At 39.1% G+C, this 144,179-nt stretch overlaps 1 protein-coding gene and 1 long non-coding RNA gene across 5 annotated transcripts; one reads left to right on the plus strand and one right to left on the minus strand.

Annotated features, from left to right (window-relative positions):
- Positions 1 to 2,006: 2,006 nt before the first annotated feature.
- On the minus strand, positions 2,007 to 3,065 carry LOC116908791. Its single transcript, XR_004389027.1, has 2 exons — positions 2,793 to 3,065; positions 2,007 to 2,216 (listed from the first exon to the last, which is right to left on the minus strand). It is a non-coding gene; the product is annotated as an uncharacterized LOC116908791 (long non-coding RNA).
- A 573-nt stretch (positions 3,066 to 3,638) lies between these two features.
- Ppp1r12a (protein phosphatase 1 regulatory subunit 12A) lies at positions 3,639 to 114,185 on the plus strand. Of its 4 annotated transcripts, none has more exons than XM_032912149.1 (25): positions 3,639 to 4,126; positions 40,036 to 40,166; positions 54,877 to 54,995; positions 65,960 to 66,119; positions 69,199 to 69,343; positions 74,861 to 74,935; positions 75,533 to 75,621; positions 75,758 to 75,915; positions 77,553 to 77,671; positions 83,573 to 83,788; positions 85,401 to 85,495; positions 86,434 to 86,538; positions 87,341 to 87,508; positions 87,876 to 88,055; positions 93,903 to 93,993; positions 95,027 to 95,227; positions 95,415 to 95,586; positions 96,610 to 96,731; positions 98,682 to 98,747; positions 101,765 to 101,781; positions 102,919 to 103,054; positions 103,571 to 103,675; positions 106,411 to 106,458; positions 108,796 to 108,846; positions 111,762 to 114,183. In XM_032912149.1, exons 1-25 carry the CDS (start codon positions 3,890 to 3,892, stop codon positions 111,846 to 111,848), a joined length of 3,093 nt encoding a protein of 1,030 aa, XP_032768040.1. In that variant the 5' UTR covers positions 3,639 to 3,889; the 3' UTR covers positions 111,849 to 114,183. The 4 variants fall into 4 exon arrangements, with proteins under 4 accessions (XP_032768040.1, XP_032768047.1, XP_032768057.1 ...); XM_032912156.1 differs by having other exon boundaries at positions 87,452 to 87,508; XM_032912166.1 differs by lacking the exon at positions 87,341 to 87,508.
- Positions 114,186 to 144,179: the final 29,994 nt, after the last annotated feature.

Consider the following 144,179-nt stretch of genomic DNA (forward strand, 5'->3'; position numbering starts at 1 on the left):
ACAGGGGTTCACAATTTTAATCCTATCACTTGGAAGGCACAGGCAGGTAGGTCTCTGTGAATTAGAGACCAGACTGGTCTACACAGTAAGTCCCAATACAGAGCTGCATAGTGAAACCCTGTCTCAAAATCAACAAAAGTAAAACAGAAAAAAAAAAAATTAATGGGTCCCTCAAGTAAATACTGGCATCTCCAGACAGAGCTCGTGCACTTCAAATTCTCTTTGTAGATGCTAGTTCTGAAAACTGTTAGCTTTTCTCCCAGAGTATGCACGTACTTTCAGATAACTGATTCTTCCGGTGGCTGCCTCAGTGCTCTGAGACAGGCAGGCATGCATGTTATGAAGTCCTTCCTGTAACCTTCTCTAAACATCACTGCTGCAAATGGTAGTTGAAACCAGAGGTATTGGGCAGGCAGATGTGTGGCATAGTGATTTTAGCTAGATGCACCATTAAGTAACTGAATTCACAAGAATAAAGTTACTCTTTTCAAGATCCTTTAATCTAACTATTCTAATTAGCTTTAAATTAGAATTAACTTTTTAACTATTAATATTAGCTTTATGCCAGCATATCCAACCCTTAATAATTTATTTATAAATTAAGTATTGACTGTCGGAGCTCAAATTCTTGATAGGCAACCTCATTAGAATAATACAGTTTTGCTTTCATGGTCTTCTTTCATTTACGACTGCAGGAAATGTTTTCTACTTACCAGAGAAGCAAATTTCCTTTAAAATAATACTATATAAGTTCCAAAAAGGTTAAATAAACAATAGCACTTGTGGCTCTTGAATCTGGTTAAAAAAAAAAAGTGATAAAGTATTGTGAAACAATTAATTGATATTAAGGCTTTCTTTCCAATCCTGGACATGAAAACAGGTTGGAGGTTGTTTGTTACTGTCTTGTTGGGACTGTACAAACATTCTGTATAACTGCTAGATCTTCCTTTGGCTTTCAGGTTTGGGGGAATCGATGTAGTTGGTTCATGGAGATGGTAGTGATTGCGTGTGGTGTGCTAAGGTTAGAGATTAGGCCTTTGGGATAGAGCCTGATGCTGCAGAGACCCTGACCTGAAGATCAGAAGAAAGCCAATCATCACAGAGGAGGAAGCCCTGGGCTGAGGAGGGAGGCTGACCTTGTTGGGAGGCCAAAGACTTGAGATGCCGCGACCCAGAGCTACAGATGAGTTTAGGTGCAGTCCAAAGCAAGGCCGATGGTTCATTGTTGACTCTGGCCAACTCTTTGGTTGGGTCTAAATATTTTTCACTAGTCCACTACAAACGCTTATTCAGGTTCTGAAACACATGAGCTTTCCACTTTAACAGGCCATTTGCCTCAAAGGAATTGAAATCCCTACATTCGAACTTGCATACAAGTTGTTAGGAGATGAAAGCATTTGCATTTCTTTAACTGCTGCTCAGACCAATCACTTGGTAATTAATATGAAAGGGTTGACTTCTATGTTCTAATAAAAAGTTGTGCTTATTTTTTAATTAACTACAGGTCTTTAGTATAGACTATATATGATATAGACTATATATGATATATATATATATACACTATATATGATATATAATATATCATATACACACATATATGTATCCTAAAAAGACAGAGCCTGTTGCAGGTGGGGAGCCCTTTAACCTTAAAAGTTATGAAGAATGGAACGCTATATTCAAATGAAGTTTAGACAAGCTGACAGCCCAAGGTTTGAGGTTTCCAGTGTTTTTTTTTTTTTTAATTGATAGTTTTTGGGAATGGGGCTTAATTATGTTTTATTAATTAACTATTGTCTTGTTTTGTATTATTTTTATGTCCTGAAATAAGTGCTTGGGTCAGAAATGGCATGCCTCCCATTGAAGTCCTCTTGCCCAAATGAAAACCTGAAGATATCAATGAACTTCAAGAGCACTTTTAAGAGCAAATAAATAGACCAGAATATTCTCGGGAAACCAGGGAAAGTCGTTTTTTTTCCGAGGTAGGTAGATAAGAGAGCTGACAAGAGTATCCTCAATTCTTTTCTTTTATTCTGTATTCTGTGCACAGGGATTTCATAGTTTAGTGTTAAGAAGATTCATTACCCTGCCAGGTGGTGGTGGTGGCACATGGATCTAATCCCAGTGCTCAGAAGGCAGAGGCAGGCAAATCTTTTGAGTTCGAAGTCTACAGGGTGGGTTCCAGGACAGACAGACAGGAATACACAGAGAAACTGTATCTGGAAAAAGAAAAAAAAGGAAAAGAAAGAAAATAAAATTTAGTACCGACGCCACTGTTCTTGCTGTGCAGAGGTCTAACGGTATAATCCTTGGCTCATTTTATGAAGACATGCTATATTTCATGTATGGCACACTCGCTTTTGTATTCCAAAGGAAGTTTTTATCCTAGTTTGGATCTTACTACTATTCCTAAAATTGAAAATCAGAATATTCAGTTCTATAAGGAAGGTGGTTTCGTAAGCATATTTTACTCAATTATTCTAATATAATCTACGAGAAAGGCAATATGTTAAGAGTAAGAAAATAACTTTCCACTGGTGTATCCCCAGCACTGGGAGGCGGTTAGGGCAAGGCTAAAGGAGAATTGCAACTGTTTTCTTTTGGGAGTCTCACAGTCTAGAGGATCCCCAAACTTCCATTCAGTGGTAGGGTTTTATGACATTATAGATCTAGAGTGTACGGAAGGGGAGAGTGTTTAGAAAACACAAATTTAAAGTCTCTTTATGATGATGTCTTTTACAGCACGAGACCTTAAGAAATTTAAGAATTTAAGAAATCAAATCAATCATATTTACTGTATTTTCGGAGCCTAGGAAGTCACGACTTATTAGACATGTACTGGATAAGTATCAGTCGATGTAACTGCCTTCATCCACATTCCTTTTGAATTCTAGACGCAGCCGGGTCTTTACTCCATAGAAAGCAATGGAGCTGGAACCATAAATACCTTAAAAGGTCAGAACCAGTTAACAAGGCTGAACTAACCCCATGGGCAGTGCCACACAGGCTGGAAGCGATGAAGGAAGAAGAAATCAAAACAGGCTTAAGAGACAGAGAAAACAAAACAACAATACGGAGCAAGCCTAAGAGGAAAGACATTTCTGCAGTGGGTGTTAGCAGGAAGCCAACGCAATTACCGCAGGTCATCCCCTGCCAGTAGGCGATCACCTCGGTCAGTGCCACCAGGGCCGTGGAGACGACTCCGACCCCACTTTTAAAACGGCCTCGTCAGGATCGCCCGGGTTCACCCGAGTTCCTCGGGAAGAGCACCCCCAAGCACCTAATGCGCGACCTGTGCCCACTCCATTCAAATCACGCAGCCAATAGGAAAACCCTCCGCCCTGGGCAGACGCCTCGCGCGGCCGGACCAGCCCCGGAGGCAGGTCAGCCTGGTACCGCCTCGCCGCCCGACGGGCAGCCTCCAGAGCCCTCGGTCCCGCTGGACAACCTTCCTTCCCGGCCTCCTCCCTTCCAGGAGCGGCCCAGCCCCCGCAGCCAGAGCCACACCCGCTTCCCTCCGGTAGCGCCCCCGCCGCACTCGGCCGCCGAGCTCTTCCTGGGCCGGGCCGAGGCGGGAGCGCGCATGCGCACTGGCCGCAGGGCGCCTCCCCGGCCGCGATCTCGCGAAGTTACGCTCAGCCGGGCCGCGGCTGACGGGCGGCCGTGCCGGGGGCGGGAGGGCGTCTGTGGTAGGAAGAGAGGCCCGCTCTGCCGGGCTCGCCCCAGTGCTCTGTGGGATACTGGAAGTCTCGAGCGTCTCCTCCCCGGCTCGCGGCTCCGCTCCGGCCCGCTCTCGCAGACACGGTCGCACACCCCCCGGCGTCCCCTCGCCTCCCTCGCCGCCGCCCCCTTCCCCCGCTCGCGATAAGAAGAGCCGGCGGCAGGAGAGGGGATGAAGATGGCGGACGCGAAGCAGAAGCGGAACGAGCAGCTGAAGCGCTGGATCGGCTCCGAGACGGACCTCGAGCCTCCCGTGGTGAAGCGCCAGAAGACCAAGGTGAAGTTCGACGATGGCGCCGTCTTCCTCGCCGCCTGCTCCAGCGGCGACACGGACGAGGTCCTCAAGCTGCTGCACCGCGGCGCCGACATCAATTACGCCAATGTGGACGGACTCACCGCCCTGCACCAGGTCTGTGTGCCCGCCGACCTCACCCGGAGCCCGGGCCCGCTGTCGTGCTCGCGCCGGGGCCTCTCAGGGCTCCGGTGCTGAGGCCGGGGGGTGGCGGGAGACTCCCTGCTGCGGGTGAGGGGGCGGCTCCGTCGGCGGAGGCTGGGCGCGGGGCTCCAGGCCCCCTTCATAGCCGCTCGCTCGCTGCCGATTTGGGAGCCGGCTGATTTTCCTGGGCGCGGGGCAAAATGGACTGTGGTCCTCTTGGGGCCCCAGGGCCATTTGTGGACATGTGTCTGGTACTCTGGGTCAAGCCGAGCTGGAGTGTAATGTAATGGGTTGTGCCGAGGCCCGGTGTCAGTGATAGACTCGGGGGGTGGGGGAGTTTGAAAATCCACTAACCGGGAGCGGTAGGGATTCTTGTGGCAGATGGACCCCCTTTGACCTGTAGGTGGGCATTGGTCTTGGTGTACTTTTCAGGACTTGATTACAAATGACGATGATAATAATAGTGATCAAGAGCCCTAAAGCCGGGTGCCCTGAGCGAACGATTTCCTGTTTTCTCCTTTATTACTCTCGGTCACTGGGGAGGGGAAAACGGGGTGTAATTAGCTATTCTGTGGTGGCTGAAAGAGAGGTGTTTGCTAGTGTATCAGATAAGGAAGTCTTCCCAAGTGGGCTTGCCCACCTCTTAACTAGAGTCTATGGATTCCTGTACTCGAAGTTTGTCGCAGAGACGCAGATCCATTAGCTCTGGCTCCTGGAGTGTACACCGGGGCTAGGAAAGACAAGAATAAACAATGTGCACTCCTCAAAGACGGTTGCCAAACTTTGATTTTTTTTTTTTTTTTTGGTTGGGTGGAGGGGAGAAAAGGAAGCTAATCACAATCTTTTCTCAAAATGGATGCTTTGTGCATGTTAAAGTTTTATAGTAGTCCGATTGGGATCTCTCAATGTTAGCCAAATAAGGAGAAACTATTGGCAATCCAGAGATAATGTTGCTTTGCCTTTAACAAGCCAAAAGCAACAAAACCCTTAGAGTTCTGCTTGAAAAGCAAGTTTTAAGTGCTGGTAATAGGTGCCATAACATAGATTCTTTCTATTTTCATGTTAAGCAACTTGGAATTACTAGGAAATTAGAGTGAAAAAGGCTTTTCCCGCTCTCTCCCCTTGGTTCTGGGGAGAGCATAGCTCTATTTTGAATAATAGTATGGTTAAAAACAGAGGTTGAAACCTAAGGCTTCGCACTTTGTACCTAAACTTTATTATTTTGCCCCTGTTAACTTTATACCTTTTAAAAAGACATAGTATGGAGGTATTTTCCTTTTATTGCTTCCTGCTTTAATAAGTGATGACCATTTAAAGTTTTATTTAATCAAATTCACATATCAAGTTTGGCGTAGCCTGTGTTTACAAAGCTGACTGGAAGGACTGAAATGCCTGACAATCTGGAGGACAGATCTGGAATTTAGAATGGCACTGAGTGAAAATATAGGGTGGTTCTTTAATATAATACAAAGTTCATTTGCTTAAAGCTTAAGGCACATTATAACTCTTAGATCTGAAAACATGATTTTGAGAAGGAAATCAACTTCAGCATTAAAAAATAGCATTATAGTGCTCGCTTCGGCAGCACATATACTAAAAAATAGCATTATATAAAATTAAAAAAAATAATCCCCAAGTATTCTTTCTTGTGTCCTTGGCAAGTTTTAGTGAAAAATTGGTTCCAAGGCACACTACATGTCAGAATAATTGGGTAGTGGTTTATATCAGTATGTTTTCTAAAACTGCTAAATAGAAATGTAGTTTCTTCCCTGTGGAGAATTGTATTGGCTTGGAGGAAGAGGACAATGTCTAACATTTTTTTATGTTGCAATACTAGTTTAGATAGTAGAAAAGACATGAAATTGGCTTTTAAAGGCTTGTGTTTATGTGTTTTTACTTATTTAAAGAAGCCCGACTTAATGAGACCTTCTTGACTGACTGAATGGGTGGTTTGGTGACTATAGGTACAGGCTGTATGACTGCATATTCTGTTTGCGTTGACAAGCATGTAAGTAGATGTGTCTAAGTTTATGCCTTTTTATTTGCTGTTGGCATAGAGCACCTTCCTTAAATCAATGAAGCCAAAGTCCTTAAAAGATGAAGCATTGAGGGGCTGGAGAGATGGTTCAGTTGTTAAGAGCAGTGACTGCCCTTCCAGAGGTCCTGAGTTCAATTCCCAGCACCCACATGGCAGCTCACAACTGTCTGGAACTCCAGTTGCAGAGGACAGACATATACCATGTAAAGGACTTTTAAAAAGCAGCATTGAGATGTTTATTGTGTTTTCTTTACTGCTCTTATTTATCTTGTTTCCCATTATGACTGTGAAGACAAGGGCTTCTTCACTTTGGGCAAATTCGGGACACCAGTTAGTGAGAGGTGAGAAATGGAACCCCTCTCCTCCTCTTGGGATCTTAAGCTTTTCAGAAGTCTCCCGAATGACAAACGATGTTTGTCTTCATTGTCTAACAGTAAAATAAATGACTGATTTGGTGACTGGTCCTTAAATATTTTAATACTCTCAAAAGATCATAAAATAGCTAAAATATTTTACCAGTTTAATTTTTCTTTAGTCTATTCGCATGTTAACTCACCTTTTGGCTGGGTAAAAGAACCTCAGTTTTGTTCACAGGACAAAAACTTTGGTACTTCACATCCCACAGATACACTTAGCACCCTGCTATTTTCTTTACATTTGTAATACAAGCGGTCTGTACTTAAAGGGTTATTTGTTGGTTGAAAGAGCACTCACTGAAAACTGTGAAAACCCAGCTACTGCTCTTTATCCTTTGGCATAGAAATGCCATCCAGATGGAGAGAAAGCCTTGGTCTCTGACTACTCTTCTTCCAAGTGTAGGATACCACTCCGATTTTTCTAAACTTTAGATCTGAAGTACAATTTCAGTTTTGCTGGTTGGCAGTTGTTCACCTACAGAGCTTTACTTATAGCATGTGATTATGCCTGTATTTTAGCATGCTTTGTAAACATTGTCAAGGTTTATAGGGTTATGGATAGAATGCCTTGGGCTGGTCCTTACTGGCATGCCTAAAATGCAAGTGTCAATTTGGAGTTTAGCTTTTTATTTTTCACTGAAAAATCTTAACTTTTTCCTCTGTGTCAATTTTTTCAAGTCAATTTTCAGTTCCCATTCTTTTACATCAACCAACTTATTGATATAAAATGTAATATGATATAATGTAATCTTTAGCTAAAAGTATATTATCTTTAAGTAGTCGTATATATTTAGATCTAGTTCTTTTTGCCATAGGCTAGCAACTACTTTGTTTTCACAAAACATTTCTTTAAGGAATCATTACTTTTCAGAAAATTTTTTCTAATTGTAACTGAGTTTTATCATTAATTGTTAACTTTTCTGTGTCTTGAGATTGAGTACAATCTTTTTATATAATCTGAATATTCAGCTCTAGTTTTAATTTATCATGAATTTCACCCTCAAGTTCAGACTAAAACATTGTTGTCATCAATGTCAAGATGAAGTTAAACATTTCAGTTCCTTCATTCATTATCCCTGTGGATATATGTCCACTCAGTCACCTGGCTGTTCCTCGGGGTTGCCTCTGTATTACTTCTCTTCTTTGCTACTTTGATTATCAACCTAGTCCAAGCAGTTATACTTTTATCCTGGTATTATACTGACAATTTGTTTTTCCAACTTTATATGTGTATGTATATATGTATGCATGCATGCATGTTTCACGCCAGGATGCATATGCATTTTAGAAAAATCTTAGCAGCCCCATGCTGTGCCTCTCCTCAGTGTAGGTTTAAAACTCACTATCATTAGCTTATGCTTCATAACTGTGGAATTGGTGACCTTACTTTCATTAGAACTAGATTTTTAATTTTCTATTTATATGCTTTTAGTCGTTTCTTTTCCTCTTCTAAAATGCCCTTCCTTTCTTTACCAGCTCAGTTTCCTGTAAGGTTCCATCCAACTGTCAACCGCTTTGAACCTGTATAGCTGAGGTAGCTGAGGTAGCAAAGACACATGTACTTCTCTGGGTGATCAGTACTCAGTGTACTCACGCTCTGGCCGTCTTTATTTAATAACACTTCTTATTACTAGTATCTACGTCTCAAACTTAGAAGAATCAGGACCCATTCTTCCATATATTTATGTTTCCAGGGCCTGACTCACTAAACATTTTTATTGAATTGTTTTGATTCCTTTTATAAATCATTTTCATCGTTATTGGTATACATACTTGAAGCCTGCATGTCCAGATATTTAGAATATTGGCCCAATATTATAGAATCAGTGTTTTTATGAAATAAATGAAAAATTTGGAAGTAGATGTTTAGTATATTTCTTTTCATTGGTATGTAAAGTATTTGTAAGTAGCATCCCTTTGTATTAAAAAGTCATAAACCAGCTTCAGGTTTTGGCTGAGTGGCAGAAAATGTATTCAGTTAACACCTTCATAAGAACCTGAGGTAGATTCTATAGTGAAATCCAAGGTTAAATGGTCAGTGTTCTTTTGTAGTTTTACAATAATACCCCCCTCTGTTTCCAACTAGACAGACTTGTAGTTAAGCTTAATATGAAATCATTATGCTCTTAAATACAAGTTCTGTAAACGTGTAAGGGATCCATTGAACGCTTCTTTGTAAACATAGGAATCGTGGAGTGTAGTTTTTCCTTAAGCAAAGCATGCGAGCCATCAGAAGCAGCTGATGTTGAGTTCCTTGTTGCAGAATAATTCAGCTGCTCTATATGAGCAATCTGTTTTAAACTGAATACATTTTCAGTTTTTAACTTTGACCTCTTTTATTTTTTCATGTTACAGTTTTAGAAACACTTATTGGATTAGTTATAAAAGTATTAAAATTCATGTTAAAATGTACATGAAATTGTTTTTCTGTGTACTTTCTTTAGAAAAGCTGTAATGCCTTATGCTAATGGCTCATAAAACTTTTATTCAAATATCTAGAATCCATTTTTAAATTTATTAAACAGATCTCCAAGCCCAAACTGGTCCCTTACTTCACACAGTAAATGGGCAACGTAGCCATATATGGGGTGTGCTGGTACCGCACAGCGCCTACACTGCTGCTGTTCGAATGCCTTCTCTGCAGTTGCTGGCTTTGTGCTTCCTGGCAACAGTTTTGTGGTCTGACTTTGAAGTGTCATAACCAAGGCTGTCTTTCATGAGCTTAGCTTCAGTGTGATTGCAAACTGTGACTGAGCATTTTCTCGCAGAGCCAGGTGGAAGCAGCACTGGGTAGCATAGGAAATTTGCACCGTCCCTCTTACCATGTTTCCCATGCTCTATTCAGTAAGAGCAAAAATGCTTCAAAATCTACAGGAATTCGAAGGACCAGCTTTTAGAAACCTTTATTAGGTGTAGAAAAAACATTGTATTCCTACTACAGAATGCTATTTCCTCACACTCTAAAGATGCTGCTTTCATTCCTCGGGAGTGTTTAAGAATAATAGCCATCTTTTCTTAGACCTTTCTTTTGAAAGTGTGTCTCTTTGCATAATCACAGTGAAGGGATGGGATGTTAGCATGCTGATACATTCTTCACAGGATGGAAGACCTCTAACATTTCCTTTCCATTTATTTTAGGTTAGGGCTGACTGTGCAGTAGCCATGACTTACCAGTGTTTTATTGAGAAGCAGTGCTTTAGAAACAGTATCACTTTTAATTCTCACAGTTCCTTCCTGTGCTCAAGGTTGCCAACACAGTGAATTACAGTGAACTGGAATTCTAACGCAGACCTTCGTCTAGGCCTCCCATCAACCCCACCAGATGGCTTTTTTGGGGGAGGGTAGCAGTCTTTTTATGTAGTCCAGCCAACCTGAAGCTCACCATGTAGATAAAGATGGCCTCAAACTCACAGAGATTCTCCTGCTTCTGTCTGGTACCCTAACTTAATTAAGTCTGAAGAAAAAAAAATTTTTAAATATTTCAGTGATTGTGTTAATTACTATTTGAGAGTTTTCCCTGTAAAAATTAGATAAATGAAAAAAACATGAACAGGTTTTTTTTTTCTTAATCTAGTTTTGTTTTAACTAACACTTGGTTTTCCTTTTTATTTTTCTACTAGTGACAGTTTATATCACTACTTTTGCTATGCATATACAGTGATTTTTATACCTAAGTGCATTCAGTTCTTGGATATGAACTATAGGAAGCTCATATCTGAGATGTTAAAGAAGACCATCCCAGCTGGACCTGCATGCAGGCCTAGCTTTAATCTAGCACTTTGGGAGGCAGAGGCAGGTAGATCTCTGAGTTTCAGGACCACATAATGAGGTCCTGTGTCAAAAGAAAAAATAATCTCAACTTGTCAGTACTCTGCAGCACAATTACTTCAATTACTTTGTGTATAATGATCATTGCTATTTAATCAGGGCATGCGATATTATACAAATGCTAACAATGTTATCTAAAATGGTTTCTGAGCTGGTAAAATGAGCTCGTACGTTGTTAGTCATTCTTGACTCTAGTTGGGAGCCTCTTATTCGTAAGAACATCAAGCTATATATTCATCTACGAATTACAGAATGTAGCTGGGTTACGATCCTGGTCTTACTTAATTTGAAAATGATGAAAGGATTGAAAATGTGATTTACTTATTGCTCATAATTGGTTCTCTTATTTATATGAACTTATTTATTTCGGTCACTAAAAGAACAAATCTTTAATTTCGTTTTGCTCCATCAGTAAATTTAAACCAAGTAATTTGATCATCTGGTATGATTTCATAAAGTAATGGGATATTTTAACAACAGAAGGATGTAGCATCAAAATAAAGGGCAGTTGAGATGCCCATGTCAGTCTATAAAATTATCAAGAGGGACAACAGATGCTCTTTGTGCTTTGGTGAGAGTACAGTTGTAGCGAAGGATGAACGGATCCCGTAACACTGCCCTGTGCCCTGCTTTTACCAGGGCCTGTAGAGTACAGAGGGTGGCATTCTATATCAGAGTTTAAGCCCTGTGTTTCTTAGATACATAGTTGGAAACCAGACGTTTATCTGCAGGGATTTAGGGAGTAGCTGAAAGCCTTTGAGAACCATTGGCTCCATATTCATACACTTCCATAGGTCTTGTGCTTGTTGTTATCCTCTGGAAAGTGTTTCCCAGTTCGTTTTTATTAAGGCACTGCTCAAAACACAAAGTGCGAGCATTTTTGACCACGGAAGAACACGGATTCTGTGCATGTTCTAAACCATATGTTTGGCATTTAAAGACTACCCACTATTAGAAGTATATCTTATCTTCAAATAAAATAGAAAATTTCTTAACATAGTTTCCTGAATTGATTCTTTCCTCTTAATTTTTCGTTGTCTGGATTTTATTTCAGTAGGTGCACAGTGTCTTAATTTTAAAAAAACCTGAATATTGTAATTTTCAACAGTAGAATTAATAGAAAATGAACTGATAAGTTGTGTTGGCAGCTATATTGGGAATTACAGCATTAAAAATTAAAGCAGGAAAAAAAAATTAAAGCAGGGTGTAGTGACATATACCTTTAATCCCAGCATTTGGGAGACAGAGGCAGCCCAGCTCTGTGAGTTTGAAGCTAGCTTGGTCTACATAGTGAATTCCAGGACAATTAGAGCTACAATATGAGCCCGTCTCAAAAAAGAAGTATCAGAAAAGCATATGCCAACAACTTATGTTTTAATATTCATTATTACAGCACAATATCTGTATTTTAGATTTACTTTAAAAGTGGAGTCCATTAGTGATTACCAATACAAGTGTAATTTTGCCAAGATTATGTAATTTAGTTTAAAAATGAATATCTTAACAAATCCTTTGCATTCAATTAGGACATGATTTCTGATAACATAGCAATAAAAGTAATTCATGTATTATAATGATTTAATTACAGTCTTTTCTGAATGTTTCACTGTGGGTCCTCATATCCAGAATTTTCTGACCTCACTAGTATTTTGGGTGCTTATCTCTTCATTGTTGAGCTGGCTAGCCATAAAAAGCCAGGCTTCCCTTTGGTATTCCTGCCCTCAGTGGCTGCCTGACTCAAACGTTCTTTCATGGGTGGAGACATTCCACGTTGTCATGTGTCATGTAGGCATTTCTGAAATGACATCCACTAGAAACCAGGGAAAGTAGGGAAAGCATTTCTCAGCTTGAGACCTTTTTAGTAATCTATTTAAGTGTGTTGTGTTTGTGTGGTGTGTGTTTGTGTGTGTGTGTGTGTGTGTTTGTGTGTGTGTGTGTGTGTGTGTGTGTGTGTGTGTGTGTGTGTGTGTCAGTGTCAGCCCGTGGAGAGATCCTTACCTAATAGAAAGCTTTAGTTTGAATATTACTTCATATTCATCTGATTGCTTTTGGTTTAACATGGTCTCCTAAAAGAATTTCAGATTGTACAAACCGTTAACTTGCAGTAGTATTTGATAATAAAAGGAGATTGGATTTGATGAGGTGTGGATTGATGCCTTCTTCAAGTTTCGTAGCCATGTAGGAAAGTACTTCTTCACAAACTAATATACAAATATACATGCACATCAATGTATCACTTTTGTGTTGAGATAACATACATATGCACACACATACATCCTTCAGAATTGTTTTAGAATCAAATACCTGTGCTTTGGAACATTTGTTGAACTCATGGAGCATCAGGTCTAGAACATATTTATGAATATCCTCTGTATTGAAGCGTATTCAGGAAAGTTACATTTTGAAAATATTGATCATTGGAGTTGTATCTGGTGAATTAGATAGATTGTGATAATAATGGTATCAATAACTACATGTTTTCTACAAAGCTTATTTAAAAATTGTTATTGCTTACGAATGCTATACATGCACATAAGGTGTTTTGATCATATGCATCCCCTTTCTCTGCTTTTTTCCAGCTTCTCTCATCCTACTGTCACTGTCCCCTCCTAATTCCATGTTTTGTTTTTTTAACCCACCAAGCCCACTTAGTGCTGCCAGTATGCGTGTAGGTATGAAGTCTCGTCTCTAAAGAACAAACAAACAACCTGATTCACAGCTATCGACAACTGATAGCTCCTAGCCAGAAATGGGACCTCGTGATCCCTCTCCAGCTTCCGTGAGTTCATGTGTGCAACTGTTCTCTCACATCATGAAAATACCGTTTTCTCTCTTTTTCTTAGCCTGGGGAGGAGGACATCTGATACAGATGTCCTACCACACACTTTTATCCCTGCTCATTGACTAGTTGTGAGTTTCTACATTGATTGCCATCATTGTAAAACCACGAGTTGAAAGATGTACTAATCCATTGGTATAGATGAGAACCGAGGAGCCGTTTAAATCTGTGTCTGTTTAGCGGGATGATAATCCCAGGTCTTCCCTCAGCCTGTGCCCTGTTACCGGGCTCCGTGTGAGTGGGGCCAGCATGAGTCCCATCGTATGGAGCAGACTCTGGAGCTTCTTTTTAATTAGAACGGGGTCAGAAGAGGCCTGTGAGAGTGAGTCTGTAGTTAAGTCTTTGCACACTTTTCCCACGGTATGTAAATTGTTTTAGAATTTATTATGAATCTAGTATACTCTTTTGTCCGTGTTCTAGGTTTTCCATATAACAAGTCAGTATTACATCTGACAGTTTGAATATTTGTATATATATGTTTTTGTTCCTAAATAAAGTTTTGATGCTGGTGTACCCAGATTTGGATGCTGTATTTTGTTAAGTAATCTGTATAGTTTTTCTTAATATTTTTGAACAGATCACATGTTTCTGTATTCTTCCAAAGTACATTGGGAAGCCAAAACAAAAATGTAGTTTCTATTTTTTTCTTTAAAAATGCCTATTGCAACTTAATCTTTTCAACCACCATTTTTCACATTAAAGTGTCTAAGCTAACTGTATTTATCGTAGACATGAAAAGCTATGAGACATCATTAAGATTTCGGTGCCTTATGTTCTTGGTTTTTTGTTTTTGTTTTGTTTGTTTGTTTTTTAATTTGCTTTTGAGACAAGGTTTCGTGTAGTCCAGGCTGTCCTTGAAATAAATCCTAATCCTCCTGCCTCAGCGTCTATCGCCTTTTCATTAACGACATGACGTACATTTGTGCTTGTCGTTATATATGCATAATATTACAAATAGAAACGTTTAGGTAATTAAAGCAGCATAGAAAAGAATAGAAGATGTTTAGTGCTAGCCAAACATTCACCTCTTTGAAGTCTAGTAAACACACGCTAATACAAGTGTGTGATCATCTATAAATGGGGTCATACTTAGTTTTCTGATATATAACCTATTTTAAAAATTACACATCTTTGTTAATCAGCATTGATATCTTTAATGGCTATATAGAATTTTGCTTTGTGCATCTGAATTTATTTTTCTACTGATGAGTGTTTAGTATCATTTCTTCTTTTTCATGGAATAGCATGCAAATATTATACTTTATTCATCTTAACTTTTTTTTTTTTTTTTTTTGGTTCTTTTTTTCGGAGCTGAGGACTGAACCCAGGGCCTTGTGCTTCCTAGGCAAGCGCTCTACCACTGAGCTAAATCCCCAACCCCTCATCTTAACTTTTATATTTATTGGATTACTTCCAGAAAAATGTTAACAAAGTTTTATGTTTTGCGCAAAATGCTATATTGCTTTTGTGCTTGTGTTTAGAAGACATTTTTTTCAGTAAAGCTCCTAGCATATGGAATATGGAGAGCTGGCCTTGACCAGATTGCTGATGACACACACATCTGTTAAACTCAGGATGATGTCATCCTCCATGTCCTAGGAAGACTATTGTTTTATTACTCTGTGTGAAGGTGTAAAATACATTGTATTCACGTAGAGAAGTAGTTGGAAGAGACAGGATAAAAGAATGCTTTCTTGCACACTTTCTTTTTGGATGTGTGTGTGTGTATGTGTGTGTGTGTGTGTGTGTGTGTGTGTTCATGCACACACACGTGCCCAAATGTAGGTGTAGAAGTTATAGGACCGCTCTGAATGTCAGTGCTTGCCTTCACTTTGTCTGAGGTGGCAACTCTTACTTCTCCACTAACATGCCAAGTTCTCTAAGCTGGCCTGTGAGTTTCCAGGATTCTCTTGTCTCTCTGCCTGCCAGATCCTCTGAGGAGCGTTGGTATTTCAGAGGTTCATGTTACATATCTGCCTTTTATATGAGTTGTGGGGACTCTGACTGAAAACCTCACATTTGCATGGCAAGTGCTTTTACCCACATCCACATGCCCGGGTCACTTTACATAGATGTAATTCTAGGGGACTGAGGAGATGGCTGCTCTCCTAGAGCATCAGGATTCAATTCTCAGAACCTGCATGGCAAAGCACAGTTGTCTCTAACTCCAGTCCCAGAGTTCAGTGCCCTCTTCTGGCTTCTGCAGGCCCCAGGCCCACAAAGAGGAACATCACTTTAAAAAAGATTTAATTGTAATGTTTTAGAAGTTTGAAATACATGTTATTAAAAATGTTAACCTAATCTGCATCAGTATAATGCCATTATTCATTTAAATTAGAAGTTATCTCCATGCAACAAATATTTAGATCATTTGTGTTGTGTTTGATACTTATCTCTTATCCAATGTCCAGTGCTTTTGATTGGCATTTGTTAACAATAAGAGTTCAGTAACTGAAAACAAACAGGGTTAGATTTTAAAAAAAGGGGGGACAGTCCAGAATATCAAAAAAATTACTTGAGTGATAAATAATTTGTTAATTTATATCTTAACCACTTTTGAACCTGTTTCCTCTGGTTTGTTCTCAGAGTTCTTGTTCATTTTCTTTCTGACCACTTTTCTAAGGATGAATGTTTCTAAGACTAGTTTGCCTATTTTTCTTGTTTCATTCATTGCTGTAGTCCCAACTATTTTCAGAAAATCTGTTCTCCTTTTTACATTATCCATCTTTTTTTATTTTGTATCATCAGTGACAGCCAAGGCAGGAACCAGGAAGTAGTAACTAAAGCAGAAGCCACGGAGAAATAAACGCTGCTTTTGACTTGCTGGGTCGACTTTCTTACAACACCCAGGGCCACCTGCCCAGAGGTGGCACTACCCACAATGGCTTGGGCCCTCTCACATTTATCATTGATTAAGAAAATATACTACTGACTTGCCTATTAGCCAATCTTATAGAGGCATTTTCTCAGTTAAGAGTTCTTCCCAAATGACACTAGCTTGTGTTAAATTGACATAAAACTAGCTAGCACAGTTCCAGACACTATTAAGTTCCCCAACAGATAATTTCTTTTTCAGTAAAACAGATTCCAGCAGTATTCTGCCTTCCATCAAATGGAAGTTGCTTAGGCTTCAGGACAATGCAAGTGAAGACCACAGTGAGAGAGAAACCCATTTCACAGCTCTTAGGATGGCTGAAAGAAAGAAGGAGCATGTTGTCTAGACATGTCAGTTGGAACACAGTATATACACTGTTAGCAGTACTGTAAGCCATGTAGACATCTAGACATGTCAGTTGGAACACAGTATATACACTCTTAGCAATACTGTAAGCCATGTAGACATCTAGACATGTCAGTTGGAACACGGTATATACACTGTTAGCAATACTGTAAGCCATGTAGACATCTAGACATGTCAGTTGGAACACAGTATATACACTGTTAGCAGTACTGTAAGCCATGTAGACATCTAGACATGTCAGTTGGAACACGGTATATACACTGTTAGCAATACTGTAAGCCATGTAGACATCTAGACATGTCAGTTGGAACACGGTATATACACTGTTAGCAATACTGTAAGCCATGTAGACATCTAGACATGTCAGTTGGAACACAGTATATACACTCTTAGCAATACTGTAAGCCATGTAGCCACCTTTAATTAATACATTTTTATTTGTGTGTGTGTGTGTGTGTGTGAGAGAGAGAGAGAGAGAGAGAGAGAGAGAGAGAGAATGTGTGCAAAGACTGGAGCCGGTGTGAAGGACAGTTGTGGGGCATCAGTCAGCTCTTGCCTACTGTGGGTTGAGGCAATCGGACTCAAGCCGTAGGCTTGCATGATTTCCCATTGAGCCATCTCAGCAGCCCACGGTTGAAGCAATCTCACTTCTGTATATGGCCTATCACTTCTATACTACATAGATATCTCTTGATTGAAAGCATGGCCACATAAAAACCTACCTGTTAATATTTAGAGCAGTGTTACTCATAATAGCCAAAACAGAATACAAATGTTCCTCAGCTAGTAAGTGGATAAAGGGGTTTATTTTGTTACTAGAATCAGAAGCCTATTCTTCAGCAATAAAATGAATGGATACTGATAAATTATAAATAAATTTCTAAAACTGTTGAGTGAAAGAAACCAGTCATGCTGTACGATTTCATTTTGTGAAGTGTCTCCAGTAGACCCATCTATGGGGACAGACAGGTCAGCAACTGCTGGAAGCTAGACATGGTGAGGAAAGTATGGTGTTACTGCTAGTGGATAGGGTGAGAAAGATGCTTTAAGAGTGTGTTGATGACTACTCTGAGTACATCAGCCAGGCGGTGGTGGCTCACACCTTTAATCCCAGCACTTGGGAGGCAGAAACAGACATACACATATCTCTGTGAGTTCAAGGCCAGCCTGGTCTATAGAGTAGTTCCAAGACAGCCAAGGCTACACAGAGAAGCACTGTTTACTTTACAAACAAAGCAAAAGTGAATCCATCAAATCCCATTTCATTGTATACCTTAATTGGATATATATATGTCCAATATGTATATATATATATATGTATATGTATATATATGCGCGCACACACATATAATTGTATGTTATATGAATTATATCCGACTAAACTTAGATTTTTAGAACAGGAATTGTTTATTAACTACTAGAAATTGGAGCATTGGCAATCCCAAACCTTACAGAAACCTTGGCATTTGGTGTAGCTTTCATAGCAAACAAGATGGTCAATGTTGCCTTAGTATAGCTTGTTGTCCACTAGAGTGTATAGGCAGCCATACAGGCAGTTATAAGTCTCTGTCCATTATGTCTGATGGCTTGTAGTGGTAGTTCTACAGTCTTACACACTGGTAAGTCCACACTAGAGCCAGGGACCTGAAGTTACCCCAAGATGGGTAGATGGGAGAAGTGTTTGAGAGACGACTTCAGAGAGAGAATAGCATATTCAGAGACTTGGTACTGAGCAAAAGTGTTGAAAGACTTTTATCTGTATAAATTAGATAATCAAATTTTTTCATTTAAAAAAAAATGCCTTTGCTGCAGTGTGGACAGTGCACTGAGAAAAGAGTAAGGCCAGAGGCAGGGGGATACAATTCAAAGCTGAGTACAAGCTTTCTACAAGAACTGACTTGCAGGCCAGCTTAGTAGCAGTTGGGTTAGAAAACAGATTAGCTACAGGTATAGTTAAGACAAGGATTGGTGAACATATAAAAAAAAGATTAAATAATAATAGTTTTATAAGACATTATTATACCATGTGGAGGCAAAGCATTTGTGTAGGACAAAATGGAAATTTTTTAAACTGTTAACACTGACTGAAATAGACATTTTTAAAATTATGTCATCTTTGAAACTTTTATAAGCAAAGTATTAAAAAAATCTGTTCAGACAAGAGGGAAAATGCCTACTTCTGGTGATATTTTAAGGGTTAAATGTAGATACTTGGACATAATTGATAAGCATCAGTTTGCTAGTTTGTTAAGGGTTGGTATTGATGGGTACGTGTTTATTTCTGCATTATGTTTTCTTTTCACCCTTCTGTTTCCTGAGGAAAGTATTGGCAGTTGGATGGGCATGACAGGAGACCTTTGAAGGGAATTGTTTAAGAAGAGAGCATTATGTTTATTTTGTAGCGATTGGCAGGTGGACTCAGTTCAAAACCAAGTTGATTACTAAAAAGGCAGATAGTTTTTTAAAGGATGCTGGATTTTAAAAGATATCATATGATGTTAGAATTGTGGACAATCCCAGGGGAAGAGATGTAGACAAAAGAAAAAAGTCCATAAGGCAGTTTTTATACAGTGAATGCTTTACTTTGTAAACTATATAAAAAAGCATTTTAAGAATTGATTAGGAAAATGGCCGCAGGTCTCTTAAATAATGTGAATTGTTGGAAAATATTTTTGAACCTGCTGGAAGAAAATGCTTGTTGAGTTCAGGCCCCGAGTTCGGATCCTTAGAGGCTACAGAGAGGGCTGTAAAGGGCTGGGTGTGGCAGCATGTGTCTGTGGCCCTAGCAAGGGAGGTAGGGACAAGAAGATCCCTGGAGACTAGTCAGCCAGTCTCCCAGAAAAGACTGGGTCTCAAAATAAGGCGGAGAGCTGTTAACTAGAGGACATTCTGTATCAGCACCACACACCCAAACCAAAAGAATAATATTGAGACTTACAAATTGGAAGAGGTTTGCGAGACCCCACCCCTTGCTGACTGAGCAGTTAGTGGTTGATGGGAGAAGGGTTGCCTTCTCTTTCATGGTGTAGTTCCTGACAGATTGCCTATACTTTAGTAGATAAATTCCATCTATGCTCATGGGTCACACTCAGAGAACATAGAAATGGGCTGAAGATCTTGGGGGAAGAAGGGTTTTAGCAAGAGGAGAGAGTCACAGAGGGTAAAAATGGTGACTGTCATTACATGTGTATTCAGGTGTATAAAATTGCCAAGTAATTTTAAAAGTTATGTTAGAGCAAGAACAGGAAGAAGGCAGTAGTATGACATTTGCAAGTACATTTCTGTATGTGTATTTGTCTTAGATGACTGGTAAAATTCTAGTATCCATTGTGTCCCAGATCATTTTGGAGGAAATTGTATTGATTACTAGGTACCTGTTTGAGGCTTTTTAAAACAAGTTTTGTTGACCTTTTCATAAAGACTTTTATATTACGTGTGTGTGTGTGTGTGTGTGTGTGTGTGTGTGTGTGTGTGTGTGTGTGTGTGTTTGGAGTTTAGAGGACAGCCTATGGGAGTTGGCTCTCTTCTTCCATTTTATGAGTTCCCAGAGTGTGAATACTGGCTTAGGTGTAAATGACTTTAGCCACTCAGCCAAGTCACTGGTCTGCCCTCTTCCTTTTTTGACAAGGTTTATAAATTCAAATAAGAGAAATATTGCCAACTAAGTATGATTTCATATCTAGTATAGAACTTGGGTAAGTTCATATTGCCTTTGTTGTTAACAGGACACAGGTCTGTCACAGATGCAGCCAGGACCAGACGGACTAGCATCTGGATGGCTCACTGCCAGTGTGTTAGGGTTTTGATAGATGATTCTGTGTCAATCCAGACTCCCTGGTTTTTACTCTTGACCCTGTCTTAGCTAGCATTTTAGTCAACATAGCTCAAGAACGTTTAAAAGCCTACAGAAGTGAGTTTTAAATGATAACATGAAAGAAGGTGATATGTTGTAAAACTACATTGGTTGCCTTTATTTAATTGATTTCCATCTTCTTTTTTGAGATAGTCTTTCCTTAAACCCAGAACTCACTGCTTAACTAAACTCAGTCACTAATCAGCTCTGAGTAGTCTTCTTAGACAACTCATATAGGCCTTTTCCTATCCTGTAAGGTTTTCTTCTTAACATCACTCATGATAAACACATTTAATAGTTTAGAAAGGTACTCTTCCCCTCTTGTATTAATGAATATGACATTGAAGATGGTCTTCGATTAGGTTGTCAAGTTTTCAGTTGTAGCAGGTTCTTACCTTCTTAGGTGTGAAAATGAGTATCTGCATCTTCAGGTGTTTAAATGTATAACAGCTTGTTTTAGGCTTGTAAGGATTATTTTATTATTGTGATGAACAAAAGTGGGGTACACTTGTGACTACTATGTTGCAGAGCTCAGAGATGAACTCGGACATAGTGATTAAATGCTTTTGGGCTTTAAACATGTTTTTGTAGTGAATTTCAACTATTTGAACCAGATTCTATCACTGTAGCAGCCTCAGGAATCTCTGGGGCTTAATTATAAGACAGTTGATAGGCCAGAGAGGATCCGGTTGACCCGTTATCTCCTGAAACTGATCAAAGAGCCAACTGGTTCAAGAAACTGCTGAAGGGAGGAGCCAGAACTCAGAAGGCACAGCTTTGCCTCAGCTGGCCTAGCACGTCTTAATTATGACTTTAAGTGGTACTGGATAAGAAATAGGCATCTTCTTGGTCTATGGTTAATTTTTATAACATTAGCTCTTGCTTCTCAATACCTTTAACCTGAAGAGTGTCAACATACAATGATTAAAGTACAACATAAAACTAACAAATCACAGGTTGTAGTGCTAGCACTCTATGGTGCTGTGATGTTCTATCAGAAAATATGTGAGCTTTAGTGAAAGCTCCTGTTTCACTTTGTTTAAAATGTATGGGCTTAGTTGGGGATTTAGCTCAGAGGTAGAGCGCTTGCCCAAGGCCCTGGGTTCGGTCCCCAGCTCCAGAAAAAAAAAAAAAGTTAGTCCTAAAATGTATGGGCTTATATACCTGCTTTTCTGTTTGCTCTTCTGTTCTGTCAGTTTTTCCATTACTAAAAGCATGTTTGTTTTTTTGGATAATCTGATTCCAAGTTTAGAACTTCTATGTTTTACATGACTGGGGATGACAGAGAGATAAAAACAAAATCTAACAAGAAAAAAAAATCATAAGGTTATTAACTGTTCTTTTCCTATTTTGGAATAAAGTGGAAGTAAAGGCTGGTTTAGGTAAGGTAGTTATCATAGATGCTTATAGTAGCACACACAACGTGCTCTGTAAAGATAGGAAGTACTTAAACATGTAGCGGTAGCTACCACTTGCTGGGAGAAGAAATGAATTTTCAGGGAAGACAATTTTTTAATTACTCTGAAGATAGATTGTTTAGAAAAAGCCTTTTATTGGTAAAACCAGTCATGGGTTAGTGTTGTAAAATTACCATTGTAAAAGCTCGTAATTTCACACTGAGATCTATTCAGATTATTTTATTTTTATCTTACATTTATGAGTGTTTTGCTTCTATGTATGTTTGTGCAGCACGTGAGGGCCTGGTGCCAGTAGATACCAGAACTGGAATTACAATGGTTGTGAGCTGCCTGCCATGTGGGTCCTGGGACTCAAACCCAGTCCTCTGGAAGAGTGACCAATGCTCTTAACCACTGAGCATTTCTCTAGCCCTTTGGGCATATTTTTATGAAGAAATATTCTGTTCTTTGAGAAATTTACTGTAGCCAATAGTCTGGTTTCTTTTTAGGTTAATAATGGAGTTCATTCCATTAAAAATGCTATGAAAGTTGTATCGTCATACAACTCTAAGTTATATTAGTCTTTTAGTATTCTCAAGAATAAATATTTTCATATACAGTAATAATTAGGTGAAATGTACCACTAGTCAGAGTATATAGTAGGAGGAGGAAGCTTATCTTCTGCACATGTGCTTTATTTACCAATGTCTTATTTTATCTTCTCAAAAGAATAACAGTATGTGATTTAATTTTTGTTTTAATTCTGTGCCAGCCGCAGGGCATCCAACATCCTCTGTGGCATCCATAGGCACTCCTGATATGCTGTGTGTGTGGCTGGAGTCCCAGCCAGGTATGAGCCCACCTGACATGAGTACTGGGGACTGAACTCAGTCTCTATGAAAGAGCAACAAGCATTCTTTTCCACTGAGGCATCTCTCCAGCCCCTAACTTGATGTTAGGGTTGGCTAAATGTCTTTGGACATCTAAATTTCTCCCTCTACTTTGAGGGTACTTCAAAAATTTCAGTATTATTTTTGTTATGTTACTGTTGAAAAAATTCTACTAAAATTAAGGAAAGGATATGGCCTGATGTTATGATCAAGGTCATTTTTTAAACTTTTAAAATTAAATCTTAAATCTTTTACATATATGTAAAATATTTTATATAACATATATAACATATACAGATACATATATACATACATGTGAGTGTTTTGCCTATATGTATGTATATGTACCATGTGCATACCTGGTACTTGTGAAAGCCAGAAGCCTCAGATCCTCTGCAACTGGAGTCCCAGATAGTTGTGAGACTCCATGTTGATGCTGGGAACTGAACACATTTCCTCTAGAAGGACAAGTGCTCCTAACTTCTGAGTCATCTCTTCAGCCCCCCATATGGTATGGTGTACTTTTACCAAAAGACATTTTAATTTTCTTTTGTATATATTTTTGTCAGGGACTTTATTGTAGGTACTAGTTATATTCCTCTATCCCTTCTTAGTCTGACTACTCATCTGTACAGATGTACTGATAGTCAGATGAGTAGAGATACTACGAAGTTTTAATAGGCAGACAGCCCGGACTGGGCCTTATGATATGTCTGATAATTGAGCCTATGCCACAGCCTTACTCTTTATTTAGAAATACTTGCCTTCTGTTAAAATTCAGCGTGTGCCCATCCAGAAGCCATGTAAGGAAGGTGAATCATTGCTAACTATGCAGATTCCTCCTGAAAACACTTCTGAATCATGGGCAAAATCCGATTCTCTATCTAGTATAGATAGAGAGAACATTATGCTTGGGCCTTTTAAAAACTGCTTGTAAGACTATTATTCAGGATTTGGGTACACCTCCATCTGTTAACAATGCTGTTTGAAATTGTGTGTGTTTACTCTAATTATGGTAAGCACTTAAAGTCATCAATAACCAAAGCAGACAAAAATCCTGGACATTCTTGTGTACAACACTTCAATATATATTCTGTTTCCTTGTGTTTTAGATAGATAGATAGATAGATAGATAGATAGATAGATAGATAGGAAGGAAGGATACAATTTTGAAAACTCAATGTTTTTTAGGGAAAGGGATCAGAAAAGAATAAGAAAATTGCTAGGTAGTTGCTAAACCTTTATCATCTGGAGCCTTAGTTCATAGATATTTCTTATGGGAAACCCTACCCCCCAGCTTACTCAGAAAGAGTAAAAACATTTTACTAAATATTTCAGTTCATCTGACAATTTGCTTAATTTATAAAACTTTTTGCTGTAGGAGGAAATGGCTAATGTGATCTATACATAAGTAACAGGACATAGAATGACAGGTGTAGCATACATAGTGCCAGTTAGATCCCAAGGAAAGAATGTAACCTAGTCAAAAAGTCTAATTGTGACAAACCAAAAGCCTAATGTGACATTGATGAGTATGGAGAGCTGGAAGAACGCTGGGTGAAGTTGTAAATTGGTACAGTGACTTTAGGATAATGTCAGGAAGTTTCTTATGAGAGTCAATGTACACTGTGCAGAATTCAATTTTTTATATTTACCTAGGACAAGACAGTAGGCTTATTTTAAGGATTTATTATTCTTATTTTCTGTATGAGTGTTTGTTTTGTCTACATTTATCTGAATACCATTTGTATGCCTGGTTCAGTGGAACACAGAAGGGAACATCATCTACTACCTACTCATAAACATTGAACATTAAGAGTCATTCTTTAGACTTCTTTTTCTCTTAATTAATTTACAATTCAACAAACATGTTTTACTAATTGAGGTTTTACTAATTGAGGTTTTGGGGAGGACAGTATATGAACATAGTTGGTCAGGTGGGCAAATAAATGACCACTTCTTAGTTTAAGATCTATGCATTTGCTTGTTGGGAATATTTAAAAATAGATTTACTGTGATAGACAAAGAAGGCCGAGGGTGGTTGTGTTTGTAGTGAGGAGGGTTTATAGGTAAAGTGATAACAAGGTTTATTTTCACTTGTGTTTTGCTTAAAGCAGATATACAAAGACCTTGTTTATGTTGACATTTATTTAAATAATATAAAAAGATAATTTCAGCCAATTTTAAGAGATTTTTTCATCTTTTTTCCCCAGAGATCCCTGTATTTTATTCATATTTGAAAATCTGTTGTGTAAACTAAATTTGGGGTTCTTTAGCATGGTTTATAAAGTCAATTACAACTTCCCTCTTGCCTTCTCTTATATATATCTACATAATTCTTTCTAGTAATCTGCTATTTTTTGCAGTTCATGGTCACTTGACAATACTGTGTTCAGTATCTGAAATACTACTATTTTCTTCCCCCTTCAGTGATTCTTTTAACTTTTTCTGTTTTATTTTTAAAGCTTTAAATTGCATTTCCTAGATGCCCCCTTAGAAAACTGTTGCCAGTGTTCTGAGCTCTTCTGTAAGAAATGTGGCAGTTGCCACATTGAAGAAGGATTGTTTAGCTACAGCTGATATTTTCATTTGTATTGGACCTAACTTTGTTGAGCTGTATACATAACTAAGTTTTGTAAAATGGCCTTTTATATCCCTTCCTCTCTTTTTATCCTAGTGTACATGAAAAATATGTTACATGTAAATTTGTAAATAAGTTATAAATAATGCAGTTACCAGGAAGGGTGTATATGCCTGTAATCCTAGTGCTCATGTGACCAAGGCAGAAGGAAGTTTAGTCTAGGCAAAGAGTAAGACAGGGAGAGGGAGTAGTGGGAAGGCACTCGCTGAGGGTCCTTGTATGATTACTTCTCCCATAGAACTGAAATCAACTGGAAAAATAGCTTCATATGGGTTTCTAAGTCACTTTCTTGCGAATTTATTTAATTTTTTTTTCAGGAGAAATCAGTTTTTATATACCTTGTTTATCCCCTTTAGATTTTATAGGCTGTAATTCCTCTAATAACTTTCTTCCAGGGCTGGAAACTTTATGATCTAAAAAATAAAGAGGGGGAGAAGATTACTATAGAACTGAAAAAGAATTTTCACATTGCTTAAGCACAAGGACTATTATATTATGGAGATGACCTCACCTATTTCTATGTACTGTTACTTTAGGCTCCATTTTTTTTTTTAATGTTTGGTAGAGTAAGAGCTATAAACTAGAATGGAAGGTAAGATGCCGCTGGTCACTGAAAAGGTAAGAGCTGAGAGGTGGCGAGAACACAAACTTGTTAAAAGTAAGTGTGCTTTCCAACAACATGGTCAACATCGTTTAAACGATATACTCAGCTTTATACATTCATTATGAATTTGTTTTGCTTGCTTGGTTGCTTGTTTTTAGTAACATTGCTGGGATTGTGAGAAAATCCAGAATAAAAAAATCCAGGCTCATGGTAATTTGGTACCTATGTTCGTATATTTTAAGGCTTTCAAGTTTGACTTTAACCCCCTGCTTTTTCTTCCTTGGGAATCCCAGAGCCTTATATGGTCAAGACTCAGCTTTCAGACTTTCAGTAAAATGCAAGGCACCACTCCAAAAAGAAAAAAAAAAATGCAGGCTGGCTTTTACTTTGTCTTCAGTGTTCTCTTCTTGGCTGCCTTTATTACCACAGTAGCCGAATTACTAAGAACCTTATGTGCTGCATTAGTAGTCTAGGGGAAGGAATTCCTTTTGTGGAAGTATTTTTATGCTAGAACACTAACATTAACAAGTGGTACATGGCATTGTTATAATTTGATTTAAAAAAATAAAATTTCAAAGCACTTTAGGTTCTTTTGTCTTGTTGTAAACAAGGAGGATATATTATTGTATCTGTGTGTCTCCGCTCTAGGAAATACAGAATTTTTATGGTACAGTATTGACTATACTGAAAAATGAAGTTGATGCCTGGGAGTCTTTCTGTAGTGATGTTGCTGCTTTCTGAATAGAGGACACATGAAAAGAAGCACAGCCAGCATGCTATTGAATAAGTTCTCTGAGTGGTTCTTAGTATCAACTCAGTTATACCTTTAAAGCAAGTTAATTCTTTGAAAATTCTTGGTATCATTCACAGTTCCATTTAGGAAAAGGGAAGCTGCTCTCTCGGTTAAACTAAAGGCTTTATAATGAGCCCATCTCTCACAGCAAGTCTATGACACACAAAGACAAGGACTGTGGTCACGGTGAGTTACAGGGAGCAAAGATGGCCAGCTCACACAGCTACTGGTGAAGTTGCATCATTCTGCAGGCTCCTCCTAGTCAGTATTTGGTTAAGACCTAATCTGTCCTAGTGACAACTAGTTGTCATTATCAGTGTAGTGACAACTAAGGTAAGGGCCCTGGAGTTTGAGTGTTCATAGTACAGCAGAGACTGAGAAGGGGGACAAAGAATAGAGAAAGCAGATACAAGTAAGTAAAGCATGTTGTCAGTGTTTAGGACAGATGTGTTCATAATGTTACAGAAAACAGTCATTCAATCCAGAGACGTTTGTTCAAGCTGTAGAAGGTGTTAAAGATAAATGCTGAGGTGTAATTAAGACAGTCTCTTAACCATTACCTAGTGACATCCAAGAGTGTGCATACTTTGTCTTCTTCCAGAGAGGTTGCCAAGTTCTACCTACCTTGTTGATTCTGAGCACCAAAAGATCCAATTCTTGGTAGCAGTTCTTTTTTCCCTTCCTTCTTTGCAGTTGAACTAAAGTAGTTTCTCTCTTGAACCTCTAATTAGGGGAATTGGTAGGAGAGAGAATTACCTTAATCATCTCTGAGGATCTCCTCCAGCCATCACACCTTGATAAAGGTGCTACGCACCGAGAACCAGTCTCTGATATGAACTCGAGGAAGTACTCCAGCCATAGCCAACCCTTGACAGAACCTAAGAATGTGCTTCCGTTGTGTTTTCAGTGCTGTGCTTTGTTTTACCAAAGAACTTTATTTTAGCAAAGTTAACAGAGAAACTTATACTTGTGTTAACATTTTTAGTGGGAGAATTCTCCCCAAATAGGCAAACTGTATTTGAATTTATGTAATCATTGAATATGTAGTTAGATAAAATAACTTCTGTATAGTCCGTGGTATATAAAATTTGTATGCAAAGTTTTTCTCCTCCTTGCATTGAAAATTTTTATGACATGAAATTTTAATTCATAATTGATTATGATCTTTATCAGAGACCCAGAGTTCACAGTGCTCATTTACTATATAGTAATACAGATAAGTTTCCAGAGATAGTTTGGAATTCATTCGTAAGTATTCTTATGTGTCATAACCATTTTTCAGCATTGATCTAGATTCTATAATTGATACTAAAATGAAACTGTAGTTTCCATTAAATATGATTATCTATACTTGCTATCAGTCAGAAAACATTTCAGAATCCTACTGCAGAAACATTTTTTGTATGTTTTAATTAAAAGATGTATACCACACATTCTGTTTTAAACGAAAAAGCATTTATTTTGCAAAAGAAAATAAAGAATAAAGGAATAATTACATTGCAGGTGCTATTTCCTTATAATTTTTTTTTCTCATTGTAACAGGCCCAGGCTCATTTCAGACTTGTTATGTAGCTGAGGATGACTTTGAGCTCCTCATTTTCTGCCTCCATCTTCCAAGTGATAGGATTACAGGCATATGTTCCCAGCCAACTTACTTATCACCAAACTAATTTTTATAATAGTAAGCAGGTCTACTAAGGAGACATTGTAATAGGATAACTTTTTACCATAAAGAATTATAAAGGGGTTATTTGTCCTCCCAAAATATGAGAATATAGCTAGAAAAATGTCATGTATTAGGAAGACACCAGGTCTTCTCCAGTTACTGAATCTGGCCAGGCCTTGGTCTTGGACTTTAGACTCAAGAACTCTCAGAAATAAAGTAAGGCTTAGGATAGAATTGTACTAAATGGCAAACAAATAATTTAAGGAAAGTAAACCAGCAAAAACACAGGATATATAGTTTTCCAGTTCATCTTTTGAATTTTTGAGACAGTCTCATACAGCCCAGGTTGACCTCAGACTCATTGTATAGACAGAGCTGTCTATTACGTTCCTAATTTTCTCCCCTGCATCTCCCAAGCAGTGGGATCTAGAATATGCACTGCCACATAGGCTTCTTCTTATAGATTTCTGCATGATGGATCATTGTAGCTCACTTGAGTGAGGAACCTTTAAGTTGTTGAGGAAAATAGAAAGAGGGTGGTAGTCATTAGCCCTCTTCTATATATTACCATAAAGCCTCTCCTTCCTTTGACAGTTCCCACCACCTTTTTTTTTTTTTTTTTTTTTTTTTTTGGTTCTTTTTTTTTTGAGCTGGGGACCAACCCAGGGCCTTTAGCCTCCTAGGCAAGCGCTCTACCACTGAGCTAAATCCCAACCCCACCACCACCTTTTAACACTGGTTAGAAACTTTACTCATGTTTATACTTAATGCTTTTCACTTGGTAAAATATCTATGAATTTATTTCAAATTACTCCATAAATTAGTTCTTCATTGATGACAATTAGTGTATGTTCTAGTTTGATTCTCTGTTAGTTATGCTAAACACCATGACTAAACTCAATTTAAGGGAGGAACGGGTTTATTTGCCTTACAGAGCTCAGTCCATGGTTGAAGAGGAAACCAAGGCAGGAACCTAGAGCTGTGAACTGAAGTCCTTGGAGGAATGCTGCTTACTGTCTTGCTCGACTACATTTTTTTTTTGTACGTCCAACTCTTAGGAATGGTCCTTAATGAACTAGGCCTTCCCATATCAATTAGCAACCAAGACAGAACCTATGGCAGTAATTTATGGCAGTAATTGCTCAACTGAGATTCTCTTCCCAGGTGTGTTTAGGTTTGTATCAAATTGAAAAGGCTATGACATTCTGTAAATTAACCATTTAAGAGTATTGACTTACCTGGTTTTCAAGGACAATTTTGTGCATGCCTTTTTTGCACATTTGTGAGCATGTACAGAACGTTTCTAGAGTGAAGAGCCTTGTCAAGGTAGGACATAGGCATTAGAGGTTTCCCCAGTAGCTAGCACCACACTGTTCAGGGGTATTATTGTGCCTGTGCTGCAGCTCCTGCTTAGTCAGTTGTATATCCTATTGGTTGCAGACACAGGTAGGAGAACCAGACTTGTGAGTCACAATCTCAGTCTTGCTAGTTACCAGCTATTAAATGATCATAATGATAATAGTTCTTAAATATTGGGTTGCTATGGAAATAAATTACTTAATGCCTGTGAAGTGCTCAGAACAGTTTCTAGCATATTCAGAACTGCTGTAGAAAGGATAGTGTTTATTTGGAAGGAAGGTTCAATGAAGAGTGGCTTCAACTTTGCCAATAGGAAGCACTTAGCCTCCTTAAAGGTTTGGTTTAGTTTCGTTTCCATTAGAACACTACACTTGGTCTATTTATTTCCTTTTCTTTAAGATAATGCTTCTGATTCCTTTTGTTGTGGATTTTATATATATGATTACTGTCAGATACACATATGTTTGTACATCATGTATGTGTCCAGTGCCCATGGGGGCCCTGGAACTGGAATGGCATCCAGTTGTGAGCTGCCATGTGGGTTCCAGTGATCGAACTTGGGTCCTCTGGAATAGCAGTCAGCACTTTTCGCCACTGAGCCATCCCTCTAGTCCTGTAATTATTTGTTGTCTCCGTTTTGAAGATATTCGATCTTTTCTGGACTGTGATACAAGCTTTTCTGAGTACTTTTTAAATATGCTGTTTATTCCTTATCATCTGTTCCTCTGGATCAGTTACCACGGGTGTCGGAGTTTATAAATTCAGTGAGATTTTATTTTATAGATTTAATAACTCCTTAAGATGGAAATGTTGGGACCATTGTGAAAGATTTTGTTTTTCCCCTACCCTGTGCCCCCAAACCTAGGTTAATATTTTAGTCCATATAATTTACAATAGCTTTTTATTTTGTATTTAGTTCTTTCGTCCTGAGTTCAGAAATCTAGTCTGTGTTCTTCACTATTGTATTCTTAGCAGGCAACACTGTGTGGCCATAGTGGACACTCAACAACTGTTGAATTGATGGAGAAACCATGTTTTCTATGGCTACTTGGTTTGTTAAACATTGAAGAATTACATTTAGAAGCTATTAGATGAATAAAATCTATGATCTATTTGTTTTGAAAGCTATAAGAACTTTTATGTTGTCACTAGATAGAAACATTTTGGAAAAACAACTCAAGTGATTTAAAGATGTCTGCTAATTAATAATTTGGTATGTGTTCAGACTTAATTTCATTCGCCAAATCAGTGCCAAGAATTGAATCTTGATGCATATTTTTGGCTGTGTTAAGAATTGAAACCAGGGCTTAATGAATACTAGGCAAACATTCTACACTGAGCTATATTCTCAGTTCTCTTTCTGAGACAGGCTTTCATAGCTTACCCAACCTGGTCTAGAACACACTCTATAGCCCCACATTGGCCTTGAACTCTGAGTCCTCTTGCCTCAGCCTCTCAAGTAGATGGGACTTTTGTCAGTGGACTGCATATTCTTCTGTTGCCTGTTTTAATTTTCTTTTGATTGCTTGAATAAAATAGACACTTTTATTTCCTTCCCCGAAACTAATGTTGTCTTCTCATTGCTAAGTTGACTTAGTAAACTCTTGTAGCTGAATTTGTAATCATGGATGCTAAAATCAGTTTTATCAAAGAAAGAGCTGCTTGTAGTTGCTTTCTACCTTTCTGCAGAGCTTCAGGAGTACTGAGACCTGCTGTAAGATTTGTTTTACACTGTCAGCTTGCTTAACTCAGCTCTAATCACATAATGACCTGTCTGTTAAACAGTTTTCATAAATTACATAGTAGGTTTTGTTTTGTTCTTTCACCTTTTTAACTTTGTTTTTTTTTCCTTAATTAAAAATGTTTATCTTGAGGCCAGAACAAAAGTGGTTTTTTTGTCCCTTGGCAAGCAAATCATTAAAATATTTGGTATTATTTAATGTATAGGCATTTTTTGTTTTGTTTTGTTTTTAGGAACCATAGTGTAAAGACTGAGTATATGAACCTGTAGTAAGAGAATATGTCTCAGGTAGTACTGAACATAATTTTATGTACATACTTACACAGTAGGTCTTTATTAAGGAGGTTAGTGTTTTAGTGTGATTTCTTGTGTTTATTATGTACTTGTGGCCTACTCACTAGGCATAAAGGAAAACAAGGAGAATGTGCCCTCTAGTGCTGGTCTTTGGCTCTACAAGATGCATGCATTGAATTGTATAGAGTGCACAATTAGAAAATTTATTAGTAAGAGAATAATTCTGAAATTTGATTCATTTCATAGTTCTAAGAATTTTTAGTTTCTGAAGAAATGGTGTTTCCTTACTAATTCTCCAAACAAAAGTATGCCCTCTGAAAATGTATCAGTAAAGGGAAGAAAACTAAGTGGGTTTGAGTATGTTTTAATCTTTGGATATTTGTTGCTTCCAGTGTTGAGGTATTCTTATTCAAATAGTGCAGAGTGATTGAGCAGTGCTTAAATTTCTTATTCATAGAAACTTAGTTTTTGCTTTGTAAAATGTCCTTGTCAGGTTTTTTTCTTTTCTTTTTTTCTTTTTATCTTTTTTTAATAGTCTGAATTTGCTTTCTCTAGTTCCTCCCACTAACACATATATAGTGTCTTTTCTTTGACAGGCACTGTTGTCTCCTATGGTTTCTAGGGGATGTAAGCTGGATTTTTCCTTTTCTGAACAAGGGGTTTCTTTTTGGCTTAATCATTCTGGTGACTGTTTTGGACTTACTGTCCCGATCATTGTACATTTGGCTGTCTGCCTTTTAAAGGGCAGGCTTTTTTTTTTTTTTTTTTTTTTGGTATCTTTTTTTTTTTTTGTATCTTTTTTTTTTTTTTTTTATTAACTTGAATATTTCTTATGTACATTTCGCATTCCACATCCCCTTCCCTCCCCCCCCTTCCTTATGGGTGTTCCTCCCCACCCTCCCCTATTGCCGCCCTCCCCAACTGTCTAGTTCACTGGGGTTCAGTCTTAGCAGGACCCAGGGCTTCCTCTTCCACTGGTGCTCTTACTAGGATATTCATTGCTACCTATGAGGTCAGAGTCCAGGGTCAGTCCATGTATAGTCTTTAGGTAGTGGCTTAGTCCCTGGAAGCTCTGGTTGCTTGGCATTGTTGTACATATGGGGTCTCGAGCCCCTTCAAGCTCTTCCAGTTCTTTCTCTGATTCCTTCAACGGGGGTCCTATTCTCAGTTCAGTGGTTTGCTGCTGACATTCGCCTCTGTATTTGCTGTATTCTGGCTGTGTCTCTCAGGAGCGATCTACACTTCTGCACTTCTTTGCTTCATCCATCTTATCTAATTGGGTGGCTGTATATATATGGGCCACATGTGGGGCAGGCTCTGAATGGGTGTCCCTTCAGTCTCTGTTTTAATCTTTGAAGGGCAGGCTTTTTATTCTATACACCTGCCTAAAGGGTTAGACAGAAGGAAGCTGAGGAACCTGAAGCTTTCGGCAGTGCAGAGCTTCCCTTGCTTCCATAGTTAGGTATAGCAGATGGCCTCTCTAGATTCCCACACTGGCTCATTTGTCAGTCCTTAGTGGACGACCAGGATGCTTGGTCCTTAGCGTAAGAACATTGCTTGGAGACCTTGTTGGCTAACTCACAGTTCCTCTTGAATTGTCTCACTGCACTTTAAAATAGAATGAAACCATGACTCGGACACTAACATTTCAGTTCCTCTTAAACAGACTGCGTGTCAGTCGCACGGGTATATGGACTGTTTCCTAGCGTACCCTCAGATCGCTGTTTCTGTCAGTAGAGCTTTGTTCTTTAAAGAGTCATACAGAGTTTATGTTTCACATTGTCATTTTACAAGTCAGTAACTGGTACTGATGATTAGGCATAAACATTTTAATTATTACAGGTAATTAAATTGTAATGCTAAGTTGCTATAATTACATTCATATACAATTACTGTTTTCCAGTTGCTTTGCTTTTTCCTCATAATTTGCATGACTTAAGCTCATAGGAGTCTGTTAGGAGGAAGTTTGTAATCTCTAAGGTGCTCTTAGTACACCATTTAAAACTGCCTCATCCACTTAGAAGCCATTCTTTTGTTGGTACTAAAAGAAATCTGACAGTTTTCTAACCCTTAACATTGTTTTATAATTTAAAAAGGGATGCTTTATAATTTTAAAAGGGAAAATGTTTTTATTGGATTAAAAAATATAAAAAATGAAAACTTTAACAGAATTTGATATCTTAGTATATAGTGAAAAGGAATATAATAGTATTAGAGTTTATTTCAAATACTATTGTTTTTGTAATTGTGATTTTTACTTCATTAAACTATGTAGTTGCTAAATTAGTTTTGACCTTTAATGATGCAATTTAGTGATTATCAAAGTTACAGGTTCCATACAAAATTTGTCTTTAAAGCTTTGAGCTTTTTCTGTAGCCCCTTAGTGCAACATTTTGCTTTCAAACTTGACAACTTTTTCCATGCACATGTGTAAGACAATGAGAACAGATATCATAGGGTCTTGAGTTTGTTGAGTAAATTTGCAGTTCAAGTTAACACAATGCCTGGAGCTGGAATTAAAGAGTGACTATGTCCCCATAGCCATTTACTGTTGGTAATTGCACTGGATGTGCAGTCAGTTAATAATACTTAAGCCATGTCTGTTAAGATTTTGGAAATGTATTTGATTCATTCTGTTTCTTACCTTGTATGGCTCAATAACTGACCAAATTTAGTCAAAAATTTAAGTCTGCAAGTCATGTGTCTCTTAATGTGCTGCATGTGTTAGGTCTTGATTCTTTTAGCAACAATATTTTTACGAGAATGCCCTGGCAGTTTCTTGCGTGTGGTTTTTAAGTGCTCAGGAGAGCACTTAGAACAGTGTACAGCCTGCGTTTGAGGTGCAGGGGTAACACAAGTTTGTGACAATGCTTTCAGCATGAATTGGTGTTAAAGCATTTCAGCTTATGAATAGAATAAAAGATAAACAGATTTAGCCCTAATTACTTTATATATTTCTGTCGCTACTTTCAGTGTGTGATGGGTGTTCATTTGCAAGTTTTTATGTTTATTTTTAAAATATTTTGATTTACTAACTGAATAAAACTCTACTGAAGCCTTTATTCTAAGTGGAATATGCTGATCGTAATTTAGTCTCTCCTCCATCTATGGTTTTTTGATCACTTATTCTTCAATAATTTCAAGTCCTATTTTAATTTATTTTAATTAAGATATGATTACATCATTTATTTCATTATTTTAAATTTTAAATTATTTCATTATTTTAAATAATTACCTCAGTTTAGGTAATTTCCTATCTGTTATTTCTAGCTCATATTTATTGCCAAACCTGAAAGTTTGCAAGCTAGATAGGTATTTAGATACCTAAGCTCATAGATTCAGAGCTAATAAAATCATATTCCCCTTAAGTGTGCACGTTCTAATTCTAGTTTTCATCACCATAAGTGGCTTTTCTTGCCCTGTAGTCTTACTTTTCTTTAACCTTTATAGTTTTTTGCTTGTTTGTTTGTTCAAGATTTCAACATAAGCCTTTAATTCCAGCACTTAAGGAGGCAGAGATATCTCAAATTAATAAAGAATAAAAAAAAAAAAAGAAAAAAAAAAAAAAGGAGGGCAGAGATAGGTGGGCCCTGAGTTTAGTCAGGCCTGCTTGGTCCACATAGGGAGTTTCAGGCCAGCCAGGCTACAAAGTGAGACGTGTTGTTTGTTCTTTCCTTTTTCTTTTCGTTTTTTTTTAAGTAACTTAAGTTTTCTTAATTTAGTTCCACACTCGTTGCTTGCTGCTGCTGCTGCCTGTACCTAGAGTTAAAGGATGAAGATAGGCTTCCATCTCCATATTGCTTCTGTGATCTCTTGGTTGTTGATGGGATTGTGGCGTTCCTGCTTTAAAACTCTGTATTTTCCTTCTGCTTCTCAGCACTGTTCACTTGAGCCACTGTCACTGAAGGAGCATAGTGTACTCTTTTATAAAGAGCCATTTCTTACTTGATAGATTTATTTGTAAAACCATAATTGTGTTTGTATTATAAACATTTGTTAAATGGTTCCAAATTTAGTATTGGTGATGATCAGAATGGAAATTAACAAAGGTTGAAAAAGTGGAGTCAATTTTTTATGTTTAGAAATGTCTCTAATAGGGTTGGGGATTTAGCTCAGTGGTAGAGCGCTTGCCTAGCAACCGCAAGGCCCTGGGTTCGGTCCCCAGCTCCAAAAAAAAAAAAGAAATGTCTCTAATAATTCAACATTGGTTCTTCTCAAATGGCATTACTTTCTACCTTTAACCAGTACCCACAAAAAAAAAAAGTTTAAATGAATAACAAGTACTACATATTAATTTATGGTTTCTTATGTTCAGAATATATTATGAGTACTTTGGCCCCCTACATGAAGTGTTATACATTGTTAGAGAGGGGGGAGTTGTGGATATATATGATTTTAACATGATAGGGAATTTTAGTGCTATATAAATGTCAGCATCGTGGATGGATGGGTGTGGGTGTGTGTTGGTCAGAGGTTGTTGTCCAGCGTCTTCTCTGTTGCTCTCCTCTCCTTCCTTATAAGACAAGATCTCAGTGACTTGCTCATTGGTTTAAACCCCTGAGACCTTCCCGCCTCCACTCTTCCAGTACTGTGATCCAGGTGATACCTTTGTGGTGGCCTCTCTCTGGTTCTGAGGATCCAAACTCAGGCTCAGATGCATGTGCAGCCAGCACCTCACCGGCTGAGCACCTTCCGTGCCCCACAGAATTTCCTTATTCAGAGAAATGCTACTAACAGCATTTCTCTTGCTTCTGTATCAAGGAAAGCAAAAGTGTTTGTTCTTGTAAAGCAAATACATAGTAGGTGACTTAAGAATGTGTTAGCCACTATAGGACCACAGATAGGTGAGAAGTACATTGAACTGGGCACATCTTTGAGAATGTAGTGTGTTATGTGTGGAATCAGAGGCATCTGTATTAGTGTCCAGTTTCATCTTCTACTCAGGCCACCTCAAGCTGCTTTTAAGGTCTGTACTCAGCATGTCCTTTCACATGCCAAATACTGTATGAAGTACTGGGCTACAAAAACATTTTTTTAACCAAGCCTTTGTGTTAGTAGTAGGAGAAATAGGTAGTAGGCAATTAAGCAAACATTTCTTATATGTTTTGGAATAAATGGTGTGGAGTAAAATGGTAGGGCAATAATTTGTTATTTTTATATGGAGACCAGAAAAGTTCTTATCAAAAAGCTGACACTTGCAGGTACTTGGAGCTCAGTGCTACTGCTTGCTAGATTGTGTGAAGCCTTGCAAGAGATTCCTGATACCACCATCCATCCCCCACTAGGAAACCCTTAAAACTGATTTGTCGTAATTGCTAGGAGCTGGGGAGATTGCTGAAGAGTTAGGGATGCCTGCTGCTCTTACATGAAGCTAGAGTTTTTCATCATCCTTATTAGACAACTCACAACAGCTTATAACCCGGGCTCCAGGGCATCTGACACTTTTCTGGCCTCTGCAGGTGTATACACACAGACACACAGACACACACACATGCATACGCATGCATGCATGTATAATTACTTAATCAAAAATGGACATTTAAGCAAAGACTCACTTGTGAAGTGCCACACATTTGTACAGTTCTCCCGTATAGGACTAGCTCATTATATCTGACATCAGTCACCCCAAAACTGGTTGCAAACTTGGACTTGGTAAGTATGCTAGTTACATAGACCCATTCATGGTCGTCACGTGTCAAACTTGGTTTGATGAAGAACTGAAAAGTTCTCCAAATTTCTGCTAAGTGCATCATATTTAACTGCTCTGACATTTTAAGTAGCACAACAACAAAATGACACTTAATTTAGAGGTTGCACCATTACAGTTACTACCTATTAGAAGTGGTGAGTACCTAACCCAAGAGCCTAGTAATACCCCCATGGGTTTGATTTTTGTGTAATGATGATCTCTTCTTTCTGTATCAGCAGATAAAATCTCAAGGGATAAAATGTTAGATACCAGCATTAGGGACACTGAAACCCTATTGTTCTGCTCAGAACACTGTGGGGGGAAATCATGGTGAAATATAGGATATATATGCTTTTGCTGGTCATTTTGAGCACAAAGCAATTATGAAATTATGTTAAATGGCATTTCAACAATAATAAAGTTTACTATAATCAGCGACAAAAAGAAGTACTTTGTTTTGTCAATTTCAGATTATTTTTTTGCCATTTCAATCATTGTGTTATTATGTTTTCATTCCCAGAAAATATTTTCTTTTCCTAAGTATAAGCAGATACTTTGATGGTTAAGAACTTGCTAGGATCTCCCTTTGCAGCACTGGTTGGCTTTATTTGTAATCCTCTTATCTCTCGGTTCTCCAGTGTCAAGATTATAGGTACAGGCCACCACACGCTGCTAAAAATCCTTACTGTTTAAGGGATATATTTTTACATCTTTATTTGTATAAGTGTCTGCCTATACTCATATATGTGTACTGTGTGTGTATCTGGTGCCTCCAGAGACTGGAAGTGAGCTTTGGATTCCCTGGTACTGGAGTTTCTGATGATTGTGAGTCAGAGTATGTGGGTACTGATAACTGAACCCGGCTTCTCAGTGAGAACAGCAGCAGAACTATTAACCTCTGAGCCATCTCCAGCCCCTCTTCAGACTTCCTTATTTACTCTTAAGAAGTTTTACAGAGTCCTATGTTAGAATGAGGATTTAAAGTGTCAAACAAAACCATAATAATTGTATCCATTCTTCTGTTGAGGGACATCTATCTGGGTTGTTTTCGGCTTCTGGCTATTATGGATAAAGCTGCTATGAACATAGTTAAGCAGGTGTCTCTGTGGCATGGTGGAACATCTTATGCCCAGAAGTGATATAGCTGGGTCCTCAGGTAGAACTATTGGTAGTTCTCTAAGAACCAGCCAAATTGATTTCCAAAGTGGTTGTACAAGTTTGCATTCCAGCCAGCTTAAGTGCTTTCAGCTATTAGAGATTCTTCTGTTGAGAATTCTCTGTTTAGCTCTGTACGCTATTTTTTAACTTCTTGAGTTCTTTATATTTTTTGGATATTAGCCCTCTGTCAGGTGTAGGGTTGGTGAGAAATTTGTCCCAATCTGTAGGCTGTCATTTTGTCTTAGGAACAGAGGTATAGAGGGAGTAGCCAACCAATGACTGGCCCAGGTTGAGCCCCATCCTATGAGCAGGAACCAATCCCTGACCCTATTAATGATACTCTGTTATCCTTATAGGTTGGAGTGGAGGGTGTGCCTGGGTGGAGTGGTACTTGCATGTCTAATTTATGTTAATTGGTATTTGTGGAATGAAAGACTGATTTTGTTCATTTTCAAGAAAATGGATTACCACAAATCAAACTCGCCATGTACTCATGCAGCTCACCATTTAGGTAAAAGTTAATACTCATTGGAAAAGTTGCTAATTGTCATTTGTATAAATGCTCTTCCCAATACCTATCATGTCCGGAAAAGTGCTTTAATCTATACTTCCTATTTTATTCCATAGAATATTAGATAAACATATTTAGGAGTTGAGAGTCTATACAATTTACACTTTTTTACTGCCTTATCAAGGACAGTTATAATCAAGAGCAGCTTCAAAAATATACTGTGAGTCCTTACTGGTCAGTGCAGTGCCTGTTACTAGAGATAATATGTTTTATTTACCACTTCACTGATTTGTGCCTAAGGCACATCTATTTTATCACTACTGCTTTTGCATTTCCAAGTGTACTTGTCAATAAAGTACAAGGAAGAGTAATATATTGATATCATTTTGAAAATATTTTTGTTAATTTCCTAAAAGGAGCCACACCCTTGCCCTAATTTTCTAACAGACCACCTTTTTGGAAATGACTGCTACAGTAATGATATTAGTACTTGGTTATATTATATTGGTTGTTAAGTATATTTGCCCTTTTGTGCTGTTGTTGGGTCAGGTCTTGCTGTGAAACCTGGCTGTCATGGAATTCACTGTGTAGATAAGGCTGGCCACAACCTTGTTAGTACCCACTTTCCTTTATCTTTCCAGTGCTAGGTCTACAGGTGTGTCCCAGCATGCATGGCTTGATTGTGTCGTGTCGTTCCATTTTACTTAGTTCTATTAATTTTCCTAGTTCTCATAAAGATGAGTCACGTGCAGTACTCTTAGAATACAATATCATTGTCTTGTTCAATAGCTGTACAATCATGATGGCTACAGATTAATTTATATAGGATATATTTAAAGTTACATAAAACAAGAATTTTATTCTATTGACGATCAGACTATTTATTCAAATTTTTTCTAGTCATGCTTTCTAATTTCTTTTCAGGCTTGCATTGATGACAATGTTGATATGGTGAAGTTTCTGGTAGAAAATGGAGCAAATATCAATCAACCTGACAATGAAGGCTGGATTCCACTCCATGCAGCTGCTTCCTGTGGATATCTGGATATTGCAGAGTAAGCCAGTTCTCCGTTTTAGTTTTATGCTAATATTAAAAGTAGATTCTATAAAACTTATGTTTGATTGCCAGGGGATGGTGGCTCATGCCTTTAATCCCAGCACTCAGGAGGCAGAGGCAGGCAGATCTCTGAGTTCAAAGCAAGTCTGGTCTATAGAGCGAGTTCCAGAACAGCTAAGACTACACAGAGAAACCCTGTCACAAAACAAAATCCTTGTTAATGATTAATCATATTACCTTAATACTAGAAAATTCTTCCCCAGAAATCAAGCAAGTAATTCTTACACAGATACCGAATTTCTCGCTGCTATGGCCTTTTGAATTTTGTGCTAAAATCAATAATAATGTATACATTCTCCATATTTCCTTTTGAATATGGTTATAGTCTTGTTGAATGATGTGGGATTAGTATTTAACAGTCTTGTGCACACCTATATAACCATGAAATATCAGAGGAAAGAAACAGTTCTTAACTGAGTTTCATTGATCTAAGGACTATAGAGAAAGTTATACATAATTCTCCACTAGCTTTTCTTAAAAATCATTCTCTGGAAGTATATATTGTAGAATATTTATTGCAAGTGACTGTATTCCCAATTGTCTTTCATGTATGAGTACTTTGTTCAAGCATTTAATATGGGAATGTAGACACATTGAATGTATTTTCATTAAATTAGTTTTTATACTATGTATACTATTACATAATCTTATATCAAAGCTTATCAAATACTAGTTAGTATAACAAAAGTACAATAAAATGAATAAGATTATGACAGTAGAACATTTTATAATATGCTTTCATAAAAGTTATATGGAAGAGTAAAAAAGGAAAAAACCAACTACTGTTTATAGAGCACAGTTGACAGCAGCTTGAAACTCTAGAACAGGAAGTTTCAGTTAAGAGGGGCTATTGTAAATAACTTAGTAAGCTTTCATTGTTTTCTCCCTGGACTTTGTTTTCTCCATGGATGTGACCCAGTGTGATAAAAAGTAGCCAGGCTGGAAGATCTAGATTACTTTAGCTTTCTGCTGTGTTTGCCCCTAACTGCACTGCATCTATCAGAAGCTTTTTCTCTTTCTGCCACTTGAGTTTATTTTGTTTTTTAATCTATGACCTGAGGAAGCTATGCTTGGGTGTGGGGGGGGGGTGTTTGCGCACATACACACAATGTTTGCATATGTGTGTGGAGGACAGATGCTTTCTACCATGTTTTCGAGGCAAAGGTATTTCACTGGTCTGGCACTTGGTGAGTAGACAAGTGGTAAGCCATCGAGGTAATGAGGTTCACCATCTCTATATCCCCAGGGCTGGGGCTAGAGTCAGGTCACCAGACCTTCTGTTTTTTACTTGTGTTTTGGGACCAGAATTAGGAGTCAGCCACTGTACTGAACTATCTCCTCAGTAACACCTGAGAAGTTGTCTGCTATCGCAAAGTACTGGCTACCCAAAATTACAGTAATGGTTCTTAAGGTTTTTTGTGTCCTTAATTACTTTTTGTGCTTAGTATCTCTACTAAGTACCTCTACTACTTAGATCAACTCAGAAAAATTAGGTAACTTTTTGTTTTGTTTTGTTTTGTTTTGTTTTGTTTTGTTTGTTCTTTTGAGACAGGTTTTCTCTATAGTAACAACATTCTGGCTGTCCTGGACTCGCTTTTATAGACCAGGCTGGCCTTGAACTCATAGAGATCCACCTGCCTCTGCTGCCTAAGTTCTAGAATTAAAGGCACACACCACCGTACCTGGCATGCCATTAACTTTTTTCAGAAGTAATCTAAAGATTAGGTACTTAGGCTTTGAGTCAGCTAATATGGATTACAAATGCTTCCTCACCAATTACTGAGGCTTGTGATTTTGGCAGGTTCATTCTTCTAGTTTCAGTTTTCTCCTCTAGAAGATGGAATTAATAGGACTGTTGTGAGGCTTAACTAGGGTAGCCTGTTAAACACAGTATATATTTTGTTTCCTCTGGTAAAATGAAACTCAACCTCTTTCTTCAAATGCTAAGTCTTGTACTTTGTTTCAGCTTTCGAGACTGAAAAGGCAACAATAACAGTTCTATATAATTTCCTTGCATAGATTTGATTGAGTCATAAACCTGCTGAGTTGTTTGGGATGCTATTAGTTACATGTAACAGAATTCCAAATTAAAATGACTTAAACAGCAAGGACATTGACCAGAGTATGTAGTTTGGAGGAATGGCTTCATTCACTCATTTAATCATTCAGTCATTCATTCATCCAGACCTACTAAACTATTTAATATTATCAGCAGAGACTTGTGGCCTCTCAATTTTTCTGAATTTCTCAATTATAGATTTTATTCTTAGCAATGTTTCCTCTTTTTCCCAAGGTTACCATAGTTCCAGATTGTGACTGCACATCTACATCTTAAGAGCTTAATTTAAAAAGTGTTAAGTTTAAAAATTGCCTTCTTCATATTTCACAGGAGCCACTTCTTTATGGCTGAAAAAGTCCATTGTATGTATTAATTACATTCTTTGTCTGTTCCTCTGTTGATTGACACCTAGGTGGGGTCCATAACTTGGACTATTTAAATTGACTGTTGGCTATTGTAAAAAGTACAGTAAACATGGAGGCGCCAGTATCCATGCATTGATGTGTTAGTTAGGGTTTCTGTTGTGATAAAACACTTAAGTTGACCAAAAGCAACTTGGTGAGGAAAGGGCTTACTTAGCCTCCAAGTCTCAGGTCACACTTCATCATTGAGGAAACTCGATAGGAACTGAAACAAAGGCCATAGAGGAGTGCTGTTTAGTGGTTTGCTTCCTCATAGCTTATTCTTGCTGCTTTTTTATACAACCCAGGACCACCTGCCTAGGGGTGGTACTACCCACAGTAGGCTGGGTCATCCCCACCATTCACAAATTAAGACAGTGCTCCACAGGGCTGCCTCTACAGGCCACTCGAATGGGAGCATTTCTCAATTGAAGTCTCCTCTTTATACACGACCCTAACTTGTGTCAAGTTGACATAAAACCAGCCAGCACAGTGGACTTGGAGGCCTTTAGGCAAATGCTCAGTTTTTGGTATAGCAGGGGTATGTAGTGGATCCACTTTGAGAAAGCTCTCTTCTGACTTAGTGGCTATGCTGGTTCACATTCTGAGCAGCAGCATACAGGATTCTCTTCTGTTACATCCTCACCATGATTTGCTGTTACTTCCTGGTCTGTTAATGACTGCCATTATCACTGGGATGGGATAGAATCGCAGTGTGATTTTGATTTGCATGTCTCTGGTGGCCAGTGAAAATGGACATGGTTCATGTCTCCTGGCCGTTTGTACTTCAAATTCTGTTTTCATTAGCCCATGTATTGATAGTTTAATTTTTTTTATAGTTTCTTTATCCTTGTGTGTTCTAGAGAATAATTATGTCAAAAATACAAGCTAACAACTTGTTCCTCCTGTTACATAGGCTGTCACTTGATTATTTCCTTTGCTAAACACAAGCTTTCTTAAGTGTTTTCTCTACTTTCTTTTACTTAATCAGATCTTTGATCTGTGAGCTTTTGATCTTTACACAGGGTAAGAACTAGGGATCCAGTTTCATTCTATTATGTGTGGATATACAATTTCACCGTGATCACTGTTGAAGACGTTTTCAGTGTTTATGTTTTTGGCGTATTTTTCAAAGTGAGGTGGTTACGTGTGCTTACACTTGGCTTAACTCCTCTCTCCTGCTGACCTCTGTGTTTGTGCTAGTACAGCTCTGTGGTGTAACTGCAGCAGGGTGTGCTGATGCCTCCAGCATGCTGCTTTGCTCAGCATTGCTTTGACTACCAAGCATTTTGGGCTTCTATCTGTATATTAAGGGTATTATTATTATAATTATTTTTAATTTATTTTATGCAAGCACACTGTTGCTATCTTCAGACACACCAGAAGAGGGCATACAGATGGTTATGAGCCACCATGTGGTTGCTGAGAATTGAACTTAGGACCTCTGGAAGAACAGTTGGTGCTCTTAACTGCTGAGCCATCTCTCCAGCCCATAATTATTAATAATAACCCTGGAATTTTGATGAGTTGTATATAATCTGTAGATCATATTGGTAGTATGTCCTTTTCTACAATATACTTGTCTTAGTTACGGTTTCTATGACTACAACAAAACACCATGACCAAAAATCAAGTTGTGGAGGAAAGGGTTTACTCAATTTGGACTTCTACATTGCTGTCACCAATGGAAGTCAGGACAAGAAGTCAAGCAGGGTAGGAACCTGTTGGTAGGAGCAGGTGCAGAGGCCATGAAGAGATGCCACTTACTGGCTTGCTCGGCCTGATTTCTTACAGAACCTCGGACCATCAGTCTAAGGATAGCATCACCCACAATAAACTGAGCCCACCTTCATAAGTCACTAATTAAGAAAATGCCTTATCACTGTACATGGACTGACCCATGGCTCCAACTGCATATGTAGCAGAGGATGGCCTTGTTGGGCACTAATGGAAGGAGAAGCCCTTGGTCCTGCCGAGTTTGGACCCCCTAGTATAGGGAAATGACGCGGCGGGGGTGGGGGCTGGGGGGTGGATAGGGAGAGGAACACCCTTATAGAAGAAGGGGAGGGAGAGGGGATAACATTTGAAATGTAAGTAAAATAATCCAATAAAAAGAGAGAAAAGAAAATGCCTTATTGATAAAAAAAAGATACTCAGGTAACAACAGATGCTGGTGAGAGGATGTGGAGAAAGAGGAGGAATACTCCTCCACTGTTAGTACAACCACTTTGGAAATCAGTCTGGAGGTTCCTCAGAAAACTGGACATTCCACTACCTGAAATATACCCAAAAGATGCTCCAACATCTAACAAGGACACATGCTCCATTATGTTCATAGCAGCCTTATTTATAATAACCAGAAGCTGGAAAGAACCCAGATGCCCTTCAACAGAAGAATGGATACAGAAAATGTGGTACATCTACACAGTGGAATACTACTCAGCTATCAAAAACAATGACTTCATGAAATTCATAGGCAAATGGATTGAACTAGAAAATATCCTGAGTGAGGTAACCCAATCACAGAGAAACATTCATGGTATATACTCACTGATAAGTGAATATTAGCCCAAAATCTTGAATTACCCAAGATATAATCCACAGATCATGTGAAGCTCAAGAAGAGGGATGACCAAAGTGCAGGTGCTTCAGTCCTTCTTAGAAGGGGGAACAAAAATATTCATAGGAGGAGAGATGGAGACAAAGTTTGGAGCAGAAACTGAATGAATGGCCATTCAGAGCCTGCCCCACGTGGGGATCCAGCCCATATACATACAGCCACCGAACCCAGTCACCTTTGGGAATGCCAAGAGGTGCATGCTGACAAGAGTCTGATAATAGCTATCTCCTGAGAGGCTCTGCCAAAGCATGACAAACAGAGGTGGATGGATGCCAGCAGCCAACCATTGAACCAAGACCGGCGTCCCTATTGGAGGAGTTAGAGAAAGGATTGAAGGAGCTTAAGGGGTTTGCAACCCCATAAGAACAACAGTACCAACCAACCAGTTCCCAGGGACTAACCCATCATCCAAAGAGTACACACGGACTGACCTTTGGCTCCAGGTGTATATGTAGCAGAGGATAGCCTTTTTGGGCACCGATGGGAAAAGCCCTTGGTCCTGCCAAGGGTGGAAACCCCCACCCCTATGTAGGGGAATGTCAGGGTGGGGAGACAGGAGGGAGTGGGTGGATGGGTTGAGGAACACCGTCAGAAGAAGGGGGAGGGGGAAGGGATAGGGGTTTATGGACAGGAAACCAGTAATAACATTTGAAACGTAAATAAATAAATAAAATATCCAAGGGGAAAAAAAGAAAATGTCTTATGTCCTGATCTTAGGGAGGCATTTTCTCAATTGAGTCTTCCTCATTTCAGATAACTCTGGTTCCTGTGTCAAGTTAGCACATGACTAGGCAGCACAGCACATTTCTAGTCCATGAGTGTGGCAGATCTTTCTATCTTCTGATGTCTTTCTCAGAGTTCTTCCTGGTTTACAGTTTTTATTGTAGAATCCTTTCACTGCCTTTAGTAGGTTTAGTGCATTTTAGTTATAGTTTTTGTTTGTTGGTTTGTGGGGGATTTTTTTGGAGGTGGTTATAAAAATATTTTTGCTTTCTTAAATAGCAAATATATTGAGATATAGTAATGCTGTTGGTGTTTTATGCAGATTTTTATATTCTGTTATCTTGTTGATAGTTTTTATCAAATCTAAGAACCTTCTGGTGGAGTCTTGGGTGTCTCTAATTTTAGAACTATGTCATCTACAGATTTGAAAGCTTTGATGTTTTCTATAAATAGAAAAATATGCCTCATTTATTTCCCCTCTAGCCTACTGTGCTGCCATATCAATTGTTAGCATAAGAAGTGGTCCCATGAGAACCTTCAGCAAGAACTAATTATTTTTTAAGTTAAGCAACTTTTGAAACTCATACATTTGAACGTGTTTGATGTACTGATGGCAGCCTCGTCAGATACCCTTCAGGGTTAGCAAATTATACAGCAATTCTTGAAGAAGCCCTATTCTTTGTAATGTGTTTTGAGAGTGTGCATTCCTCCTGGCTTGGTGCTTTCTCAGTTCATAATTAGTAGAAGTGTTACTCTTTAGCCCTTTCTTCATTGCCAGGCATTATTTGATCAAAATAACACGTCATTACTGATTAACTTTGTCATGTATCACACATACATTAGACTGAGTGCCTACCACTGGTAACAGTGTTTTGTTTTGGTTATTGTCTATTGTCTTTCTGTCCTTTGTGGTTTGTATTGAATTCATTGAGTGGCTTTTTGTTTTGTTTCTGAGATGGATCCTTAGCCCGGTTCCCAAACTCTCCACGGCCTGTGTGTACACACCCCTTTTCCAGCTGAAGTAATCCTTTACTGGTGCTGATGCTGTCAAGTAGAAAGGGCATTAGTTCACTGTTCACGTTTGGTTGTAGATTATTTTTCATTTTAATTCTATTATTTAGATAAAGTCCAAGTTCTCATGTCAGTGAGTGCCCTACTACTTACTTTTCCTCCTTTGCACTATGAATATCCATTTATAAGATTTTTCTCTTCATATCGTGTGATTTTTTTAAACCTAAGTATCAGTGAAAATAAGTAATCCTGCCTTATGCATAAGTGACAAAATGTCACAAATAGTCCTCTACTCTCTAAAAAGTGACAGTTAAAAGTTGTAGAGATTGCTCCTATTTGGATACAGAGTAGATGCTCGTTCGGCTCACATGTATGGCCGTATGTGTCACAGCTTTATCTGTCCCACCTAACTAACTGTGGACACCGTTTTAGTTAAATAATTGTACCTTTAGCCTGACACTGTGTGTGTGTGTGTGTGTGTGTGTGTGTGTGTGTGTGTGTGTGTGTGTGTGTGTGTGTGTGTGTGATTTAATGTTTTAGTTGTCTAGTTTCATTACTCTATTCCTTTTTAGAGCTTCTACTATAAATGCTTAAGAAATGCTTTTATCTTGAGTAGCCATAAAATTTTCTAATATGAAAACTTATCCTATATTGTGGAAGAAGCTTCTTTCTCACTTGATCGTTAAAGACTTGGCTATTTATGAATATAACTTTTAAGATGTTTGTGATAGTTCAGTTATAGCTTGGTCTTCCCTGTTTAGAACTTTTACCCATGACATCTATGAAAATCTTCAAGATTTTTGTAGCTTCACCACCAAAGTATGACCACTGTCCCTAACTTTTACCACCTCCTCCGTTTCTCTAATCATGAGCACTGTTGCTTCTCCTGGGTTGTTATAGTTCCTACACCAAACTGTCAGCTTCAGTGTTTGCTCCACAGGCAGCATAGTAGCTGGCCAGATGCCGCACAATAGCCCAGGCTAGGGAACATCACAGCCTTTTTTATTTTTTAACTTACTTCACATCTCGCTCACTGCCCCTTCCCACAGACCTTAAGCCGTCACCCTCCCCCACTCCTCTGAGCAGATGAGGCCCCTGGGTATCCCCCCTATCCTGGCACTTCAAGTCTCTGAGAGGCTGGGTGCTGCCTCTCCTACTGAGGCCAGACAAGGCAGCCCAGCTAGAAGGACATATCCCACATTCAGGAAACAGTTTTTGGGATAGCCCCACTCCAGGACCCACATGAAGACCAAGCTACACACCAGCTACATGTACGGGGATATCACAGTCTTATGCAGAGCCTCCAGTGCATTCATTCTGTGTTCAGTCAGGGTAGAAAGATAGTGACCTACAAGAGTCTGACCTGTCTGCCCTTCATTACTCTTGATGGCCTGGCTCCATCTGTGACCCATCTGTAGGCTCTTTCTTCTGTATCTATTGTGGCCTCTCTGTTGAACCTTTAGACCAGGTAGGCATCTTCCTTTTTATGGTCTGAATATTTCTTCTGTCTAAAAAATACTGCTATATTTAAATTTTTTAGTTTTAGTTTTAAAAAGTATGCAATATATTTTAATCATGCTTTCCTCTCCAACTCCTAGGGCCTCCCCAGCTTCCTACCCACCAAACTTCCTGGTTTCTTCTTCATGTTTCTCCTCTCTCTCTTCCTCCCACCTTCCCTCCAAACACAAAATCCCCACAAAAAAACAAAAACAAAGAAGCAGCACACTAATAAGAAATGACAAAGAAAAAAGTCAAGAAAAATAACATTGAGGTTTTTGTATGTCATCCAACTACTTCTGGGCATGGGAGACGGTCAAGTCCTACACAGGTTTAATCCAGATGGAGTCGGAGCCCTGAGGGGAAGTGAGCATGGGGTCTCAGCCCTAACCAAGAAGCTATTTGCAGCTGATTCCAGCTGGCAAAGGGAAAAAATAAGTCTTCTCCCATAAAATGTCACTTATATATCAACCACATTCCAGGGCAAACCCCATGCTCATTTGGTTACCAACTTAACCAAAGTCAGTTATCTCTTCTTAGGCAGTTACAGCTTATTTGTGTTATGTAATGTAGTTGAGACAATCCCAGATAGGTGAGACATGCAAGAACTGAAATTATGTATAGAAACTAACTTGAATACCTCAGAAAGACTCAAAGGCAAGTCCTACTGCAACTCAAGTAGATATTGGTGAAACAACTAGGAGATGTGAGTTTAAAAAAAAAACAAAAACACTAGATTATATATAGTGACAGTTTTGCTGGGTAATTTGAAATATCTGCTTTGAATGCATCGCTAAAGCATTACAGGTGTGGGTTTGGGGGGTTTGTTTGCTTTTTTGTTGTTGTTGTAATTGTTGTTTGTTTGTTTTTTGATAAGAAAAGCACTATGAATTTATAAGAAACACCCAAAGAAAAGACTTGGTCTTCACTATAGGATGACTATAATTTATCTATTTGGTGTTGAAGGAAATGTGTTGTTATAAATATACTTTATGGTCTGTTGTGGGTTGGGGGAGATTACCATGCAAATGCTGGTCTTGGTTGTATTGATATTTGGATTTATGCTTTCTTAAAGACACTAGATTATAGAAACTCAGATTCAGTATGCAGAGATTTCTATGCTGTACTGACTTTGTCCTTTGGTGGGGATACATGTTTAGTCCATTTTGTTAGATACATTGTCTTTGACCGACTAGGGAGGAGGATCAAAGTAACTCGGGCAGGAACAGTGAGATTGGAAGTAACAAGAAAGGAATGACTCACCGGTAGTAAAGTAGACTGGAAGTCTCAGAGGTCGTCGTATTGGTCACAGTAATGGCTTGCCCAGTGTTTACATGTGCTATTTCACTATTCTCAACCCTTTGACAGAATTTCAGATGCATTTCATGCATCGCATGAAAATGTAATTTTACTATCCTAAAGTTGCCTCTCACCCCTGAAACTCCAAGGAAAATAAAAATCACAAGTTTGGTGTAGTCCTTTGGTGTAGTCGTGGATAGAATAAAACATGGCCACAAACGGTACAGCCTTTCCTCATTCCACATAATTGTACATTTGCTTTTTATAGAAATTCTACAGACTTTGTTGTAGAATGTTGCCTAAAGTTGGTGAATATGTAACTCTATATTATTTTTCTAAGCTATGAAATTTAAATTCTGATGAAGAATGATATCCTTATATTAGTAGAGTTGACTTAATAAATGAGGAAAACAACTCAGAAAAGTCACATGTAGGCAATGACAAAGCTACTATTTGAGTCAAGATAATCTAGCTTTTCAAGTTTGCACTTAAAGCCAAAACAGATTGTGCCTCCCTCTTTCCTTTATAATTGGGGGAATTAAAGTTAGGTTTATTTAAGTTTAGAAAGTTGATTTTATTGCTCTCCTTTGAGGTCCCAGTGAGAGAGAGAGAGAGGTACAGTAGCAGCTGGAATAGAATTTTATAATATACATCCTGGATTTCATGAAGTCTCAGATGTCATCCTTGTAACTCATTGTATTCTTTGCTAATTGGAACATTACATTCTAAATGTAGGTTTATTTTTATCTAAAAGGACGTTTTTTTCACAGTGCTGTTCTCTGTGTGGAAGAGTGTATAGTTTGGCTTGATAATGCTCCATGATCTTGTACATTGGCTTACTTTTGTTTGCTAGGATTCAGCATTGATAATATATACAAAAGCCTTGGGATACAGAAGTTGAGATCACTATAGTTAACCCTGAAACTAACCAGAGACTTTAACAAGGAAGGAAGGGAAGGAAGGAGGGAGGAAGTTAAATTAATCAATGTCAAACAGATATTACAGTTGAGAGCCAAACTCAAATTTTGTAAAGCATAAAGAGTAGTGCTTTCCTCTGCTCGGCCAGCTTTTGGACCATTTATTGATCTATTGTAAGTATTTATAGTTGTAGATGATAGTGCTAGTCTAGAATCCTACGTGGTTTTATTGAACAGGCTGAACATGTGAGTATACACCTGCTGTCCTAGACTTAGCTTACAGACAACCTGGGCCCTGCTCTTTCCGTCAGTTCTGGAACTTGACTTTTATTATCTTCGTTAGTTTTTATCAAGCATGTTTGTGTGCTTTTATTGCATTGTTTTTATGGGAAATTATGCTTCATAAAGCTCACTTTTCAAACACTTCAGTTATACCTACTTTATTTTCAGTCTTTATGTCCTTTGAGTGACTTATAACATTCTTATTTTTTTAATCTTTATTAACTTGAGTATTTCTTATTTACATTTCGATTGTTATTCCCTTTCCCAACTTCCAGGCCAGCATCCCCCTAACCCCTCCCCCTCCCCTTCTATATGGGTGTTCCCCTCCCCATCTTCCCCCAACTACCGCCCTCCCCCCAACAATCCTGTTCACTGGGGGTCCAGCCTTGGAAGGACCAAGGGCTTCCTCTTCCACTGGTGCTCTTACTAGGCTATTCATTGCTACCTGTGAGGTTGGAGCCCAGGGTTAGTCCATGTATAGTCTTTGGGTAGTGGCTTAGTCCCTGGAAGCTCTGGTTGCTTGGCATTGTTGTTCATGTGGGGTCTCGAGCCCCTTCAAGCTCTTCCAGTCCTTTCTCTAATTCCTTCAACGGGGGTCCTGTTCTCAGAAGAATGCAGATTGATCCATGCTTATCACCCTGTACAAAGCTTAAGTCCAAGTGGATCAAGGACCTCCACATCAAACCATATACACTCAAACTAATAGAAGAAAAAGTGGGGAAGCATCTTGAACACATGGGCACTGGAGAAAATTTCCTGAACAAAACACCAATGGCTTATGCTCTAAGATCAAGAATCAACAAATGGGATCTCATAAAACTACAAGGCTTCTGTAAGGCAAAGGATACTGTGGTTAGGACAAAACGACTTCTAACATTCTTAACCTAAGAATATCCTCATTTGTTTGGTTGGAATTTGCCTAGCAGGTTGAGTTTCTTAGTATCTTGAAGCCAAGCACAGCTTCTTACTCAACTTTCGTATTCTCTGCTTTAGACTCATCATTTTGAAATATTTAAGAAAATACTTTAGTTTTCTGTTACATACTTTAAAGCTATGAAACTAAAAAAAAAAAAACCTCAATTCAAATATAATCTCTTTATAGAATTTCCATGTAAAAAGTTTGGAATATATTTACTTTAAAAATATCAGGGTACAGACTGTCTCTCTTACCTCCTGTGCATTGACCCTCTGGTGGTGGTTTGTTTGTTTTATTGTTGGTTCTTACAAAATCATTAGATAATCTTTCCTTGATTTCCAGTCAGATTTCTTACTACAGGTTGGACATTCTACATCTCAAATCCAAACTATTCTCTTTAAAGAGAAAGCAAACCTCTGGAACAGGTACAGAGTTCGCACTGACCTCACATTCAGGTCAAAGTCACTGAGTGTGGGCACGCTGAAGTATTGTGTGAGCATGGTATTTGTGAATCACAGATGAGTCCATTGTCATAATCTCTTCTTAGATATAAAGCAAATGTTCCCAAACACCCAAAGTATATAATCCAAAACCACTTCTGATCCCAATCATTTTGAATAAGGAACATTCAACTTATTCTTTAAATAACATCATTCTAAGACTTAGCACAGCTTCACGTTTCATTGATAACTGCTTATTTCTTTAAGACATGGTTTGGCTATGTAGCCCAGACTAGCCAGAATTTACCGTCTCCTTGCCTCAGCCTCTGAGATTACAGTTAGTTTTACATTTCTATATGTAGTTAGTTTAATTCTTGTTGCATTGGAATTTCTCTGAAATTATTGTTATATTGCTGACATATACCAGACTAGACAGCCCATGTGTAATTTTTATATTATTGACTCCTTAAAAAAATGCAAGGAAAATATTTAAATAGAGCATTTCTCACAGAAGGGTTGATACAAATGCCAAGAGAAACTTTCAGCCTCCTATGTAATTAGGAATACAAATTAAAGCAAAGGCAAGATGTTGTATTTCCATGTTGGCAATATTGGAAAGATTGGTAACATCAAGTAACCATTTAAGAGCATGTTCATTAAAAGGATAGCATTAAATGAAGACATGATCTTAATATACTGTGAATATATATGTTTGTATATTATTATTAGGAAGGATTACATTCCCTTCCACTTAGAATAGTTTCCTTAATTTTGTTTTACAGAAGTAGCTGTGTGTGAATGTTTATATACACGTAGATTCATAACAAAGGTACTGAAAGATTTTTGCATGTTGTCGATGGTGCTTATCTAGGGGAGGAAGGAGCATGATGGTAATGGAAGGTATAAAACAAATGTTTTTCCCCTCTCCCCATGTAGACTTGTATTTTTTAAGGATCCTGGTATTGCATCTAAATAAGTAGGACACTAACCCCTGTGCTCATGACCCCGGGTTTGATCCCCACATTATCAAAAATGTAATAGTGAGAATATTTAAGTGTAGTTAGAAACAATAATAATAATAATAATAATAATAAATTCCTGAAGACAGGAAAAAATGCCTATAGATGAAAGAAACAAAATATGCTACAAGAAGAATGAGATTGTGTAAGAAGACAAGAGTAAATTATTGAAGGACATTCATCCTTTCTAGCTGAGCTGTTTAGAATTTAATTTGGATGGTGACATGAGTAATGATAATTAAAGCATTCTAGAAGGTAGGCATTTGATACAGTGAAAAGAATTAATAATCTTTACATCTAAATTCCTTTTTCAGGTTTGAGGACTGCTGTTGAGTATTTTCTTAAAAATAAGTTTTAGTTGCATAAACATACCAGTGTAAATTTTAGAATCCATTTATCAAAATAATAGGTATCCAAGATTTACTCTCGTTATGCTTGTTTGTGTTAACATGTTAAGTGCCCTTAGTGGTTATCTTGGTGACTGCTATAAATTTCAAAATAGTAATGGGCATAAATTTTTTTTTTTTTAAGATTTAAAAAAGTCTTTATGTGGGTGTTTTCTTTGTTTGATACCTTTGTAGTACTACATGTGTGGAGGCCAGGAGAGGTCATCAGGTCTCCTAGAACTAGAGTTCATATGGTCGTGGGTACTGGGGAGTGAGCCTGGCTGCTCTTCCAGAGCAGCCTGTGTTCTTAGCCTTGAGCCACCTCTCCAGCCATCAATATTTACTTTCTTTTAATCATTTTGAGCTAAGAACCAGGCACCAGTCCTCTATGACAGCAGAACCAGCTCTTAACTGATTAGCCGACTCTGTTCTTTCTGATAATTTTAATACAGTGTCTCATTTTAGCCCAAGTTGGCTTCAAACTTGGAGTAATCCTCTTTTCTTAGCCTCCCTTAATCAGTCTGTATCAACTGACTTTTTATGAGCCTAGTGAGTTCTACTCCAGATTATTCCTTACTAATAGTAACTATTGTTGCTTATTATTAAATAATAATAAATATTAAACCTTTTCTTCATTACCGTGGAATATTCTTGGAGTTGTAGTAGCTGGGAAGGCGAGTCTGGATTCATGGTTCAAGGCCAGTCACATAGTAAGACTCTCTGAAGGGAAAATGCCCAATGAAACCAGACTCACCTCTCATAGGACTGACGCCAGAGGCATGAAGCTCAGTTAGAAAAGCAGGACAAATGAAAAATGGAAGTCTCAGTGAAGGCAGGCTGAAATGGTGCTGTGAAAGGCTTTCTAATATTAAAACTTTACATTTTTATTAGTAAAGCAACTTTGCACTAAATTTAAGAAATATAAATTTTGAATTTCTGTGATAATTTTATATATTTAAATAATGTGCATATTTAATTAATTTTTGTCCCCATTGCTGTTATGACACAAGAACTTTATTATTATGACATAATGTTTCACTTCAGAAATATTCCTGTAACTGTCCTTTTAATTTTACAGATTTTTGATTGGTCAAGGAGCACATGTAGGAGCTGTCAACAGTGAAGGTGACACACCTTTAGATATTGCAGAGGAGGAGGCAATGGAAGAGCTACTTCAAAATGAGGTTAATCGGCAAGGTAATCTAAAAATGCAATATAAAGGGAGTGTGTACAGAACTTTCAGAATATCATTCATGACTTTCCTGGATAAAGTATTTATTGCTATTGAAGGACAATCATATTTAAATAAACTTTTATAGTCATTTTAACAACTATATGTATAAGATTCTACTTGAAAAAATAGTAATTCCTCTATCTTTATGTTTTAAAAATTGAGTATATATCCTAAAACATGGGCCATAAGAATATATAGAATAGCTTTAGAGTGAAGTAGCAGGCAAAAGGTTAGAATACATACAAGATAGATGTGTCGTCTTGTGAATTTGAACAAGATGGCCATAAATGTCTACTAATATGGGAGAGTTGCCCTGAGATGTGAATGAGGGTAGAGAATGAGCCATGACTCTGGCAGAAGAGCATTCTAGAAGGAGGAAGCATGAGTATGGGGATGAGGAGGAGCTAGATGTATTCAAAGCTGCACCAGACCTGCATGACCACAGCAGGCAGAGCAGAGGAAGAGATTGCTAGAGGAAGTTGGGCAGTAACAGCAGCCTCAGGACCTAAGGAGCCTGGCTTCTAATCTTAAAAAGTTGTTGGAGGGCTCACGGCAAAGGACTCATGTGATGTGACTTTTACAGAGTTCCTGGCTGTTAGGCCAGGTATAGATTGACAGAAGAAAAGAATGCAATATTAGGAAATAATTGTGATAGTCCATATATGATGGACTTAGACCTGAGGGGGTAGGTTAAGTAATTAAAGAGGTAGGGTGTGGGTCCGTTAGTGGCCACATGTGTGTGTGTGTGTGTGTGTGTGTGTGTGTGTGTGTGTGTGTGTGTGTGTGTGTGTGTGTGTGTAAAGATGGGGAAGTGAAACAAACTTTTAGTTTTGCTGTATATCATAGACTGGCCTTAAACTTACAGCAATCCTGCTGCCTCAGCCTCTGGAGTCTGTGATTGCAAGTGTTTGTCATGTCATATGGCTTGGCCAGGAGTAGTACCTGAGTAACTAGATGTAGGGGATGTAAGAGAGAAAGAGTCTAGGATCTTTAAACGAGCCATCGAATGGATCCAGTTTCTCTTTGAGATAAGAGGAGTGTGAGAAATAATTATGTTTTGAAGGAAGATCTTTTTTTTTTTAATTTTTTTTAAATATTTATTTTCTTTACATATATGAGTACACTGTAGCTGTCTTCAGACACACCAGAAGAAGATTCCATTACAGATGGTTATGAGCCACCATGTGGTTGCTGGGAATTGAACTCATGACCTCTGGAAGAGCAGTCGGTGCTCTCAACCACTGAGCCATCTCTCCAGCCCCGAAGGAAGATCTTTTATGCCTGCTAATTTTGTTTTGCTGTTTGACATTCAGGTAGTTGAATGTGTAAGTTTGGAGAGAGCTACAGATGGAAATCGACAGTTAGGTATCCTGCGTAGGAATGGTGACTTGTGGGCACAGAGCTGCTTTCGGGTATGGTGAGGAGTGTAGAATCAACTCTAAAACAGCTGCACCACACAGCATTTTCTAAACGTGCTGCACTGCACAGAAAGTGACAGGTCTCTTGAAGGAAGTTTTTAAACACATGTGTAATATTGCAGTTCTGCTTCTGGAAATTAAAAAAAAACCACAAAGAAAGTCCCTGAAGATAAATGTGTGCACTCATGTCTGAGGCAGCATTGTTCACAGTTAACCAAAGGGTGGAAAGAAACCAAGTGTCTATTGATGGGGAATTTATAAACAAAAGGCAGTGCATTGGTACAGTGGGGAACTACGCCTTAAGAAGGAAGCACCCTCTGACATTTTAGCAAACCTGGTAGAGATGGCGTGGACTGGCATAAGCCAGAGACAAAAGGACAAGAACTGGACAATTTCACCTATATGGTCTACCTGGAATAGTCAGATTGGTGAGGCACGTAGAGGCAGGTGTGGGTACATTTCTGTAAACCTAGTCTCTGAGGCAGAGGCCTGTGGGACTACCTTAGGATAGCCTACTAAAGAAGAAAGGTAGAGGAGAAGAAAAGAGATGTTAAGCAAGGACTGACAGAAAGATAAAAGACTTGTTTGATACATATAGAATTCTAGTCTTGCAAGATGAAGGAGTTTAGAGTTCATTATATAACTGTTAATATACTTCACATGTGTAATACATGTTGACAGTGGTTAAGATAACCCAGGGTATGGTAGCTCACTGTTGCTGCCTAACATTATTAGACTAGGCAACTTACCCACAAATAGTACATTAGAGTTCCCATCAAATTCATAACTTTTCTTATATTCATAACATTGAAAAGGCATGCCAAACTGTCTTAAGATAGAGTCTGTATATTTAAGAAGGATTATGGGGTTGGGGATTTAGCTCAGCGGAAGAGCGCTTGCCTAGCGAGCGCAAGGCCCTGGGTTCGGTCCCCAGCTCCGGAAAAAAAAAAAAAAAAAAAAGAAGGATTATAAGATATCATGGAAGTTTGTAACAGTGTTTACATAATTTTCCTTACATTTGAACTTACACAGTTTAAAATGATGGAAGCATATAACTAGTATGTCTTCACTACCTATATATCTTGGTAGCAATATGCATTATATCATAAACTTGTATTTCTCTACTGCAGTGACTCCAGACTTTTTAAAGTCATGAGTAGGTTGGAATTTAACTATCTCTTTTTAGATTGCTGAATAGAATGTTTCAGTGTATTTGTTTTAGCAGGAAGGTCAGAAGTACCTGTAGCATGGTGACATCGGGTGTAGGGCCAGAGGGAAACAAGTGGAACCATGCTGTATGTGTCTACTTAATTCTCAGAGTGCAGGCTGAGGGACAGATGAGTGGATGCCTTGGATCAGGTGAGACCATCAGTGTCAGGAGAGAGAGTTACATGAAACATAAAAAAGCTTGAGTGAAAAACCTTTGTTCTTTAGCTTGACTGTGGTTATGATTCCATAAGTCTGTATATCTGTTAAAACTATCTCAGTCGTACACAGAATGTCTGCCTTGTGTCAGGTGTGCTTGAATTTAAAAATAATAATTTTAGTCCCAAAAGAGAATGGAAGTGCAGTCAGGGATAGAGTGTTCATTTAGTTTATCAAACACTCCAGGCTCGTTCTCACAGCTGCAAAACAAAAGACAGACAAGGTTCAAGAGGGAACTTTTGTTATGTGTGTCACGATAAAACAGTTACATATTTTAAATTTAGAATATGTATTTATAAAATTACTATGTATGGATTCCACATTTAGGTAATGTTCATACAGGTTTTATCAAACTGTTAAAAGTTAGATAATTGAGAAAAGGTGGTATGTTATTTTTTTTTCTCTATTAACTTGAGTATTTCTTATTTACATTTCAATTGTTATTCCCTTTTCCGGTTTCCTGGCCAACATCCCCCTAGCCCTTCCCTCTCCCCTTCTATATGGGTGTTCCCCTCCCCATCCTCCCCCCATTACCACCCTCCCCCCAACAATCACATTCACTGGGGGTTCGGTCCATGTATAGTCTTTGGGTAGTGGCTTAGTCCCTGGAAGCTCTGGTGGTTTGTTATTTTAAAGAGTTAGCTCATGTTGAAGTATGGTTCATCACGAAATAGAAGATAAAGGTTATAAAGGAACCATCAGACTGAGCACAGGAACCACAATGGAGGAGTTAGAGAAAGGACTGAAGGACCTGGAGGGGTTTGCAACCCCAGAGGAAGAATAGCAATATCAATCAAGCAGACACCCTGAGCTCCCAGGGACTAAACCACCAACCAAAGAGTACACATGGACAGACCCATGGCTCCTGCCACATATGTAGCAGAGGATGTCATTGTCTGGAATCAATAGGAGGAGAAGCCCTTGGCCCTGTGAAGACTCTTTCCCCAATGTTGGGGAATGTCAGGGTGTTGAGAGGGGAGTGGGTGGGTGGGTGGGAGGGGTAGCATCCTCATAGAAGCAGGGGAGGGGGGATGGGAGACAGGAATACAAAGGAATAGAAACTAGGTAAGTCTTTGGAAATGGAATCTTCTTGGTCCTCAGAATAAAAGAAATCATGTGACTACTGGTTTATTGAAAATAAGGAACAGTCATTAAAACTTAGGTATCTATTTGAAGTAAAATACAGAACAATGGTTTCTTTATCTAGGCATTCCCATACATGTTGTCTTGAGTCCCCACATACTTATAATCTCCTGCACTTTCACCTTTTCGTCATTTATTCAGTTACCTTCCCTTAAATACCTTTCTCCCTCTTAGGATGGCATGACCCATACCTGTACATATTACATTTGTACGTATACATTTGTACATAATGTAAAAACTGGGCTAGGATCCACATATAAGAGACACCATGTAGTATTTACCCTTTTGAATCTAAGATGCCTCAAAGCTTAATAGTTCCAGATCTGCCTATTTCCCTGTAATTTTCTTTAAGATTTATTTATTTATTATATATAAGTACATTGTAGCTGTCTTCAGACACACCAGAAGAGGGTATCAGATCCCATTCCAGATGGTTGTGAGCCACCATGTGGTTGCTGGGATTTGAACTCAGGACCTCTGGAAGAGCAGTCATTGCTCTTTAACCAGTGAGCCATCTCTCTGGCCCTCCTGTAATTTTCTTAATTTTACTCCTCAGTAGAGCTAAATAAAATTCCGTTGTATGTATATCCATTTTCACTCTCTATTCATCTGTTGAAGAGCATGTAGGCTTATTCCATGTCTAAGGAAATATTTAAAGACCTGGAGTTGAGTCAGAGGGTTATAAAAAGCACCTAGAGCCCAGGAGAAATAGTATATATTAGACAACTAGTTATAAAACTGGAGCACACAGGCTGTCGGAATCTTTGCTCTGGATGAGTATTTCCACCATGAGATTTTCTAGAGCTGAAAGAAGAAATGTGTAATAAATAACTTTTCTGGTTTGGTTTTGCTCTTTTGAGTGAAGGCCTCTTCTGTGTAGCCCAAGTTGCCTCAGCTCACAACCCTTCCTCTGACTCCTAAGTACTGGGATTACATGTGTGTGCTACCACATGCAACTAAACAAAAATAATTTAATTGTCCAGTTTGCCATGTCGAGAATTCAGATGGAAAACTATTGTTTTCTGCCAAACAGTGATAATTCTTTAAGTCTTTCCATGCTGCTGTTTGTTTAACATTAGTTAGCAATTATTATGGACAATTGGTACAGGCACAGGTGGGCTTGGTAGTGGAACCTGATTCTGGGACTCTCATCAGTTTACTTCAGCATCCACTAGATTCATAGTATGCTCCAAGACATGTAGATAACCGTGTTTGGTGTTCTGATGGTACTGAGAGATGTCAGGACGGCTCTAGAGCAAGAGTGGATGAATGGGCAATTCTGGGAATGAGTCAGACAACAAAAGAAAGGAAAAGAGAAGCTGATAGTGGTCCTACAAAGCTGTGAAGCACCTGTTGGTACAGAAATGGATTGCAGAACTTTATGCACATATTTTCATTTCATCCTTAGCTCTTCTGTGATGTCTGTAGTTCCTGCTAACCCTGTTTCACAGATGAGGAGCTCAGGCTTAGTCCCTAGCCAATGTTCAAGGAGAACTGGTAATACTATAGTCCTGTTCCAAACTCTGACATGATGCACTGAGATGATGCATTTGAGATGGCTCCGCAAGTTAAGGTCCTCATGTAGAGGACTGGAGTCTGTCTCCAGAACCCACATCGGGCGTCTCTGAAATACCTAGAACTACAGCTGCTTCCATGGGCGTGGGCTTATGCGAACACATACACTTTCACAGACATATGCACATAAAAATAAAATATTTTTGAAAGATACAGAGTTTACTTCTACCATTGTGACATACTGTATGTCCTTGAAAGTAATTTTTGTTGCTCATTTTATTCTTACAGTGTCAGTATTGTGTTTACATAAAATAACAATTCTAAAGAAACAGAATTCTAGTGGAATCTTAGGTTTCAATAATGTCTAATAAAACACCCTAGACATATCTCTACCAGAGATGACCTTTCTAGAATTATCTCTCCCTTCCTCCAGTCTCTTCCCCTATATCCCAGTCTGACTTCAGATTCAGCATTCTTCTCCCTCAGACTCTTGAGCAATGACGTTATAGGTGTATACCTTGCCCAAATTTGGTATCAGAATTCTTGTACACAAAACTTGATATTAAATGTGTGGGGGGTGCGTGTGTGTGTGTGTGTCCTCATGTGTAACAGTGTGGCGGGGAGGGGAGTACATGTGTGTCTTCATGTGTGACACCTTAGGCATTGTCAATCATTTTGTCTTTTAGTTTAATTTCTTTTATTCTTATTAGGTATTCACTCACTGCTCTGCCCTCCCCTCCCGGCATGGTCATTCATCTTTAAGGCAGGGTCTTTGGTTGACCTGAACTGGCTGAACAGGTTAGCTAGGCTGACTGGCTGTGGAGAATGAGGAACACATTTGTCTCTGCCTTCTCAGCACCAGGATTGCCACGTACCACTTCAACAGCTGAGTCCTCTCCCTAGCCCCACTTTAAGTTTTTAAATAGTTCTTTGACTTTTTATTGTTATAAGAGGGATCTTGTTTTATAGCTCATGCTGGACTGTATCTCACTTGTTATGTAGCCCAGTCTGGCCTTACATTCTATAGACTCCTGTCTCAGCCTCCTCAGGGTAGGCCTTATGCTTTCTTAATCTACTGTATTTGATAATTATACTTAAGTAAATTGCCTTCAAAACTGTAATGATTGAACAGAGGTTAAAAGAGTTCCTGCTTCATATTTCTTGTGATTTTTGTTCTTTTTTCAGTGAAAGTTACAGATCAGGTTGTTTGGTTGGTTTTGTTGGTTTTGTTGACCATTTGGTTGGTGGGTTGGTTTTAATGACTGTTTGGTGAGGGTGAGTGGGTGGGTGGATCTGGTTTGTTTCTAAAACAGAGTTTCTCTGTGTAGTCCTGGCTATCCTAGAACTCCCTCTGTAGACTAGGCTATCCTCGAACTTAGGGTGCCTCCAAAGTACTTGGATTAAATGTTCACCACAACTACCCAGCAAATATCAGTTTTTTAATGTTAGCTATTTTATTATGCTTGAGAGATTTGGCTACATTTTGTGTAATTTCACTACCTTTAGCTTGCTGTGACAGCTGTTAGTCTAATCACTTTAATATATCCTAGGTAGTCTTATCTTCTACTTGGACAGAATGACAGCAGATGAGGGAAGGACTAGTTACATAGTAAGATTTTGTTTCTTGTAACCGATAAGGCAGTAAAAGAAAAGCAGAATCAGAGTTTAGAGCTACTGCTAATTGCCAATGCCTTGGTGTTTATTCTAATCTACGCTTGGCGTGTAGTTTTCAGAAGAACCTTGGTGAGCTAGGTAGTGCTGTAATTTTTGCATGTTGTAATCCCAATTCACTCTGGGTTTATTCTAGTCCACCCTGTTGAACTGATATACAGAAATTATGGCTTTTTTTCAAAATGGCCGCTTCAGTCAGCTTGTCAAAGCTCTGAAAATGTGAAAATGGGTCTCTTAACATAAGTTACCTGACTTATTGATAGTTTTGTTTTGTTTTAAATGTTGATGAACTAATTATTTTTAAAGAATAAGGGAAGAGAAGTCTGGACAGATGCTCAGTGGTTAAGAACACTGGCTGTGGGTTATGGTGGCTTACAACCATCTGTTACTCCAGTTCTTAGGGCTCCAACACCGCCTTCTGACCTCCATGGCCACCCATCACACAGGTGGTACACGTACAGTCGAGCAGGCAAAACACCCACACATAAAAACATAGGAAGGATTTTTCTTTTCTGTCCTCTGTTAAACAGATTGTTGATAAGGTTACCTTCACAGCATACCTTAAACCTGGATTGTTTTGGCAAGATTTGGAGGCAGAAGGAATATTGAGTAAAAAGTGTACTCAGGGAGATGCAACACACGTGTGTACTTACTCCAGAAAGGAACCTCCTGACAGACCAAAGTCAGAGCTGCACCAGAGACCAGCTAGGTGAGCCAGTGCGCTGTTTATTGGCTCTGCCAGGAGTGTGGGTGAGGGGTTGCTAACAGGAGCAAGAATAACTCCAGGGTGTTGTGTCACTAAAAAGCCCATCCTAACCAGAGTGACAATTAAGAAAGCTGAATTCTTGGAGCAGTGCGCACCACCCACAGGCATGTCCATGGCCCCAGACTTCCCTCTCACAGCTGTTGAGTCTCTTCCTCCCTCAGCAGTTGTTGACCTCTGAAACAATGGACAAGGACCTTAAGAATCTTGGAAGTCCCTGCTTTCTCAGATATATGACATTTTGTTTACCTCCTGAGACTCCCGGATTCTCAATTTGGAAGAAACTGCTATAGGACAAGGAAGTGATTGCTTTGTAAGGAACAGCCATTCAGCTAGATGAGCACTGATAGAAGAGTCTGAATGCTTTAGTGTGGTGAAAGTGGAAGAGATTCTGAAAAGAGGTGTGTCCTGGGAAGTGGTAATTCCCTCAGCAAGCAAAATAAGGATATGATTTGTGTGGAGATGATTGTGTAGACAGAGCACGGGACCTAGGAACCTAGATGGAGGCGAGATGGTCACACTGGCCGAAGGTAGAGGAGGAAGACTAGAGATGAAGTTAGAGATGCAAGTCTAGACCTACGGCCTTTGTCTGCTACCTAAAGGACATTCATTCACCTTTGTCTCACAGGAGAGAGTCACCCACTACAGCGTGTAAGGGGAAAGGTTTGGGACTGGTGGGTGTTGAGCCAGAAAGAAGGAATGGTAAGATAAAAGGACAGTGTGAAGGAGCTAGTGGTAGTAGGGACTGTCAGGAGACAGTCTAGGAGACTAGGCATACTGTGAAGGGACAGCGACTGCCCAAGTGGCGATAAACAGTGGTACTCTGGAAATGTAAGACCAGCAGCAGGCAGCAGATTAGTTCCAGGCAGTTGTTGAGCTTTCCTGACTGGTGTTTGAGATGCACATGGTGCAGTGTTCCACTGCATTATTTCTTTTCATGCTTTTCTGGGTCTCTAATTCGGCTTGTATTAGGAAGGACATATGTGCATATAAAATTAACTTAAAATGATTAAGGAAAATTAGATCTATGAGTAGAACTGGTCTTTAAAAGTACATGTCCACCACGGCCAAGACACTAACCTATCACTAGGTTTAAAAGGAAAACCTACACTATTTTATTTGGCCCTAGTACCAAATCATCTAAATCATTCCTTTTTTAAAATATATTTACTATTTTGTGTATGTGTGACATCTTCTTCTGTATCTGAATTCAGATCTGTGTTCACACTAACAGCAGTTTCTGTTGCTGTGCCATGGAGCAACCAGAATGACCCGCTTCACTGCCTTTCCTTTCTCTCCTGGTAGCCCCCAGACGGATAGCCATTTTATATCTCCAGGGTTCAGCGTAAGGGACACTTCTAAATTAACATAGATTGGGTCATGCTGTTCACTGTCCTCATTAGAGAAAGTCTGGCTTCCTTCTGTAGAGAGCATCTATGTGGATTGCCAGAGCCTACGAGTACTTTCTTGCCTTCTTTCCAAACAGTGGTGTGGTATTACTTGGCTTATTTCTTTCTTTAATGTCATTTATTAGTGACAGTTTGTTACCAGCTAATAAAATAGCTCCTCATTAATCTCAGTCACCTTTGCCCTGTTTTAGTTTTCTTCACAGACATAACATTTTCTGCCTTATAAAAGCAATGTTCACTTCTCATAAAGCACCTGACTCATAATAGGCACTTACTACATATCTGATTGAAAATAAGAGTGGGTGGGTAGACAGATGGAAAGGTCAAAACCATACTGTTGGGTATATAAATACGGATTGTGAGAAAGATATTAGCTAAGGAGATTAAAGGATTGTTATGGTTTACTCATTTATCTAGTCACTCACTCAGAAACTATTTTTCTTTTTTTTTTTTTTTTTTTTTTTTTGTTCTTTTTTGGAGCTGGGGACCCGAACCCAGGGCCTTAAGCTTCCTAGGCAAGCGCTCTACCACTGAGCTAAACCCCAACCCCAGAAACTATTTTCTTACCAAGCTTGTTTAAGCTTATCTAAGCTTTCCAGACTTAGACTTCTTTCCTATATCCTGCCAGATGGTAGAGGTACCAAATAAGGGTACCTTATATATATATCTGCTTTTTATACGCTCAGTCTTCCGAAGTACAATAGCTTATAAATACATTGTAATGTGTGTCAGATATTAAATAGCCATTAATTAAAACTGTAAGAAAGCATAAGATCATTTAGGAATTTCACCATTATCTTTACTAATTTAATTTTCCCCTCAAGATATAGAGCTCTTTGAAAATTGGAAAGAGAAAATTTTATTCGTCTTTTGTATTTTTCCTGCTTTTATCACCTTAGCCAAGAACATCCAGTGCTTATAATACTTTGAAATGAAAGAATTTCTCTGTGACTTTGACAGTACTGATTGTATGAAGAAAATATCATGCTAAAAAAAGAAAAGTGTTTAGAGAGAAAGAGAAAGCAGTTTAAGGCCTGAAGCATTCATAGTCATTCGTGTGTGTGTGTGTGTATGTGTGTGTGTGTGTGATTAATAAAATAATACATGTTTGAAAATTATTCATATATGATTTTTCAAAAACCTTTTATTTTGACCAAAGGATGCTGTACCTTGATAAGTGCTTAGAGTAATCAGAAGACATAGCCAAACTGGATGTGGCATCTCATGCCTTTAATCCCAACATTTAAGATAACTCTGTGAGTTCAAGGCCAACGTGGTTTACAAAACTAGGTACAGCCTGGCAGAGGCCACACAGTGAGACCCTGTCTCAAAGAACAAGCCAGAACCAAAATAATAGTGTGGGTCAGAAGCTAAATAAGTGACTGATAAGGTTAACAAAATAACTATTGTATGTCACATTCCTTTGTTAAACAAATAATTAGCAACTATTTTTTTAAAAACCATGGTTTGTTTTTATTTAAACATTAAATTTTTGATAATCTTATTTCACTGTGTAGAAGTTGAAAGAATATTCTCCAGTAAGGAAAATGAAAATAATGTTTATGTGCCTTTTTCCCCAAAAGGTGTTGATATAGAAGCAGCTCGAAAAGAAGAGGAACGCATAATGCTTAGAGACGCGAGGCAGTGGTTGAACAGTGGTCACATCAGTGACGTCCGGCATGCAAAATCCGGAGGCACAGCACTCCATGTGGCAGCGGCCAAAGGGTATACAGAAGTTTTAAAGTATGTATTACTTTCGACAGAGTTTCTATATTTCATTTTTCTTAATTTTGTTGCTCCTTTTCTTAAAATATGTGCAGATACTGTTTGGAAGCAGACTATATAGATGTCTCTTCTCAGGAGAAAAGCAAAGATGATCTTGAATAGAATGGATTTGGTTTCTAAACTTTTTTCTCAAATTTTGAATATTTCTATTCTCTCTGTTTCAGTTACAGTTTTCTCATAAAATGGATTTGTGTCAACAAACCATTATGTCACCTTTCAAGCTGATAATTATTAGAGTCACCAGCCGTTCCCATATTCACTAGACATTGAGAATAAAAACAACATGTAAATAGCTTGCTTTTTATTATAAAAACACTAGAATTCAAATTGCTAATACTATGATATTAAATTTATTCCATAAACATCTGCGACTATATAAGACTGTATGGTGATCAGCTAATTTCTTTGCAACAGAGCTCCTTTATGTTAGTGTGTGCACACATGCGTGTGTCTATGTGGGCCTTCCTCTCATTAGAAATAATAAAGGAACTCTTCGCAGACTTTCTGACCGTTTTAATCTCACCTTTAGTAATGTAGGTATTTCTTAGTGGTAAAGTGCTGTAACCAGTGTTCTTACCCCTCCCTGTTTCTTTCTAGTCTAGAATGTTTTTATATTTTCCAACTCCATTAATAAGTGATATGATTATAGTAAGTTAAATAAGTTATTCTTTACCTCAGCGGATCTACCTCTAGTAACTTTTATAGATATTCTTACACACACATAAGAACAAAGGTATGTCTGGCAACGTAATTTGCAATAAGAGAAGAATGGCTTAATAAATTATGGTACATAGTTTCCCTGGAAGACTCTGAAGCATTTAAAACATAAGTGAGAAATTTTCTTTTATATTTTAGAAGGAGTGCTAGGGTTATTATGAAATGTCAACAATCAAGTGAAGAATAAGTAGCCATTTTTAAAAATTAGCTTTGTAATGAAATGTCTCCTCATGGGGTTATCAAAATCTACAGTATCATTACATTAGTAAAGTAAAACTAATTATTGATGTTCATCATGAGAAAATGCCCTCCTTTTATGTTCTATGCGTATCAGTTGTGTTTGTGTGTGTGTGGTACTTAGATAAATAAAATGAGAAAAGAAAGGCAGAAAGCTGTTCCAAATAAAGTCTTCTCCTTTCCTGCTGTCACCTTTACACCCTTCCTTTCAGCTTGATCTTGGTGCCTGTTCCTCCTGTACAGCCTTGTAACTCCACAGACCTGTCTGCAGACTGCTGCTTCTCATTTTCTCTCCATCAGAGACACTCCTTGAGTGGAGGCGCTCTTCTTGTCCTTTCTTTCTTCTTTCTTTCATTTGGGTTTGTTTTTCTTTTTTTCCCGAGTGTCCTCATAGGACCTAGCATATTTAAAGCAATGTAGTTGTTGAAGATGTACATTCCTGCTTAAGTCTCCCCTCTACATATACTCCCAAGTACATGTTGCTCTAGAGATTAATATTATTAAAGCTCATATTTCCTAATAAGGATATGTTTATTATCTAATACCCTAGTGTTATTTTTGCTCTATTAATAAAATCTCTGATCATGCATATAATAGTGGAGATTTGCTTTAACATAAATCTCTGAGTTCACATTTGTTAGCCTGTTCTTTAGGTCATTGCTTTTAAATACTAATCTGTAGACAAGTACCAGGCAATATTATAAGCAGTATATAGGATTATTATAATGATTATTATTTTGAATGTAAGATTAGGGGTGGCTGGATATGGAGAGCTGGTATAGTGGTACATGCCTACATTCCCTCTCCTACGGCCGGTTCCCTCCTAAGGCAGCTTCACCATGGGCTTGTCATATATGGAAAGACAGTCTCAAAACCAGTAGAATGTATTTAGGTAGACCGAGCCTGAGCATGCTGATTCAGTAGTGCTATAGCTGAGCTAGAGTGTTTTTTATTAAAGCAAGTCTTAGTACGGCTTCGTTACCGAGCTAAGTTTGTAAATGGATGGCGTACTTAGATATTAATAAATAGGCTGATGTCTATTTCTTATGTTTTGGCTTGTTTTACGCAGTCTGACTCTGTAACCCAGGCTGGCAGCAGTCATCCTGCCCCAGCCACCTAAGCAGTGATTGCAGACATGAACATTCACACACAACCATCACTCCTTAACAGTAAACAGATAGTGGGGATTGTATATTAGCTGTCACTGCCACCTCCTGTAGGTAAGAAGACCTTCTCAAGTTCACCATCTTGGACAGTCAGGTAAAAGTATTCCAGATTTCTGATGTAAAGCCTCGTTTGCCTGTGTGTGGGCTGCGCTATGTGCAATTTATAGGTTCATTATGAGAACATAATTTTTGAGTAAAACAAAGGTTGGTGTCAATATGCAGTTAGAAAGGCATGCTAATTTATGTAACTTTGCTTAGTATTAAAGTTTATTCCTATTTTATAGCTTGTCGGTGATTTGAATATCTGCTTTCTACTGCTGCAAAATATAAGACTCGATGCCCTTGAAATAAGTGTTTTGCTTTGTTTGTTTCTAACCACCAAGTATCAGTTTCTTTTGAAATTTTTTTGTAGCAATCATAAAGGTACACAAAACTTCCATAAACCATTTCCTCAAGTTCAAAGTAACCAAGTATTACAAAATAAGCTTCTTGGATTCTGGTATATTTTTAGGCCACATTTGGTCTGAGATGATGTATCATCTGGACTCTAAAAATAGCTCTGGCAGTAAACAAGCGTATATACACGTTGATCCATTGTGCTGAATCTTAATTTTGAAACTGGGCTTTTCCATGAAAATTTTTACTTGCAAGTTATACTAACAAAAATTAATTGGTGTCATATCAAACTATAAGTCAGGGTATTAGGAATTAATTAAAACCTCCTTATTGTGGCAATGACTCAAGAGTCTAATGTAGATTATCGCTACTTGCCCACTTAATTCATTAAGAGGAGGAGGAATTAGAAGTCTCAAAAGAATTAAACGCAAATTGTGGTTAAATTGCATGGTAGAAGGCTACTGATCATGTTTGTTAATTTCAGATTTTAATGATTATCTAATTCACTGTAATTTCTTTAGACTTTTAATACAGGCAGGCTATGATGTTAATATTAAAGATTATGATGGCTGGACACCTCTTCATGCTGCAGCTCACTGGGGTAAAGAAGAAGCATGTCGGATTTTAGTGGACAATCTGTGTGATATGGAGACGGTCAACAAAGTGGTAGGCCTTTAAACATATTAAAAACACCACATGTAAAAGAGGAATTATGTGATCTCTATCTACTGTCCATCATTAATTCACTTACTAACTTTTAACTTGTTTTAGCTTCCAAATGAGTTGTTTATGGCTCTGTTCTACAGAAATGAGAGTTAGGATTCTTTGAGTAATTATACTATCATACTTATACAAAACATTTGAGTACTTGCATAGCTACTGTATTTTTAGGTACACATAAACAAATGAATTACATGTCTCTGTAAATACTTGTTGCCATCAGTAGAAGCTGGAACAGTGTACCAGGGTGTTTCTGATTCTGTTTGGTAGAGTCTTTAGGGCTTGTGCTCGTTGGTTGGTTGGTTGGTTGGTTGGTTGGTTGGTTGGTTGGTTGGTTGGTTGGTTGGTTGGTTGGTTGGTTGGTTGGTTTTGAGACAGGGTCTCATACAAAGCTGGCCTTCACTTCAACTCCCAAGCACCCACCAAGCTGATGGTAATCTCACTATCCTGCACACAGTAGTTAAGTGACAGTGGATAGTGAAACAATATTATTGAGGTTCAGCATTTACAAAAAAATTCAATGAGTAAATGATTTCCTTAATGATTCTTAATTGCATAAAGGAAATGAGGGAAGAAATATTTGCTATGCTATACATCATTTTTATGGAATCAAGTTACCAAGTTTTTTAGATCACTTTTCCCTTTCAAATAGTATTCTTTTACCAGGATTGCTAGTTAGTCTCCTGTTCCATGACGGTAAACAGGCTTCATATACTCACAGTTGAAAGCTTAAAGGATGTGTTCTGACTGTTACCATCTCAACTCTGGTCTACATTTCAGCTTTCTTCCAGTATCCTTACAGGACACCTGTTCACTCACATTGCTAGTACTGAAAATTGGTTTATTTGACACTAGTGGCTTTCAGAGAACACTAGAAGGGAGGTTTGGGGGGCTTTGTTTTGTTTTGTTTTCTTTTGTTTTGTTGTTATCATTGTTGTTTTATGAATTGAAATAGTTTACCAAAAAGAATATATAACTTCTGACTATGAACACACTATTTTTCCCTGGCTGGATTAGTGTTCTCCTTAGAAATATGTAAGACTTAATCTGTATGAGAAAAATTATTTAATTTTGCCTTTGGCCTATATTTATCTTCTTAGGTATAACTCATAATTATGCACTAGGAGACAGGAAAATAAAATCTTCTTTCATAAATTTGAGTTTTCTTATTAGTATTAGAGCAGCTTCTTCTGTCATCTTGAATTTTTATCTTGTATTCCTGTTAATAGCTCTGTAAATGACTTTGAGATCCCTGTGTCTCATATTCTGCCCTGTCCCACCCTCTTACCAGTCCCCAGGGACTGTGTGTGCACATTTAAGGGTGTGCTCTGAGAAGCTGAATTTCCTTAAAGCCTTACTGTGAGGGGCTTTCTTTCAGTTTTCTGTTTCTCTACACTGTTTATTTTTATTTGTACAAATATTTCTTTTATAAAATATCCAAACCTTTATCTAAATATAATTTCTTTTAAAATTGTAGGACTTCATAAACATAATAGACATAAGATAGAATTTTAAATGCTTTTTACTGTGTTTAATCATAGTTTTCAAGTTTCTTTATTAAATCCAATAATTGCTCAACTTTCCTTTGTGAGTTAAGCTGTTTTCTCTGTTTCTTTGGTTTTGCTTAATTTTTTCTTTTTAGATTTTTATTTTATGTATATAAATGTTTTGCCTATATATATATGTATGCACCCCATACATGCCTGGTGCCTGCACAGGTCAAAAAATGCTGTCAGATCTTCTGGAACTGGAGTCATAGATGGTTGTGAGCCGCCATGTGGCTGTTGGGAATGGAAGTCAAATCCTCTGCAAAGGCAACAAGTACTCTTAACTACTGGGCCACTCGCTAAACAGTCTTCTCTGTTTCCACTGATTGCACTGAAAAGTAGTGTGTCATGGTGTATCTGTTTGCCTCCCCCTCCTCCACTTTAAACAGGGTCTCTACATAGCCCTGGCTATCCTGGAACTCACTCTGTAGACAGGCTTGCCTCGAACTCAGATATCTCTGTCTGTCTCTGCCTCCCAAATCCTAGGATTAAAGGCATGTGACACCAATTTCAGAACCTTTTCCTTTTTGAGAAAGTGCTTTCTATAATAGTTCAAGACTATCTTCAGCTCACAATGTGTTCAAACTGACCTCTCTTCTACCATAGACTTTCTGGTGCTAGGATTACAGAGGTGAACCCCATATATGGCATACCTTATGTTTAATTAGAACAGCTCATTCTGTGCCAATTGTGTAAGCCTACTATATGAATTTACCGTGTTATTTCATTCTTAAGAATTATCTTTATGGGTTGGGGATTTAGCTCAGTGGTAGAGCACTTGCCTAGCAAGCGCAAGGCCCTGGGTTCGGTCCCCAGCTCCGAAAAAAAGAAAAAAGAAAAAAAAAAAGGATTACCTTTATATGAGTGGGTGTTTGGCTGCATGCATGTCTGTACACATATATGAACAAAGCCCAAGGAGGCCAGAAGTAATTGGACCTTCTGAAACTGGAGCTGTAGATAGTTGTGAGTCACCATGTGGGTTCTGCAATTTGAGCTTGTTTCCCCTGTTAGAGCAGTCAGTGTCATCTCAGAGGGTCCCTTTCATTAGTATTCTGTTAACCAAACCTTTGAAAACATGAAATAAATGTTCTTAAAGTACTATGAGTATTTACGTGAATTAACTAACAGTCAAAAACAAAGGTTAGGGCTTCCATACATGCCAACATGCATATGCATGTTCAAACTCTACACATTGATTTTTTTTTTAAAAAGGAAAATATGATATGTGAAAATAATAATAATATAGAAAATATATGAATTCTATAAAATCAATAAAAATTTCTACATGGAAGTTGATGTTCAAAAAGTAAATAGAAATTTTTTTCAAGTTTTTACCTTTTCTGCAAACTATAAATTATCATTTTAGCTCTTAATATTGATTTTAAATATAAAAGCTTTTGTTTTGTTGGCTTATTAAAATATTTTTACAAGAATGTACCTATTATTTCTCCTTTAGTATCAAGGATAATACTTACTGGAATTTCTATCAAGGCACAATGATGAGAACATAAGTTATTAGCTTGATGTGCAGGTTTAAGTATTTCTGCCACTAATGAGCAGAGGTGTTTGTTTTCCGTCATGACTCTGCCTGACCTCATTCTTTCTTGCTGTGAAATCAGATTATACGTTCCAGCAGTACAGGCCTAGGTTGCATCCCCCTACCTCCCTCCAGCAATACAGACCTAGGTCTCAACACCCCCCCACCCAACCTCCTTCCAGCAGTACAGACCTAGGTCGCATCCTCCCCTCCCCATTCTCTAGTCAATTATACAGAACAATGAAAATCATAATTTTTGTACCAGCTAACTTCACTAGTAGTTCTACCAAAGACTATAAAGGAAATTAGGTCTGCAAAAGCATTTCTTTTAAAATGTGAGGAAAAAAATGCAGAGCTGATAAAGTAGATTGAAGCCATGTCCTTGATAGATCTGTGCTTTGCTAATTAGTAGGTATATTGAACTGATTTTCAACCAGCTTGATCTGTTCCTGGGATTTGACAGGAGCACCTACTTTTCAGTATCTCGTCACTGCGTCCTTAGCTCTTCACATCTGCTTTATCTGACTGAGCTGCTCACTCTCCTGTGCTTGTATTCCAGTAGTAAAGCCAAAGGCACATGATGACACTGGCAAGCCTTAACGTACTCAGAGCCTCACTAAGTGTCTTAATGTCTTACAACCTGCAGGAAAGTCATGGCTATGTGATTGGTACATGTTGCTGGGTGGTGGAGCTGGGCAGATATAATTGGAAATTTTTGTTTATCGCCCACATTTTACTATTGAGTTTTCATTCTTGATCAGCTGCTGTTTGAGCCATTAATGAAGGGAGAAAATGAAAAGAAAGGTTAATAAGGGAACCCGTTTCTAACTATTAAAAAAAGAGAAATTAAAAGAACCCTTTTTCATTTAACTGCTGCAAAAATGTAATTGCAATTCAAAATTCATGATAGTATTTTAGTCGTAAGAGTTGGTAAATTTTTAAGGAATAATTTGAGTTATTTGAGCATCAGAGCATGATCTTGAGTCTGTAATAACGTGATTTTAAATACAAGCTGCATTAGACTAGAGAGTTTCTAAAATTTTAGAACTAATTGTCCAAGAACTACAATATGCCAAAACTGAAATTAACATGCTACATTAAAATTCTGAGTCAGGGAGGTTGGGGATTTAGCTCAGATTTAGCAAGCGCAAGGCCCTGGGTTCGGTCCCCAGCTCCAAAAAAAAAAAGAAAAAAAAAATTCTGAGTCAGTTGTTTTATAATATGTTTTTTTTTTTTTTTAAACTCAATTTAATTCTCAGCTTCTAAGGCTGAAATGGGACAAGAGAGTTGTTGAGCTTTTTCCCTGGTTGGGTTAGAGGAAGCAGATTTTAAAGGGATTAATTTTACTACCACAGGGAATAAAAATAGATGGCTAAATGTTCCTTTGAAGTAATTTTTAAAAACTAAGCATTACTTGAGGCTACTGCATATGCACACACACATGCATGTACGCCTGCATGTATCCACACATCTTTAATCAAGTTTTAGAAAATAATCAAGTTAAAAGGCCTCGAAACCTAGTTACCACATCATTCCACTTTGAACATGGAAATTGCCCACAAACAAAACAAGCAAGCAGACAAAGCAATTCTGTGCAGCAGTGTTCGTGGCGGTGCTTCTTTACTGTTATTTGTGTGCATGTGTCTGAGTATGTGCAGCTCAGTGGGTGCATTTGAGTGTAAGCTATGGGCAGCAGACCCCATAGAACTGAGTTACAAACAGCCATCAAGTGTGAATGCAAGGAACTTGGGTTCTCTGCAGGAGCTGTCCTGCTCTTAAACCATAGAGCGTTTATGTTAGGCACAAAACCAAAGCAAATGGATGACTTAGATGAGCAGAATGAGCGCATTCACGGCATTGTATTTTCCAGTAAAGGGAGTGAAGTAGGCATATGTGTCATTACATAGATGAGTCTCACAGCAGAGGAAGTAAAAGAAGCCTATCGCAAAGAGTGTCTGAAAGGGTATTGTACAGTTTGATTCATGTAAAGTATTCATCAGCAAACATAGATATAAGGTAGGTTAGTGGTTGCTGTGGGTTAGAAGAACTGGGAAGATGGTAGACTAGAATAAAAAATAAGCGCCTTCTTTTGAGGGTGGCAAAGTGCTATTGCAGAGGTGGGCGGGTCCACTGGGCTCACTGGCCTCACGTAGCTTACTTGGTGAGCTCCAGGCCTACAGGAGACCCTGTCTGTAAGACAGAGATTGAGACAGATGTGAACCTCTTCATGTATGCTCACACACATACACATATACCTACATAAACACAAATGTGTGAGTGTACACACACACTGTGTTATCTGTGTAATTAGTAAGAATTGTTTATGTCATTTTATGATATACTGACTTTTACTGTTACTACTTCTCATTTCCTGTCTAGGGCCAAACAGCCTTTGATGTAGCAGATGAAGACATTTTGGGATATCTAGAGGAGTTGCAAAAAAAACAAAATCTGGTATGTTTAATTGCTAAAAATGTTTTCATTAATGAATTCTCCATAGCTTTGCATTTCAAGCAGTTGCAATGTTCTGGTGATGTTTCTTACTTCTTACTCTTAGTAATCAAACAAAATGACAGGGGGCTTGTCTATGGGGTGGTAGTGGTAGGTCGCTCATATGTTGGTTGCCTATTTCTGTCTTACTTTTTAAAAACTGAGTATTTATAGCATGTTTTTCTAATTTCCTAAGACAACATGCTTAAAGGTGTTAGAGTAAACTCTGAGTTTATAATAGCAGGCCCAAAGAAATAAGGAGTTTCATTGCTAGGAAACAGACTCCATGTAAGTCACTATCAGCAACCACTGTAAGTAGATAGTGGGCCCTGATTGCTTTGTAAACTGAAGTTAAAGGAGTTGCATTTTTTTTTATTGTTGGTTAGAATTACTGGATTGTGTTGTTGTTTCTAAATTGCCAAGTGTTTTTTAAGCTTTTCATTTGCAGCTAAAATTGAGATCTTTTTCTAATGTCAGGTTTTAAAACTTTGTTCTCTTTATGCTTTGTACTTTGCTAATTCCTGTTACCCTTCTTTTTCCTTTACATAATTGTGGGTGAAGCTCCATAGTGAAAAGCGGGATAAGAAATCTCCACTGATTGAATCAACAGCAAATATGGAAAATAATCAACCACAGAAGACTTTTAAAAAGTAAGTTATAAGCAGGATTCATTACTGTTATGAATGGGTTAACACAATGGCCACTGGAACTACTGTTTTGGGTCTGAGGGAAAATAGTAATGTATTTCAACTGTTCATGTTTTAAATCAGTGTTTTCCTTTCATAGCAAGGAAACGTTGATTATTGAGCCAGAGAAAAATGCATCTCGAATCGAGTCTCTGGAGCAAGAAAAGGCTGATGAGGAGGAGGAAGGCAAGAAGGATGAGTCCAGCTGCTCCAGTGAGGAGGACGAGGAGGATGACTCCGAGTCCGAAGCGGAGACAGGTAAGACTGGAAGAGTGCACTAGTTGTAATTGTACTGTTCTTGTAGTTTGAAGTAAGGTAAGGATAGGCTTCTGTTTTATGCTTTGGTACAGATTTGCTACTTAGTATCTGTTGAGTCTATACTGGTGACCTGTAAGTTTATGCTGTCTACTTGTTGGGAGGCTGGGGCTCACCTTGCCGTTGTTTAGATTTGAAGAAGGTGCAGAGGCTGATCAGAATGTCCTAGGACTCCTATCGGAGGGCGCAGATAGTTTCCGGGGTCTCCCAGCAGCTGAAGAACACATCTACTGATTATTGTGATTGACTAGCCTAAAAGGCTACCTCTATCTGAACTCCCCACATTCTCCGTAAGAAACGGTCAAGGAGAGGAGGAGAGGGCTGCTGCAACAAGTTACTTTCCTGAGAGGCTATGGAGTAATTTGTTTGTTTTAAAACAGTTGAAGATACTTCTAAGTATATAATACAACAAACACTCTCATTCTAAGATTTCAGGTGTAATAGCTACTGAAGCTCAATCATACTTCAAATTTTTCTTTTAGTAAAAATAAATACTATCTATATACAGTTTTCTTTAACATGTATCTTGGCTTTTCTTTTCTTCCTTCCAAAAAGGCAATTTTGAGGGTTTTTAAATAAATTTTTAGATTGTGTATAATATACTCAAGTAATATGTAACAACTATACTGTAATACAGAAGTCATAATATTGATAGTATTTACTTAATGAGCTGAATGGTTGTACTGAGTTTATTATTTGTTCTAGAGTGGAAACTTGATGCAGTTAAAATAGTTGACATGTTTTTTCACTGCTTGATTTATCTCCAGTGCCTACAACAGTGCTGGAAATATAGGGACAATGGGTATTCTTTTGTAATAACACCCTATTAAAGTAGATTATATCTAGAAAGATGAAATTGTTCATATTTAACTTCAGATTTCTTAGGAGCAAGAAAGTTCTCTGGAACATTTAGACATATTGACATGACTGTAAGTTAATTGTTGCCAGAAATATTTTTTTAGATTTCTTAGAATAATGGTCTTCAACAAGTTATTTACTGAGTACTTAGAAAATTCATGGTTATTGTAGGATTTTTATTTATATTGATAAGTATTCAAAATTGAAATGTGAGTTAAGATTCGTCCTGTAGTTTCAAGAGTTACAGAAGTTAGGTTCTATCTGTACCCTTCGTTCTCAAATAGCTTTTGGATTCTGTTTTGTTTTTAGTTTTTAGTTATAAAAATGGAGCATACTTAGAGACAGATTTCTAAAAACTCCTTTTAAATTCTACCAGTTGGGCTAGAAAAAGACTCAGCAGATAAAAGTGAGAGTACTGGGATTTAGAGCTCCACACCCATAGTAGAGAAGCCAGGCAGGCATGGCGGGTACGTGGGATGCAGTCTTTGGAGGCAGTCAGATCCCTAGGCAGACCAGCCAGCGAGACCAGCTGCAATTAGCAGGCTTCAGGTTCGCAGAGACACTTTGCATGATGTTGGCTTTGGGCCTCTGCACGTATGAACATATACTCAAACAAGTAATTTTTTTTTAAAAAATATGTTTGCAAGAAGTAATAAGGAAGGAGCCACAGAAGCCAAATTCTTGTAGAGTCCTAACTGGTAACTGTGTTTTGTTTTGAATAGATAAGACAAAACCCATAGCTTCTGTAACTAACGCTCACACTGCCAGCACTCAGGCAGCCCCTGCCGCTGTGACAACACCTTCTTCCAACCAGGGGACCCCTACATCACCTGTTAAAAAGGTAAGCCAGAACTGTTAGTAAACCTCCCCGTGGTCTGCTTAAGTACCATTTGCACTAACTGGTGAAAATAGTTCTCAGTGTTTATAGTTGTCCTCAAAACATACCATATTTTCTGCTCTTGATTTGTAACTTTCTCTGAACCATGGTATAGTGTCTTTTTTTGCCTTTTACAATTGATAGTAATTTGATATTATAATGAATTGTTAACAAATGTTAGTTATTAATTAAAGTATGGCAGGAAATCCAAAGCTTCTCTATAATATTAAGATTGGTGGTTACAGTGGACATTTTTAGTTCCATTATCTTTTGAGACACTTAAGTTTTGTATGCTTTGTCTCTTTTAACCAGACGTGTATACTGGTAATTTCTCACCCCAGAAAGTACAGCATGGAAAGTCAGTGGGGGCCCAAGCTAGGCGAAAAGCCATAATCTAGATTTCATTTTCCATCTTGTACAAGGCGCCTGGCATGCCTCTGTGAGACCCAGTAAAAGTGTGTCAGAGCACCAGGCCTCTCTCCGTGTTAGCTGTTTTCACTTTGGGCAAATTGCTGTCTTTCTTACCAAACAGAACAAAGATAAATAAAATTACTAATGTACAAGTTGGTGGAGAGGCAGAGCATACAGAGGTGAAGATAATCCCAATTGCTGACTTTGTTTCCTCCATCCCCTCCATTCTACAGCAGAGCTGGGTTTTCCCAGAGCTGCGCTGCTCTTCTGAAGCGCAGTCATGGAGAGCCTTTTGCTTTGCTTTCCTAACCTTCCAGTCTCCTCACAAAGGTCTCTCTGCAGCCTGATCACCTCTAGTGAGCTCTCTTGTGCCTTTCAATATGTAGACATTGTTTTTCTCCAGAACGTTTAAAAATGTATCGCAGACACCATTAAACCTCATCCTGATTCTGTCAGTGTGTATCTCCTAGGTACAAATGCATTGTACTTCCCTTCCACAGTAAAATAATCAGGCTTAAGAGAGTTAACGTTGATATAGTATAGACTGTTTAATCTACGTAATAGTAATTTAATTTATGCTAACTAATATGTATATGTATTGCACAAGTTTTCCAGATTTTGCTTCAGGTGGTATCTTTTATTGCTATCTGTGTTTTCAATCCACATGTCCTGTAAAAATCAGACATGGTGCTTAGTTGTTGTACCTGTCTGTTGCAAATCTAACAGTGTTTGGGTTGAAGGGATTTGAGACTGACTTTAATTCCTCACTGTGTTTCTACTCAGTATTGTCGTGTGCAACTTGGTTAAAATGTGGTTTTAATTTTTTTAATTGTATATATAGGAGTTGTTTTTTTTTTTAACCTGCAGAGTAAGTAAAACTCTCTTCTACAACTCTGAGATATGGAAGTGTAATTCAGTAATAGAGTATTTGTCCAGGATTCATGAAACCCTGGGTTCAGTCCCCTGTACTACAAAAAATAAAATAAAGCTCAACCTAAGAAAAACCTAAGGAAAAAAAAAACATAAATTTTCAGTGCTAGAAATATATGGATGTCACTGATGCATAGTTTGAACATCAGAAAGCTATAGAAATGACTTCTTTCCTTTACTGTTCTACAACTCATGTTCTTATGACTGTAATTACATATGCTTGATAGGAAATGCTCTTAAACTGTTGTAAGCATTTTGAAGACATTTGTCAGGTTACCAGTACTAGCAAAGTTTATCTGAACTATATTTACATTCTATTTTACTTCTAGAACTGTCATGTACTCTTTTCGTAAATACTAAATTTGTGTTCCTTTCGTTTAGCTCTTGATTTATTGTCTATTAAGATCATAGGTTTATTTCAAGTTCTCATAAGCCCCATCTAACATCTGGGCTCTCTCTTTGGTAATTTGACTCAGCAGTTCCTTTCATAAAGATGTAAAAGCCGTTGCATGGACTTCTTGTGTTTCGTTTTCTTCTTTGCAAGCATACATAGCCTTAGACTTAGATCACTTCTCAGCTGACACCTAGTCACAGCTCAAAGGAGTTGGTATCTGTGTTAGCTTGATGGAATAATATTATCATTCCTGCAAAGAAAAGCTTAGTTCAAATCTTAGTCTTGATTCTATAGTAAACTGAACTAAGCACACACATCTACTTCCATAATTTGTGTATTTGGAAAATATCTGTTCTCAGATTTTAACCATCATGTGACTTCCTTGAAGATCATATATACTTTGAGTTCAAATTCTTAAGCTTTTATAACCAGTTTTGTCAAAACTAAAGATATTAGTACTCAAAATCTGAATTATTTTTGCTGATAGAAGAATCTTACAGTATGATATAACATATATATATATACATATATATATACATACACATATATATATGTATATACATACATATATATATATATATATATATGAACTAAAAGAGAAAAAACATATGAATAATGCCAAGCTGATAATCTGTGGGGATGTTATGATTGAAACCATCAGCTTGATCTAGGAATACAGTTTAACAACAGACTCTTCTCAGTGTGTGTGATGCTCAGTATTTCACTCTCAACACACACACACACACACACACACACACACACACACACACACACACACACACACACAAATTAAACAACAACAAAGAATTCATCAGCTTAATTTTTCGACCTTAAATTTTTAGTCGATAATAAATCTATGGGATTTTTCTCCAGTCAGAGTAAGTATTGCTAGGATTCCAACAGCTCACAATGTCCCCTAAGTGTAAACTGTTTGTCTACTAGCTAGTGAAGATTCAATTTGCTCAGAGTTGGTTGTCACTGACCACGTCGTTTGCTAAGCAGAACAGTAATTGTATGAAGACTGATTTATTGGCTATATACCATACGCCATAATGTCCTGGCATAGAGAGCAGTGTGAAGGTGAGGAAATTGCATTCAGTATGAAGTAATGTAATGAGAGCATTTGCAATAGATTAAGGGATGGATAGCCAGCGCCTTGCCATCAAGTTTGCATAACTCGACAAGAAAATCAGTGATTATGCAGGCATGGTATCTAATAGGGAAAAAAACTGATAGGTTTAGTGTCGTGGCAGTATAGGCCAGAAAACGATGGAATGGCCTTATAACTTATTTACTCCTAAGAGATCACAGGAAATGTGTGAACAGTGCTGTGGAAGTTAATTCTCTGTATAATGCTACGCTGGCGGTTAATGCATGAGTACATGTGATAAGGATGAGATCCTGAGGAAAAATTGCCCGCAGGTATATAAATAGAGATATAGCTTTGAGCCTTTAAAACACAGGCAGACATTGAGAGTCATGGTCCCTGACTTACCAATAGAAGAGGATGACAAAAGAACTTTAACATGCCTGCAGAATTTTAAACACACAGGACATTAAGGAAATAATATGTTGCTAGAAATAGAGAGCTGATAACGTTTGGAAGGAAACATATATGATTGATACATGTTAAGTTACAAGGTCCAAATGCAGCTTTTAATAGTCGATTCTATAGGTAAATAAAATTTAAGTCTAGGGCTAGCAAGATGACTGGGTGCCATTAAATGCCATTAAACCTGTAGCCTGAGTTCAGTCCTGCAATCAGGGAGGATAGAAGGAGAAAACTAAACTCCCAAGGTTGTTCTCTGACCTCCACATATGCCACAGCACACATGTACATCCACACATTAGATATGTACATACGTGCGTACGAACCTAAATAGATTTTAAATTAATAAATTTAAGTCTAGTAATTTAAGGACTGGACTAGAGTAGGAAATTTTAGAATAAGTCTAATAAATTTAATATTTAGCTTAAAAGAAAAAACTACTCTCAATCCTTGGCAGAAAAAGAAAGGTAGCATATGAGGAACAGACTTCGAGTACTTGAGCTGAAAGAGAAAGCAAATTCAGGTTGTTTGCCAGAAAGAAAGGTAAGAAAGTGTAGATATGGTGTCCTGATGTAAAAGCAAGAAAGTTACTTTTACATATCTGAACCAGTACTTGAATCTAAATCCTTAATATATAAAATGGGGCTTTATCAAAAATGGGAATTTATCAGCTGCTAAAATATAGCAATATCATTTTTAATTGAGTCAAGTCTAAAAGTGCAATAGTATTTCATTGTGTGCATATAGTGTTACATTAAGATAACTCATACAAAGTCATGAGAACTTAGCTTAGAGCTAGACAGGAGCAGACATTTTTTACATGTTAGCCTCTGCTATACAAGTAAATGTTACCTGTTGTCTGTTTGCTATGTCACAGTAGAAAAACATTTCATTTTGCAGGAGATGCAGTTGGAGCAGGGGCTCACAAAATATACCTACTTTTACATAGCAAACAAGCAAAGAATGTTTTTAACATTTTTAGATACTGGGGGAAAATACATAATATGCTACTTTCTGACAAGTTTCATTGCCCCTAAATAAGCTTTTATTAGAACATAAGCATGTTCATTCACTTATGATCTGTGTTTTACAAAGCCCAAAGTATAGCTTGGTGTGCATGAGTGTTGCCAATATGGACAGCTATTTGTGGCCAAGCATAATAGCGCACACTCCTGTAATCCAGCAGCAGAGAGGCAGAGAAGGACTGCTAGCCAAAGCCAGCCTCAGTGTGCACTGCGACACCAACACCATTTGGAAAAAGAAACCTGGGAGGACAGAGCTAGCTAGCTACTCTGTTTTCATTCACTAGTATTTACAGTAAGATCATGGCACCTTATGTAGGATTCTTGTTACTTTGTTTGACATTCTGAAATAATTCAGTATGCAGTTGGAGATGTGGGAACTAAGGAGACTGTTGTTGAAAATTAATTGCAATTACCAAACGTATTGTAAAGAAACAGTCTCCTAGCACCAAGGCACTGCACCTGAAGTTCTGGTAACCTGCAGGTTTAGCAGATTTTGACCTGCGTGCAAAAGACTTTTCTTTTTAATTAGCAATACCTTGTTATATTAAGTTGATATATATAGTCTCTCTACGCATTGAACATTAAAGTTCTGGAATTGAAAGGTAACGTTGATAAAGTGAATTATTTAAGGATAATAGCTAATGTATTTTACGAAGAACTAATATATTGCTAAAAACCCGGAAAGTAGAGTATTTATGCATAAAAATGTTAACTAAAATATGAAAATTAATATTTATTAGAAAAATTTAACAGTAAATTTTCACCTACGATGTCTTAATCACTGAAAACAAAATTCACATGTAGTAATTTTTCACTCACATGCTGTATTGCTCTGTGTACCATTAACTGGGTTAGGGTTTTCTTTATTAGATTCTTCTCAATTACCTCTTGATGAAACTAGGACTTGTTTTAGTGGCTTTCAAAGGTTAGGCCATTGCACAGTTACTGGACATTAGTTTACTATAAAGTTAAAATATAGGAAAAAAGTGTGGTTGATTTTTTTTTTTCTTTTAACCTCACTTTTCTGTTTTCAATCTGTATCTCTTGACCTGTCTTATTTTAATTGGCTTTAGTTTGATTTCATTGCTTCTCTCATGCCTGTGGAGTCAGTAGATCCTGCATCATGGAGGCAGGGCTTGCGCAAAACTGGCATTGTGCTGGTGCCCAGTAAGGGCGAAAAATCCATGGTGAGGCATTTCTATGTGCAAGAGTGTATACTGGGTTCCGACATAACAAGCTTCACATGAGTGTTGGTTCCAGAGATGCATGTTTTAAGTCCTTACAGTGTGTTCATGTTTCCCTCAGTATCTGCATCATAATTTTCTGTGTGATATGAAGTGTGTAGTGTGTGTTTATAAAGCTAACCTCTAGAAAGGCAGTCTATTTACTCTTTAAGGTTTAGATTTTTTATATTTTTGCCTTACGACATTAACCTTAGTAAATGTGTTTTCTCCTGAAACTTTCACTTAAAATTTTAGACATTATCTATAAATTATTTCCAAATTAAGGAATGATTGGTTTTGATAACTTGTTTTTGTCTTTTATGAAATATGAAGTTTCCTACATCAACTACAAAAATTTCTCCCAAAGAAGAAGAAAGAAAAGATGAATCTCCTGCATCCTGGAGGTTAGGACTTAGAAAGACTGGCAGTTATGGTGCCCTGGCTGAGATCACTGCATCTAAAGAAGCTCAGAAGGAGAAAGACACTGCAGGCGTGATACGTTCAGCTTCGAGTCCCAGACTCTCGTCCTCTTTGGATAATAAAGAAAAGGTAATTTGTTTTATAATCTGGTTGCAACAAAGCTTAACTGCTTTTCTAGGAACGTAAAGTCTGCAGATTTGATAGATGTTCTAGTTAGCACCATTAGATCCTAGATGTCACCTTAACTCAACAACTGTCTAATGTAGAATGTCCGTGTCTTGTCAGTGAGTGTCTGGAAGAGCAGTTGTGTTTGCTTAAAACAAGAAATTTGGGGAGAATACTAAGCTTTTAAAACTTGTTAATATATTTTTAGATTTATTTATTTATTTGATGGATATGAGTGTTTTACCTGTGTGTGTGTGGATGTGCACCACATGAGTGCCTGACACTCACAGATCAGAAGAGGATGTCGGATCTCCTGGGACTGCAGTGGCAGACAGTTGTGGGTCCACCGTGTGGGTGCTGGGAACCAAGTCCGGCTCCTCTGTAGGAGCGTCGAGTGTGCTTAGCACTGAGCCATCTCTCCAGCCCTCAAATCATGCTCTATGACTAGAATGTAGTAAGGAATATGGTAAGGCTTGTTTTGTTTATTATTGAATAAGTTTCCCAGAGGTAAGGGAGTGCAAAAGCTTGATTAGGTTAAATCCGGTCATTATTTTGCCAGGGCAGCATTTTATCTTACCAAGGTGTCTTTCTCTTAATGAGTGCTTGAAAGACACATGCTTGTATTACATCAGATGGGTGCAATCAAATTGTTCTTCCTTGGGCTGGAGAGATGGCTCAGCGGTTAAGAGCACTGACTGTTCTTCCAGAGGTCCTGAGTTCAAATCCCAGCAACCACATGGTGGCTCACAGCCATCTGTAATGAGATCTGATGCCCTCTTCTGGTGTGTCTGAAGACAGCTACAGTGTGCTCACATACATAAAATAAATAAATGTTTAAAAAAAGTTGGTCTTCCTGAATTGTCTGTGATTGGACCTGCTAAGTTTTTTTTAATACAGTTTTCTTTCTCTTAAGTGTTACCTTGTATTAGACATTCTAATATGAAGTTTCTTTTTCACTCACATTAATGTTTTTGCTTTCTTATAACTTTATTGCCCTCTTTCCAGCGTGGCAGTGTTGCTAAGGGTACATACTTTCAACCACATATCGAAGTAATATGACTTAGATTATGTTTGTTTAGAATATCTTAATATAAAGTATGCATTGTCCTAGTTGTAAACAGCTTGTATACCTAAGTGACGCCTTGTTGAACTATATTTGAACCTTCTATCTTCAAGAGAAATAAGTGTATGTTAAATTATTATTTTAGGGGTTGGGGATTTAGCTCAGTGGTAGGCCCTGGGTTCGGTCCCCAGCTCCGGAAAAAAAAAAAATTATTATTTTAGCATTATAAAAGTCTTAGAAAAAGTCATTAATATAGGATTTTTCTTCCTTTCATTGAGTAAATTATTTTCTAATTTTAGCCTAAGGAGATTGAAAAGAGAACTGGTTGAGCTGGCTATTCATCATTGCTTTTGTAGGACCTCATTCATTTATCTGAGTATTAACGTTCAAGACCTAAACTAGGAAAACACTGCCCAGTAAGCGTGCAGTCATATACGTTTATGTCATTAAAAACCTTTTCTTCATATTTTTCATATCACAACTTTTTTCATTCATGACTTTTCCTGTTGTCAGGAGAAAGACAATAAAGGAACAAGACTTGCATATGTCGCCCCTACAATCCCAAGGCGACTAGGCAGTACGTCTGACATTGAAGAGAAGGAAAACAGGTGAGTGCAACAGGGCACCTGTGTTCGTCCTGCAGAGTCTGCAGTGCCAGCATTGGTGTTACTATGTGAGGACTGTAAGGATGTAGGGCGGGCTTCCAGGGAGAGAGAAGACTGTCCAGCATCCCGACAGAACACTAATTACACAGTCCTGAGGGACGAGAACGTGCAGGTTTAGTGTAAATGGTAAAGAAAGCATCGCTGCCGCTGAGCCAGAGAAAGAGAGTTGCAAAACCAGACGACACACTAATAGGTTCTGATACCTAGAAAAGAGGGGCAGCCAAATCACAGTAGCAGCACGTGTCTTTAGTCCCAGCACTCAGGAGACAGAAGCAGGTGGAGCTCTCTGGGTTCTAGGACAGCCAGGGCTACACAGAGAAACCCTGTCTTGAAAAAACAAGCAAACAAACAAAACAAAGAAAGAAAAGAAAAGGGGAAATGCTATGTGTGGTCACTGTCAGGTTTTAGTCTTCAGTGTTAGAGAATTTTTTATTATATTTGTAGTCATGCTTTATCATCTAATTATATGTCTTCCATTTTTTCACCTAACATTTTATGTATTGTATATGTTCTCAGCATTATTTTTGTCAGTATGTCACATGTCTCATGCTGTGAATCACAGTATTTTGTCTTATAAATAATATGCTTGGGTTGGGGATTTAGCTCAGTGGTAGAGCGCTTGCCTAGCACGCGCAAGGCCCTGGGTTCGGTCCCCAGCTCCGAAAAAGAAAAAAGAAAAAAAAAATAAATAATATGCTTGTAAATGCTTTTATTTAGGGTTATATACTGACTCTTAGAACTAAAGTTACTCCCACTTTTTAGTAAACATCCCAAAGTTTTCCTGAGATTTTACTCATATCTACTCCTGTTCACTAGTATGTACCTTTCTTAACCTTCTTCTAAAGTTAACTACCAGAATCTGAAGGCTGTTGTTTTCACAGAGAGTCTTCAAATTTGCGAACAAGTAGTTCTTACACAAGAAGAAAATGGGAAGATGATCTTAAAAAAAATAGTTCAATCAATGAAGGATCTACTTACCATAGAAGGTATGATGTACTTTATAAGCTTCTCTATGTTCTTATAATATCAGTTATGCAAATTTTTTAAACTATTATATCTTTTTTGTGTTAAATTTAATTTAGAGACACAGTAATATAAAGATAGTGGGGATTTACTCTAACTTATCCTCTGCATATATATTTAATTAAACTTGATATATTATGAAATGTCTTTCAACACTTTTAAAGGAACTTATGATTGACTAAATCATCTAAAATGGGTTATTGTCATAATTGATTTAGCTGTTGTCTATGATCTGAAACATTTGTCTGAGCTAGAACTCAGAGCTATGAAAGCTTATCTATTTAGAATCTTGGTGGTTTTATACTAGAGACTAGGAAACATCTACTTTGGTTCTCTGCAGAAAGCAAGAAGAGTAAGATATAAACACACACACACTATAGACATGGGTCACTCCTGAGGAGTTAACCCATTGCTAAAAACTTTTCCTCAGTATGGCCATAAGCCTTACTTCCTTGAATGAATCCACTCCACATTTTTTGTTAGGACCAGCCTGGCATGACCATTTATGGTCTAGCATATTCTGAAAATGTTCAGTGTTGATTGTTATTGAAGGCTTTGGGAGGAGGAGGCATAAAATTCTACACTACCAAATTAGTAAAATTAATCTATACTGTAGCAAGTTGTAGATCCAGCTCTTGGTGCTAGAGCTGGTGGCATTAAGAACACAGTTTTGTTTCCTGCTGTGTGCAGTTGTGTGGTATCTAAGATAGTGAATATAGAACACACAGACAGACACGTCCTATATAGAATGCCTCTTTCCTTTAGTTGCTCCTTTGGTAGAAGACAAGATGATTTGATTAGTTGTAGTGTTCCAAGCACCACATCAACACCAACAGTTACCTCTGCAGCTGGGCTTCAGAAAAGCTTCCTTTCCAGCACAAGCACTACTGCAAAGACTCCCCCGGGTTCCTCCCCAGCAGGCACACAGAGCAGGTAAGTCACAGAGACATTCTGTGTTCAGGTCTACTGTGTGCTTATGTGCGTGCATGCATCGTTGTGTAGACAAATGTGGGCTCTGGATTTTTTTATTTACCATGTTGAAATTGCTCTTAAGCAAAAATTGGTTCCAAAAAAACAAGCAGTTATGCATGTCTGGGGAAAAAAATCTTAAGGTCTTAAATCATATTGCTTAAAATAAAAATTTCTTTCTTTGGCAGCTCTGTATGAGCTGTTTGATTACTAATCTTGTGTTTTTAAAAAATCCATCCCTGTGGTCACATGTTTTCAGCTTCTAGAAATTGCTTTCATTGTTTAGCTGTTTTCCTTTTCTCTTTTTGTGTTGCTGCTTATGATGCTATAGTACCTCAAATCGTTTGTGGGCTGAGGATAGTACTGAGAAAGAGAAGGACAGTGCTCCTACCACAGCGACCATTCCTGTTGCTCCAACTGTTGTAAGTGCTGCAGCTTCTTCTACCACAGCCCTGACCACAACTACTGCTGGCACTCTTTCCTCCACATCAGAGGTCAGGGAGAGACGCAGGTGTGTACAGGTCCTCACAGTACTAGTTCTGCTGATATGCTTGTCTGGTTTTGGTATTTTGTGTTCTTTGCTTGTTTGCTTTGTCATTCTCAGAAATTTGATATGTATTATTAATTATTTTTCTCTTGCTGTGCCAAAATACAATGACCAAGGCGACTTGTAGAAGAGGGGTTTTGCTTATAGTTTCAGAGGGTTTCTGTCACCAAAGCGGGATGCTGAGAGCATCTTGAACTGCCCCACAAGAGAGAGGAAGAGCTGGCTTCAAATATCTCAAGGCCCACCTCCAATGACATACTTCCACCAACAAGGTCACACTTCCAAAGCCCCTTCGAGCAGCTCTACCAGCTGGGGACCGAATGTTAAAATATGTGATCCTAAGGGGCATTCTCATTCAAACACCACGATGACCATTTCACATCATGTGTTGGCTCCAGCCTAGGTAAATGGACACAGCTAGGAGTTATTAGCAGCTAGGTGTGTTGGCCATCTCTGAAAGAATTGATGTTTAGGGCAAAGGCAAAGCCAGACAACTGTCTTCTTAGCTATTGGAGTCTTAGTGCTAGTTGAAATGTGTGTGTCTGTGTGTGTGTGTGTCTGTGTGTGGTGTGTGTAATGAAGATCTAAAGATACTTGAGAGAAATTATATACAACATAATTGTTCTCATTACAAAGGAAATAGATGGTTTTAAACAGCTTTGTCTTTAGTTTTCATTATAAGATTTTTAGGCTGGACATTTGCTTAGTTTCGTGGTAAAGCCATTGCTTCACATACCAGTCCTCCTCTTCTAGTTCCCTTCCCCGAACCTTGTCTTCCTCCTCCTTCCCAGTTCTTTCCCCCTCCATCCCTTACTTTTCCCTCCTCCTCCCTTCCTTCCCCTTTATCTTCTTCACTAGGAATCAAACAAGAGGCTTCCATCTACTATTGAGTTAGTTACACTGGAGACACTTGTGTCTTAATCACTTCTAAATCAGAATTTCTTCTTCTGTGTGTCATGGTTCTTACTATACAGACTTCTTTAACTTCCAGAATCCATTCTATCTCTAAGATTCCTGCTTTTAAACAAGATTCTCGGTGACAAAATAAAGTGTAAGAAATATCCCCCTGGAGTCAGCCACTGTTTCAGAATCCAATATGATTCTCTCCTCCCATCTTTTCTTCCCCCTCAGTGCTTGGGCTCAAAACCAGTGCCTTGTGTATTCCATTAGAGCTCAAACACTCAAACTGACTCTTACACATCAGGTTTATGGATTGCATTGAAGAAGAGAGTAGAGGTGTGGATAGCTTTTTAAATTACTCTTAATTTAAGTGGGGAATATTAAAGATTAAAAAATAAATCTTTAATAAATTGTTACGTACAACAAGGATTATTCTAATGGCATAAGAAACAAAACATCTTATATTTTTTCCTGTCAACTGTAAACAATCTTTATTACTTAAATACTATCTCAGTTTTGCTTTTCAACAAGAGCTTTAAAAGAGTGATCTGGGTGTAACATAGTCATTACTAGGGTAGAATTGTCAGTTAAAGATATAGGGTCCTTCATAGAGAATGTGCTGAGCCCACCACACTCTGGTTTTCCAGGTTTTTTGTTGTGTTTTCAGACCCTTTGTCTTAGTTCCCACATTTTCTGCCTACCTGGCAATCCTCTCCACCTTCGGGCCTCAGCCAATCTCCTCCTGGATTTCTTGTCTGTCTCTGGGTGTTGACAGTTACCCCTTGACTGTAGAAATATGGTAACAGATGAAGAAGACCCACTGTTGCCATGGTAGAGGTGAGCTCTGGAGAGGTGCACAGGTCTTTAACGCCGCGCTGAACACAGGTTCATCCTGTGTTCCCAAAGCCATTCTTGCAAGGTTTGTAAGAGCCCACAGACATAGTGGTTCCCTGCTGTGCCTGCCCTGCTGTGCCTGGAGTCTCCCAGATGCAGAGCTGCTCATTTCTCCAGCTTCTCTCCCTCTCGCCTGGGCCCGAATTCCATTTCCAGGGTAGGGCCTTACCCAGCTGTGAGCTGGGAAAGATGCATCTGGTCACCCTCACAGAAATGACAGGAGATAGCAGCAGGCTGATATTGAGCCTTGTACCCTGAACCTCTCTTTTCTGTAAACTCCTAGGTGTTATGTTTCTGAGACACCTCCCCAGCGAAGGCTGGCTTGGAAATGAGTTTCCTGAAGGCCTTTCATGTTTGTGTCCTTTGACCTTGTTTCTGTTCCACATCTCTGGACTCTGTCCTGTTTCAGTGATATCTAACGTAATTCCCACATGTAGTAGTTAACTGGAAGTTTTTATAATTCGTTAGCTTATTCTGGTTATCTTTTTATTAAATTCCACCAGTGAGTCTGAAATACGTATAATTATTTGCCTTAAAATATATACACAGTTATAACATATATATATATATATATATGTGGCAGGGCTAAGAGTTGGGCTCAGTGATACAATACTTGCTAGCATGTGTGCAGTCTTAGGGTTGGTAGTCAGTGCTAGGGGAAAAAAGATAATTGTGACTAAAAAAATAAAATGTATTTATCCTATTAGGATCTAATATGAAGTCATATAGCACACTGTTCAATTATCCTGGTTGATCAGGACTGGATCTAATTCCTCCTTTCTTTTTGTTAAAAATTCCAATGCCTTAATTTTTTGTGAATTTATTTGTGGGTGGGGTGTAGTATATCTGTGGTGTTTGCAGGTACATGCACACTTATGCACATACACCTTTCTGCGTGCTTTCTTAAGACAGAGGTTTTCAGTGAACACACACTGTCTTCCAGGATCTGCCTCTCTCCACCCTTAATGCCAGCATTATATGCAACCATGCCCAACTTTTATGTGGGAGCCAAGGACTTGAACTCTGGCCCTCATACTTACACAGCAAGTTTTCTAGCCCACAAGTCATCCTTACAGCCCTCTGATAAGTAAATGTTTGTTTAAAGCAGAGAAACACTAATAACAGCAAATGATAGGCTACAATAGCAGATTAGCTCAGAGTAAGTGCTTGCTATTTACCGCAATTTTAAATGCACAGGAGTGCCTTGCAAATACTACTGTATTTACATGGAACTGTTGCTTTATATATCTGTCCTCTTCCACTGTTCTTCCACAGCTCTCCCATTGACTTTTTATACTTCCTCCGAGCTAGACATGGTGGACCATGCCTGTAATCCCAGCACCCAGGAGGCTGAAACAGAAAAGCCACGAGATTATGAGATTAAGGCCAGTCTGGGCTTAAATAGTCACCTCAAAGCCAGTCTGGACTACATTTAAAAAAAAAAAAACACTCTATTAAAAAGAAAAGACAAAAATATATTTTCTCTGAAAGGAAAAAAGCTAAGAAGGATGTTACTGTTTTTTAAGTATATAATATGGTTGAACAATTAAAATATTATAACTCAATATACTATTTCAGCTAATAAAACTTTGTAGAATAAATCATTAGAAAAATAGAAACATTGAATTGATTAAATGCCCATGGTTTTATACTAAATGAAGACATTGCATATAAAATTAAAGTACACAGACTTTACAAGAGATTCAAGTAGTTGTTTATCCCTTTAACAAGCACTTATGAGAAATTAACTTGCATGGAAATTTGAAAGTGAATTTTAAAAAGAATCCAGGCTTATTGAAATAAATGGTGAGTTTGTGGGTTTAGGTCAGAATTAGTATTTTGGTGAGATTTGGAAGAAAGAATTCTTCTGTAGGGATGGAGAAATGGCTCAGCAGTTAAAGCCTCTGATCCTCCAGACACCTGGTTCAGTTCCCAGCACCTACATGGCAGCTCACACCGGTCTGTATCTCCAATTGCAGGGCGCCCTCACACAGTTTCAGGATACCCTTACATAGGCATACATGTAGACAAAACACCAATGAACATAAGCTAAAAAAATAAAAATTAAAAAAAAATTCTGTGAAATGCTTCAGTTAAAGAAGAGGTGTTCCTCCAGGTCAACATAGTGCATATGTAACAATATTGTGGTTTAAAAAAAAAAAAAACTATCGAGAATTTAGGTGCTAAGAGGACGTAAAAACAGTTATATCTTTCTGACCAAGATGTGATACTCAACCAGATGAGGATGTACAGTATTTCTTAAAACCAGGCTTTCTTGGGTTTCTGTTGGTGTGTAAAACACCATGACCAAAAGCACCGAGGGGAGAGAAAGAGTGATTTCAGCTCACAGCTTGTCGTCCACTCACTCACTCACTGTCCAGGGAATCGAGGGCAGGAATTCAGGGAGGAACCTGGGTCAGGAACTAATTCAGAGGCTATGGAGGGTGCTGCTTATTGGTCTGCCTTCTTATAGAAGCCTCACACCCCACCTACAGTAAGCTTGGCAGCTTGCGACAGTCATCAATGGAGGAAATGCACTACAGGGTTGCCCATGGTCCAATCTGCTGGGGGCATTTTCTCAACTGAGCTTCCCTCTCCAAATGACTCAAACTTGTGTCAAGTTGACATAAGTAAAACAAACTAGCATGGAGACCATAAAAACAGCTTAAGCTGTGGTATAATTGAGTGTTTCTGTAAATTCGCCAACTGTCCCGTTAAAGGAAAAAAATGACCATACTTGAACTTTCCTGACTGACTTGCTCTCAGTCGCTGTAATCATAATAGAAGCAACAAGAAAGCAGTCCTCTCATCCTGGTTTACACTATGTGTTATCTAACTGCCGAAATTGAAAGCTACTGATAAGAAATTTGTCATCGGTCAGTTACTTATGCTAAGAGCAATTAATCATATGATCTAGTCTTAGCGGATTTCAGAAACAGTCAGAGACACAAACAGTAATGAAGGCATCCCCAGTGTCTAAAATGGATTGAAGCATAAAGACTTAAACAAAAACAAAGCACTGCAGATAGAGAGGGTGTATAGAAGAGACAGATGATGTACACCTCAGAGTTGACTGCACAGCTTATTAAAGAAGGTGACTAACATTTGAGGTGAGCAGTAAAGCTGACAAAGAGCCCTTCGAAAAGATAGCATCCAAATAAAGAAAGCTGGCTGGACCATTAACTGCCTTTTGAGAGCACAGCGGGTGAGATGCACTAAGCCTTACATAGAAAATAGAGGACTCTGTAATGCTTTCAGACAGGTGAGTTCAGTGACAAAATAGCGTCATGATTGAACTACCCCAAGTAATACTGGTTTCTAGAGGCAAAGCTTCATCTCCTTTTGAAATTTCTCAGTTCTTGTTAAGTGGGCAGTGCTAATAAGTGGATTTTTGGGACACTAGAGAAGTAACGTGGAATGAGTTATTTCTTAGTAGAAGTTAGATTCATCCTCTCCATTTCTATGAATTGGCTCTTTGACAATGAAATGCATGTGTATCTATTTCAATAGAGTAAAACATAATCTTTAGTCCTCTCATTTCTTTTTTAAAGTTAAGTTATATTATTTTTAAAATTAAGTCCATTAAATATAGCAAGGAAGAAATGAATATGCTATCCTAAGTATAACTGGCTCCTGTCCAGAAAGAAATGGCCATGGCTAAAGAGCTTATTCAGTGGTTGGGAACACCTGCTCTCCTTGAGGGCCCAGATGCAATTCCCAGCACCCGTATGGTGGATCATAGCCCTCTGAAACGCCACTCCCAGGCAATGGTCTCTGGACAACAGGCAAGCAAGTGGTACAGACATACATATAGATAATACACCCACACATAGGAAATACAAATTAAGTAAGAATGGTCATATTGTATTAATATCAATGCTAAGTACAAACATTTCTGAAGAGTCTTTCTTAACCCATTAAACACTATGCTTGCTTGTTTTAATCACAAACACTGATAAATATTTCTCCTCATAAATATTGAATCTCTACCTAACAATGTTTTATTTATTACTGTAGGTCATACCTCACTCCTGTTAGGGATGAAGAGTCTGAATCCCAAAGGAAAGCAAGATCTAGACAAGCAAGACAGTCTAGACGGTCAACACAGGTATGTCTAATGTGTGTAATATAGAGATGTATACATACTTAATACGTGACTTTTTATTTTCCCTCGCTGTGGATAATCAGAAGAGATAAGATTGATGTAGTAATCCTTCGATAGCTTTTGTGTATAAGGTTATACTTTTGATATCCCATTACTGTGAGTGCTGACTTTTAATCCCCTATTCCTAGTTTGATTTTTGGCACAGAGTATATCCATAAGTGTTAACATGAATTAATTAATACAATGCCCTTTGAGGTTTTTGAGGGGTGAGGGGTGTTTGTTTTTGAGACAAGGTTTCTATGTAGCTCTGGCTATACTGGAACTCACTCTGTAGACCAGGCTCAAAGGCCTAGCTCTGTAGACCTCCAGCTCAAAGATCCCCCTGCCTCTGCCTCCCGAGTGCTGGAATTAAAGACATGCACCACCACTACTCAGCCATGTGGTGCCTCACGATTATTAAAGTCTTACAAATGTGTAGAGATGAAGGGACGGAGAAGAGGCCTAGTGCTCAGAATAGAAAACAGCAGCTGGGCAAAAGTAAGAAGAGCGTCTCGGGCTAGTTGCTATCTCACTTCCGACTCGTTCTGACTATGGTAGCTGCCTTTCCTGCTGATGAGGAACCCAGAGCATGGATTTGGCTGTTTGAACTTGTCATTACTGGCCTGTCAACGTGTTATGGTCGTTGGGTCTTAAGCTGCTTTGCCTATCTAGTCTGTTCTTAGGGGTCTAACCTGAAAACCTTACGTACTTATCGAAGATTTTGTCGAACCTCAAGCTAATGTGTGAAAATGAATACATACAATGCTGTATTCTATAGATTGACTCTTCCTCTTCTAAAATTAGAATCACATTCAGATTTTTTTCTTCTTTCTTACTATTTTGTTAGTTTTAATTCAGAGTCTTATCTATAGTTATAACTTTCCCAATACCTATCATTATTGTGATTCATAAAATGAGTGTGGTTCGCTATGTGAAAATTGCATCCATAGTTGATATACCAGCTTGTTAATCACAATTTATGCTTTCTGCTGCGCAGGGGGTGACACTGACTGACCTCCAGGAAGCCGAAAAGACAATAGGAAGAAGCCGTTCTACGAGAACCAGAGAACAAGAAAACGAAGAAAAAGACAAAGAAGAAAAGGAAAAGCAGGATAAAGAGAAACAAGAAGAAAAGAAGGAGTCAGAAGTATCTAGAGAAGATGAATATAAGCAAAAGTATTCCAGAACATACGATGAGGTAATGCTGTGGGCAGCACAGCTGGTATGAGTGGTTCTTAGGGTTCTGACAGTGCTGAGTGTATGGCCTAAAAACAGAAGTACATGAGAGGTGTGTGCTGGGACGTGATTGGCTTCAGCATGATGAGAACAAGGCTTGTTCTTTGAAATGAGTTTTGTGTTTTATGGCTTTACTTACTATTTCACAGACTTATGCACGTTACAGACCAGTGTCAACTTCAAGTTCAAGCACTCCGTCGTCCTCCTCACTTTCTACTCTAGGCAGTTCACTCTATGCCTCAAGTCAGCTCAACAGGCCAAACAGCCTTGTAGGTATAACCTCTGCCTACTCCCGGGGATTAACCAAAGACAATGAAAGAGGTAAGAAGTCACCTTTTCAAGTAATCCTGGGAGCTGGTCTCTCTAATTAGTAGTGCAACTAAAGAACATCTTAAACAGATGTACTGAGCAGAAACAGTGTAGTTAGTCATTCGTGCTCTGTATGTGTCTACGTTGTTAGCACATTCAAAGGCCCTAAAAATCTTATAGTGCAGAAGCCATTTACAGGGGCGAAACAGAAATCCTAAGATTAATATGTCTATCTTGTTTGCTTTTAATGAAAGGTAATTTTTTCAGAAGAAAAGGTCTGCCCTTAAAATGGAAGTGAAGTGCTAGAAGACATGGTGGAGACCGCAGACTGCATTGGGCTCCTGCCATGTGTCCCATCATGTGCTTCTGTGTGCTTTCACCCCTCGCACCGGAGTGCTGTGGGTATCTTGCTATCACACATTAATGGCGAGCCTGTCCTACCAGTCAGCCAATCAGCCATTTTCTACACAGCAAACACGTCTCTAGGAATGTTTTTATTTTGGACAGCAAGAACATAGAGATAATTTGTTCTCATGATCATTAAAAACGTGTCATGGGGTTGGGGATTTAGCTCAGTGGTAGAGTGCTTGCCTAGCAAGCGCAAGGCCCTGGGTTCGGTCCCCAGCTCCGTAAAAAAGAAAAGAAAAAAAAAATGTGTCATAATGGGAGATTAAAATGCAACTTTATACCAAATATACAGAATTACTGGGAGACAAACATTATTTTAATTGAAGAAATCTAAACTTTACAGAAGAGGCTAACAAAATTAGAGTATAATTTTTTTTTACATTTCTTTATTTTGTACATGCTAGGTGAGGGCATGTGTGTGTGTGTAAGGACGATGACACACCTGTGGAAATGGGGAGATGCCTTGTCAGATTCTGTTCTTTCCCCACTGTGTGGGTCCTCTGGCTTGGCAGCAATTTTATTTACCCACGGAACCGCCTAGCCTGCTCTTGAGTTGTTTTGACATATGCTTGTAAAAACATTGTCAGGATAGATTGCAATCATGTGGTTTATGTAATCCATAAATAGAGGGAGAGAAAAAAGAAGAGGAAAAAGAAGGGGAAGATAAGTCACAACCTAAATCAATCAGAGAACGACGGCGACCAAGAGAAAAACGGAGGTCTACTGGAGTCTCCTTCTGGACACAAGATGTGAGGACCTGTTAGAGACACTACCCTCCCAGAAGTACTTGCTCATAATTCCGTACATCGCTGAGAGGATACATGGTTTAAATCATCAGTCCACTATTTAACTATTAAGTTTTAAAATGCTTTGTAAGCACAGCCACAAAATAGGTAGATTTGTGTATGTGTGTGTGCGTGTGCGTGTGCATGTGTGTGTGTGTGTGTCTATAGAGAACATGATACCCATTTGGTTGCCTCATATTAATGTCTTTAAAAATAAGAATGAGTTGAGTGCTTGCAAGTAAATCTTCACTGACGTCACTTCTCGCGCTGAGTGGCCCTCAGCAGTGCAGAGTGTGTAATACCTGAATCAAATCCTACTCCACTTTGGGATAATTATAATGGATATTGAGTATGGTGTACACGTTATTTTAAAAGGCTAGTAGCCCCTTCAAAGAAAGATACTTTACATTTAGTCTTATTTTTATAACTGTACATAAAAGAACCCGTTTTGCTTCAAATGATGCAAGATTACAACAGTCTTATGAAAAAGAAACCTTTCAACCTAGAGTTATAGGCTAGGGGTTATAGGTAGGTCATTTGCCCAGCATGTGCAAAGCTACAGGTTTAATTCCCAGTACCACAAGCAAATAAATTTCTTTTTCTGAATCTCAGATTATAACCCTAATATTGCCGTTTATTAGCCAATAGAAGAAATGTGGGTAGCACTGTTAATGAGAAAACATTTATATTTTAATCATCCTTGTTCTGAAATGTAAGCATTTGAGTTTACAATTGTATTATGTTTTGAAGTACATCTGTGCTGTCATATCTAGCAGTACATTTACTTTACTTGCTATAAAAATTTTAATCTCTAATTGTGTACATTCCTCCACTGAAGGTAATCCAGCTATTGAACTAACCCACACGTCTCCATATGTTGCTCTTACACTGAACAAAGTGTACTTTTTGGGAGACGAGGTTTGGGTTTTTTGAGACTGGATTTTTCTGTGTGCCCCTGGCTGTCTTAGAACTCAGACTGTAGGGGTTGGGGATTTGGCTCAATGGTAGAGCGCTTGCCTAGCAATTCCAAGGCCCTGGGTTCGGTCCCCAGCTCCAAAAAAAAAGAAAAGAAAAGAAAAAAAGAAAGAAAGAAAGAAAGAAAGAAAGAAAGAACTCAAACTGTAAACCAGGCTGTCCTCAAAGTGAGAGATCCACCTGCTTCTGCCTCCTAGGTGTTTAAAAAAAGCCACCACTGCCTGGCTTCATAATGTAACTTTTCCAAACTTTTGTTTTGTTTTTAGTTTACTTTTCCTATAAACAACACGTCCTACTCAACTTTTTTTTAACCTGCCTTTTTAATTTTAGGGGCTTAGGGTTTTTTTGGGGGGGGGGTTTTGTTTGTTTTGTTTTGTTTTGTTTCATTAACAGTGAAATTACATGTAGTGCACATTGGCATATACAATTTAAAATATAAAAGGAGCTATATAATAGATGAGGACAAAAGTCAAGGATGTATGTGACTGGTTTTGGTTTTTTGTTCTTTGCTTTTATTTAAACAAACTTAGACTATCCAGGTAGAACTTAAGGTTCATAGAACTAAAAATAAAGATTTAAGAAATTATATGCGTTTATCCTAAAGTAGCCATATATCCAAAGTATAACTTACAGCTTCTGAAATACAGGCAGACACTCTTAAAGGCAGATTAAAAATTTAAAAAAAAAAAAAAAAGTTTTGAAAACTGGGAGATAATGCCTAAGTGATAATGAATGGTAAGGAACCAACAGGGAAAAAAGCAAATTGTTTTGCTTCCTTTAAAGTGATTTTAGTTTAACGATTTTAATATAGAAAGATTTGAACACACATAAAAGCTTTATGGTGTATTTTTGCATAGAATCATTTTAAATCCCAAAAGTAAAAAATACCAAGCATTCGATGTGTCTGTTTTTGTAACCCAATCTGACAATGTGCTTTAGAGTGATGAAAATGAGCAAGAGCGGCAGTCAGACACCGAGGATGGCTCCAGCAAGAGGGACACTCAGGTGAGTATCCTGCCTGCGTTCGTGCGTGCGTGCCATTTGAGTCAAGCTTGGCTGTGTGCACTGTGCCTACAGCATGCTTAGAGAGCTGTGGGTCATGTGAGCAGGTGCTTGATTCTGGTTGGGCGAGTTGAATAGGACAGAATAGTTTACAGGTGATAGAAGGAGGGTTGCTTTACCAATGTACCACAAACAACTGTCAGAAAACTTAAATTTACAAGGAAGGAAGGAAAAAGTGAAATAAGTGTACTTACAAGTGGCAGAGATCTAGAAGTCAGAGATGCTGAGTTTTATTTCTGAAGTTGGCAAAGTTGTAATGTAAAGAAAAATGCACCTCTGACTTTGTTTACATGTGTCTAGAGTGGATTCTTGAAAGGATTTTTTTTTTATTAATCATTCGTTAATCGCATCACACAATCAACTTTTGTCTGGAAAGACGCCTTCTTGCATGCAGTTGCAGCCTCTTCCCTGTGGTGATCTTATCCTTCTGCATCCCTGCTGGCTGTCCAGGATGGTAAAAGATGAAAAGGCTCTGCTCACACAGCTTCACCTGTGTGCTGGGAACTAGCGTCTGTAGCCTAAAGGCGTTCTGGTGGCTAGTGCAGCCGTTCTCGTTTCTGCTGTGGAGTCGTTCCTAGAGAGCTGTGCGTGTCCTTAGGCTCACAGGAGTGTGAAGCAGTGTAAAATAGCAGCTGTTGTCCTGGACAAAGTGACTGACAGACTGGACATGGCTTCTAGATCCAAGTATACCTAGTTTGACTCAAGATTCTTTTGATCCGTAGGCTAGCGGGTAATCAGACAGCATAATGAGTAAATTAGTACCGAGTTGAGAAGTTGAGCAGGGAAACTCGCTTGCCACACAGGTCTGATGACCTAACTTTGATCCCTGAAACCCAATGGTAGAAGAAAAGAAGCCCACCACTGCCACTGCACACATACAGCAGCAGCATTGTTATCATTAATTTAAAAGTAGATGTCAGAAGCCTTAAGAAAATGTTCAGATGCTGGAGATGGCTCAGTGGTTAAGAGCACTGGCTGCTCTTCCCGAGGTCCTCAGTTCAATTCCCAGCACCCACATGGCGGCTCACAACCATCTGTAATGGGATCTGATGCCCTCTTCTGGTGTGTCTGAGGACAGCTACATTATACTATTATAACATACATACATTCATACATGCATAATTTCTTTTTCAAAGAAAAATATGTTAAGGTTTTTGAACTTGTTTCCACATCTAGATATTTATTCCCAAGGTTGTAAATAAAGTATATAAAGATAACTTTATGGAAAATACATTGTAACATTGCTGATAAAAATAAAATATTTAAACTAGAGAAACAAAAGGTATATGCATAGTTTCTATTGTTTGTGTGGACATTTTATGTACAGATTCATTAGCAGTTGGATGAATAGATGGGAAAGCACAGAAGTTTGTATACTCTAAGCATTTATATGAACTTAGTACTCAAAAAGATGTAAAGGATATTTATATTTGGACAAAATTTAAATAGGGAGCAAGGGTATGCCAAATGAAGTTAAGCACCACACAGAAAAACATACTACATGGTAAAGTTTTTGCAGTCTAACAGTGTCAGGTTCAGGAACTGGAAACTCAGACTGCTCACCAGGACTGGGCGGTGGAGAAAGAGAGATGGTTGTGTGTATGTTGAATCTTATGGCATCCTGAGCATACATAATACTAGTGTTGTACATCATTTAAATAATTTAAATTTTTAATTTAAAATTACTTAGAAAGTAAATTTTATGGAGTTTGGAGGTTACAATTTAGCTTAAAAAATAATTAATGGTAACACCATGATTCCTAAAGACATAGAATTTGAGTGATTCCTGATTGCTAGACTCAGTCATCAAAACTAGTAATAAATGTGACATGTACATATTTTAGTTATCTGAACATTTTATAGAATTTAATATCTTTAAAATTTTTTAAAGGAGATAAATATTTTTAAAACCTGAAGGTTAAGTCAGTAAAATAAAAATGTAAGTACTAAAGAGGAAAGTAAATAATCCCCCCCAAAAAAGTTTACATTTATCTCTGTCTTAGTTAGGATTCCTGTTGCTTCAGTGAAACACAATGACCCGAAAGCAAGTTGGAGAGGAAAGGGTTTACCAGATTGAAGGAAGTCAGGACAGACACAGAGGTCATGGAGGGATGCTGCTTACTGGCTTGCTTTCCTGGCTTGCTCAGCCTACTCCCTTATAGAACACAGGACCACCAGCCCAGGAATGGCACCACCCGCAATAGACTGTGCCCTCCCCAGTTCATCACAAATTGAAAAAAATGCCTTACAGCTGAATCTCACGGAGGCGTTTCCTTACCTGATGAGGCTCCTCCCTCTCTGTTGACTCCAGCTGTGTCAAGTTGACACGGGGGAAAAATGCCAGCCAGTATAATCCCAATTAAGATTATTAATCTTAGCAATCATTTCGTGTTAAAACGATAGGAACTTCAGTGATACATGCTGGAAATAGTCATATTTCATATGGCTTAATTGCTAAATCTTAAAGAAATATAAAGCTAGGTGTTTAGAATTGTGTGTGTGTGTGTGTGTGTGTGTGTGTGTGTGTGTGTGTATTTCTATAGAGAACATGATACCAATTTGGTTGCCTCATATTAATGTCTTTAAAAATAAGAATGAGTTGAGTGCTTGCAAGTAAATCTGCACTGACGTCACTTCTCTCGCTGAGTGACCCTCAGCAGCGCAGAGTCCTTAGTCCTTTTTACTTTTCTTCTAGCTAAACAATAAGTATTCTCAGTTTTACGGGCGCGCAACAGAAAATGTTTCCAAATGAAATTATATTGTTTTTAACATGCAAAAGTTCTGTATTCCCCAATCTCCCTTAAAATAAGCATACTTAAAAGAAAGCATGAGTGGTGAATAAGTTTAGTAGTGTGAACATCGTTGATACATTAGGTTGTCCTTGTTAATTTCAGTTAACAGTTTAATGAAAGAACAAAGTTTAATATGCTTTTTGGTCTTTTTTTTTTTTTATTTTCTAGACGGATTCTGTTTCCAGGTATGTTTAATCTTTTTTCCTGATATTTTTTCTCATTTTTACTGTTAATAAAAAATATGTTGCTGTATGCTTATGGATTTGTAGATTTATAGCATTAAATGGGCAGTAAAAATCTGAAAAATCATAGGTGACCTAAGCTGGAAGATGGCTCAGCAGGTGAAGTTCTTGCTGCCAAGCCTGACAACCTAAATCAATCGACAGGACCCACGCAGTGGAAGGGGGAACCAAGTCTCTCAAGTTGTCCTCTGCCTTGTGCATGTATGCAGTTGTGGCATCTACACACACGTACAAAAGAGCAATTTTTGAAAATACAGTTTTTTTTAAATTAAGTATGACGACCTAATCACTGTTAAGTTTTCTGTGTTAAGAGGTATCACTTTTAACTCATAGGTCATTATAAGTTATTGTGAAGAATGGTCCCAAATCTCTATGTAGTATTCCGTTTTCTTAGGCTTTTCCATGTTTCTTATTTCAACATTAATGATCTCATTAATAATATCAGAAACTGATAAAAATCCATACCCAGCCAGAAAAATATTGACTTAAGTATTCAGCATCCTCTCCTGAAAAGAAAATGGATGAGTGAAGGCATTTTTCACATCATCTAGCTCAAGATCACTCTAGCCTTGTCGTCTTGCTCAGTGTCCCTTGCCCACAGCTGCTGACCAAAGCTTGTGAGACTGAGAAGAAATGTTATATACTGGTTATTCTTCGAACTGAAGTGTAGCAGTAGCGCTGAACCAAATAACCAAAGAAGCACAGTTCCTGAGAGCACGCTTCCTCTTTAACACTTAGGGAATCACTCCTTAGTTCATCAATCTAAGATGCCACCATTTTAAACATTACTGTATGCTACAAAAAGAAGGAAAGGTGTCACCAGTTAGACTATAATGAATCATGGTATAAATTGTTATAATGTGATAAAGGGTCATTTAAAACTTTAAATAATTGAGAATGATATGAAAACACCTTTGACTTTTATATATAGAAATTAAGAATAACTTCCCATTTATTGTATATCACAAAATTGATAATAGCTTATAGAGACTATTACTTACCACCTGGGAAGATCAAGGTGTACTTACATAAATTGTGGAAGACTATATAAAGTTTCTGTTTTCAACCCAACCTTTGAAGGTATGACAGCAGTTCCACGTCATCAAGCGATCGGTATGACTCCTTGCTGGGTCGTTCTGCCTCATACAGTTACTTAGAAGAAAGGAAACCATATAGTAGCCGACTAGAAAAGGATGACTCAACTGACTTCAAAAAGGTATTTGGGTTACTTAGTTTTTGTTTTTGTACTGTGTGTGAGTACACACGCGCTCACGCTGCTTATATTTTAACACTTCTGAAAATCTTGCTTATAAAGAATTCAGTATTTTGAAATAACTTATTTTACTATTAGTTTCTGACAGCTAATAGTAGGTAACATGTGACTAGCCATGTCCTAGAGGAAAACATACCCAGGGCTTTACATTTGTTGTGTCGTTTTGCTGGAATGAGCTGGAAAGGCTGTTCAGAAGGGCGCAGTGGGAGTCTGTGCTCACACACTGTGTTTCACTGTCTTCTCGTTTGAGTTTTGGTTGTTGTCTAGACACAGTCTTGGCTATTTATTAGCCTCAAACTTGCAAATTACTTCTAAGCAACTTGTATTTAAATAATTAGAATATATTTTCGCTATATTCTTTATAGGAAACATCTACATTAATTTTTCTATTTTAATATTATAGTCAATGAGGTCTCTTCAGTAGAGCAACAAAAGTAATCTGTTTGTTAATTTTCCTAGCTTTATGAACAAATCTTAGCTGAAAATGAAAAACTAAAGGCACAGCTACATGACACAAATATGGAACTAACGGATCTAAAGTTGCAGTTGGAAAAAGCTACCCAGGTTTGTACCTTTTTCTCTTTGTTACTCTCCAGATAACAGGGTGGTTTAGTATACTTAAAAGTTTTACATCTATTTTTCTGTAATATTAATTCTAAGCATATATTTGGTTATTTATAATGCTTTATTTAGGAATAAGAGGGGATCAACATAATTAAAAGTTAGCTGGTTTCTGGAATATGAAAATACAGAAGTAAAGTCATAAAGAAAGAATTCAAGGGTTTTTTATGATGCAGAAAATTGAGCCCTAAAGCTCTATGTCAGAGCTGCATATATTTGCAATGTCCCAGATTTCTTTATACTTAGTGTGTGAGGCTGAGAGATGGCTCAGTGGTAAAAGCACTGGCTGCTCTTCCAGAGGACTTAGATTTAGGTTCCAGCAGCCACATCAAAGCTTCTGACCTGTGTGTCACAACCCCTTTGGAGGAGCTTCAAGTGATCCCTTCACAAGGGTCACCTACAGCCATCAGAAAATGTAGATATTCACATTACAGTTCATAACAGTAGCAAATTACAGTCATGAAATAACAAAGGTAATTTTATGGTTGGGTCACCACATGAGGAATGGTGTGTATTAAAGGTCACAGCATTCAGAAGGTTCAGAACTACTGATCTACATGGTGGTTCACAATGGTCTGTAACTCCAGCACAGAAGACACCATGTCCTCTTCTGACCCCCACAGGCACTTTGGGCACATGGTACACAGACATACATGGAGAGAAAACACATATGTATGTATGTATGTATGTATGTATGTATATGTATTATAAAGAGTTCATGGTCAAGTAAAAGTGATTTATTTAGCTCATCAATTAAGCATATTTTCTGCTAATCTAAGGATCCAAGTTCAGTCCCTAACTCCCAAGTGTCTCACAGTTGCCTGTAAATACCAGGTACAGAGTATCTGATACTCCCCTCTTGTGCCCTCTGAAGGAGCTCACACCATCTATCCTGCCCTCTCTGTCACCGTCTTGTTGTTGTCGTCGTCGTCGTCATTGTCATCATTGTCGTGGTGGGTGTGTGTATGTGTGTGTGTGTCCCGTCTCTTCAGAAAACTCTTCTGTGTAACCATGCCTGATAACATTTACTCTTTTTTTAACTTATTTCTGAGGAGCAACTTAGAGATGACAATGCTCCAATTTTTGTGCCTAGAGACTTGGAATTACTTCCCAAGGTCTTGTCCCATGGAACACTATATTTGAGAAATAATAGTTTATCTCTTCCTCCTTTGCCTCATCATTTTAAACAAACAAGAAAACAAATAATAATAGCAATAATAATAATAATAATAATAATAATAATAATAATAATAATAATAATAAGGAGCTGCCTATTTTATATCTTGAAGACTTTTACAGAAATCTCTGTTAAAACGCTCTAATTCTAAACTGCTTTAATTCTTAAGAAAACAAACTTGTTAAGCAATTATTAGTTTGGAGCTTGAAAGAATTCATCTAAAATAGTCTGTTCGTCTCTATGAAATATTCTACCTGCTTCCTTTTTAGCCCACTTCTATGCCTGCCTTTTCTTTCTTAAAGTTTATTTTCTGTAGTGAACTCTTATTGCTGGCTGTTTCCCCTCTCATTTCTAACTACTGCTGTTTATAAAGCAGTTGTCTATGCACAACAGATGCTGTGTTAAATTCCAGAGTCATTTAAAAGGTGCAGTCTTTTGAGAAGCTTATTTTGAAGATAAACAGAAAAGGAAGATAGAAAGCAGTAGCACACTTCATAGTATGGTGTTGAAAGAACTTGGATTGCCCTTCGGGCTGCATAAGTACCAGACTTTGAGCATATAGCAAGTACACAGAACATTGTTTTAGTTCTATGCATATGGTCATGTTTTCTCAGTAAAGTCACCACTTCCTGTTTCCCTGGAGTGATGATGCCCTGTTACATGGTAAATCAGCTAAGCTGTGTGCTCGCTGCTGAACTTGCTTATCTGTCTGTGCTCCTCCTTTTCTGTGTCCTTTTGTCACCTAATTTTTCTTGTTGGGTTAATTCTGATTAATCCTATTTCTTACTCAAACTCTGTAGGAGAGGAAAATTGATAATAATCAGTTATTACCCCATCTGGATCTGATTGGTAAAGTAACTAACTGGACATGGTCTTATGCATAGTATCGGTCACTAGCTTATAGTTTATAGAAGAATGCCTTGGAGTCGGGGCTTGGAGGTATTAAGGATGTAGCTCAGTAGTAGAAAGTGGCTTTTGTCTGGGTCTGAGAGGAAAGAAAGGTATTGTCTTGCAACCATAGATACATACAGATTTCTAATTCTGTAGTAAGAGAAGCAAATCTCTGAGTGACCTGCTGAGGCACTGTTGTCCAGTTGCTTCCTGAAAAGCCACTCAACCTGCTAATAAGCCTCCTTTATTCAGGGTTCTGGAATCTGATCAATCAGATTACAATCAATTTTTCTGATGGATTAAGAAGTAAGCAAGCATCTGAGGGAAGGCTGTGATGTTCGTCATGCCCTTGAAGATGCTCCTTTTCACACTGTATGTGAAATGACAGCTATGAGGACTGTCCATTCTTAAACACCACTTTTATCGTTTCAGCACATAACTCTTATTAATTTTTATTTCTTTATTTAAATTTGCTTATTATAGCACCTGAATATGTATAATGCCACCTGAAAATTGTTATTTTTTTATAACATCTACCAGTGGAGAGTTAGTTACGTTGTATCCCTCATTCTTATTGTATCTACATCTGGTTTTAATTTATATATTACAGAGACAAGAACGATTTGCTGATAGGTCACTATTGGAGATGGAAAAAAGGGTAAGTGTCCCTCTTACTGAATCAGTAGTGTTTGGATGACTGGCAGTAGATTTGGTTTGTTTCTGTAGATAGTAGTTGGGTAGTAGAAGAAATGTTGATAGAGGAAACCCTTATATCATTTTTGTTTTTTACAATACTTTTGTTGGTTGAGGTATTTTACTTGTATTTCTCTCCAGTTATTATTATTGCTCCAGGGTCGAGACATGGCCATAAGAATAGTCTGAAAACTGGAGACTGTAACAGTGATCCAGATGGTGAAAGGACACCTATATAATGTAGCAGCTAGACTTACAGGGTGCAGAAAAAAAATACATATTGTGGTTACTGTGATGCATCTTGAAGACAAAGAATGCATATCAGAAACAGCTGATATGGAAGCATTGTTCTTCCCCAACATTTTTTTTTAAATTACCAATTTGACTTTTCTTGACAAATAATAAAATGGTACAGAATAAAATAAAATATACTACAGTCAGTATCTGTGGTGTTTATTGAATTGTTCTATACAATAGTTCCTCTTTTATTATGATTTCAGCAAATTTTAAAACAGTATTTAGATGCCTTTTTAAAGATTGATGTAACTAGTAGTTGCTGAAAGTTCAGACTTATGTATTTTCTTAATTTAATATTATTGCATGTCATTCATACTGCTATATATCTACTAATATATAACACTGGTGACTAAGATCAGTTCTACCTGTATAGTTGATATGAAAAACATACTGAAATAGAATAAAGTTTGTATTTGCTTCACAACACACTTTGAAGACTATTTCTTACAAAGTCAGTGATTATTACACAAATTTAAGCACAGGAAAGAAGTAAAATCATCAGTGATATTACCAAGTATAGGAAATTGCTAATATAGTGCCTGTTGTTTATATTCTGTTCTCACCTGACCTTGTTTCTGATTGTCAAATGCAGATAAATTACAAAGTAGCTAATGTACTCCTATTTATAGGCTTTGGTGATTACAGTTTAATTAATGTTAATATCTATTTGGTGTTCTCCATGTATAAGGCAAACACTATACTAAGCAGTTCATGTGTATGGTTTTCAAACTATTAACAGTTTCTTTGAGCTAGTAAGATAGGAAGATGGGAAGAGTGTTCCAATGTTGCCCCTATAATTGATGTAAAATCTTAAATACACCTAGTAAAATTGAAGTTTGTGTGAGAATTGCCTATCAGTCCAAAAGAGATTATATGTCTCTGTGTGTGTGTGTGTGTGTGTGTGTGTGTGTGTGTGTGTGTGTGTGTGTGTGTGTGTGTGTGCTACAAAGTTGTAAGGAACAAATATGAAGCTTTAATTGCTGGTGTGTTGAGAAGTACTGTGGTCTGTGTGAATATGTCACGGTTGTGTTCTTAGCTAGAGGGAAGGTCTTTTATAAAGTAACATTTATGTCTATAATAATTTTTAAGCATGTTGATATAAGTGGGCCTCCATCCCTTTTTTTTAAAGCACATGCCCTAAACACATGACGTTTATAATAATTGTACTACATTACTAAATATTAACACTCATTGTTAATCTGGGAAAGAATGTCATTGAAATAGTTTCAGTGTTGTTAAACTAAATGTAAATGGTTTGTATCTGAAAGGTGACCGGCAAGAGTCAGTATCTTCTGGGCGGTATGACCTAACCAGTTTTACAGTTCATCAGTGACTGCTGCTTGCTTTGGCTTAACACTTTAGAAATGCTTATTATCTAAGGGGAAATAAGACAGGACACTTTAATAATAGTTGTTTGTTGGCTTTGCCTGCCACTCTTTGAAATGGATTTAAAACAAATGCTATAGTTACTCTCCTGTATTCACTGCATTCATGCTACACACAGTATCAACCAACTTGGATGACTAAATTTGTATAGCTGTAGAGTGAACCGAACAACTAACTCACAGTAGACGCTGTGAGCGGAGAAAGTGAGCTTCTCTGGGATCCGTTTGTAATCCGAAAGCACACCTCGTTTAGGCACGTCTGCTTGCCCCTCTGCTCCTGACACTGTAGTAGAAGTGCATCTTTGTGTGTGCGTGTTCTCTTCTATCTAGTCCTCAACCTTGAGATTGGCTCACTCTGTCCTGTCTGTCTGAACTGGACAACACTGACTGAACATGCTGTGTAACACCCTACTGGAAAGGCAGAGCATTAGAGAGCGCGCCTGTGGGAGGCGTTTGACAAGACTCAGCTCTCCCCAGTCTGGGGGCTCCTACACAGCACCGGCATCACACCTGTTGTTCACTGCTCTTGATTGTGTCTTACTGCTGAAGTGTCACCACGTCACAACACTCGAGACAGTGTGAGTGTAACTGAGTAATGTTGGTCTCTTCCGTTACTCTAGGAACGAAGAGCTCTAGAAAGAAGAATATCTGAGATGGAAGAAGAGCTCAAAGTAAGCGAGCTGTGCTGTTGAGCACTGCTTCCTCCTGTTCATGCTCTCCGTCTGATGGCCACGTGTGCGTTCTCTACTCATGTGCTCTTGCTGCATCCAGCTCTCAGAATCTAGAAGAGGAATTCAAACGCAAAACCTTTTTGCCACATTTCCCACTTACGTATTTATGTTTTATGTTTATATTTATATGGATGCCCATGCTGTATGTGAGTGTTGAGGTCAGTTCTCTCCTCCCACCATGTGGATCCTGGGATCTGAACTCAGGCCATCAGGCTTGGAGGCAAACCCTTTACCCCTGAGCCATCTTGGCAACCCAAGAGCATCTTCATATTATAATTTCTATTAATGTTTTGAGAGTTTTATACCTGTTTGTGATTCATTCTGGTTACTACCACCACCCCCCCTTCTCCTATGTCACTCCCCATTCGACATCCCCCTGCTCTTTTCCTTACAAGTTCCCTTCTGAATATTCATGTCTGTTTTGTCTTCTCACCTCCTGAAATTAACCAGTGCCATCTGTGTGATGACAATGGGTATGGTTTGGTTTGGGTTTTAAAGACAGTGCCTCACTATGTAGCTCTGACTGTCCTGGAACTCACTATATAGACCAAGCTGACCTTGAACTCAGAGATCCTCCTGTGTCTACCTCCCAAGTACTGAGATTAAAAGTGGGAGTCACTTCATCTGGTGACCATGGGTTTGGAATTACTAATCAATTTATATGGTGCTTCTGATATCCAAGAATAAAATAATTAAGTAGTTATAGGATGTAAGGTTTATTAGTTCTGCATATTTCCATTTGTAGTTCAGTATTTCTATAGAGGGGAACAAGAAAAGATAATAATCTCCTTTAAAAATAAGATACCTCTTTTTAAAAAGATACTAAAACTGGGAATATAACTCGGTTGTAGAGGACTTGCCAACCCTAGTGGTCCTCCATTTGGTCTTCAGGGTTACAGTAAAATAATGATCTGAGAGAGAAGGACAAAATGGTCTAATTAACTGTTAGCACTTTGTCTTTTATTTTATTTATATATAATTTATATTTGTGTATATATGTGTGTGTGTTGTCTCATAATTAGTAGTATAAAATAACAATACCCTTATCAGCACCTCAGAATTACGCTTATGAAATTAGAATTTCAAGTTTTAAACATTTCACCGAATTAGTTTGTAATTAGACCATTATTTCTTTAACTAGCTTTGAAAAATAGAAACAAATCTCTTGTTATTTGTTATGTATTGCCTAGCTTGACATGGAATTTTAGCAAATTGTTTACTGTTCTAAATGCGTTGGAGTAGTCCTTTAAATTTTCATTTTTTTAGTTCATTTCCTGTGATTCTTTATGTTCTTATTGTACTTTTGAGTATTTTCTTATTTTCTACTCTTTTTTCTTTATGTTCTGATTCCTGCAGAACCTGCACCAAATAAACCAAATTGAACCTCTGAGAGAGCTAAATGAGAGGCTGCTGGCTGAGAATAGGGCCTTGACCAGAGTGGTAGCCAAGCGCTCAGGGTTCTCTAGGCAACTGCAGTCTGTGAGCCTGTAACTTATAGTTTCATCATTTCTTCTTGGTAGAGCCAGGCGGGTGTTTTTATTTTAGTAAGCGTGTTTTTGTAAAAGCTCACAACTACAAATTAATACCATGTGTCCAGAACTATCACATAGATAACTGTTTAATTATGCATGGCTTCTCAGAACATTAAAATTATCACTAATTGCATATCACAACTGATAAACCACAGTACAATTGTACAGGGAGTGATTTAAGAATTAAAAGACTTCTCTGTCCTTTATAAAGCTCACTGTTATTTCTTTTGCTTCAAACATGATTTAGATTTTATCTAGTATTTATTGTATGAAGTACAAACAAAGTAACATCCAAATTAAGCTGAATATTGGGCCAGCTTTATCTGCCTTTGAAGCAGTGTGGTTTGTGCTGAGCAGTCAACGTTCATCCTCTCTTCACTGTGCAGTGCCATCTCGCTGGCTGCCTCTGCACTCTGGCTTATCCCTGACACTGAGCTCAGGACGGACTGTGGTTCGCTGTAGCAGTCATCCTTCTCGTAGGCATGACTTGGACAAGTAGTGTTGCAAGTTCCATTTTTGTTCTCCCTAATGACCAGTGTCACAGGTCATTCTAAATACTGAGAGAGGGGAGGGGAGGGAGAGAGAGAGAGAGAGAGAGAGAGAGAGAGAGAGAGAGAGAGAGAGAGAGAGAGAGAGAGAGAGAGAAAATGAATATTAAATATTAAATACAATTTAATGTCCAAAATAAAAACTATTTCGTTTCCTAGTCAACCTGCCAAAGGGCATAGTTTCAGTTACCCTCAGTAGAAAGTAGATTTCTAACATCCCCACCCTCACCTTTAGTTTGTCTGTGTAACAAGAGACTATTGAATTGGTTTTTAAAAAATATATACTACTTTATATACATTGATAATTTCCATTTAATGTGTGCCTCTCTTGGATCAGACACTATTAGGCCATCAGGCTTGGTCCTATGAATGAGTACTTTAGACATTTTACTAATAATTCAGAATGAGCCCTCAGTCTAGTGGTAGGGTTATCTGGCTTAGGTGTTGACAGGAGCTATGGAAGGAACTCACTTTATGATTCTGTCCTAACAAGAGGCTTCATGTCATGGCTGCTCTAATACGACATGCTTGTGAGTCATAAAACCTAGTAGTCTAGTGATTCAAGTGGATCATTTTGAGAGATAAACTTTCATCCCATCGTTTATTAAACTAATTAGCTTATAAGCAGTGTTCTTTCCTTCGTGGTACATGTTTTAGATATTAGAAACACATATAACTGACAAAGCTTGATCATTTGTTTTGTGGTGACTTTGTAACATTTGCGAAGAAGTTGCTTTGCCTTTTGTACTGAAATGTATTGTTTTTCTCCTCATAGATGTTACCAGACTTAAAAGCAGACAACCAGAGGCTAAAGGATGAAAATGGGGCCTTGATCAGAGTTATAAGCAAACTTTCCAAGTAGGACAGAAAACACACAAGCGAAGCAGCGGGACTTGCACACACTCCCCAGTGGACCACATTGGCAGTCACTGGACGCCGGAAAGAACCCCTGGAGACTGTCATTTTCCGATATCCTGCCAAACGCCCTCTTATCTAGGAGTTTTGTTTCGTTTAATTTTCTGCCCCACCCCCTTGGTTATCAAGACCATTGTTTTCACGTTAAAGCCGCTGCTGAGGAGATTTTTTTTCAATGACTGAGAAAACTTGTTTACAGCTCCAGCAAATAAAGAAAGTGTTCAAGGCCAGATACGCCTCAGATATTTAACCAGTAAGCCTTAGTTGTACATAAATACTTTTGTGTCAACAAAAACTTCCAGCTCTCACAGAAGACAGTTAGTCAACAGGTTTGTTTGTTGTCGTTATTGCTGGTATTTTCTTTTTCTCTTTTTGATGTGCCACAGTTTCTAGTTTCTCCATATTTAAGTTGTTTGCTTTACATCTGCATTTGGGTTTGCATTTTTTCCTTCCTCGTGTCAGCTCTCTATGTTCACAGCCTTCCCATTTACAGAAAACTTCGCTCTCCGAGCATCTTGTCACGTGTTAGGCCGATGTGTGTCTGCCACCTGGAACTGAAGTGCTCGGTGGAACACTTGCTGTCACTGTTTGTGCAATACGCATCCATTTCCTACATGACTGCTTTGACGTCCATTGAGATCTGATCTTGGGAGTCCTATCTTCTGCCCTCATCCGTCACTTTTTGTTTTTTATTGTAGTATAAGATGCTAGATTCTGTAATCTTCACATTCATTTTAGCAGGTACTGAGTGACGCTGTATATATAAATAAGTGTATTGTTTTGATTTTTAGACCACCACATGGCATGCTTGACCATTTTTTTAATTCAGATGTCTGCTAGTGCACAGTAGGCGACTCCACATGGTGTGTAAAACAGCTTGTCACAGTGGGGCAGAGGACCTCAGCAGTTCACGGTTGATGGAGTCCTATCTTTACAAGTTTTTCTACTGTAAAGTGCTTTGACTTTTGTTTTCATTTGGTAGTATTCAAACCTAATTATAAAGTTGCATAAGATAACTGCTTCACATTTCACATGCATATATTTATCTGAGTGCTGTCTAAAACTGTTGTGCTAGCCAAAGTAGTGGTGTGGAAGCCTTTGCAGACTTCATCTGTGAGTGATGTTAAGTGCACTGTTAATGCCATGTGAAAAGGCATCAGCTTTGATACCACCTTCATGTTCAGACCATTTTTATACATTTTAGTGGCCTTTTTTTAAGGAAAAAACTAAGCAAAAGGAAGTCCATAATTAAAGTGGCATTTATTTGAACAAATAACTTTTCTATTTTCATCAAACCATGCAAAAAAATATTACATCTTCCTGGCACATAACTGTCTCCTTAACCACTGAACAGTTCAGCCATTTGAATAAATTGTACATTGTAAAGCTTAGCAGCTGACTGTATTATTAAGTGTATTGTATACTATATTAAATGTGAATTTGTACCCCTTCATTTTAAAAGGTCATTGTGTTCTACTGCCTATTTTAGATTACTTTGGGGTTGGGAGAGGGTGTTTTGGTAAGTAGAATTTAAGTCCTCTCTCTCTTGATTGGTTTTATGAAGATCTAAGGTTATACTCTTACTACCAAGCTCAGGATTCTTGACTTTAAAGGTACAAGGATAGGTGTGAGGATTTTATTTTTGGTTATATTTGAACTGTATGAATGGTGGGTCTGAATACAGAGTATTTCATGGTCTAATGAGAAGGTAAAATACGCAGATAATTGATGAGTTTGAGTGACTGCCACATGTTCTGCGTGCACAACAGTTAGGCATGCTGTGGTTTCTATTTGTGAGGTCTGGATGCCTGTGAAGAGTGATTAAATACATGTTTCTAATATTTTAGTGTTTTGTATTTAGGTTATTTATTCTTTGTATCTACAATTGAACAGCTACTGTGCTATATTGACTTTATTGGTAGTACTGAGCAGACCTTGTTTCTGCATGAAACTAGTTGCAAAACCCACTATTTTGGAAATAAAAAAATGTATTTTGACATATACAAATAAAATGAATAAAACTATTTTAAATGTGTGAACTTTTAATGAAAACAGCTTAAATTTTGTTCTGAGATATTTAAATTCTGCATGGGTATTTTTTCACTAAACGCTTTACTTGGATACCAGTTTGAATAATTTTTGAAATTGTAATATTGTGATAATTTGCACAGCAATGTACATGCTTATCTGTAAATGCGAACCTAACTGCCATATTTATGCAATACGTGTACCAATTTGGACAAATGTTTATGTATTTTACATAAAGCTATCTGTGTGCAGAGTCTGAGAGCTAGTTTTTTATGCTGAGTGGATAAAAATACTGGTGACTGAGATTCTAGTTATTCTGTAGCGTGAGACTCCATTCCATAAACATTTGCAGTGTTTCAAACCAAACTTCTGTTTTTTTCCTTAGCTGTAAACTCAGGCTTAAGAACATACATGAAGTTACTATTCCACGGGAATTTTAAGCTTTTCCCGTTACTATTAGATTATTTCCCATCTTAGGTTTGTCCAGGGTTCAGTCTACGAGCACAGCTCTCAGTGGCTAAGTTGCACGTTTACCTTTTCCTTCTCATGTGGGTCTTTAGGTAGGGAACCTAAAGTAAACCAAATTCTTCTCTCCAGATTTCCAATACTTTGTGGATTTTTGTTCACAACAATGTCTATCCCTCTTGTTTTTAACAATGGAGGAAAACAGTTCATATGCAACTATCTTGAAAGCCACGAGGAAGAGAGGATCTGCAGAAGCATCTGAGAGGAGACGCCCACGAAGAGTGACGTGGGGCTTTGCTCCGCATTAGGCTCTTGGTTCTGTTACCTAACGCTGTATTCCCACTGCTGGGCATGGAGGCACATACCTACAGCCTAAGAACTGAACAATGGAGGCGGAGGACCGGGTGTCCGAGGTTTCCCTTAACTACACAGCAGGCTTGACGCCAGCCCGTACCACATGACACCCTGTCTCAAGCAGAAGAGGAAAGCATCACCACTTAGTCTTCCTGGCTTATCTGAGACAGCCATGGATTCCAACGCCAGCGTGCACTGAAGCTGCTGCACGAGAGAGAGAATGTGCAGCCAGATTCTTCCCTCTAAACTGGACCTGCTCTGCTTGGCTCGACCCGGCTCAGCTCGGCTTGGCTTTCTTTTATTCGTTTCTCATAAGACTAGGCACATACCCTTATATCAAGGCTGAATGAGGCAACCCAGTAAGAGGAAAAGGGTCCCAGGAGCAGGCAAAGAAGTCAAAGACACCTCCAACACACATATTCCCACTGTTGGAAATCCCACAAGAACACCAGGCCCTACAACCATAACATACGCGGATCCATATAGGATCTGTGTTTTTCATTTCGGTCCCTCTGAGTACCTATGAGTTTTCATGATGTCCTTGACCAATCCGGCTCCTACAGTCCGTCCTCCCCTCTGTGGAGTTTCCCTGGCTCTGCCTAGTGTTTGGTTGTCTTTTCTAAAGGCCACAGCTATGGATTTTCTTTGACCCTACATGTAGAACACAAAGCAAATGCTTTGAGGAGATATTAACTACCCAGCAGTCCTGTCCCCCAACAGGACACTTATAGCACAAAAATGGAAGGTAACAGATAACAGTCTTCTCTGTGTTGCTGTTTTCTGCTAGGTAAGTGTTTTCTGAATACAGATGTGTAGCGCGATAGCATACATATAAGTATAATACTGTGCAGAAATACTAAGTTTAGAATGAAGTATTCTTCCAATATCCCCATACTAAATTTATTGTTTGCTTTTGGAAAGCATCTCTGCCTAATTTCCATGTAAATGACAGTGCCTTCTCTCGAGTAAATAACAAATGTTCCATTGCTGTTTTATGCCTACAAAATAACCAGATTACAAAGTACTAAAACTGTGTGCGTGCGCGTGTGTGTGTGTGTGTGTGTGTGTCTGTGTGTGTGTGTGTGTGTGTGTGTGTGTGTGTGTGGGCCAGAAGAGCAAAATTTCATTTTTATGTTGTAGTAAACTTTTGCAGTATTGCTTTTGGGAGGTGGAGTTGTTAGTATGTCCTAGTATTCAAACAGCTAGTTGATTCCTTGATGCAGATTTTGACCATGGCCACAAGTAAATAATGCTTGTAAAAGATTTCACTTTCCTGTGTAGGAAAGAAAAAAAGATTCTTTTCATAGTCTTCCAAAAGATTTTTTTTTTCCAGAAAAGTCAGTTAAAGCTAACTATTCCATGGTAAGATGGGCAATTTTGATAGCCATGGTATGTTTTTCTTTTAGTGATCATGTGTGTAGAATGCTAAATATATAAAAAGAAAAATTGCATTTCTATAAGCTCATCAGAGCTACCCCCCACCCCACAGGACTCAAAACCAGCCTCCCCAAGGCTGTGTTGGATGGCATCAGGACCTTTGGCCTACTTTGTCATGGTTCTTGGGATGTGTTCAGATCATTCCTGATCAGATTGTACCTAGCCTGTATTTTTTTAATAAATGTGTCTTTCTCGTGCTCTAGTGTAGTTATAGTGTGCCTGAAACAAATTGTATTAACCTAAATTTTAAGTGCATTACTAACCTGTCCAACAATGAAAAGAACTACTGTGGTAACTTCATAGTCCAAATTAGTGCTTTAATGTTCCTCAGTAGTTAGAATTCGGACCAGAGAGATCGTTCAGAGTGTAAAGTGATTGCCTCACAAGCATGAACACCTGAGTTCCATCTTGTGAACCCATGTAAAAAACCATGGTACCACTACCTTGTTACCGCAGAGTTGGAGAGGTGCAGACAGGGAGAGCCCTGAGGCTCACTGGCCAACCAGTCCAGCCTAATTGGTTAGCTTCAGGACAGAAAGACTGTCTGGAAGGTGTGTGACATTTTTGAGGGTGACACCAGGGATGGTTGGTCCTCTGGACACACCCAAGCATTGCAAACACATGCACTTAAAAGTTTTTACAACTCTGGCCCTGTGTGTTTATAATTTCTTTAAAAAAAAAAAAAAAAAGCAGTTTAAGCAGGTCAGATTTGAACTGAACTTTAAAAGCTGGAAAACACAAGACTTAAAGGCAACTGACTTGCAAACCTTTGACATAGTGGATTTTTGAATTGAGTCAGTTCTAAATACAGATCCTAGCTCCCCTTGAGAAATGTCAGTGTTAAATGTCTTGTAGTATTAGGACGTTTGATACGACTCTTTCTGACTAGAATACATTAGAAGAGAATTTTGAGAGAATATGCTGTGAACATCTAATTTTTTGTTCTGAGACTAGTGAGAGGAAGATTCAAGAGGCAGGTTTCAGAGAGCTTCCTTGAGCATCATTGGAGAGAGTCCCTAAAACCATGCTGTTACATCTGTCCTAAAGGATTTCAAGGACACTAGCTTGTACCTGGAGTTTCTTTATGAGCCCCAGATGCTTGCTGTCATCAGAGACACACAAGAAATAGTAGGACTTTTATAGCCATCATGTGCAAATTGGCATGGTGGATAGAATGGGTTATAGTGTTGTAATATTTAAAGGTCATCATGCAACTCTTGTTGGTGCCCACCTTCAATCCCAGCACTCAGGTGGCACTGACAGGTGGATTTCTTGTGAGTTTGAGGCCACCTTGTCTATATAGTGAGTTCCAGGTCAGGCAGGACTACACAGTGAGACCCTGTCTCAAAAGACAAGTAATCATTGCTATTTGCTGTGCTTTATTTTAATATATGGGTGGAATTTTAGGCTTCTCAAAAAATGCTGCTTAAACTATAACAGGGTCACCTTGGTTGATTCTTAGCCTTCAAATCAGCCTGTTCCATAATAACCTCTGGTCTAGTTTTTTAACCTGTGATCTCTTCATTGTCTGAATCTTAAGTCCTGCCCACCTCACTCTTACCCTGAACTGTCTGCAATATTGCACCTCCGATACCTATCATTGCTGAGGCCAAGAGTAGAAAGGGGTAGGAGAAAACTACAGTATTTTGTGCCATACCCCACACATTTTTTTTTAAGGTTGTTTCATTACTTTTTCAATGAACTGAAATGTTGATATTTGGCATAGCACCTGGCACATAGTAGGTATTGATTGGCTTTTTTTTTTTTTTTTTTTTTTTTTTGGTTCTTTTTTTCGAGCTGGGGACCGAACCCAGAGCCTTGGCGCCTCCTATGCAAGCGCCACCACTGAGCTAAATCCCAACCTGCCTAGGAAGCGCAAGGCCCTGGGTTCGGGTCCCCAGCTCCAAAAAAAAAAAAAAAAAAAAAATCCCCAACCCCTTGATTGGCTCTTTTAAGAAACAACTGGCTGAGCTGATGAGATGGCTCAGTGGTTAAGAGCACTGGTTGCTCTTCCAGAGGTCCTGAGTTCAATTCCCAGACACCACATGGTAGCTCACAACCATCTGTAATGGGATCTGGTGCCCCCTTCAGGCAGGTAGATATATGCAGCAGGGCACTCATACATTAAATAAATAAAATTAAAGGAAAGGAAGTGGCTAGTTTGATCCCTGACTCCTTCTGGAAGAAAAATCAGAAGCAAATATATATGATGATGACAAAATGAAGTAGTGAAGCTAAATTATTCAGTTGTATAAGTTTTGTGGAAGAAAAAATATCTTGGCTGATGTGTATGTTTGTGTATGTGTGTTTTCCAGTGCTGGGGAGCCAACCAAGAACTTGCATAAGCCCTGTCAGTGAGCTACGCCCTCTGCAATAGCATATAGAATTTGAACACTGCTGTTACGTGTGTATAATGCTGTTTAGTTTAAGCTATCCAGTTAAAACTGCTGACTGGGAGTATAGCTCAATAGTAGAATGCCTGCCTAGCATGTACAGTGCCCCAGGTTCTGTCGCCAAAACTGTAAAGCATAAATAAAATTAAATGAGTCTTGCAGACAGTGTTTCAGCCATTTCATAATCTCTTGTTAATACTTACAAGCCACGCCAAGCACTCCCTATATGGTGAAGATACATCCAGAACTAAATGGGAAACAGAAAGATTGAAGAGCACATGGCGATTTAGAAATGTTAACTTTGGAAGAAAACGGCACAATAAGAGTTTTTGTAATTGATGGGGAAAGTAGAGAAGAACCTTGCCGAGAATATAACTAAAATTAAAACTGCAAAAAAATTTATTAAAATTAAACTTCCAGTTTCGGGGAGAAAAGCATTTCCAGCAGAGAAAATGCAAACTAAGGCCTTAAGATAAACGTGTGGTCGGGGTTGAAATCAGTAAGACCAGTGATCTCAGAGGAATGAACACTGCACTAGGAGAGAAACAGTAAGAGTGGATAGCAGCTTCCCATCTAGACATATTGCACATTATGCTGCGCTTGCTCTGCAGTTTCCTCAGAAAGCCTGTACTGTGTTTTCCTAAGGATTTGTGAATTTGGGGCTGGGACTTGTTTGCTTGCTTGCTTGCTTGCTTGCTTGCTTGCTTGCTTGCTTGCTTGCTTGCTTGCTTTGGTTTGGTTTGGTATTTTAGAGACAAGGTTTCTCTGTGTAGCTCTGGCTGCACTGGAGCTCACTCTAGACCAGGCTGGCCTTGAACTCAGAGCTCCACCTGCATCTGTGCTGGGATTAAAGGCGTATGCCACCAATGCCCAGTGTGGTTCTTAATATATAAATGTAAAGATGTTTTTAATAAGATCATTGAGTTATGAGTTGTCAATTGGTAAGAGTAATTAGGAAAACCTAGTGGAAGCCTCTTAGTAGGCACTTAATTCAGTGATCCTAATAGCCAGGCAGAAATTAAAAGCAAGGGAGGACACATTATTCGGTACCATGTGTAAGGCCCTGGACACAGCCTCCACCAGTACAAAAGACTGCAGAACTTGATTATTATAGGGAGTAAAGAAGCTTACCAGTTCTTGCAGTTCTCCTCATTGATTTATAAATCTAATTTACATGGGCTTTACTTTATATAGATTTATATATGTGGTGCATTCATGTGAATGTGGACATGTGCACGCATATGCACATACAGAGGCCAGGTCGGGCCATGAAGTAAGTACCCTCCTCCCTACTGTTTTGAGACCGTTGATTCCCCAGTACCGGGGTTACAGGCACGTTCAGCTTTTCATGCGGGACTAGGGATCCAAACTCAGGTTCTGCTTGCACGATAAGTACTCTTACCCACTGACTCGTTTTCTTAGTGGTTTGTGGGCATTTTTGTATCAGTTCTGTTCAGATCATGTATGTATTCATGCTCTGAACAGCTGGACTATTACACTGTGCTTCCAAGTGTGTAGGACACAGTTCCAACCAAGATGATAGTACTGCTGTGTATCTGTCTGTCTGTCTGCCTGTCTGTGTTCACCATCTTCACCCAAGAGTGGTTAGCTTAGCCCTTTCTTCCTTGTACCTTTTTTTTTTTTTTTTCTGGAGCTGAGGACTGAACCCAGGGCCTTGTGTTTGCTAGGCAAGCACCCTACCACTGAGCTAAATCCCTGACCCCTCTTTCTTGTATCTTGAGCTCCTAGAGTACTTACTCAGACACTTGGACCCCTGATGTGAATTTTGCATTGGGCCCTTGATGATGTAGCTCAGCGGTAGAGCAACTGCCTTGCGTGAATTTTGCATTGGATGGTGCTGACACTGCTAGTCTGTGGATCATAGTTTAAAGTGTACCAGATGCTAATGTCACTTGTGTCTTTGGCAAGGAAATGGAGAGTTCCAAAGGAAAATCTGTTACAAGAGGTTATGCAGATGTGCAGTGTTAATCCTCAAAAGAGATTTGTAGTGTAGATATCAAATGTTGACAGTCATTAGCAATAGTTGAAACATTATGCATTCAATCCTATCACAGCCATAGCCCCTCTGCAGACAAATGCAATCAAGTTTGCCAGAAAAGCAAACCTGGACGTCTTTCCCTTTGGGATAGATAGCTGGACAGCAAGCAGTCCCATACATTTGATGACCAGAAGGGTAGCCAGTCTTGGATCCCTGAGAAAAGGTTTTCTCTAAGAGGAAGAATCTTAAGACTCCCAATGTGGGAGGCAATAACTTAAAATCAAGGTCACGTGCAAATTGGCATTGAGAAACGGTTCATTTGTAATTAACTCTTTCTGGTGAGATTCAGGCTTCCTGTGTTGTATAAAGAGCATCTAGAATATTCCTTTTTCACTCCATGGTTTATGACTGGATTCACTGGGATCGCCGAGCTCAGCTGGTGGTAGAGGAGGGGTTAAGTTTCTCAACTGCCAGGAAGAGCACTCTGATCAGTGGCTGTGAGGGTTTTGTCTCCTCAAAACTTTAAAGAGCGAAATTCTCCGACAACAGAAAGTGAGCTTTTAGTTTTAGAGACGCATGTGTGGACCTTAGGAGAAAGAGAAGGCTGTGCTCCTCCTGTATGGTAGGAGCTGGTCCCAGGATTGAGTACCAACTGAACTGCCGTCTAAGGGACTTAGGGCCTTATGGCAGAAGTTGGGGAGGGAGATAAGTTGCTCAGTCCTGTTAGCCAACCAGGTGCTTCCCAGTTTCCATCACGTCTTCCAGACAAAGGTATGTGATAACAAGGAACTCTATTGTACCATACCTGGTCCAGCATGGGCCTTCTCAGATCTGCTGCCTTGGGTCACTGCCTTACCTGAGAGTATCCATCTTCCTTTCTCGTCATTACCAGTTACTGTAGATAACTGCCTTGAATGGAGAGGAGGTGTTTAAGTAGGTCCTATTAGCATATGAGCCTACTAATTCTCTAAAAGCTATCCTGAGACCAACAGTATCAGCGTTGTGTAGGGATCTGTCAGGAATATACATTGTCAGGTCCAAAGAATAAGACAGCTTAACAGTCTCCAACAAGTTCTCCCAAAGAATTATGTTGCAAGCTAAAATTTAAGTCCTGCTAGCCTTAGGTTTCAAGTCTACATCATTCAAAATGGAACTAAGAATTAGGGAGAAAAAATGTTTTTGCCAGGGCTGTGAGAAGGAGCAAAGAGCTATCACCGGCTGTAGACTGCTGTGCTGAGTCTGGGCATTCATTAACTCAAAGTGCAGCTAATCCCCTCAGAGAACAACTTAACTCCAGTGGGTTCCTATAGAAGGAACCAACCTTATGGAGCAGACAATTAGATAGATTATATAGTAAAAATGAGCACAGCAGTTATAGGTAAAGCTGCAGGGGTGGGGCAGAGGGGACACTCAGATTCATTCTGTCCTTGGTCAAGATTCAATCTACTGACTGTCACCTCTGCCTTTCACCCCTTCTCAATTCAGTGACCTCATTCATTACAATTGACCTTCCTCACTTCATATAGTTAATGAAAAAAAGTCCTTTGACTGTGAGCAACAAAGTCTGTATAAAGAGATAGTTCATTTACCACAGTTCTAACACATTAAGTCCCAGGCCATGAGGTTTGGTTTGTTAGCTCATGGAACTGGGTACAGTTTGGTCAATACACTACTCTGAGCAAGAGTAAAGTTCTAAGGTTGGTAGTAGCAGCAGAAAATCCAAATAAAATGATGGACAGAACCCTACTCCCCAAAGGAGGAGGCTATAGCAGGAAAGGGACCAGGCGAAGAATAGCTAGTATGAACATAATCGAAAAGTAGCCTAATCACTCAGATTTAACCCTTCAAGTGTGCTTGCCATATTTGTTAAGATAGACTTCACGGATTTCATCGGGCAGTCTTGAACATGTTAAGTTTGAGGTCCCTATTATTGTATTTATTAAACATGTTTGAGTTCAAAACATAAATCCAAACTGGGGATTTGAATTGGGGGTCTGATCTCCTGTGTGTGCGAGAGAGAGAGAGAGAGAGAGAGAGAGAGAGAGAGAGAGAGAGAGAGAGAGAGAGAGTGTGTGTGTGTGTGTGTGTGAGACCAAGACTGAATGAGATCTTGGAAGAAGGAGATTCAGTTGAGAATAAGGTTGTCACCCTTTGGTAATATTAAGTATCAGGAAGAGGAGGAAGCCATAGAGAATAATAAATCCTAAAATATATATACACATATATGTACATACATGTTTGTATGTGTGTGTATACACACACACATGAGATTCAGAGACTATATTATAGCTCAAAGTAAAGAATTTCAGTTCCATGATTAAAAAAAAAATGTATATTCATGAGCAGAGCACCAAGGCTATTCTTAACTGTTTGTTATTCAAAACAGTTTTGAAGATTTAATAATATTGTGAAGGCTTATCCTAAGAACTTTATGCTAACTGTTGCAAAATCTTAGTACTTACGCAGCAATTTTGCTGCAGGAGTGATGACTCAGCGGTTAAGAATACTGGTTGTGGGGTTGGGAATTTAGCTCAGTGGTAGAGCGCTTGCCTAGGAAGCGCAAGGCCCTGGGTTCGATCCCCAGCTCCAAAAAAAAGAACCAAAAAAAAAGAATACTGGTTGTGGGTTGGGGATTTAGCTCAGTGGTAGAGCGCTTGCCCAGCAAGTGCAAGGCCCTGGGTTCAGTCCCCAGCTCCGAAAAAAAGAAAAAAAAAAGAATACTGGTTGTTCTTCCAGAGGATACAGATTCAGTTCCCAGCACTTTTTTTTTAAAGATTTATTTATTATTATATTTATTATTTATTATATTATATAAGTACACTGTAGCTGTCTTCAGACACACCAGAAGAGGGCATCAGGTCTCATTACAGATGGTTGTGAGCCAACATATGGTTGCTGGGATTTGAACTCAGGACCTCTGGAAGGGCAGACAGTGCTCTTAACCACTGAGCCATCTCTCCAGCCCCCCAGTTCCCAGCACTTAAACAGAGGCTCAACACCATCTGTACAACTCTAGTCCCAGGGGATCATAGTCCTCTTCTGGTCTCCATTGACGCTGCATGCATGTGCTACACATACAAACATACAATCAAGACATCTACAAATAAGATTATTTAAAGCAATTTTGAATTCACCCCAAATAGAAAAATATGTGCATGATAGAGGACTCTAAGATGAATCCAAACTTTTCCAGGAACCTCAGCATCAGAAGTCAATAGAGGAAAAAAAGGACTGGGCGATTTAGATTACCTACGGGAAATAACATTATTGATCCTTATCAGTAGGACAACCCAGTAGGTCCTATAGACTTTTACATGACTGTACATTTCAACTGCAAGGAAATGGCCAGTGTTTGGGAAGATAAGTCTCCTGACACTGATTTAAACATTACCCAATGTACACATATATCAACTATCACATGATATGCCGTTAAAAAAAAATACAGTTTTCCCCATTAATTTAAAAACAAGAAAAGGCATGGAAGAATAGGAGTCACTTTGTCCACAGTATTTTTTCTTTAATTTTCTCTGGTTTTATTGTCGATTTTTAACTTAGAGCTGTATTTTGGCAGAGAGGATTAGCATGGAGTAGAAGGCCGTCCGGACTGTAGGGTAGGCACAGGCGTTGGTGTGAAGAAGTGAGTCATCTTCCGGTCAGCTGTTGGTTAGGCACCGGGTGACTGGAAAGGTGGAGAGGTGTTGGGGAATTAGAAAGTGACAGGGCATACAATGGCAATTAGCCTCAGATGGCTGCTGGATTCCTTCTGTGGTGAACTCATCTACCCTAGATGGCTGAGCTTGCTCTGTTTATAATCTCACTTTATTTTAAATTTCCAAATTAGCGTTACATTAAAGTGACTATACCATACAAATACCACTACTGTGTCCATTTAGAGGAAACTCAGAAAGGGACATTAAAGAAGGAGATTTGGGTTTTTTTTTTTTTTTTAAGGCAGTAGCTCTAAAATATTTTCCCCCCGGAACACACAAGATGGGTGATTTTCACATTCCAGTGTTGTCAGTGTGGTAGCCTGAGGTGAACTAGAGATCCTGAGACATTCCTTATGCCTGTGGTGAAAGTCTCCCCACTCTCTTTTTTTCCCATAACTGGTCAGGAAAGCACATTAGAAGTAGCAACAATAGGAAGAACATTATAATCAGAAAACCCAGAGTCTGCTCCATTTTATTACAGGAAAGAACCAGTATACTATTCCTTTGTGTAACAAATATTTACTGACCGTTTTCTCTGTGCAGAGCACTCTGTCTAGTTTACTGTCATTACATCGTCATCGTCATCATCATCATCATCACACAGATTGTGACTTTTATCTAAGCTACCTATGAAAAACAAAAGGGGACGGTCGGAGGAACTATGTTCTGAGTAATTCTGAATGCTACAATTTTTGTGTGTGAACAAATTAAATGTTTAGTGAGTTAAAAAGATTCACCAAGGAGAAGGCTTGGGGGGTAAGGTGCTGGCTCTACAGGAATTAGGACCTGAGTTTGGAACCATAGCACCTACATATATGCTGGGCATAGAAGCAAGCCACTGCCCTCCATGAATGGAGACAGATGGACCTTTCTGGTTGGCCAGCCTAGACAATCCATGAGCTCCAAGTTCAGAGAAAGGACCCAGTCCCAAACAATAAAATCAGTGGGGTGGAAGGCCAAAGGAAGAGGACACCCAGGCTTCACCTTTGGTCTCCCTATAACGCTTCCATGTACATTCACCACATCCAAATACCTACATCCAATGACCTAGAAAACTCAGCCTGCGGGAAGCTCAGAAGCTCTTGAAATCTTTACAGCATCTTTTCGTGCAGACTAGAGGGTGGAAAAGCAAAGCAAAACAAGAAATTTCAACCTCGTTTCTTGCCCAGTTTAGGATCTTCACGTCCTTTGCAAGACTCTCTGCCTCCGATCGTTCAAAATGCATTTGGTGGGCCTCTTTCTTGGTGAGAGTTAACATTGCTGCCCAGATGTGTGTGTCCTTTTTATCACCCAAAATGTTTACTTCTTACACAGCCTTCAGGATCACGGGGAACCACAATACTTTGTACATGATGCTTATGCAATACACGTTTTATTAAATAGGTTCTTTCCTGGCATTTTCTTTTTATTGTCTCCAAATCATCTCCAAGATAAAGCTTAAATCCTTCAGGTTTGTTTGCAAGGACCTCTTTGCAAATCGGTTACCAAGTCTTCTCGCTCTCTCTCCCCTTATTTTAAGATTCTACCTCATTAGATGGCTTCCAGTTTGCAAGTCCCAGCCAGGCTTTCCCATGCTCCACTGCGCCCTGTCTACTCCCTGAGGACATGCAGGCCCTGTTAGCCTGCATTCCTTATCTTTCCTCTCCTTTTTAAGAGACTGACAGTCTCCATGTGAAACCAGTGATCTGTTCCCCAGAGCTACAGACATTTTTAACAACTTCAAATGCCCATCTTGCCTGTTGCCGACTCATAAACACCTAGAAGACGGATCTAAAGATCCCTCCGCGGGAAACGCCCTGCTCTCTTCACTTGCCTTTCCCTTTGTTTCCGTGTTACTCTTTCCCTCTGTACATACCTGACTCACCTCTCCGGCATCCGGCTGAGCATCCCAACCTCTAATAAAGCCTGTCTCTTCTCTCTTAACTTGCCTGTGGTGCTTCCCTGACCTCTCCCTGCTCCACTCTGAGTTCTGTGAGCATACACCGGTCCTGGTGGTCCCAGGAAACTGGCAAAAGAGGTAGTTGCTGGATATTTCTTGATTTAATGAGTGTCTCTTGGTTTCCTTGGTGTTTCTCTCAGGTTAAATAGTTTAATACATCCCTGTTAGAGAAGGAAAAGAACTCAACAATGGGGACAAGTATGACTAGGCAGTGTCCACTTGTTTCTTTCTTTCTTTTCTTAATACTTAATTGAAACCTTCTGTGGTTGTTTGAATGAAAATGGCCCCATGTGTTCATAGGGATTGGCGCTATTAGGAGGCGTGGCCTGGTCCGAGTAGGTGTGGCTTTGTTGGGGAAGTATGTCAGTCCCAGGGGAATGGGGTTTGAGGTTTCAGAAGCTCAGGTCAGGTCCAGTGGCTCACTTTCTCTTCCTGCTGCTTGCAAATCCAAATAGAGACCACTCAGCTCCTCTCAAGCACCATGTCTGCCGGTATGCTACCGTGCTTCCCTCCATGATGATAATGGACTAAACCTCTTAACTGTAAACCAGCCCCAATTAAATGTTTGCCTTTTTAGGAGTTGCCTTGGTCATGGTGTCTCTTCACAGCAATAGAAACACAAACTGAGACGCTTTCTGTGTGTAGACATTACTCCTAATATGAGTAAGCAAATCAAAGCCACCTCTTTTGGTAACTAAACTCATTGGCTAGACAAAGGGATCTAATACTAATGAGATGTGTGATACTGGCTGTGGTGACATGAAAAGAAAATCAAGAACTTAGAGTAGCGGCATGCTCACCTTACATGTTCAAGACCTTTGGGAGTGATCCCCAGCACTTCGTAAAACTGGGCATGGTGACACAATCCTGTAATCCTAGCACTTGGGAGACAGAGGCAAGAGTCTCTTAGTATGCCTTCCCCAGTACACCAGAGAGGTTTTCTGCTAACGAGGCAGTAAGTATGTGAAAGAAACCAATTCTTGCAGCAGAAGCTTCTTTGAACAGTGAGCAAATGGTCAAAGAGGAAACCTTAAGAGGGCCAAGTGCTGAGATTCGTGGTCGTCCCCAATAAGACATCTGTGTCTCCCCTTCCGAGGTCCAGGGAACACGGAGAACTATGGAACCAAATGACGGGGAAAGTGTGTTGGGGTATTTCCTTCTGAATATAACAGTTTGTTGTTGTAGCCATGAACACACAACGACTATGACAGCGTGCGCAGGGCTGGAGAGAAGGGGGTCGAGGGAACGGAGCCTGAGGAAAGTACACTGTTGTAAAAGGAGAGCTAATGGGGCAGAATGGGTGGGGAAGCATGAGAGAGACGAGAGAGAGTCGTGGGGGAGGTGAATGTGGTCAAAGCCTGTTGATGTAAGAATCATAATGTTGAAAATAACAATTACATTGTAAAAAACCCTCTACATTTTTGCAGCCTCAGAAACCCCTTGCACGTGCCAGTGGGTGTAACTGGGCTTTAGCTCCGCACTCATCCTCTCCTCCCCTGCACATCCAGATCTGGGGACTGCAGCAACCTTTTGAAGTTCCTGGGCTTACTCTGTTTGTCCCGAGCCGAGGACAGAGAGGAGTAAGAACACAGTCACCATGACACACGTGAGGAGTACAGCACTCTTCCAAGTGTTTCTCCTGACTCATCCACTGCAGGGAACATATCAGAAACAGGCAACCTCAAATTTCCTTAGTCAGCGTTCTTTTGTTGCGAAGGGACAGTGCAGGAGAGGTAATCGAGAGATCTACATCTGAATAGGCAGGCAACAGGAAGAGAGAGAGAAAACTGGACTGAGCGTGAGCTTTTGAAGCCATAAAGCCCACCCGCAGTGACACACTTCCTCCTGCGAGGCCACACCCACTCCAACGAGGCCACACCCATTCCAACAAGACCACACCTTCTACTGCCACTCTCTAAGTATTCAAATATATGAGCCTCTGGGGTCCATTCCTATTCAAACCACCACAACACCCAATACTGGGTGATTGATACATAGAGAAATGTTAGATATGTATCAACAGACAATCACGTAAGCTCACAGAAAGCACACAAAGAGTGCCCAAAATGATGGGTTTAATTTTTTTTTCTTTTTAAGGATTTACATGAGAGGGAAAAACCACAAAAATCTATTAATGACTTAATTTAATGAGGGAAACATTTTAAGTGACAAAGCTATGCACTTAATTGATACAAATAAATGTTATTTTTATCTAAAGTTAGCACTTCACATTTTAAATACTTTTTAAAGAAATTAGATAATATTTTTACTTTGTATATTGCGATTTAAAAAAAAAAAAATGACTGAGCTTGCCACTTACCAACCTTTTATTTTTATTGAGTTCATCAGCACAGTGTTGAAATGGTCATCCTTCGGCGAGAACTGCCAACATAAGAGTATAGTCTACGTTGGGGATTTAGCTCAGTGGTAGAGCGCTTGCCAAGCAAGCGCAAGGCCCTGGGTTCGGTCCCCAACTCTGAAAAAAAGAAAAAAAAAAAAAAAAAAGAGTATAGTCTACACCAGAGGTTCTCAACCTTTCTAATGCTGCGGCCCTTTAATACGATCCCTCAAGTTCCTCGTGTTGTGGTGACCCCCAACCATAAATTTAGTTTGTTGATACTTCATAGCTGTAATCTTTGCTATTGTTATGAATCATACTGCAAATATCTAATGTGTGGGTATCTGGTAACTGACCCCTGTGAAAAGGCCACCTGACCCCCAACCGGTTAAGAGGTTGAGAACCAGTGATCTATAATTGATGCTCCTTGATAAATTCAGTCTTTGCTGATGAACACATTTTGTTTCCTGACGTGGCACAGTCCTAACACCAGAGGAGGTTACTGAGTCTTGAGTAAAATCATTAATAAGTACCACTTGCATTCTCCCACCTGCAAATCTTAATAGCAGCAGAAATATATTCTTGGGTCTTGGTATACAAATATCTTTAGAGCCCCCATTTCACATTTGATGCTGAGCCCCAAAATAGAAGGGTTATTTTTTGTAAATTACATATGTAGTAGTCCCTTACTCTTTAAGAGCGTTCTCTGATGTTGACTCCAAACTAAGAAAACTCGCAAGTTCCAGTTGAAATGGAACAAGTGAGCTTCACTGTCGTGTAATTATTAGATTTTAAAAATATGCACGCCTGGCACAAAATCGACCTGTTATAATTAGGCATAATAATAGATTCTCTGGGTATTAAGAATTTTATATATGAAAGCGGTTTGGAGAGAAAAAAAACTTGTGGATTTTTTCTTTCTTTCTTTTTTTTTTTTTTTTTTTTTTGCTAAAGCAAGTCTATGCAACATGCGAAACCGAAGACTGTGGGAAAGAACTCTTGAGGCCTGAGCCGGTTGCTTCGGTAAGCATGTCTGGTAGGTTGAATCACCAAGAGAAAAGAAGGAACTTGGAATGTTCTGTCAGGCAGGCATTGGGAAACACCCAATGCACGGCAAATGGTTTAAATTTCTCAGTGGCCATATATCATCACCACTTTAGAGCGGAAGACATGGAACTTGTGAGCTGAAGCCAGCCAGGCACCCGCCATGAAGCCGGCTAGCTACAGCTACGGCGCTTGCTCTCCATGCACCACGCCTGGATGCTATTCCCAGCTCCAAAGTGAAACACACCCAAAATGGCCAGGTATGAACAGTGTCCAACTTACCGTCCGTCCTACCTCATGAAGCTTCAAGAAACCAGTGGAAAATCATGTGTCTTTCCTTCCAACCCCCCTCTTTGCCCTCTAGTCTCTTTAACATTGAACTAAAGCATTCTGAGGCTGGTCAGGCTTGGTGATGCACACCTTTAATCCCAGCACTGAGGAGGCAGAGGCAGGCAGATTTCTCTGAGTTCGAGGACAGCCTGGTCTACAACAGTGAGTTCTAGAACAGCAAGGGCTATCTAGAGAAACCCTGTCTCAAAACAAAAACAAAAACAAAAACAAAAACAAAAACAAAAACAACAGAATTCATCCTGAGGGTTGTTTCGATGTCCTATCCCTTTTAAAGACGACAAGTCTTCAAGCCGTGGGTGAAGATTTACGTGAAGAACTTAGTATGTGGGCTGGAGAGATGACTCAGCAGTTAAGAGCACCGGACTACTCTTCCAGAGGTCCTGAGTTCAATTCCCAGCAACCACATGGTGGCTCGCAACCATCTGTAAAGAGATCTGATGTCCTCTTCTGGTGTGTCTGAAGACAGCTACAGTGTACTTATATACAATAAATGAATAAATCTTAAAAAAAAAAAAAAAAAGAACTTAGTATGTGAGCGATGAGTCTCCTCTCTGATCCCAGCCCACTGGACATGAGCTGTATCTGTATGTTTTTATAGTAAGTAACTCTTGAACCACCAATTTGAAAACCACACCTCTCCCTGATTGTTTAAAAACTCAGGCAAGAGCCGGGCATGTTGTTGCACGCCTTTGACCTCAGCATTGAGAAGTTGAAAACCTACTCGGGATGTGCAGCGAGCTTCAGAGCAGCAGGATGACATCGGGAGACACGGTGTCTAGAGAGAGAGATACTGTCTCCAAAAAAGCCAAACAACAATGACGACGACAACAACAACAACAACAACAACAACAACAACAACAAAAATAAAACCTCAATCGTAAAATAAGTGAGGAACAACCGGAAGCACAACGACTCATTTATTGGCTTACATATGAGGCTGGGGCAATGCTGGCTAGGCATGGGCGTGGCGTTCCGAAGACACCTTTCAAGATTCAGTTCTCTCCCTCGTGTGGGTTCTGGGATCAAACTTAAGTCATCAGCTCTGGGTTGAAGTTTTTAAATAGGCCCTTGAACTCATTTTCCAGTTCTTGCTTAGTCACACCCGTCCAGCCGGTTTAACCCTTACCCCAGATCTTCCGTTTTGCCATTATGATGTCTGGTTTTCCTGACCTTTTTCTCTTTCCTCATGTCATTGCTTCACGCTTCTCCGTGACGGTGTTTTGGCTTTTTGTTTGTTTGTTTGGTTGGTTGGTTGGTTGGTTGGGTTTTCCAGGCAGGGCTTCCCCGTGCATCCCTGGCTGTCCTGGAACTCTCTCTCTGTAGATCAGGCTGGCCTCCAGCACGCAGCGATTCTCCTGACTCTGCCTCACGCGTGCTGGAATTAAAGGCATGCGCCACCACCGCCTGACTCCATGACCATTTTCTGTAGCTTGTCTGTTCCCTATGTAGACTGGTCAACAGCTTCCCCTTCGCTGTCTGCCGAGCATCCCTGGGCGCTTGAGGACTTAGTCATCACTGTCATAATCGTTCTGGAAAGAGCTGTGATGAGTGGGCCGGCTCAGAAGTCTAGCAGCTTTCTACAGTTAATAACACCCTGAGCAAACAAATTATTTTATGATTCACACCCTTCATGACCCCTCAGGAGAGAAACACAGTTGTTAGGTAGTGCGAATGTATACGTAATTGAGTATTTAGGTGTTCAGTAGCTGGAGTGAAAGGTTTACTCTGGTCAGATCATTTCTTTGATGTTAGGACAATGGTTATTTCATTGAGAGAAACGCACTTACATAAGGAACTTCAAACAGTTAAAACCTCCTAAGGATTAAATCGTGCACTTAATTATAATTGCAGATATTTTCATATTAGGGTACTATATAACCACAAATATTCTTTTACAGAATAGTGCCCGATTCAGTAAAGAAATCCAGATCAAAGAGGTGAATTATTCTTTAAAAAAAAAAAGAAGATAGTTTTAAGCACATGGAACTTGGCGATTAATTTTTACAGAAATCATACAGAGTTGTACTAGGGAACAGCTTGCTAGTCTTGTTTAAGAATTGAGTGTAACAAATAATTTTAGTTTAAATACAGTTTTTTAAATTTTTTTGTTTTGTTTATTAGTGTGTGTTTGTGTGGGTGTGGGTGTGCGCGTGTTGGGAAGGACGTGTGACACATTCACGTGGAGGTTCAGAGGACAACTTTGTGGGGTCTGTTTTCTCTGTCTGTATTTATGCGCGTTCAGAGATCAAACAAAGGTCACGCGCACAGCGAGCGTTCTTTTACTTACTGAGCCATCTCGCAGGCTCTGTGCATGCGTAGTATTAATTTTCTATTCGGCCAAGAAGAAATATTTTAATAAAAAGAGATGAGGATGTATCTAGCCCAAAAGTCAGTCTCTTTCTTTTTATTAGAGAAAAGTTTTTTTTAAACCTCCAACACCACGGAAGTGAAGAGGCCATGGCGAGTGTCTAGGGATTACTGCTGGACATAGCTCTCAGTCCTGCCACTAGGTGGCGCCAACAGGCTTTTCCCAGCTTCTGCGTTAAACCATGGCGTTTAAGGAAGCTCCTGGACATACACAGCATCCTCCTGTTAAAAAACCGTGTTCCAGACCACGGAACCACCAGTCCACACTTTCCACGCATTAGACAACTAACATTGGATAATAATATGCCTGACAGAACGGTGAACAGTGCTGCTCTGGCAAAATATTAGACGCTTAAGGAGAGAGATACTTAACGGTTGAAAATCTTGGGGAAGCTATAAAAATATAAGACACCGTGACTAGTAGGGAAAAGAACGAGCCCATGCGTGGGCGTGAGGAGGAAGTGCGTTTGCTCTGTTCTTGAACCCACAGCCCAGAACCTCAGCATCTTCCATCAGTCACAGCGTTGCCGATTCTTTGTTTCTTGGTTGATAAAACGACAAACTGGGATTTGAGGAGTTGATTTTAAAATCCCTTAAGGAAAAAAGCCTTTTGTTGTTGAAGCCTACAGAAGGCTTCAGAATTGCAATACGAACTCAGAAGCAAACGTGGCAGGAGGAAGGGAAATGAGACTCGATCCTGGAAGAACAGGAAAAGTGTGAGGGAATCGTGTCCTGATTTCTATAACTCAGTATCGAACCTGTGCTCAGCCCTGAGATCATATACACACAGACAAAAACAGAATCAGCAAGATGCATTCCTCTGTGTGTGTGTGTGTGTGTGTGTGTGTGTGTGTGTGTGTGTGTGTGTGTGCGTTTGTGTAACAATCATTAAAAGAAGCCACCAAACATGGGAGGGGTTGGAGGGAGAAAATGGAAGAGAGACGTGATATGATTATATTTTAACTTAAATTTATTTTTTCAAAAATTAGATGCTGAGAGATGGCTCAGCAGTTAAGAGCACTGGCTGCTCTTTCAAGGACCCAACTATGATTCCCAGCACCCACAAGGCCAGTGGCTCACAACCATCTGTAACACCAGTTCCAAAAATATCTAAGGCCCTCTTCTGGTTTCCACCGACCATGGGCACATGTATGTTACACAGACATACATGTATGCTGAACACACAAAATTTTAATTAAAATAAATAAATATTAAAATAAAAACAGGAAGAAAAAGTTAATGCTCACTGAAAATATCTGGAAAGCATATTTCAAATAAGAAACAAAAACCAAATTACGAGCAAATCAATAATAAGAGTAATTTAGAGACGAATGAAACCGAGGATTACTGGAAGCTGCCTGCTCCTGGAGTCTTTCATGTTTAAGCCTGTAGTGCTATGTTGAAGGGGTTAAGCCCTTTCCCATTTTTCTTGCCCAATTTCAGGACACAGTGACTAATATCTTTCTATAAGCCGCATGGACGTAGACCAGAACCCAGGCCTGGTTTGTTTTGATTTTGTAACTAAACATTTTATTTTCAGAAATGTCTACAGTCACATGTTGGAGAGACAGACAGACAGACAGACAGACAGACAGACAGAAAGAGATAGTAACAGAGAGAAAGAGAGAAAGGGAAAGGAACACAGCAGAATCCCAAGAAGCATCTACAGAGTTTGCCCAGGCAGGAGAACTACAATGAAGATACAGACAGCCCCACCCCCACACAAGTCACTGCATTTCCCTTCCCACTCTATGCATCCTACACTCGCTCCTCCACTCCACGCTCCCGGGAATCACTCAGTCATTACATGTCAGGACTGTTGTATAAAGGGAATCATACAGTATGTGCTCTTAGGATTTGTGGGCTAGGGATCAAACCCTGGACTTCAGGCAGACTGCCCAGCTGCATGCCACCGAGCCGACCGGGGTATGGATTTACATTTTTGATATATATTGTTTATCCTGAGTGTTCGTGCACATAGGTGCACGAAACCACATGGCATAGCACACACGTGGAGGTCAGAGAACAATTTTCAGGGATTGGTTCTCTGCTCCTACTATGTGCTTTCTGGGGTATGTATTCATCTCGCAGACTTGCTGCTTTACTGAACTAGCAATATTTGCGTCTTTCCTGTTTCCTGTCTGCTTATTTTCCTAGTGAGCTTGCTTGCTTCCTTCCTTCCTTCCTTCCTTCCTTCCTTCCTTCCTTCCTTTCCTCCTCTTCCTCTTCCTCCTCCTCCTCATCCTTCTTCTTCTTCTTCTTCTTCTTCTTCTTCTTCTTCTTCTTCTTCTTCTTCTTCTTCTTCTTCTTCTTCTTCCTCCTCCTCCTCCTCCTCCTCCTCCTCCTCCTCCTCCTCCCTCCGCCCTCCTCCTCCCCCTTCTTTCTCCTCCTCCCCCCCTCCTCCTTCTCCTCCTCCTCCCCTCGACAGGGTCTCACTGTGTATGTAGCCATAGGAAGACTGAAACTCCCTATGTAGACCAGGTTGGCCCCTAACTCCTAGAGCGCCTCCTCCCTTTGCTTCTCAAGTGCTGAGATTAAAGGCACTGCCACATCTGGCTCTTTGGTTTTTCTCTGTTGTTGTATTTGAGTCATGTACATTTTTACCTCTACTATGTACAGTTTTAAATATCTCCTACAATGCTGGTTTAATGGTCGTAATTGTTTTGGTCTACACTTAACACGGACGGTTTTTATTTCTCCTTTATTTTGAGGATTAATGTTGTATATATTCATCTTCAGGAATAGTTATTTTCTTTCTGGGCTTAAACTACACCACTCCATGTCCTCCTGTGTTCTTGCAGCGATGCCTGTTTCTCTTACATAAGTCCCTTTCCAAGTGACCTGGCACTTCCCTGGTGTAGCCAGCGTCAGTTCTTCACTCTTGACATTTAACATTATATGATGCATGGAGGTGACTTCTCTGGTCATGATTGCCTTGCCTCTTGCCATTTGATTGTCCTTTATTTTCTTTAGAGCTGGGAAATTAGGGACTGTAACCTTATCGAGGACATTTTCCAGGCCTTTAGTCTGTATTTTAGTTTCCTTTTCTGTAACAGAAAGTTGCATTTGTGGGTCTGGTCTCTTAAATGTGGTCCTGAATGTTCCAAACATCTTTTATTTTCCTCTTTATCATACATAAATCATTCTTGAACTTCGTCTTCATTCTTCCATATTCTTTCTTCTACCTGTTGAGGTTTTTGTTTATTGAACTTTTCCTTTCCATTGTGTGTGTGTGTGTTGTGTCTGTTGTGTGTATGTGTGTGTTGTGTATGTGGTGTGTGTGTGAGTGTGTGTATGTGTATGTTGTGTATGTGTTGTGTGGAGTATGTGTGTGTGTGTTGTGTCTGTTGTGTGTGTGCTGTATATGTTGTATATGTGTTGTGTGGAGTGTGTGTGTGTGTGTTGTGAGTGTCTGTTGTGTGTGTGCTGTATATGTGTTGTGTGGTGTGTGAGTATGTGTGTTGTGTCTGTTGTGTGTGTTGTGAGTGTCTATTATGTGTGTGTGCGTGTATGTTGTATATGTGTTGTGTGGTGTGTGTGTGTTGTGTATGTGTTGTGTGTTGTGTGTGTGTGTGTGTGACTGTGTGTGTGTGTGTTGTGTGTATGTGTGTGTTGTGTATGTGTGTGTGTGTGTGTGTGTGGTGTGTGTGTGTGTGTGTATGTGTGTGTTGTGTATGTGTGTGTGAGTGTGTGTGTGTGTGTGTAGTGTGTGTGTGTTGTAGTGTGTGTGTGTGTGTGTGTGAGTGTGTGTATGTGTGTTGTGATGTGTGTGTGTGTGTTGTGATGTGTTGTGTGTATGTGTGTTGTATATGTGTTGTGTGGTGTGTGTGTATGTGTGTGAGTGTGTGTGTATGTGTATTATGTGTGTGTGTTGTGTGTATGTGTGTTGTGAGTGTCTGTTGTGTGTGTTGTGTATGTGTTGTGTGGTGTGTGTGTGTATGTATGTGTGTGTGGTGTGTGGTGTGTGTGTATGTGGGTGTGTATTTGAGTGTGTGTTCGTGAGTGTGTGGGGGGGGGCTTTGTTCTTCTGTTGAATTTTTTATCCAAGTCTTGAACTGACTTCTTTATTTAATCATCTTTACCAAGGTCAAGGTCAATGATCATTTTAAAGCTAGGCTCTTAAAGCCTTGTTTCTAGTGTGTCGATAATTTGATACAATAATTTGGACAGTGAGAAGTTATGAACTATTGAAAAGCCATGTTGGCTTAATTTTTCATATTTTCCCCCATGTTGTGATTTGTGCCTCTGTTGTTATGGACATTTTTATGGATTTATGTAGATGTCTTCTGAACGACTGGATTTTTCTTGAGATCCCGATCGATTCCAAAGAGGCGAGAACAAGCCCCTGTGGCAGCACCAGTGCCAAGACAAAATCATATTCGGAAAAAGAAAAAAACACATAATTAAAGAAAGGCAGGAAAAGGAATAAAAATAAAACCAAAGGGTTATTAAAATAATGGCATACGACACAAAAATACAGTAAAATATAACACAAAGTCAAGAAGAAAAGAGTTAATCAGGACCTGGGTTGAGGAAGGGGTGGGTAGCAGCCATGAGTGTATCATCTATTACCGCGAGCCTCTCATTGGGTGCCGCTGTGTGCTGTTTGGTCAATGGCACATTGCCAGGACCAGAACCGTGTTCACTCCAGCAGCTTCTCTTCTTTGTGTACCGGCGCTGACTGGTCAAGTCAATTTTGTAGCCCTGTTCACTTTTATTAGAGAGACCCCAGTGTGTATACCCAAGCATATCATACAACCAGTCGGAAATGAATGGAGTGCCCTCCAATGGTGTGTCCAAGGATGGGACTGTTTGAGCCCTAAAGGGTATTGCAGGGAGAGACCCAAGAGGCTTGGCTCTGCGCCTCTCAGATTCAATGCTTTCAGACCTTCCCGGGCAGTAAACCCTTCTGTGGAACGGAAAGTTAGATATCTGTCAGCCCTAGGCTCTATACTCATTGTCCTGTGCCACAACAGCCCCCAAACACACGTGTCCAGGAAGCAGCTCTGAAAATCAAGTATTAGCCGCTATGGGCTCAGTGCTCAGTCGCCACATTAGCCCGCAGGTGGGTCTCTCGCACCCTTTCAGGCCTCCTCTCGGGTGCTTACGTTTCTCTCTAGTCTGCCTCTAACCCTTGCTCTCTTCGTGGCTGTATCTTGTGTCTATCTTCCATTGGGCCACCATGGTATAGTGTCATTGACTACTGAAGTGTGTGTGTGTGTGTGTGTGTGTGTGTGTGTGTGTGTGTCGTTTCCAGGTCCCCAGAATTGCCTCCTCTCAAGATGGTGCGTGCCCTGTATAGCTCAGATGTTGAGGATGATGCTGTGCGGATAGCCTACTACACGGGTGAATTGCTATCATTCTTTTTCGGATTTAAGACTGAAGAGAGCTGGGTTCCTTCTGCTGAAGGTGCTACCACCAAGGCTGGCACCTTCTCCAGGTTTACATTGTGATGGCGGCTTTGACTGCCATCCCATCTCACTGGGAAACAGAGCTCAGTCTGTGTCCTCTTCTGTTCTGCATTGTCTTTCTGCTTTTGTTTGCCTGTTTGGCTGGTTGGGTTGGGTTTGGTTTTGGGTTTGGGTTTTGGAGACAGGTTTTTGTTTTTGTTTTTGTTTTGTTGTTGGTTTTTTGTTGTTGTTTTTTGTTTTTTTTTTTTTGCTTTTGTTTTTTGTTTTTGTTTTGTTTTGGGTTTTTTTGTTTTTGTTTTCTTTTTGTTTTGCCTTGGCTATCCTAGAACTAGCTCTGTAGACCAGGCTGGCCAGCAACTCACAGAGTTGACTACTTTTGAAAGCATGTGCCACCACCACCACCACTAGGCTCAATTATTTTTTAAACCTCTCCAGCTACCTTCCATCTTTGATTGCCAAAATGCTGCTCCTCCTGTCTCTCCTCGGCCGCATATTTGTCTCTCCTTCGCTATCTGACTCTTCTCTTGTAGCCCAGGTTTACCATTACTCTAAGAATTCTACTGGCAACTGGTTCTCTTGACACTCCCCTTTCAATTCTGTAGGGGTTTTTTTTGTTTTTTTGTTTTTTTTTTTTTTAAACTGCCATAGCCAAGAACGGATGTGCTATGTCATTTGGCTTTTGAGAGTTTTCTCTGTAAGAGTTTTCTCTGTATTCCATTTTCAGAAATGTAGTTAACTGTGCTATATCCTGTTCTTACATTATATTAATTCCTAGAATCTGTAGGTTTATGTCTTCTATAACATTTGCGAAATAGTTTTCTTTCTTTCTCTTTTTCTTGCCTTTCCCTCACTTCCTTCCCTGATATACAGAATTCTTTTATTTTTTTTAAGTTTTTGTTTTGTTTTGTTTATCTGAGTACACTGTCGCTGTCTTCAGACACACCAGAAGAGGGCATCGAATCCCATTGCAGATGGTTGTGAGCCACCATGTGGTTGCTGGGATTTGAACTCAGGACCCCTGGAAGAGCAGTCAGTGCTCTTAACCGCTGAGCCAGATATTCAGGATTCTTTTTCCTCCCACTCCTCCATGTTTTCTCCTCTTTCACCATTCGCTCCATGCAGTTTTGTTACAGGTTTCCGGTTTCAGACCTCTATAGCCTTGCTGCCTTGTAACATGACTCACGGCATGGTGTAGGCGCCATGTCTTACCCAGGGCCCTAGTCAGTTCTCTAATCAAGATTCCAGGCTGGTGGATTTGATCCTACAGCAGAATTTTGAACAGAACATAAAGAATTTAGATGTTTTGTAGAGGGCTTGGCCCCTTTCCTTCTCACCCCTGTCCCCGCAACCCCTGTTTAGTTTGCCCACAAACCTCCATTTTCATACTGTATCATGCTTTTATCTAACTCTGACATTTTAGTTTAGATTTCTCTTTTCCAGATAATATCTTCTACTTGTAGGATCATCTGGAAAACTCAGTGACATTTACAGGAATATCTGGGGTTTTCTTTATATGTTTGTCTCTGCATGTCCTTACAAGAGAGGACAATTTCTCTTCTGGTTTCTTGAGGTCACCTTTAGCTGTCTATAATGGGGTGCTTGTGTAGAAGAATTCTAGCTTAGTTGTTTGTTTGTTTTTATGTTTTCCTTCTGGAAATCAGAAAGCATAAACGTTGAATCTTTTCCTTTGTTGCTTGGGTTACTAAAGTACTGTCCATATTTTTTGGACAACTTTCTAGCATTCTGTTGTTGTTTCTTTCATTCAAGTATGTTTGTAATGCTTCATTGAATTGTTTGGCATTACCCATCTTCCCTTGAGAGTGTAGTGCCAATGGACATAGCTAGAAGAAACCAACCCTACCCTGTCAGGTGGGTTAGAAGGATCTGGCAAATATTTCAAAGCAGCTATTTCTTATAGGCCTCGGTGCTCTAGGCACTAATGAAAGTCTTGCTCTGCCCTACTAGGTCTCCTCAGACATCACCGTAGTGGGGAGGGGCAGGCGGCTCTATCGTTCGACAAGGCAGAGGAAGCACAGATCCTCAGTGTGGAGTGTTGGGGCTGTGGAGCTCATTGCGGCCTGATGGGAAGCGCCGCGAGCCCTAACCCCAGCCTAGGTTTCTCTTTCACTACGCTATTGAGCGCTCTGAGGTGCCTGACTTCAGCCTGAAGAAGATGGAACGCCGGTCCCCACATTTGTCTTTTCCCCCGTTCAGATAGGAGCGGAGCCACTTTTGCTCCGTGGTGTTTTGTGAGCTCCAATGGTTCTTCCTTTCTAGGCTATGTGTCTCCCGGTCTTTAGGTCAGACAAAGCGGTCTTCTTGCGATGCCCTTATACGCTGGTCTGTGCCAGCATATATTGGGCATCTCTACAATCTGAAGTATATGAAACAAAAAGAAAACATACGAACTTTGTGGCTGCTGTGTTAATCCTCGACTCCCACATTCTCTGGCTGATCTGTCTGTCTTTCCCCTTTCTCAGTTCAGTTACTTCGTTTTATAAATGGCACTGGATTTTTTGGTTAACAGTAGGATGAGTAAAGAAATACGTCTTGTTTATGTACTTTGTAATCCCTTCTTTGAGAGAATAGCCTCTCCCCACCAAAGAGAACAAACTGAAGTGATCAGTTAAGATCATCTTGGGAAGCGATCATTATGTCCCAAGAGCTCCCGATGAAGGCAGAAAGACTGGTGGCCTCATCCTAAGTAGTAAATGTTATCCCCAATACAGAGGTCAATGCTAGCAGCAAACCACTGAACTGAGAACAGGACCCCCTTTGGGGGAATTAGAGGAAGGACTGAAAGAGCTGAAGGGGCTTGCAACCCCATAAGAGTAACAACCAACCAGAGCTCCCAGGGACTAAACCTCTACCCAAAAACTATACATGGACTGACCCAGGGCTCCAACTGCATAGGTAGCAGATAGTAGACTTGTTGAGGCACCAGTGGAAGGGGAAGCCCTTGGTCCTGCCAAGGTTGAACAACCCCCCCCTCGGTACAGGGGAATGTGGGGGTGATAAGGAAGGGTTGATGGGGGGGGACAGCCAGATGGGGGAGGGGGAGGGGATGGGGACTTATGGACAGGAAACCAGGAAAGGGAATAGCATTTAAAATGTAAATAAAGAAATATATCTAATTTTAAAAAAGGAATTTTTCTTTCTCAAAAAAAAAAAAAAAAGTTATCCCTTCAGTCTGAAACTCTGCGACCGTTGTTGAATATGGTTTTGTCTTTTACCACAGGCAGTTGCTTTCCAGTAATCAGATGTAGGAAATGGTAAATATTATGTTTATTTTTACAAGGGAGACTTGAAGTACAATAAACCACACTCTGGATTGGAACCCTGTTCTGTATAAGGACCAAAAAATGAAAGTATAACTCTGCCAGCCATGCGGATGTATTCCTTTGTAATCAAAGCCAATGCTTGTAGAAGGGGACCTCTGGGTAGCAGCCACTTGCCTCCATGCTCCTCCGTGTCTCTGATGTATGGAAACAGGCGCTGTTCTTTAATTGCCTGTGATGTAAGCCGTGCCAGCATTATGAATCACAAGACAATGAAATCCTTCATGTGGCTTTAGAGCCTCAAAAGCTCTCGAGCCTCGGGGCAAAAGCATTCCTGCCCAGTGAGGTGTTACGAGGCGGTGTATCAATTTCTACCATTTCAAGTTATATAAAGGCACCTTTCCTATAACCAATGTTGTCCTTTCCATTAATCAAACGGACAGCCTTGATAGCAGCCTTCAATCCATTCTTCTTTCCTTCCGAGCACACAGATCTCTAGCCGTGTCTTTCTAGATAAACACGTCTCATATGTTGAAAAAAAAAAAGCGCTCAGGTCTGATCTTTCGTAGTTCACAGTCTGTTTATAGGTCTTCTCAAATTTCCGGGTGTATCTTAGCAAACGTGCTGTGTCTTTCCTCACTATTTAAAAGGCATCCCATAAGAGCATTCTGATTGAAAGCTGATCAGCTTGGAGTTGAAGTGTAAGTCAAGCTGTAGTGGTGTATGCCTTTAATCCTAGCACTTCCAAGGCAGAGGTAGGTGGATCTCTGTGAGTTCAAGGCCAGCCTGGTCTACTAAGTGAGTCCAGGACAGCCAGGGCTACACAGAGAAACCCTGTCTCGAAAAAAATTTTTTTCAATGTATATTTTTTCAACAATTTTAAATGAGTGTATATTAAATACCTACAAGATGCTGGCCTTCTGTGAGATGCAAGGGTACAATAAAATGAAAAATGAAAAAGAAAAAAGGCCTATGGGGGCCTTAGAAGGATTAAAAGAACAAGTTGCATACAGAACAATTAACTGACTCCTTCTTGCACTGGAGCCTGAAAATTTACACTGTGGGCTAAGGAGCATAAGAGAGACCAAGACTGGGCTGGAGAGATGGCTCAGTGGTTAAGAGCACTGACTGCTCTTCCAGAGGTCCTGAGTTCAACTCCCAGCAACCACATGGTGGCTCACAACCATCTGTAATGGGATCTGATGCCCTCTTCTGGTGTGCCTGAAGACAGCTACAGTGTACTTATATAAAGTAAATAAAATTTAAAAAAAAAAAAAAAAGAGAGAGAGACCAAGACTATCCTTTGGCTATGACTTGTCCTACAAAGTGTAAATGCTGTGCATCTCATAGCCTTTATCTCTCTTATATTTATTAAGGGTGGTTCTTTCTCAGATCCCCATGACTTGCTTATATACTTGGCAAACATTTGCTAAAGGCCTTCTTGTGAAGCAAGTCCTTATTTATTACTATATAGTGCTATATCGAACAGGGAACGACAGTGTACAGAATCTATTCATTGACGTGGGGCGGTTCTCAGTGAAGACGTGTTGACAATTATAAACCACGACGAAGGCTAAGTACAGAGAGACACTAGGTCCTTGGGCAGTGGGCATGAAGAGCATCAGAGGAAGGTTATACTCGGAGGAGCAACATTTGAGTCGTATCTCAAAGTAAACGTGATGTATTGGGGGTCCAGAAGGGAGAAGGAGGAGCTACTTCCGGAAGTTCTTTGGTCACTATCACTGAACACTAGATGAAAAGGAAATACAGATGAGGTTGCAAAATAAGGTTAAGCTATGAAGAGGAGATAGAGTATATTCTGAAGCAAACTAAGGTAAAACATTTTATTTCTAGTAGTGTAATTATCAGATGAATATTTTGTAATATGGTTTTTATTCATTTTTGATAATTTCACGTGGGTACGTAATACATGCTGATTGCTCTCATTCCCTACTCTCTCCCAACTCCCTGCTCCCCCATCCCCTCCCTTCTTCCCTATAAATCTCTGTCTCACAGGGTTTAACCAGGGCCACCCTTATGGACATGGGTGTGGAACCATATATGGCAGCCTAATGAAATCAGCAGTGAGGACATAACTGGAGATAAGATCGCACATCTCTCGGAAACTGTCACTAGTCACTATTTCAGTAGTAATCGGGGTGGCCCTCTGTCTTAGTTACGGTTTCCATTCCTATAAAGAGACGCCAGGACCAAGGTCACTCTTGTAAAGAACACCATTTAACTGGGGCTGGCTTTCACTTTCAGAGGTTCAACCCATTCTCATCCAGGAGGGAAGCATGGCAGTGTCCAGGCAGGCACAGTGCTGGAGGAGTTGAGAGCTCCACATCTTGTTCCAAAGGCAAAGAGAAGACCGAATCTCTCAGGCAGCTAGGAGGAGGGTCTCAAAGTCCACCCCCACGGTGACACACTTCCTCCAACAAGGCCACACCTCCTAATAGTGCCACTCTCCAGGCTGAGCATTTTCAAACCACCACACCCTCCAAGCCCACCCCCTTCCATGACTATTGACAGGGTCTGTTCCGTGCAGGTGCATTGCAAGTAACCAGTTTTCAGTTCACGATTGCAATGGTCTTATCAAGGCTAGAAGATAATGGTTCACAGCCCTTCACCCTGTCATCTGACTCTTTCACCTGTCTTGTTCTCCCATTTGCAACGTTCTCTGAGCCTTAGAAGCAGTGTTGTGAGCACCTTGTTTACGGCTAAGTATTAGGCTATCACTGATTCTTAGCACCTTGCATACCCCTGGGTCTGTAACAAGTTTTCTCTGCGTGAAGCTGAGAATAGCGTTTGTCTATGGGTATAAACATCCATATTTAGAAAGGACTTGACACTATGCTTATTTACAAAACAGTTTGATGTTATATCAATTTAGCTACCCCATTTGGGTCGCTAACCTCCTCAGTGTCAGGCATGGGTCCATGGAACAGGCCTCACGCCCAATCAGAGGTGGTTATTCCCATAACAGTTAGGCCCAGATTGTATACCTTTATTTTTCTGGTTCTTTTCTTTTCTTTTCTTTTCTTTTCTTTTCTCTTCTTTTCTTTTCTTCTCTTTTCTTTTTCTTTTTGTTCACAGAATTCACAGGTAAGATCCATGAGATCCTTTTACTCCAGAAGTCTACATGGCGCCCTCTATGACTTTGA

This window comes from Rattus rattus, chromosome 1, assembly GCF_011064425.1.
Source record: "Rattus rattus isolate New Zealand chromosome 1, Rrattus_CSIRO_v1, whole genome shotgun sequence".
In the NCBI taxonomy this organism is placed as follows: domain Eukaryota; kingdom Metazoa; phylum Chordata; class Mammalia; order Rodentia; family Muridae; genus Rattus; species Rattus rattus.

What these genes read in the sequence shown, in the direction of transcription:
- Ppp1r12a (XM_032912149.1), top strand. Translation starts at nt 3,890, where the DNA reads ATGAAGATGGCGGACGCGAAGCAGAAGCGGAACGAGCAGCTGAAGCGC. An exon ending in AACCAAAGACAATGAAAGAG is followed by an intron (nt 95,587 to 96,609) that starts GTAAGAAGTCAC and finishes ATCCATAAATAG; the next exon opens with AGGGAGAGAAAAAAGAAGAG. An exon ending in ACTCAACTGACTTCAAAAAG is followed by an intron (nt 103,055 to 103,570) that starts GTATTTGGGTTA and finishes TAATTTTCCTAG; the next exon opens with CTTTATGAACAAATCTTAGC.